The sequence below is a fragment of the Rousettus aegyptiacus genome, unplaced genomic scaffold (genome assembly GCF_014176215.1).
Source record: "Rousettus aegyptiacus isolate mRouAeg1 unplaced genomic scaffold, mRouAeg1.p scaffold_m13_p_6, whole genome shotgun sequence".
NCBI lineage: Eukaryota > Metazoa > Chordata > Mammalia > Chiroptera > Pteropodidae > Rousettus > Rousettus aegyptiacus.
Genome location: NW_023416309.1, coordinates 95,534,842 through 95,661,864, shown reverse-complemented (window position 1 = coordinate 95,661,864; position 127,023 = coordinate 95,534,842). Strand labels below are relative to the sequence as shown.

General features: G+C 44.0%; 4 protein-coding genes, 2 long non-coding RNA genes, 1 other non-coding gene and 4 pseudogenes across 32 annotated transcripts; 7 read left to right on the top strand and 4 right to left on the bottom strand.

Annotated features, from left to right (window-relative positions):
• Positions 1–19,091: 19,091 nt before the first annotated feature.
• Positions 19,092–43,609, bottom strand: LOC107517596. 2 transcript variants are annotated; one of them, XR_001598556.2, is made up of 3 exons: positions 43,503–43,609; positions 24,798–25,047; positions 19,092–19,607 (listed from the first exon to the last, which is right to left on the bottom strand). It is a non-coding gene; the product is annotated as an uncharacterized LOC107517596 (long non-coding RNA). The 2 variants fall into 2 exon arrangements; XR_001598557.2 differs by lacking the exon at positions 19,092–19,607 and adding an exon at positions 20,320–20,359.
• On the top strand, positions 29,952–82,258 carry B4GALNT2 (beta-1,4-N-acetyl-galactosaminyltransferase 2). 6 transcript variants are annotated; one of them, XM_016158495.2, is made up of 11 exons: positions 29,952–30,100; positions 58,985–59,182; positions 59,733–59,864; positions 66,813–66,919; positions 68,098–68,135; positions 70,558–70,738; positions 71,795–71,881; positions 77,300–77,487; positions 78,227–78,367; positions 80,197–80,416; positions 81,013–82,258. In XM_016158495.2, the coding sequence occupies exons 2-11, from the start codon at positions 59,010–59,012 to the stop codon at positions 81,216–81,218; spliced, it is 1,473 nt and encodes a 490-aa protein (XP_016013981.1). In that variant the 5' UTR covers positions 29,952–30,100; positions 58,985–59,009; the 3' UTR covers positions 81,219–82,258. The 6 variants fall into 6 exon arrangements, with proteins under 6 accessions (XP_016013981.1, XP_016013983.1, XP_016013980.1 ...); XM_016158497.2 differs by lacking the exon at positions 29,952–30,100 and adding an exon at positions 42,826–42,850; XM_016158494.2 differs by lacking the exon at positions 29,952–30,100 and adding an exon at positions 43,677–43,778.
• On the top strand, positions 50,962–51,080 carry LOC118604794 (annotated as a pseudogene).
• On the bottom strand, positions 69,970–70,088 carry LOC118604126 (annotated as a pseudogene).
• Positions 82,259–85,566: 3,308 nt separating the features above from the next.
• LOC118603932 lies at positions 85,567–86,582 on the top strand (annotated as a pseudogene).
• LOC118604738 lies at positions 86,018–86,136 on the top strand (annotated as a pseudogene).
• Positions 86,583–89,149: 2,567 nt separating the features above from the next.
• Positions 89,150–93,779, top strand: LOC118603991. Its single transcript, XR_004951577.1, has 3 exons — positions 89,150–89,911; positions 92,316–92,471; positions 92,760–93,779. It is a non-coding gene; the product is annotated as an uncharacterized LOC118603991 (long non-coding RNA).
• Positions 89,440–89,511, top strand: TRNAQ-UUG. Its single transcript has one exon. It is a non-coding gene; the product is annotated as a tRNA-Gln (tRNA).
• Positions 93,780–99,952: 6,173 nt separating the features above from the next.
• Positions 99,953–102,817, bottom strand: GNGT2 (G protein subunit gamma transducin 2). 3 transcript variants are annotated; one of them, XM_016158427.2, is made up of 4 exons: positions 102,419–102,817; positions 101,434–101,522; positions 100,618–100,723; positions 99,953–100,221 (listed from the first exon to the last, which is right to left on the bottom strand). In XM_016158427.2, the coding sequence occupies exons 3-4, from the start codon at positions 100,699–100,701 to the stop codon at positions 100,096–100,098; spliced, it is 210 nt and encodes a 69-aa protein (XP_016013913.1). In that variant the 5' UTR covers positions 100,702–100,723; positions 101,434–101,522; positions 102,419–102,817; the 3' UTR covers positions 99,953–100,095. The 3 variants fall into 3 exon arrangements, with proteins under 3 accessions (XP_016013913.1, XP_016013914.1, XP_016013916.1); XM_016158428.2 differs by lacking the exon at positions 102,419–102,817 and adding an exon at positions 101,984–102,378; XM_016158430.2 differs by lacking the exon at positions 102,419–102,817 and having other exon boundaries at positions 100,618–100,718; positions 101,434–101,722.
• A 156-nt stretch (positions 102,818–102,973) lies between these two features.
• Positions 102,974–113,155, top strand: ABI3 (ABI family member 3). Of its 2 annotated transcripts, none has more exons than XM_016158521.2 (8): positions 102,974–103,392; positions 107,535–107,702; positions 108,739–108,915; positions 110,341–110,426; positions 110,571–110,666; positions 110,883–111,028; positions 111,549–111,680; positions 112,011–113,155. In XM_016158521.2, exons 1-8 carry the CDS (start codon positions 103,276–103,278, stop codon positions 112,172–112,174), a joined length of 1,086 nt encoding a protein of 361 aa, XP_016014007.2. In that variant the 5' UTR covers positions 102,974–103,275; the 3' UTR covers positions 112,175–113,155. The 2 variants fall into 2 exon arrangements, with proteins under 2 accessions (XP_016014007.2, XP_016014006.2); XM_016158520.2 differs by having other exon boundaries at positions 110,880–111,028; positions 112,011–113,141.
• Positions 113,156–113,333: 178 nt separating this feature from the next.
• Positions 113,334–119,748, bottom strand: PHOSPHO1 (phosphoethanolamine/phosphocholine phosphatase 1). 17 transcript variants are annotated; one of them, XM_016158522.2, is made up of 5 exons: positions 119,493–119,748; positions 119,213–119,364; positions 118,314–118,411; positions 116,322–116,433; positions 113,334–114,600 (listed from the first exon to the last, which is right to left on the bottom strand). In XM_016158522.2, the coding sequence occupies exon 5, from the start codon at positions 114,591–114,593 to the stop codon at positions 113,718–113,720; it is 876 nt and encodes a 291-aa protein (XP_016014008.2). In that variant the 5' UTR covers positions 114,594–114,600; positions 116,322–116,433; positions 118,314–118,411; positions 119,213–119,364; positions 119,493–119,748; the 3' UTR covers positions 113,334–113,717. The 17 variants fall into 17 exon arrangements, 15 of the variants coding, with proteins under 15 accessions (XP_016014008.2, XP_016014010.2, XP_016014011.2 ...); XM_016158524.2 differs by having other exon boundaries at positions 118,314–118,366; XM_016158525.2 differs by having other exon boundaries at positions 119,514–119,748.
• Between the last annotated feature and the right edge of the window lie 7,275 nt (positions 119,749–127,023).

Below are 127,023 nucleotides of genomic sequence, written 5' to 3'. Positions count from 1 at the left end.
TCCCTCTCTGGTTAAAGAGCATCCCAGCCGGTCTTTCCCACGAGTGGTGCTGTTGAGATATTTTAAAATATTGCCTCCGTTTTATCGAGGAGAGAAATAGTAACTAAAAAATATACCCTTTAAAAATTTTTTGTATTTCTCTGTCTAAAGATATAGGAGCCAAGATTCTGTGGATGGAAGAGACAAAGCTATCCTCTGACCCTCAGAGGGGTCCACCTGGTCTGTCATGGCAATGTTTTTCGTTTGGTTGTCATGGTGATGGTTTCATTTCGACTCCATCTTGCTTTTCGTCTTGGTCTGTACCAAGAGGCCAAGGGGCAAGCAGATTCTCTGATAACTGCCCCTCTCTATCTCCCTATTTTCTTTAGATTGATCTGATTGATTCTGGTGGTGGACCCAAACTTAGGGAATTATTGTTTCAGAGTGGTGGGTGGCAAGGAGGGGCAGGGGGTGTGGGGATGTGCTTGGGGCCAGGTTCCTGCCTCCATGTCTTACCACTTTCTCGCTGTAACATTCCTTTATAGCCCCCAAAACTGTCTGTCCCAAAGAGAGGAGGAAGCAGGAAAGCATTTAGGGATCATGTCAGGCTGGTATAATTAAGCTTCCCACCTGTCCTAACCACAATAAAGGGTCTCCCAACTTCCATCTCTGGCTCTATATGCTTTATCCCAAAATGAGGCAGATAACATTCAGACATCGGCCATTTAGTGATTGAAGGTGAATTTCCAGCAGCAAGCATGCTTTGATATCTGGTTCAAACTACCATTGGAAAAATAAACCCCACAGTACCTGAAATGTGATTGTTGCAGTGTTCAGTTTCCTTGGGATCCTGCTCCCTTCACACGTTAAGCCCACGTCCTTTTCCTTTTGGCTGATTCAGCTCCCAGGAGAGACCGGGAAGTGTGAGAAGGGACTGGGAAACTTTACTTGGATAAGGCACAGCTCTACTCATCGCTGATACTTGCCCAGCAGGAAAATTGTGAAAGTTACACTACCGGAAAGCAAAAGGAATATGGTTTGGTGGTTAAGGTTTAGCGGGATAAAGGGCTGGCCTCGGTGGGTCCACCTTTGACCCCCATATTAGGTCTTGGGGCAGTTCCTCGCTCTCCTGCGCAGCACCTCCATCTCCCCATCCTTGGCGAGATAACAAGCGGATGCGAAAAGCACTTGGGAGATTCGTATGATCTGAGAAAAGTGACTTCTGTACTCTAAGATATATATGGTGTGCGCACTACATATATATTTTTAAGAAAGGACGATCTCTTTAGGATATATTTTTTAATTCTGTGGACTACATAAAGAACCAAAATGGTTTGATTCACTGACTTTGAAGCTGCATCTGACAGTTATACCCCACTGGCTTTAATCCCCTAGAGGGTCTGGTTGCCTTTTGCAGTTTGGGTTTTGGACTCCGCTCCAGTGAGGCCTCTGGGTAGGAGAGAAGCCGCATTTAGGGACGGGGAGTTTCACCACCTGCCCTTTTCTCCCCTCCTCTCTCTCAGTCCTGCTCAATCTTTTCCTTACCCCTGAGCTCTCCAATTATGGGGACAGTAGGAAGCTATTCTCTTAATTACGCCTCACTATTGGCAGAAAAGATCCTGTGTAAAACCCAGAGACACTGGGGGAGGGGGGTAACGCCAGTTGGTTTTTTTGTGTCCATTTTCCTCTGTGCCAAAGACGGACAGACAGAGGCTGAGAGAGGCTGTTTGTGAATCAAAGCAACAGCTACCTTTTGACATAGACCAGGAGTGTCTAAGAAGGGGAAGGCTCCTGGAAACAGCGTGAGCTACAGCCTCCCTTTTGAGGATCCTGGGGGGTGTGGGGGCCATCCGTGCCAAGGGGTAGGGAGCTGAGAAAGGGGTCCGATGGCTCCTGGTTGCACTTTGGGGAAGGAGGGGAAGTTTGGGGCTCCTCCACATGGGACTGCTCTTCGTCCCCTGTCCCCACTGCAGAGATAGCATGGGAGTTCCCTTCAGGCCTGGCAGACTGGCGGTGAGGAGGGGCCTCAGTTAGCTCTAAAGGGTGCCTTCCCCTCCTCCCACCCCAGACATAACCTCTGCCAAACTGGGAACCAGCAGTGCTATGTAACTACCTCACAGAGCCCCGAGGGACCATCTGAGCTTCCGATTCACTCAGAAGCTTGCTGCCGGCCTCTAGTCACCCCCTTCCTCTCACCTCCCCTCCAGGGGTGGGGATGGGGGGTCTCTTTTCTTTCCTCTGCCCTCCCCCAAAGTTTCTATGGGGTGATCTTAGTGGCTTTGACGTTCAGACCATGCAAATGGTCGGCCTGTTTGTTGAAAAGTGGTAGAAAGAGACCGGCACAGCCTGACAGAGTAATTGCAGGAAGATGGAAGAGGAATCCTCAATGCCAGGGGAGAAAAAGCCATTTCCTTTCCAAACACTCAATGATTTAGATGCAGAACATTTCTCTTATATTCAGACTGAGAGCGACACCAGTTGAAAGCCAGTTTCTTTCCTTTGGATGCATAAGGCTTCTCTAACGAGGTGCAGAACAGGGAGGAGGCCTCATGACCGAAGGTGGACTAGAAGGGTGGAGGCCAGAGCCCCAACCCGGACCCTCGGCCCTGTGCACCTCCTTGGGGGCACGGTTTGATGGCATCATTGCTGGTGCCTTATTATGGTTGAATCTGGACTGACAAAAGAAAAGAATTCTTTTTCTAATGAAATAGCAGGAAGCTCCTCGCGAGCACGTGTTTTGAGTAACCACAGGTGATGGATGCTACGAGTATAAATGGATTAACTACCTCAATCCTTACAGTAAGAGTGGAACCAAGGGCAGGGACCTGTGCATAGGGTAGGAATCCCAGCCAGGAGGAATGAATGAAGGCTTGTGCCACAAAAAGGTTTGTCCGTAAGCAGGCAGGCCTGCCAGGATCTCCCACTCCTATTGATTGGGTTGGGAGGACTGGCCATTAGGTCCCCCCTTTCTGCCTTCCTTGCCCTGGGGTCCCATGTTTTACCCCATTCCCTCCAGCTTGTCCCTCTCACCTGCTATATCTTTGTTGGACCAGAGGGTTAGGAGAGGAATTGCCTCCTCTTCTACCAAAGGGGGCTGGCTGGAGGTGGAATCTGGGGCTTGGCCTGGAACCCACCACTCAGCCCCAAAGCCAGGAAGCCTGGGGAAGCCAGAGCGAAGACCTCTTCAACAGGGTTTCTTTGAGATGCTCCGCCTCCTCTGTATCCACTTCTCAGTCTCCATGGGGAAAGTTGGCTCTAGAAGGAGAGGAGGTGGAGCCAGGATCCTTTGTCCTGAGAGTCTGAGGGCCAGGTCCTCTGGCCGCTCAGGTGTCTTTGTAGTTGGGGAGTTCCACTGGGCGGCCCCAGCCCCTCCCCACCCTCTAATGGACCTCCTCATAGAAACCCCATTTCACTTTTGTTTTATCTACCTCTTAGCAAGACAATAGAGATAAATTAGGTAGTTGGCAACTCCACTTGCTTAGGTTAGGGGGGGAAAAAGATTTCTTTTTCCAAAGGAAAAAATATTACCTTAAAAATGCTTTCCAAAAAATATAAAAAACCAAAAAAAAAAAAAAATTAAAAAAAAAAAAGGGAAACATTTTCCAGTGACTACTGGATTATTTTAGTTTCCCGAACTTCTTTTTTCCCCAGTAAATAAGTTTCACTCTTTGGCGATGATGTGCTATTCTAATAGGTACTGCTTTTACAATTGGCCCCCTGGCCTTTCCCTCCCCCCACATCCCATTCCTGCCTATGAGTCCTACCTGTGTTTCTCACCTGTTACCCTCCTAGCCAGGTGACTTCCGTCACCTCCACCAAGCTTAAAACTCATCATTTCCCCCTGTGGGGGTCAGGGGGCCACTGTTAACACGTGTAAATTTTATGTAACCCACTGCAATGGAAAGGTGTCGAGATGAATTTCAGCAGATAATAAATGAGTATGCGGCATGAATACACATCTACTACCATTTGGATTCTCCCCTTTCTCCAGCATCTTGATCCCAGAAACCAGAGTATGTCAAAAGAGCCCCCTCCCCTGAGGCAAAGCAAATGGGGACTCAATCCTGAGAAGTCACTTATTCAGGAGAGTGAAAAATGTATTGTTATGAATGCAAATGACAGTGGGGGCCGGAGTGGGGGGGACTGGTATTTGTGATTGTGCTACTCTGTTCTGTAAATGCAGCCACTTTGAAAATTGTACTTTCCTGGAAATCTGCCAGTCATCACCACCCGGATTTTGATTGTACTCTTTCTCCCACCCTTTAACCTGGTTTTTATTTTATCCGGGGGAGGTGGGGCAGCTGGCTCAGACTTCCGGAGTTTGTTCTTTTGCTGGACGAGCGCACTCCGGTTTTAGCCACAAACCACTTAATTCCACTGTTTCAATTTCAAAATAAAAGGAGACTTATATTCAAAGCCGAGTGTGTCTGTGTCTCAGAGGAGGGTTTTCTGGGTCGGGGAGCTGAGCTGCTTAAACCTCAGTGCGAGAACCCTACTTTCCAGGGACCAGAGTCGCTCAAGCGCAAAACAGGCATTTTGCTTACATTTGCAGGACAGCAGCAGAGGGGCATCTTTTAAATGATGCCTCACTCTTAATTTTCTTTGCATGTTAGATAGAATAAGGCACCTACTATTAAAGATGATGTTGAACATTACTGTGCTGAGCAGTCACAGTTGCTCTGGAAATAAGGGTGTGCTGCTCTTCCTAAAACCTCCCCCAAGAAAAACTGCAAACAGCTTCTGTTTTTTTCTGGGTTGCCTAGAAAGGGAACTAGGTCACCATCTGTTGCGACCCCCTCTCTGATTTTTTTTTTTTCCTTTTTGAAGTCTGGATTGGTGGAGGGACAGCCTTGTGTGACACAGTCTGAACTCCAACTGGGCAATCCTGATTCTTGGTCCAGCCTTTTCTGCTATGTCATCTGTCTTAAAAAGATGACATGATGGCACTGGCCTATGCCATGCTTAAAGGATTGTTCCAGGTTATCTATTAAATGAATACATGCGCCTAGTACCAGTTATGGTGTTCAAAAGTCTGGTGTGAAAGGAACACACTGAGAATTGCCTCTCCGTCCCACTGAGGTTTTATGGCTGTCGTGGATGCTGAGCAGATCAGTGAAGTCTTTTATTTCCACAAGGGACAGTGTGGAGTATTTGCCAAGTATTATTAACACCAGTTCCTACTTCCCACTCTGCATTTGCATCCTATTTTTCCTACTTAAGCCCTTCTTGTTTGAAAAAAGTTTAAAAGTGAATCTGGATGGGTTAAAGTCCTTAGGCTAGCTTTGGTGTTGATGTTAAATACAAACACCTTAGGAAACAAATAGATAAAAATCAAAACATGATTTTGAATACCTGGTGAAGCTTCATCTAGAAGGAGAATATTTCTTTGTTCCCTGCCTCGTTTTGAAAAGTAAGTGGCTTAAACATGGGATCGAAACCCTCTGGACATTTCCTAATAATGGCCAATATTTATTGAGATAAATATTGTGCTTCTTGCATACCTAGAAGGCGTTAAAAGCCTTATATGATGAATCTCAGGTAACCCTCACAACAATCCTAAAATGAGTATGACTCCCATTTTGTAGATGAAGAAACGGAAGTTCAGAGAGGTTATGTTACTAAAGCCATCGACGTTTGATTCTAAAACCCGTACCTTTAACAACACAGCAAACCAACATTTCATTGATGCATGTGAGACAAGACAGAAACTCATTTCAGCTGTAGGTTTTCTAGAACATTATTTTTACTGTCTGTGTAAGAAGCTAAGTCTAAAAGAACTCTTTGTATCTGTACTGGTCAAATCAGTCAGGCCTTGGTCTTGCCTTGTCATGTGTGCATGAGCTTGACAAATTTAGTGCCTAATGTGGGGCCCATAAAGTTACGGTGCCCCTAAAAGAAGACTGGAGGCCACATGGGCCAGGTTAGGGGGTCAAGTAGCACAAATGTCACCGAAGTAGCAGTTGAGAGGGGAGGCATCCTATCTACGGGCTGTATGGATGGAGGTCAGGTTAGGGAATGGGACCTCCTAGGATCTGACAGCTAATGCCACCTATTCGTAAACATTTGGAGGTCAAGTGGCTAGGGTAAAATTGGTGCCTTCAGAAGTTAAAGTGAATTTGAGGCTGAGTTGAGTCAACTTAAAACCAAAGTAAGCACAAAGCTGAGCTTACTGGCACAAGTTGCTCGTGTAGCTTTATCTACTGCGTAGCTCCTGCAATGCCTGTGTTAAAGTCTTTGATCTGTGTTTCTGTTAAAAAACAAAACAAAACAAAAACAAAAACAAAAAAAACGCCCCTAATAGTGTTTGGTCAAGAAACTGGGAGTGGAGAGATAAAAAAAAGATAAAGTAACTTTGCTAACGAGGGGTCCAGCTGTTCTTATACAAACTGCTGTAATAGGTGTCATTGGTATTGAAATACATCACATGTTTGACTTGTGAATGTGCATGAAGTGTTAGGAAATTCTTCTGGTGTCCAAAATTTTCACTGTGGAATGATGTCTTGTTCGCAAGTTAAAGTTCTCATGCTGAGTGGCCTTGGCTGCCTGTCAGTGGGGGGGTAAAGGTGGGGGTAAGGGTGACAAACACAACCCATAAGCCTTGTCAGTAAGACTCAGCGCCTGCTTGCCTAGGAAAGTGCCTCAAAATAATGGATTTCTCTAACAGTCAAGGAAATTTTTTTTTTTTTTAACAAAGAAATTCTATGTTTCTCATTTAGAACTTGTAACTCTTGGCAAAGTTGGTCTATTAGTCTTGCTGTAAAAAATTAATTTCCTAGGGCTGCTGTATGTAACAAGTGACCCCAAAACTGATGGCTTGAAACAACAGTTCTGGAGGCCAGAAGTCTGAAATCAAGGTGTCAACAGGTCAGTTCCTCCTGGAGGCCCTTAGGGACATCCACACCTCTCTCTTAGCTTCTGGAGGCTGAGGCAATCTATGGTCTTCTCTGTGGCTCTGTTTCTAGTTTTGTTTCCTATGAAGATCGTCATTGGATTTAGGACTCACCCTCATTCAGGATGATCTCGTCTTGAGATCCCTAGACATCTGCAAAGACCCTTATTCCAATTAAGGCGACATTCTAAGGTCTGGGGTTGGGATATCTTTTTTTTTTTTTTTTTTTTTTTGGTGGGGGGACACCAGTCAACCCTCTACAAAGGCAACACTATGTGGGGCTTTGCCCCTGAGAGGTTGGCTACATTGGAAATTTAATCCACCTTTTCCTGGAGGTTGAAAAGATTCCAGTGCCTTTTGGAAAAAGGTGAAACTCTGCAGGCCCTGCAGGCCGACTAACCAACTATTGATCAGGGTACTTGGACGGTAGTGACCCTGGTTGCTGAAGCATTTGGTGACCAGAGTGACAGGTGGTACTTGACTGTTGTCCCAAGATCCCTAATGGTTTGGGTTGGTGGTTAGAGTTAGAAATAAAGGGGAGAGGACTCCATAAAGCTAAAACATAACATTGTTGTTCATCCTTTTGCACCAGTGGAAAGCAAAACTGCATTCCTTGACCCACGAGGGTGACCAGAGATAAAATACTCCCTGGTGGTCAAGGGTAGTGCGTTAGGCAGAGATATATTGAGGTCATCTCTTAGAATGAGTGGGAAAGGGGAATGTTAAAGGTGGTTTGGGCAAAAGCCCAACGTCTTAGTCCGCTTGGGCTGCTATAACAAACACCGTGGACTGCGTGTATGGCTTATAAATCTTATAAACCACAGAAACTTCCTCATGGTTCTGGAGGCTGAGAAGTTCAAGATCAAGTTGCCCACAGATTTGGTGTCTGGTGAGGACCTGCTTTCTGGTTCATAGATAGTTTCAGCTGTGTCCTTACATGGAAAAAAGGATGAGGGAGGTCTCAGGTAGCTTTTATAAGGGCATTAATCTCATTTATGAGGGCTTTGCTCTCATAACCTAATTACCCCCTCCCAAAGGCCCTACCTGCAAATACCACTGCATTGTGGATTAGATTTCAACATATGAATTTTGGAGGGACACAAACATTCAACCTATAGCACTCAGTGAGACTAGAGGGGTTGGCTCCTTGGTTACAGTTAAGGAAGTCACACGAGTTGTGCTGGATAAAAGTGAAAAACATTTGGTTGCTTAATGATTAATCTATGCTCCAAGCCAGCTGGCCATGTCACCTTGCTGATGACATGAGCATGGGGGAACAACATGTAAAGATTGTTCAGGGCTTGTTGCAGTCAGTGGGTCTTTACCTCCACAATAAAACAATGGCCTACCCAAGAGGAGTTTTCCAATAAACACCCTTGGGTGCAGTAGGGGCAATCTATAGCTTCTCTTAGGGTCACTGTAATCTCAGCCTGGATTTAGAGTGGAAAACATGAGTGCCCAGCTGATAAGATACGCAGAGTCAGATCGACTGGTTTGTCCAACTGGCATTAATTGTCAAAGGCAAGTAAATCCAGAAAACTATTCAGCTACCAGGCAACCAACTCCCTAGAACAGAAGCCTGAACACAGGTCAAGGTAAATGTGCTTCAAACTAAAGAAATGAAAAAGAAACTAACTGAACAGGCAGGCAGTAGGACAGCATGAACCTGGTATTTATGCCAGAAAGTCCCCAAAGAGGAGATTGGTGGTTTGCCCATGAGGGTAACTCTCACTATCAGGCCATGAGAGGGTGACGAAATTTAAAGTTCTGGGCTATAGTAGATGAAGATGCCCAGCCAGCTTTGGCATTTATGGTGGACAAACAGGAAGACCGAGAGGGCCTAGAGCCCTTGCTGAGGCCTGCACTGTTCAGACTGGTGCTGGTCCGATGCCTTCACACCACTGTCTACCAGGCCATCACCCCCTTCAAGAGCCAACAGGACTAGGGCAGAAGCTGAGGTTTCTTCTTCCCTAAGGAGGGCTGGAGGGCATCTGCATTGGTCAAAGTGTGTGGGGGACTTAATGGCAACCGAGGTTGCCAAACTTTTTCAATCCTTTTTGGACATTGACGTGCAAGTCACTGTGGGGCCAGGAAGCACCCATAGGCATGGCTGGAAAATTACCAAAGCTGGATTTGGAACTCACTCTCAGATTAGGCAGTAGACTTCTGTCATAAGTGGGCCATTTGAGGCCATACACACACAAATGATTGTTACTGATATTGCTTTGGACTATTAGGGATTTTCCTAATGGGGAAATACCACAGTTAGAAAGTGGTAGTGGGACAAGTTCACAGTCAGGAGCCCGGCAGCCTTCCCCAGCCTAGACTTCTTATTATTGTGAACCAATACAGGTCAGGAGGTGGTGTCCCGGCCCGCGGGACAGTCAACAAGGACCCTACGACAGAACAGGGAGGGGAGGGAGACAAGACAACGCAAAGAATGGAGACAAGACAGGCTTTCTGATCAAGTCTCGTTTATTAAGGCTCGCTGCAGGCTTAGATAGGGCGTGATTGGGTGATGTTGCGTTAGCGGGGCTGATTGGCCAGAGGCATTCAGGATATACTGTGTAACACAAAGGGGCCGGGCGAAAAGACCCGCGAAAAGTCCCTTTGGCAGGAAGCGAGGCAGATACATCCAGGAGGCTTACGTGGCCTTGGCGGGAAGCCCTGCCGAGCAGCCATTTTTGGCCTGGCAGCCATCTTAGTCAAAATAGCCCCCGACAAGGTGGGGTAAGGGAGAGGACCAGAGGTCACTGTACCAACAAGAAGCTAATGGAGGCCAAGATGCTTAAGAAGTGATGTCACGTAATAGTCCTATGTAGCTGATGAAAAAGCCACTGGTACCTGGCATCTCTCTGTGGACTCCTGCAAGCTCAATGCAGCATAGTTCCCCCTGCACCTACCTTTCCAGGAGCATCTACCTTCACATGGCTGAGATTACAATGTTTTCATTGTGCTGCTGCAAAGTCACCTAACCCCTCCCATAATCTGTCACCAGTGGATCAGCTGAGACCTAGAAAAGCTGAAATCTCAACTGTAAGGTCCTGGTACCATTACATGGAGACGTTATTCAGATTGGAAGGGCTAAGGGCAGCATACTGATGGCCTTGGAAAAGATAGTTCAGTCTCTGAGTAAACAGGGCTGGAAGATTAACCCCAACATGAATCGGGAACCAGCCACCCAAGTAGGGTTCTTGGGAACTGTTATAGGCTGAATTGTATCCCCTTAAAATTCACATGTTGAAACCCTCACCTGCAGTACCTCAGAATGTGACTGTCTTTAGAGATCGGGTCTTTAAAGAGGTGATTCAGTTAAAATGAGGCTATTAGGATGCGTCCTAATCCAATTGGCTGGTGTCCTTATAAGAAGAAGAAAACCAGACACAGAGAGACACCAGGGGAAAGGCCATGTGAGGATATAGTGAGAAGGTGGCCATGTGCAAACTGAGGAGGGAGGCCTCAGGAGGAACCAGACCTTCTGATACTTTGATCTTGGACTTCTCCAGAACTGCGAGAAAAATTAATTTCTGTTGTTTAAGCCCTTGGTCTATTGTATTTTGTTATAGCAGCCCTAGCAAATAGTTTCAAAGCATTGCACAGACAAGAAAATTCTATTCCATGGGCAGAGTTGCAGGCCGTGGTACTTGACCTGAAAACACTCCTCAAAATGTGCCCTGTGACCTATTCACCAACCCATGGCAGTGTGGTCTGATGCCTGGCTGGAGTCAACTGGATCATCAAGTCCTAGACTCTGTGGGGACAAACATGGCAGCAGGTTGCACAAGACACACACCCCCTATTATTGAACCATGTAGGTACCCATGGAAAAGGACCCTTCAAAAATGAACATCAATGATATCAACAAGCTGGCAGGTCTGTACTTCCCAGGTGAAGACAACAACTCCCTGGAGAAACTATCACACAGGCCATGGTCACCTGTGTACAATTTAGGACTGGGCCCTAAAACAACGCCTAGTGATTCCAGCACATGAGGCCAAGGACTCTTGGAAAATGCACCCAGCTTGCCAGCCATGTGGGTGAGTAGAAAAGGAAGCTACAGAGTGTATAGTTAGGGGGACCGGACTGGGCTGGTCCCGGCAAGTAGGCTGTATGGGCCCCCACCCTTCTCTTGGCGGGCACTGGCTGCAGTAGACACTGTTTATTTCCTCTTGATGCTATAGCAAATTGCCACAAATTTAGAGGCTTAAATCAACATAAATTTACTATTTTGCAGTTCTGGTCTCACTAGGCTAAAGTCAAGATAAGGTAGGACTGCATTTCTTTCTGGAGGCCCTCACAGAGAACACTTTTTCTTGCCTTTCCCAGTTTCTAGAGGCTGCTCACATTCCTTGACTCCTGGCCCCTTCATTCTTCAAAGACAGCAGCGGCTGATCCAGACTTTCTCACATGTATCACTCTGACACTGACTCATCTGCCTCCCTCTTTTCCTTATAAGGATACTTGTGATTATACCTAAGTAATTCAGGATAATTTCCTCACCTTAAAGTCAGCTGATTAGCAACCTTAATTCCACCTGCAACTCTAATTCCCCTTGCCAGGTGACATAATATATTCACAGGTTCCAGGGATTAGAATGTGGTTACCTTTGGGGGTCCATGAATGTCTTTTCAGGGCAGGGCACTACCATCTCCATCTGCATGAGAGACGGGTGCCATACTATTCAAAGACCGCTAGATAGACTGTGTCACATTCTTGAATTCCCTGAACGCACCCAACCAGACAATAGCATCGCCTCTGTAACACCTGAGACATTGGCTGTGCCTTCATACCTGTATTCTCCCCAGGCGGCAGGTTCATTGACACATGGTATGGACTTTTAAAAAAGGAAAAAAACTGGAAAAGACAGATAACTGGACAACCGAAGTTCAGCTTCCAGGAGAACACACTTAAGACAGGGAGTTTGATCTCTGAATGTGGCAATTCCCTGGAACACACCTCCCACTTAAATAAATTGCTTAATTTTGAGGTTGGGGAGGAAGGGAAGAGGAGTCCCAAACCAAGTAATTAACCCTTCTCACTCCACCTTTTCCCCTCCCACATCTAACCCTGGGAGACTGGGTTGCGGGAATTTACAAGTAACAAAGGTCTGGGGAGAAGGTTTAGTAACTCTAATCTGAGGCTTCTTTGACACCCCACTCCCACTCTTAGCTGTGCTTGCTGGATTTGGGCAATTATGGACATTGATGATAATGATGGAAAATACAAGGTGACAGCTCTTGAAGCGGTCCTGGCATAGATCATACAGGGATGGAGGACGAATGCAGGATGAGGAGGACCCATGGCAGAGTCCTGACAGTGCAGCAAAGTAGGGGCAGATGCCGCTGTGGAAGCCGGGAAAGAGGACGACATGTCAACGTTTCCAGCAGCAACGGTTTCCAGGGCAGAGATAAATCTATCTGTATTGTTGAGGGCAAAACAGCCTCAAGAAGGGAAAATAGAGTGATACAGCACATTCGAAGGAGTTGGGGGTGGAGGGCAAGACAGATACGAAAACTGGTCAAAGCTGGAAACCTAATCAGGAGAAGGCAGGAAAGAGAGAGGACTCAGGATTTATATATTATTGTCACTCTCCAGGAATAAGATACTTGCTGGGTGGGTCCTTGTTTTCTGGACATCATCTGAGAGTTAAACCATACATTCTGATGCGAACACTTAACTCATCTGCCTTCTCTCCTCTCCTTCTTGCTAGGTGGCTTGTGTGGCTGGTTATTATCTGAAGCCAGAATTCTAACCTAGTCTCAATTCATTGCTTAAAATGAGGGTCCAGAACCTGTCCAAATGGCTGTCTGCTGTGCACTGCTCTCCTGTGAGAGCATCTGCAGACTGCCCCCTAGGACAGAACCCAGCCGTGCCTAACAGAAGAGCTCCTGCATCAAAAGGAGGGAATAAATGCTTTGGCTGCAGCATTCTGACGGAATAGTGAAATGTTCCCAGGTAGAGTCAGAGCTGGTCCTGCTACCAGGGTAAAACTGAGAAGCCTTGTGATTACTCACCCCTAACCCTTGGAGGTGGGGCTGTAGATCCCATACCATTTACTCAGTAGAGGAGTTAGTTCCAGAGAGGTTCCTGAGGAAACTACTGAGTTTAGGGATATTATACTCTGCCCCAAGCCCCATTTTTTCTCAAGTCTCACAGCTATCAACTAAGTTCTTTTTCAGTCTAGAAGAAATCAGCACCTGACTAATTCTCCTCCACCTAGACTCCTGGGGTCAAAATCAGCTCTACTTTCCCATTAGGTTCAGCCATGACCTTGGTTCCTTCAGACCACAGGCTTCTTCCTGCCTTGCACTAACGTTGGGTTTGCAATCACTCAAACTCTCCCCAGATAGAGTGCGGGCACCTAGTCTAAACTCAACTCCAGGAAAAGGGCTGTTCACTCACCTATAAGAGAATGATATTAATACTCTAGTCCCAGGATTACTTTGATAATTAAGAAAACAAACTACCACATTTAATCAACGCTAAAATGACATCAATTGTAGGATGCAGCATTATTTAATATATATTGCCATGATTGCTTCTTTTTGTTTTATTGGTAACCTTTTCATTGGGGTGTAATTCCATATATCCATATAATTCCATACCATAAAACTCACCCACTTAAAGTGTACAATTTCATGTTTTTTGTATATTCATAGAGTTGAGCATCTATCACTAAGATCTAATTTTAGAATATGTTCATCCTTCTCTCTTAAGAAGCTCCATTAGTGGTCATCCCCCATTACCCCTTCCTCCAACCCTGGTAACCTTGAATTTACTTCTTGTCTTTATAGATTTACCTATTCTAGACATTTCATATAAATGGAATCATACAATATGTGGCCTTTATGACTGGCTTCTTTCACTTAGCATAATGTTTTTAAGGTTCATTTATGTAAATGTATCAGTATTTCATTTCTATTTATTGTCGAAAATAATATCCCACTGTATGAATATACCACATGCTGTTTATCCATTCATAAATTTGGGTTATTTCCACTTTTTGGCTATTATGGATAATGTATGTGTGTGTGTGTATATATAATATATGTATATTATATATATATAATTGAATGTGAATAATGATAGGCTATAAACATCCTTATACGAGTTTCTGTGTAGATGTTTTTGTTTCTTTGTCTATATACCCATGAATGGAATTGCTGAATCATATAGTAACTGTTTAACTTCTCAAGGAACTGCCAGACTGTTTTTTAAGTAGCCGTACCATTTAACTTTCCAACCAGCAATGTATGAGGGTGCTAGTTTCTCATGTTCCCATCAATATTTGTTATTGTCTTTTTTATTGTAGCCACCCTAGTGCGTGCAAAGGGATATCTTACTGTGATTTTGAGAATCTTGACATTGTTCCTATTGCTTAGAAATTTTATTTCATTGAAAGATCCCTTTTAGACTTTAGACTTTTTTTTTTTATCACGTATTACTATTATGTGTGCATAAAAGTGAAACTATATGCAGATTTTCTCTGAATGCTTTTAGCAGGAGCTTGCAATCACTGCCTAATTTCATTATTTCATTAGAGATTACAAAACTGTGATATTCTCATTCTAACATTCCTTTTTATTACTACAATGTTTCTATAATCATCATCATCATCATCATCATCATCATCATCATCTCCTTCATCAACCATTTAGTTGCCTCGAGGAACAATTCACCTAGGAAAGACAGGAAAAGTGCTTGAAATTTTTACTTTTATTTACCTGTTTTCTGAGTAACAAGTTGGTTTCCAAGCATTCTCCAAAGCCAAAGATTTTTTTAAAAGTATCATTAGGAATTCATGAATTCTAACAATTCTAACAATTTATGTATTTCAACTCATTATTGTCATTTTTCTTTTTGCTGCTTGGCCCACTACGGAGACAGAAAGGCATCTGAGGGTGACTCTCAGATTTTTGGCTTGAGAAATTTGTTGGAAGATAGTGTAGTGTCATTTACTGAAGTTAGGATGATCAGGTTTGGAAAAAATTCACAAGTTTTGTTTTTGACATGTTAAGCTTGAGATATCCATTAGGCATCCAAGTGTCAAGTACACATCTAGCTGTGTCAAATAGACAACTCAATAAAGAATTTGGCTGGTTTTTGTCCCTGGTTCCTGGGAGGTAACCTCTAAATCCTCAGAATTTCTCAAGTGATAATGTTATCTTTGTTATTCCTGAGGCCCTGGACCATTCCTAAGTTAATATAAGATGAAGGTAGATGGGCAGAAAAACCAACCAGAGGATTAGAGTTTGGTGCTTTGAACAAGGTGATATCAGCCCAACCTCCAGGGAGGGAAGTGGGGCTAGTAGTTGAGTTCAATCACATGATTAATGATTCCATCAACTATACCTATGTCATGAAGCCTCAGTGAAAATACTGGATACCCAAAACTCATTGAGCTTCCTGACTGGTGAACACCAACATACTGAAAGGGTAGTGTCCTGATCCCATGGGTGAGGATACAGAAGCTTTGCATTTAGCACCTTCCCAGACCTTGCCTTATGTGTCTCTTCATTTGGTTGGTCCTGTTACATATCCTTTCTAATAAAACTGTAATAATGAGTATAGAGTTTCCTAAGTTCTGTGAGTCATTCTGGCAAATTATTGAATCTGGAGGGTGAGGGTATGGTAACCCCTGAATTTGTAGTCAGTTGGGCAGAAGTGTGGTTGGTCTGGACACTTCTGAACTTGGTATGTGAAATGAGGATAGTTTTGGAGACCGTGCCCTTAAACTTGTGGAGACTGTGCTAACTCTGGGTGGTTAGTGTCAGAACTGGATTGTAGTGTTGCAGCAAGTCTGAAGTTAGCAAAACGGTGGAGAGGTAGAGTTAATAGTCATTAGCATGACGATGGTGGCACAGTCTGGATAAAATTTCCTAGGGATGCTACATAGTTGGAGGAAGGAGTCTCGGCAATGACCCTGGGGAACTCTAACATTTTGAGTTTGAATAGAAAAAAGAGCTGGTAAAGGAGACTGGAAAGCAGCTGCCAAGGATGTAGGAGGGAAACCTGAAGGATGTGGTGGGGAGGAAGCCAAAAGAAGAATGGGTTCCTAGCAAGAAGGAACAGTCAACTGTGTTAAAAGCTCCTAATAAGACAAATAGTACAGAAAAGAGACCATTGCATTTGGCAATATGATGTTCTCAGTGGAGTATTTACCACCGAGCGTTCCTCTTATTAGATCTTCCTCAATCTTCACAAGGTTCTTCCTTTCTCGTTCTCCTCTTTGGTCACTTTGGAAGGGGCAGTATGTCCTCTGTGTTGGTAGAAAAGCTTTGTTAGCCTCCTTCCTGCAAAAAGTTGGGGGAATAGCAATCCTTTTATGTCTCCATCCTTTTCAGGCCAGGTTGAGGGCACTTTGCTGACATAGCTCTCTCAAAACTGAATATTTTCTATGTATTTGATTTCAGACAATTTCATGAATCAAAAACCATACTCACAATTCTCAAGTTTTTATCTCTAAACTTAATGTCAAATACTTAATAATAGGGATATCATGTTTTTGTGGTTCTACACAACCATTCCAGGAATATTTTTGTCTAGCTGAATAGATCTATAGGAACTACCTTAATCCTTTCAGAGGTCTTTAAAAAGGGCGTAATAGCCACACCATTGATTTAGTCTTTGTCCTAAAACTATGAGGTAGTTACAATAATTGCCACAATTTCCTCTAGTTCCTGTAGGCACACCCATTTGCACTATAACTGCCAATCCTCCTATCAAGAAATAGATTCTAGAGACTGGGCAAAATGGTGTAGATAGATGATAGAGGCTTTGTACATCTCCTCCTGCAACACACCAAAGTTGTGACAGAAACACGGAGCAAACAGCAAGCAGAGTTGTCTGGAGTCTGGATGAACAGAAGCCTTATAACTAGTAAGAGAAATAAGAAATCACTTTGCAATGGTAGAAGGTAGGAGGGGGTGAAGATGCAAGGCTGCCTGGTCCCGAGCAGCTGAGTGGGACTGAGGCTATCAGAGCTGTAGCCAGCAGGTACGGACGTTCCTTTTAAAGGGGCCATGTCTGCCACCAGACTTGTGCGGTGATGGACTCGCTCACTCTGAGCACCCGCTGGGCTGGCTACTTGGGAGGCACCAGGGACTTACAGGACACTGAGTAGTTGGAGTGAGGGCCGGAGGCGAGGCTTTGTCCTGGACAGAAGTGCTGGCGATATCCATTGTTCCTCTGTTGACCCTCCCCGCTCCCAGTGTGCATAGATGAGACATCATCAAACTGGATTATAGGGGTGGCTCCACCCAGAGGCCTCTGTGAAACTCGGCCTCGCCCAACTTGCAGCCCTACCCAAGCCACATCTAGCTGTGTCCTCAGTGTGTCCTGTGCCCCTTTCTGAGCAGCTCCAAACCCCATACTCATAGCACCTGGCCTTGGTTTCTGGAGTGGCCTCTTGAAGTGATTATAAACACAGCACCTGGGGATTGCTTCCTGACTCTTACCAGGTGGCCCCAGAGGGGCACGGGCTGGAACTAAACTTGGCCCACAGCTGTGTTTCGGATTTTGGCTCGAGTACCTGGAAGAAACAAGCAGCACTCAGCGAACTAAGAATCAAAGGAGGTTTATTTATGCTGGTGGATTCAGGAGTCACTCTCCAGAGTCTGAGCCCAGAGCAAAGGCAGGCAGGTAGATTTATACATTGATTACTTCCGCATACTTGGCGGCCTTATGTTTTGCACGTCCAGGAAAGGTAGGGTTCCAAAGAGAAGAGGTTGGAAAAATTCCTCTGGGACACAGTAGCCATCTTAGATTTCTTTACATTTCCATGTCATTCCCCCCTTTTGATGCCCGTCTAAATTCTTTATAGGGCATCACCTTTTTGACTGTCTTCCTGATCTCCCTCTTGGTCTTCCTGGACCAGGGACCAATAATTCTATTGCATAAGGGTCTTTGCTGTAGTCTTTCTCTCCACAGTAGCTCCTATAAGGGAGGTAATTGTCCGAACAAGAGACAACAAGCAAGGGAGAAGTAGGTAGGTACCGAGGAGTGCTACGCTAATTAAGGTTTTAAAGACTCCGAAAGTGGAGAACCAACCTCCAAAGAGGTTATTGGGATCCCATCCGTGCCATGTTTGTACGGGCACATGTACCAGGCCCATCATCTGTTTGACAAGATCTCCATCTGCCTGTTCCTGGTCACCTCTTTGCACACAACAGCTGGTGAGATTGAATTTCCCAAATATACCTCCTGCTGCTGCTAATAGATAATCTAGTGCCAACCTGTTCTGGTAGATGGCATTTCTCATCTGAGTTTCTTGGTGTGCCAGGAGGGTCAGGGCTCTCTTGGTTTTATTCGTAACTGCTGCAGTCAGATCATTCGATTTAACATGTAAATGGGGGTACAGTATCTCCAAGATCTATTTTTTGCCCAAGTGGCAGGCCTATAGTATTGGATTATGTGTTCTGGGGGCCACTCATCCTTCCAATCCCGTTTGGAGTTCCCTTTTTACCCACTGTAATAGAGACGGGATCTCACTATGTTGCCCAGGCCGGGAATGTAGTGACTATTTATAGGCACGATCCTACTACTGATCAGCACAGGAGGTTTGACCTGCTCCATTTCCATCCTGGGTCAGTTCACCCCTCCTTAGGCAACCTGGTGGTCCCCTGCTCCCGGTAGGTCACCATACTGATGCCGAACTTAGTGCGGATACCTGATGTGCATAGCACACTGCAGCCCAGAACTCCTGGGCTCAAGCAATCCTCCTTCCTCAGCCTCCAGAGTAGCTGGGACTACGGCGCGTACCACCGCACCCTTTGGGGACCAAGCAATTCCCCTGTTATCAGAGGTAGGAGGAAGGCTTTATCATGCTAATTATACAGTTTCCTTCCCAATTTTGGGGGAGGTGACAGTGGGCCTTGTTTCTATAAATCTAGTCAAGCCTATGTAGGGCCACCCAGTTTCAGACCTTGCCTGGGTGAGATTCAATTCAGTAGCTTTTCCCAATCTTTCCCCAGGTTTAACTATTTATAGTTCCTTCCTCTGGGAACCAGGGACAAGTTTCCTTCCTATATGAGATCTAAAATTGCTGAATCTGGTGAGTGCGCATACTATATTCCCTCGTCCTAAGTGTAGCTTTAAGCATCGGTACAAAAACATTGTGGTCCCTTGACTTTTGTCCTATGCTTTACTCCTGGTTATGGCAGCCTGCTTCTTAAATTTATTTAACATGCGTGCTTTCTTGAATTTTACTAGGCTGTGATCTGTATTTTCTCCCTCCTACTCTTTTGTGTAGACTTTTCTCAAGGGAGTCTCCTCACCTTACTTTATTTACACGTTTTCCCGTATTCAGGTCCCTGTTCAGGTGCCACTTGCCGTGTCCATCAAGTGGTAAATCCTGCCAAGTCCAGCGCGGCTCTGGAATATATATATGAAAAGCACTCTCATTCACAGTAGCTATAGAAAACGGAGGTAGTGGACATTCTCTGACCTCCTTTGGTAACATGGATACATAGCTCACAGTTCTTTGCACCAATTTTCTTCCTAAAGTTCAATTATAAGGAGCCCCACGATGAAATTCCTCAAGCTTCGCCGTGCGTAGACTGACCAGCTTCTGGGGGTGGCCAGAACAGGGCTGATGATCTCAGGTGGATTTTCCGCTGCCTCCAGAACGTGATCCGGAGTGGCTGATCAAGATGATGTTCTGCAGTCTAGGTTTCCCGGTTCTCTGGAGATGCTGCTTTCTTTACCCAGGTGTGGTGGATTCATGGAGTAATATCTGTAACTTTAATAGCAGTGAGAGTTGCTAATATAATAATGTGAGAGCCTGTTTAGTTGGGCTGGAATGCCTCCTTTTTCTAATCCTTAACCTATATTTCTTCTGACTAAAAGGGGTAGACCTAATTCTCTAGAAGGATGGGAGCTCTTTCTAAAGTTTAATTTATGTTTTAAATGAGAATTATATTACAATAGTTAGGAAAATAAAGCAATTATAATCTGAGTCCTCCAACTATGACTCCGAATTATTACAAATACCTGTGTACAAACCTTTTCAAAAAGTTAATTCTGCCAGTCAGATCCTAACACAGAACTTACTAAATTTCTTTCTCTACTGACTGAATACCCTTAAATCTCTATTTTTCCGAAATTTCTGCTCACATGGTTGCAGTTACACCCTTCCACCTTTTTGCACTAGGGGGAGAGAGTCTCCCGAAAAGGATTTTGTAAGGTTTCTTGCCTAAAGACCTTGGGATGCACGATGAATTACAGTGAACCCCTTCTGAGATAGGATGACCTCAGTGTCTTTGCAGGGAGACCTAGAAACCCTTAACTAATTTTCCTGCCTAACTTCTTTCTAAGAGCCATGAACCCCCTTATTATTAGTATGGATGCTGAGGGACAGGAGCTCTCTTCTGTATCTGCTTCCTGCTGAGAAGGGTCATAGTCCCTACCTGCTGGGGTTTCATGGAGCTCTTTCCCTTTCTGCCTCAGTCAGGGTGGGGTCTTGGGTTTCTTGCTGAAGTACAGCCTTAGTCCCTAGACAAGGAAAAAGATTCAAACTGATTATTTAAATCGTATATCTATTAATTTGACTATTAAGCGAGTAAAGGAAAACAGGCTTGGTTAATATATTTCTTAAAGAGTAAAAAGATCTCTGGCCTGAAGTCTCCTCCCTGCTCAGACTTTAAGGGCCCTGCCTGGCTTAACACCATTTCTGTTTAACAATGGGCTGATGACCCTTATCAATAGCTGGAGGATCTGAGTCACCAGTTTTGGGCAATTATCAGGATTTGAGGGAGAGGACCTTTTTTCCTAAAGAGAGGAGGGAAAGAAAACTTACCTAGATTTACTAAAAAGATTAACTCTGCAAGAGATGTCCCATTTCATTTGCTCCCTCTTTGATGGGTTTCATATCTGAGACTAGTTTAAGATGAAGTTGATCACCTTGTTGCTGTAAGAAAATTCTTCCCTTGGTTTTGGTTTTAACATAAGAATAGTTCTTCCATTAATGAGAGACTATCTAGTGAGTAATTTGCATGCTTTACAGAAGTAGTGGAGCTGCACTTCAATGTCATATTATCTGAGATGTTAAAACATTAGATAGCACACTTAATAAATGTTACACATTTTCTGCTGGTGTTATAGTTGTATCCTTCCTGAATTTCAGGCGGGGCCCTTCCTGTTTGTCTCAAGGGTTGACTTTTAACGGATTGCTGGGAGGTAGTTGGCCTGCTAGTGGGAAACCCTGACCTAAAGGTGGGTTGTCTACAATGGTTTAGACTTAGGTTCCCCACAAAGGTGCATTGTGTGGTGGGCAACGGGGCTCCCCCCATTTTTGGCTGTGTCCTAGTTTCCCAGACAAGGCACTTTCCACACTGGACCCTGGTCCAGATGTGTGGCAGAGAACTTCATTGCTAATCCTTGTCTCTCAATGGGAAATAAAATTCACGTTAGGCTGACTGTTTATTCCTGTCACTGTACAGTTAGCATTGGAGAGAGGGGCCCATGGGCAGGGTCAGGGCAGAGTGGACAGCTCTAGTATCTAGTAAAAATTCAGTTTTTCCTTTTTGCCATGTCAAGGGTGACCTGAGTTTTAACTGTTGTGATCCTGGCGGATTTTTCTAGGACTGGAGCTTATAAGTGCTTGGGCCTCCATTGTTAGAGAGAGCAAACCCTTGTAAGAGGCTTGCTATGTGGGGCGAGGGCTTATGAGGTTTACATGTCCCTAGCTTCCTAGGGCTGGATGAACACTCGCCCTTCTAGTGCCCTTCCTTTTGCAGTTTGCACAACGATTATGTCTCAGTCTGTTGTGGCCGCCAGCCCCCGAAAGACACACGGACCACCAGAACTCGGTGAGTGAGTTATAGGAAACACTCTTTATTTAGCCAGCTGGGTCTGCCAGGGGTACGCAGACCCCAAATTAAGCAGCCCCGAAATGTAGAGGTACAGGGGTTTTAAGCCCCAAATCCCATTCTTCATTCTTTCTAAACACAAAGGTCTATCATTCTTCTATTCATTACCTGTCAACTCACAGGTCAGGTGCGTAAGTGGGAGTACAGAAGCAGAAAGCTTATTTTAGAATGTTATGTTCCTATGGGTGACAGCCTATGTTCCCATGGACATAGCCATGTTCCCATTGTCACAGCCAAGCAGTAATTTTCCAGCCAGCACAAGTCCTGACAATGCTATGCGTGGCCAGCCAAGATCGAGGCCCTCCAGACCTGCAAGATTTTTATTGCCTAAGGTCACCTCAAGATGGTCCCTGTATTATGGCAGCTAAAATTGGCCCCCTTTTGTACTTTGCTTCCTTCTCTGCCCAGTTCCAGTTATTGGACACCTTAAATGTTGTAGCTGCCAGCCCCTGAAAGACACACGGACCATTAGAACTCAGTGAGTGATAGGAAACACACTCTTTATTCAGCCAGCTGGGTCTGCTAGGGGTACGCAGACCCCAAATCAAGCAGCCCCAAAATGTAGAGGTACAGGGTTTTTAAGCCCAAAACTCATTGTGTTCATTCTGTCTGAACACAAAGGGCTATCTTTCTTCTATTCACTACCTGTCAACTCACAGGTCAGGTGCGTAAGTGGAGTTACAGAAGCAGAAAGCTTGTTTAGAATGTTATGTTCCTATAATCAAAGGACTATGTTCCCATAGCAATAGTCAAACAGTAATTTCCAGTAAGAGTCATTTTTTCAGCCACTACATAAAGACCTCTGGCACCAAGGCAGTCTGCAGGGTTTAATGTACTTAAAGTTTTGAGACGGACTCGTGGTTTTCGCAGAGCAGTCCCTGAAAATAAATTAATCTGGCATTGGTTAGCTGTTTATGTTCTTGACTATTCATTAATGTAATTACAGTGTGAGGGACCTTTACATTTCAACCTAGCACTCAGAACTGACAGAATTCAGCTGCCCCTCGAAACTCACTGACTCCTTTTTGATGTTTGGCCGTGGCTATGATGTTGAGTGTCCACTATATGAATCATTGATTGGCCCCCCCTACTTCTATAGCGACTGTTCCTAGTCTGATTGTCCTTTGGCCAGTCTGCTTTGATGACTGGCTCAGGTTGACGTCTTAAATTCTCTGGCCCTTTTGGACTTACAGTTTCTCTGTGATGAGGGCACTCGTTCTTTCAATGGCTGATCTCTCTACAGAAGATACATTGGTTACAGCATAATTTCCTTTTGGTTTCTTTCTGCCGTGTGGGAGCAGCTGTCTGTTGCATAGGCCTGGGTTCCCTAATGCAGCTGCTAACAGAGACATCTTCTGCTTTCCTTTTTGTCAGTTACTTCCTGGTATATCTCTGCTGTTTTTGACACATTTGTTGACTTCCTAGTCCCAGTTTTTACCTCTAATTTAGACTTTTCAAGATATTTTCCCTGTAGTGGGGATCTCATGAGCTTTCTAACAAAAGGTACAGGAATCATTCTAACCCGGTCGTCTTTGTTCCGGGCACTCCACCCCTGTTCTTTAGGCTTTTCTATTATCAAGTTGAACTTGAACAAGATGGGAGGCATGGTGTCCGGCCAGGGCTCTGGGGTGGCAGGGGGAGGCAAAGGCACTGATGGTAGAGGCCTGTCGGCAATCGATAGTAAAGTGGCCTCGTGGGGACTGACATAGCTACTGGGATGTACAGCGGTCATTAGATAGAATCTTCTTTAGGGCCCCTGGGTGAATTAATTTGGTTGGCGCCTCCCTGTCCTTTCTTGCCTAGCCAGGTGGGCCACAGAATGCCCTATTCTCTCCCTTCCTATTTGTGCCGAACCGGACCCAAGGGAGGACTGTAGTAGCGGTCTGCAGCCATGTGTGTATGTATGGAACTTGATCTAGATATCCTGGGGTCCCTGTTACTACCCAATATACCGCTCTCACTGTGGGGAGGTCTAAAGTCCCTTCTGATGGCTAACCTACCCCTAAGGTGGGCCATGCGAGCTCACAAAGAATACGAAGTTTTTCCGAGGTCAGTGTGACTCTATTCTCCTCAGAGAAACCCTCCTTAAAATTTTCCAACATACAGTCTAAGACAGTTGGAACTCCCCCAACCCCCATATTTGCAGGGAGCTTCCTTTGAGAAGTAGGCACAGAGGCCAATGTTAATATATTCTCTAAAGTCCTAGAAACCTAGTTAAAGCAACACAAAACACTAAAATTATTTTGAAAAAACACAGAATCCTAGTTTTCTTCCCAGAAAACCTTTTCAAAACATTTGCATCAGACCAGTAGTCTAAAGAACATTAAACACAATTACAGTTTGTTGTTTTTCGTTTTTTTTTTTTTTTGCATCGGCTTGGTCTTGGCATTTAAATTTCCATCCTTGTTTCACTTTATTGCATAAAATTCCCCCTCAGAATTTCTTCACAAACCTTCTCCTATACTTTCCCCTCACAAAATTTCCTTTCACAGACCTTCTACTACTTCCACAAACCTTTCACATTTTCTTCATTCCTTCAGTGTGCCTCTTTTTACTGGTTCAGTAATAAACTACCTCTGAGGCAAATACCTTTCTTAAAAGTCTTTCATATATTCTCAAGGACCGTTGCCTTCCTCTGACCTGACCCCATGTTTTCCCACTGTGTCAGTACAGCAAAGATGTCCCTTTTCAGAGACCACTGAGATGCCCGCCTGGCTGCGTCTCTCTCGAGACTTTCAGCGGGTCTTGGCTAAGGCGTAACGGTATAAACCCCAGGCCTGGTCATTCCCCAGAGGGATGAATCACAGTTATGCCCTATGACGTCACTATGGAACTGCAGGATGGGGTCCTCTCAGACCTCGTACTCCTTCACCGTGGGGCCACAGACTGGAAACTCGGAGACTGGTCTCTGAGATCCACACACACGCACACATGCTCTCAGAGGTTAAAACATTCCCTCCCTGGTGGCCCCGGTCTGAGGGGCGCTTTCCCCTGGGAGGTGACCAGTCTCCCCTTCCGCCCTTAAGGTGGGCCTATCTGGGTCCGTGGGTCTCCGGCCTTACCATGTCTGATGTGGATCTGCTGAATCTCCTTGTTCTTGCTGCTCAGAGTCCAGGGGAACAATGGAGTGCAGCTGGCCAAGCGCAGCTGGGCCCCAGAGCACCCACCTGGAGCGGGGTGTACCTTCTAGCTCCTCAGTTGCCTTGGACGACCAGCATCTCAGCGTTGTGCCCAAACTGGTGGCTTCAAAGGGCCAGCACTGTTGGGTTTCCCGTCAGGGAACCAAAATGTTGCGGATGTTGGCCCATGTACCTGGAAGAAACAAGCAGCACTCAGCGAACTAACAATCAAAGGAGGTTTATTTGCGCTGGCAGGCTCAGAGGAGTCGCTCTCCAGAGTCTGAGCCCTGAACAAAGGCAGAAAGGTAGATTTATACATAGATTATTTTTGCATACTTGGCGGCCTTTTGTTTCGCATGCACGGGAAAGGTAGGTTTCCAGGGAGATGAGGTGGGAAAAATTTCCCAGGGACAGGGTAGCCATCTTAGATTTCTTTACATTTCCCTTATCAGCTGGACCCCTCTCAGGACTGTGCCACTGGTCACCTACTACACAAATCCACACTAATAAGACTGGGAAACTTAGGAACTTTGCTTAGTACATAGAAACAGACACAGAAAGGCAGCCGAAACAGGAGACGAAGAAGCAGGTCCCATGAGAAAGAACAGAACAGAGATCCAGGAAAAAAAGAGTTAAGCAATCTACCAGATGCAGAGATCAAAACATTGAACTTAGAGGAAGTGTAGATGAACTCAGCGAGAACTCTAACAAAGATATAAAAGACATAAAAATGGAAATGAAAATTATAAAAGAGAACCAGTCAGAAATGAAGAACACATTATCTGAGATAAAGAGTATATTAGATGGAATCAACAGAGTGGACGAAGTAGAGGGCCGAATCACTGATACAGAGGATGGGGTAGCAGAGGACACCCAATCAGAATGGCAACAAGAAAAAAGAAACCAAAAATATGAAAATAATTTAAGGAGTTAATGGGACAAAGTTAAATGTAACTACGTCCGCGTCGTAGGGGTACCTGAGGGAGAAGAGAGGGACCAAGAAGTTGAAAACCTATTTGAAGAAATAATAATGGAAAACTTGCCTAACCTGGTGAAGGAAATAGACAAACAATCCCAGGAAGCTCAAAAGGTCCCCAAAAAGATGAACCCAAAGAGGCCACCACAAGATACATCATCATTAAAATGCCTAAGGTTAAATACAGAGAGAGAATCTTAAAAGCAGCAAGAGAAAAGCAGTTACTTATCTAGAAGGGAGCACCCACAAGACTGGCAGCTGATTTCTCAAAAGAAACTTTTCAGGACAAAAGGACTTCGCACAAAATTTTCAGTGATGAAAATTCAGGATCTATAACCAAGATTACTTTATCCAGAAAAGCAATCATTTAGAGTCAAAGGACAGATAAAGAGCTTCCCAGATAAGAAAAAGTTAAAGGAGTTCATCACCGCCAAGCCAGTATTACAGGACATGTTGGAGGGACTTCTTTAAGAAGAATAAAGACATGTATCAAAAACATGAATAAAGAATGTTAATAACTACATATTTATTAACAAGTACCTCGAATGGAAAAGAATTAAGTGCTCCAACTAATAGATAGGGGGGCCGAATGGATTAGAAAACAAGACCCTTACATATGCTGCCTGTAAGAGACTCATTTCATATTAAAAGACACATACAGACTAAAAATAAGGGGATGGAAAAAGATACTGCCATGATGGACTCAAAAGGTATTGTGCTAAATGAAGTCAGATAAAGACAAATGCCATATGATTTGATGTACATGTGGAATCTAAAGAACAAAATAAAGACAACCACAACAAAAATGGAAACAAACTCATAGATATAGAGAATAATTTGACGGCTGCTAGGGGGGAGGGTGTTTGGGGCAAAGGGATTAAGATGGACAAATAGATAGTTACAAAATAGTCATGGAGATATGAAGTATAGCATAAGGAAAATGTCAATAACATAATAAGTAAAGGGGAAGAAAGGGTACTAGATTTAGTAGGGTGATCACTTTGTGAGTTATATAGATCTCTAATCACTATGCTATACAACTGAAACTAATATATTATTGTATGTCAACTGTAATTGGAAAAGAGCTCATTGAATTGTACTCTGTAAATGTGAGCAACTGTCCATTATATTTCAATAAAGCTGTAAAACAGGTAAAAAAAAAGATAGATTCTATTTTTCACTTTTTAAATATTGAGTTTAGCTAGGTGGCTTGCTCTATGCAATGGTATATTAGCAAAAGTGATGAAAGTAGAGACTTGGAAAGGGTTTACCCTCTCTTGCTGAACTTAGAAACCCTTGTGCCACATGCAAAGAAGCCTACTAGAAGCTAAGACTAGAGATCAGCATTTCCAGCTGAGGTTTTCTTAGACCACTCAAGGGTCTCTAAGAGCACTCAGCCCCAGGTTCAGCTGAGAGCTTCACAGTCAACCCATAGAATCATGAGAAATAAAAATGTTGTTTTAAGCCATGAAGTTTTGGAATGGTTTGTTATGTAGCAAAAGCTAACTAATACAGGCTGGCTGTATTCTAATGACAGAATCAGTTTTTTCCCAATTCCTCACATGGTCTTCAAATTTGTATGGACAGAAAAGTGGTCAGAAGTTAAGATATACATAAACTTTTGGATAAAAGATAGCTTGGCCAGATGGTCTGGGACCTAGAAGGAGCATGATTGCAAGACCGGAGGAAGGAGATCTGGAGAAGTGTGTGGATGTGATATAGGACAAGGTAAATTTCCTCGAGTTCGTCGGGGGAGATCAAGCCCTGCACTGAGAGAAGAAGAGGGCCCTTTGGCGGAGAGTGTAGAGAGAATTCAACACACATGTCAAAGTTAGAGTCAAAAGGAAAGTTGATTAGAAAAGGGATCACACTCCACAGACAGAGTGTGGTCTCCTCTCAGAGGCAGAGAGTGAGAGCGACCAAGAGAAACTTGGAAAGACAATGAGTAGGGGACCGTGTTAGGGAATGCGGTTTGTATATCATTCTTTAGTTCCTGTAAGTTATTGTTTAAAAGACTTTGATAACCCATTTCCTTTGAATGGACATACAGTAAGGAAGGGGAAGGTATATAGGGTATGTAGGGTGAAAAGGTAAGAATATGTAGAGTGAAAGGCTTGCTGGGAGTTCCCAGCCTTTAGTCCATAAGTTCCCCTTCACAGGTGTGGAGAATGTGTTGTTAGTAACACTTTCATTCTGAAGGTGTCCTGCTGGCTGCGGGTTGATCAACACATTGCAGTCTCTGAATATGGCTTGATTAACATTTTTAATTCTATTGCCTCCTCCCTACATTAGATGGACATATGGGAATGAGCATTACTGTGCACATATTTTCTATTAATAACCATCAGAGGGCATTTATTTCAGAGTCACTCAACAACCAGATGGGTACACTAACTCCCTCATGGATGTCAGTTAGCCCCTGTCCTCCTCCCACCCTCCCGGTGCTTGCCCAAGGGCCCATGAGCAGAATAGCTGTGGTGGTTGAGATGCAGCTATGCATGAGTCTGTGTGCACTTCCATCACCAAGGCTGATCTAGCTTCTGCTGCCACCTTCAGATGTCTGACCTGTCAGCAACAGAAACTATGGCTAAGCCCTCAATATGGTACCATCTCTCCAGGAGATCAATCTGCCACTCAGAGGCAGGTTGATATATCAGATCCTTTTCACTAGGGGGCAATTTTTTTTAACTGGGATCGATACATATTCCAGGCATGAGTCTGCTTTCCCTGCCCAGCTACCCTACTGCTTGTTCAATGAACCTGAGTACAAAGTGACTATAGTGGAGACACATCTTCCCTTCTCAAGGTTGGTTTGGCAACTGCCGCTGCTGAGTGCCCAATCTGCCAACAGCAGAGACTAATATCAAGCTCCTGAAATTCCCTGGGAATCAGCTGACAACCTGGAGGCAATGAACTTCGTTGAACCCTTTACCATCATGGAAGGGCAGTGCTTTGTCCACATGGGGATAAGACACATCTTCTGGGTACGAATTTGCCTGCCCTAACCTCAGTGGTTCTGTCAGCACCCACTCTCAATAGAATGCTTCATCCGTCACCATTGTGTCCCCCATAAAATGTGGAATGCTAACCAGAGCACACATTTATGATGAAGCAATCATGACAATAGGCTCATGCTCCCAGAATTCTTGGTATTAACAAGTGTCCCCATCACAGAAGAAGTGGCTTGACAGAACAGCAGTGGGTCTGCTTAAGACTCAGTTACATGCTAACTGGGAGAAAACACCTGTGTCTTCAGGGTTCATACAGTACACGGCCCCACACCTGACGTTTGTGAGGCTAAGGCAAGAATACAAGTAGAGACAGACATACCATGGGTCTAAACATTTTAAAGTTAAAAATCAGGCTAATGGTCAAATACAATATGTTCTGCCTTCCTACCTTGACAAATACACTTTCATAACAAATTAGAAACTCAAACCCAAATTTAAAGTGTTTGGATCTCTGTAGTGCATGGCAAGCCGCCCCCAGCTGTAGCCCATGTCCTAGCTTCTTCCCTTTCCAACCACTGACTTTGACTTTCCACACATTTGTATAAACGTCTTTGCAAATGGTCAGCCCTTTGGTCACTCTGTGAGCCTGGGGTGTACGCGCCGATGGTAGTGGCACACTCCACACTCCTAGGCAAGACGCCTGGGCACACTCTGAAAGTGGGCAGGGAATTCCAGGGTCCTGGGCATCGACAGAATGGCCTGGGTGTGTGCGGGCTCTGGGTTGGTACAGCTCCTTGGCCCGGACTCCTCATCCCACTAGGACGCCCCCACAGGAGAAACAGAGCAGGACCTATGAAATGCAAGGCCCCAGTCAGGGGCCCTTTTTGCCTAGGTCTAAAGGATGTGTACCTTAAACCAGTGGCCAGTATATGCTGTTTTCCCCCCTTAGCCTGGATGCATGGGATGGGGAACCACAGGGTGAAGAAGAAACTAGGGCCCTCACTATTCTCCATAATAGACTGCTTGAATAATTTTTACTTCCCCTCCTTCATGATCTTGCATTTATAAAAGCGAAGGCCCTAGTGCACAAGCAGGAATGTTCTCCTCAAAATGCATAGTTTTGGTTTCAATGAACTGGAAACGGAAACTGCCTTCCGGAGGTTTAAAAAGAGAGAAGTAGAGGATGGCTAAGAATTGCTTATCTAAGTTGGTTGGCCCCTTATTTTTCTTAGCCTCTCACTTGTGTGGACCTGTGCTGCTCTGATTTTGACTCCTGAGAACACCTGGACCAGCTACGATTCACCATCCGGGTAGAGCAGGTACTGTTTGTCCCAAGGCAATGGTATAACACCAATAGCTCCTCTCTCCGAGTTTATACAACCTCAGTCCTCTGGCCTCAAGCCAGAACTACTGTCCTATAACTTGTACCAACCCCTCAACCCCTGGGGATTTTCCACAATTTTCCTACTTCATGGTATTTTCCTTCTGTAGTTCAGCGTGAAAACCAGAACTGCACCATGGTTTACTTCTAAATATTTAGCAATTTCCATTGAGATTTCTTCTTTAAGTCATGCCTTGTTTAGAAGTATGTCTCAATTTCCAAATTGAGAAGGGTTTCTGGCCTCTGTGTGTGTGTGTTGTGTGTGTGTGTAATTCTAACTACACTGCACTGTGGTTAGAAAATGTGTTCTGTAAATCACCATTTTTTTTTTTTTTTTGAGATTTCTTTTGGGCACAGTAAATAGTCCATTTTGTAAATATTTATGTGTGAGCTTAAAAAGAATACACATTCTCTATCTTAGGGTATGCTTTTATATGTCTGTGTCTATATACAAACACATAAATTTGATCAAGGTTGTTAACTGGGTTGTTCAATTCTATTAAATCCTCACTTGAATTTTGTCTACCTGAACTGTTTATGTTAAAATCTCCAAGTATGACTGAACACTTGTCAATTTCTTCTTATAATTCTTTCCATTTTTTTGAGGTTCTGTTACAGGCGGACAGATGATTTCTCGATTGCTACCTATTCTCGTGGGAGTGTTCCTTTTATCATTACAGAATATTATTGTTATCCCTGTCAGAATTCATTGTCTAAAATTTTATCGTCTGATTTTAGTATTGTTCTGCCAGTATTGTTCTTTTAGTTTGCTATTTGTTAGTAAATATTTTTTTATCTTTTCATGTTTAACCTGATTGTGTCCTTTTCATTTTGTCTTATTATTAGATATGTTTTAAAAAGGTCACATAGCTCATTTTAAAAATTCAGATTGAAAGTCTGTCTTTTATACATGAGTTTAGTCCACTTATATTTATCATGATTTTTAACATAGTTGGACATATTTCTAACATCTTTTGGAGTTTTCTGATAACCGTGCTTTTTACCTACCCCATTCCCTACTGCTTTTATACTTTTATTGGATTAAGAAATTTTTTCTTTTTCATTTCTCCCACCTCCTTTGTTCATTTATTTATGTCTATATTTTCAATTATTATTCTTGAATTCTTAAAATAACTCACATTCTTAACATGTTTAAAAAGCAATGAGGCAAAACTCAAGTAAGAAACAAATCGTGAGCACAGAAATACTAGAGGGCAGGAGCCAACAGCTACCCTTATCCTTATATTTTTTCCTTCAAAATCTAATGTTGATTTATCTTTCTCCTCCTTCTGAGCAAGACAAGAATGTTTGTATATATGTATATATATATATATATATTTTTATTTTTTACTGTATTCCAAACTTTCCCTTTCCATGCTATTGTGTTCTTGTTTTCTAATACTTCGATTTATAAATATTTACATATTTTAGTCATTATTTATAATCAATAATCATTTAGACACACCAGTTTGTTTCATTGATTTATAATCTTACTATTTCTCATTGTATTCCACTAGCTTCCCCCTGAGAATATTTTCCTTCACTCGGTTACATCCTTTAGTAGGGATTTTAGAGGGGATCTGGGGGTTGAAAACCCCCTTTTACTTTTTGTAAGTCTGAAAATACCTATTTCACCTGATTCTTTAAGTTGGATGAAAGATTATAAATTGACAGATATTTTTCCTCGGCTCTACCTGGGTCGCCATGGGCCTCTAAGATGAAATTGCAATATCTTCTGACATGTGTTGTTGTTGAGAGACGGGGTGCTGCCAGTCTGAATATCATTTCCTTGTTAGTAACCTATTAATATTTGTCTCTTTTTCTCTTTTTAGTTTTAAGTGTTCTATTTTAATCCTTGATCTTCTGCAGTTTCACTATAATATGTTGATTCGTTTTTATATATCTTGCTTAGAACTTTTGTGTCCTTTTCAAATTTCAAAGAGTTAGCCATTGACTTTGAATATTATGACTCTATTTTTGCTCTTCTTTTCTGATAGAACCCTCATTAGATGTCTTCTGGACCTTCTCACTTAACCTTCATGTCTCTTAACCATTTTTTTCCCCTCATTTTTTTCAAGTTCTTTAACTGTCTCTGAGGCACTCTGGAGAATTTCTTTAGATCCATTTTCCAGTTCAGGGAATCTCTTTTCGGCTAAGTCCAAACTGTTTTTATCTGTCCACTGATTTTCATTTTAATGCTTTTCCCCATTTTTAGACGTTCTATTTGAATCTTTTTCGAATCTGCCCATTGTTTTTTCCTATAATGTTCTGGCATTGTTTTAAGGATTCAATGCCTTCTTTATTCCCTTTGAAAAATGCAAACGCATGCTCACTTTAAAGTCTATTCCAAATTGTCTTATTATTTCTAGTTCACAATTTGTTGCTAACTATTTCTCATATGTTGGATTTCCTTACATACTTTATAATTTTTATTGACAAGTTTATCTTTGGGAGAGTCTTTCTCTCTGGGTGTTTCTTCTTGTGGAAGCCTCATTATTATCCTGGAATATGTCCTATTATGGTAACTTTTTATAGTTGCCTTTTTTGGAGTCTTACAAGATTCACTTGTCTTGAACCAGTTTTTACATTAGTTTGTCAGCTGGGAATTTCCACATGCAAGCAGTGCATACTCAGTGACAGCTATTAATCAGGAAAATTTACATAGTTGGCCTTATAGAAAAATAGTAAGGCTCAACAAAGGGCTCAAATTCAAGCCCTGTCTTGGGTTTAAAGTAAACATTACCCAGTAGGGGAGTTAGTGCCAGCTCCTTCCCTGGGATATTATATGTGTCCCCAAGTCCAAATGGCAAAGTCTTTTTTGGGTGTGTTGGGGACTGTGAGGTGCCTTCCAATAACCATTCTCTCTTTTTCATGGCAGAACCTCAATTTTATTCAGGGTGTCAATAAGTTCAGCTAAAAAAAAGCCCCACAAAACACATTTCCCAGCTTATCTTAAAGTTGGAGATGGTCATGGGACACATTTCTGGCCAATGAGATGTCAGTGGAAGTCGCTGGCTTATTAGGAGGGGAGACTCAACAGGCAGGCAGTCTCAGCTCTTTGTACTTGGTCCTCCCTCACCCTGCCTCCCAGGAATGTGGAGTTTTTAGCTCCAATCTTGGCAGCCATTATGTGAGAATGAGGATAAAGCCTCATCCTAGGAATAGCAGAGTGAAGAGCTGGAGGAACCTGGGTCCCTGGTGTTGTAAAACTGCCATCCTAATTCTAGGTTACCTTCCTCTGGATTTCTTTTTATACGATTTAAACAAAACTTCTAATTTGTTCAAGCCGCACTTTTGAGAGTCTCTGTTTCTTGCAGAAGATCTTAATTTTTAATAGATACTCAGTATATCTCCTTCTTGCTGCCTGCTATGTAGACAGCTTGGCTGGGACTCCAGTGGCTTCCTTATAAGTGCCTAAATGCCAGATTCTCCCTCACACTTTTTCATCAATAGATTACAGATTAGAGAAAATTCACTAAGAAACTGTATTAGCTTAGCAATAGAAAGGCAGAATAATTTAGAAATGAGATTTTTATAGATGACTTAGCTCTGAAAGATGGCTAAAGCTATTGCTGCTAATAGAACTCTGAGACCAGTGCCAGGGAGGCACATGTCAGAAAACAACAGAAATTGTTGAAAAGGGTTTCAGAATTTAATAATGAACATTTCATTGTTTTCAGAAGTATAAGAAACTGTGTTAATATCTACAGTCATAAACACCACTGGGAATGTATGATCATAAATACCAACCAAGAAAAAACAATGGATACCCATTAATAGAAAATTGAAACAAAATTCAGTTATTTTAAGTTCCAGCTGGCAGTTCCTGAACCAAAAAGCTGGGATAATATTTGAATATACAACCCATGAGGTCCAAACCCACAGATCCTAGATCACAAATTCTGATGTGGAAATGAGGGAGACTCATAAAATTCCAAGAGCTGACATGTCTTCTTCCCAGAACCTTCCATTCTTCTACTTGCTAAAATATAGGAAGAGGAGTAATGGAGGAAGAGTCTTAAGTCAGCCATTGATGAACAGCTTTAATTTATAGACTAATTTTGAAGACTGTGACTATTTTGTAGAGAAGGCATGGCATATCAGGCTACTATTGCTGTGTAACAAATAGCCCCAAATTCAGTGGTATACAATTGTTAGCATTAGTTATCACACTCGAGCTGACAGATCAATGGGTCAGCTGGAGGAACTCTGCTCACATGTCTCTCATTCTTCTGGAATCAGAGCACTTTCTCCCACCTCCTCATGGCAATGGCAGCAGCACAGCAAAGTGACTAGAAACATGCAATGTCTCTGAAGTCCCAAACTCATTCTAGTTCAATATCACTTCTTCTCCCACCAAAAGCAAGTAACATGGCCAATCCCAATACCAGAATAGTGGGGAAGTATACTCCACCTCTATGAAAGAAACTGCAAAGTCACATCACAAAGGGAGCAAATGCAAGCAAGGGTGAAAAATTGGGAAGAATAAAGCGATCTACTCTATGTGGTGTGTTCATCAACAGTTGGGCACAAGGAGGTATATATAACCTCACTCTCCAGATTTAGGGTTGTGAGGACACTGCTGAGAAGTTGAGAAAGATAAAGATTGAAAAGCATATATTAGGGTTAGCATCATGAAGGTCACTGGCCTTTAGCAAAAGGAATTTCTGTGATGTTGCGGAATGGAGTCCCTAATGCAGGTGGGGGAACAGTGGCAATGAGTATAGACAACTCTTCAGAGAAATCTGGCTGTGCAGGGAGGAAGGAGAATAGTAGCGAAAAGAACAATTAGGGAAGATGATTCTTTTATAATGAGAGAGGCCTGGACATGTTTAAAGATTGCCTGTAAGGGTCTAATAGAGAGGGAGAAGTTGAAGATATAGAAAATAAAAGAGGTGATTGACAGGATGAGGCCCTGAGGAGGGGACAGGGAGGAACTGACTCAGGGAACAGGTGAGGGACCTATTCTATAGGTAGGAGGGGTGACCCCACTAGGTCCCACTCTTGATTCATAATGAACTTAGAAATGACACCAACTCCCTCATTTTTTCACAGTTGGTACAATTATGCTGGGTTCCTTTTCCTGTAATGGGACACCAATGTTTGAATCTGAGTGTCCCTCTCAACATTTATCCCTGCTGATTTCATCAGAATAGGCTCAGTCATTACCAGACAGAGCCAAGTTTCGTTTGTCTTATTTCTTTCCTCTGGTATAGTAAATACACTTCTCATCTTTGAATCACTTGCAAAATACCATAAATGTATAAATTAATATTTATTCTTCTTATCTTTATCCTAATCCTGGAGGTTGGTGGGAGGAGAAGATAGAGACTTTGAATCTCTACATATTATAGGGAAAGAATGGGGCAAGAGAAAAGAGTAGATATCGAGACTCAGAGAGATGAAGTGACATTCTCAAGGACACACAGAGAAGGACACAGCTGGAGCTTCAGTCAGAATCAGGTCTCTTGCACCTTGGTTAGGGTTCTGTCACCTCTATTCTACTGATGCTGATAGCCCACTGGTAACTTTGGAGTTTAATAATGCCTCTTTGTCTTTTACTCCATGACTAGTGTGTTACCTATAGATGTGAATCGAAGAGCTGGGAAAACTCCAGGGTCATACCAAGATTAAGATTTTTGTCAGCTACAATTAACACCTAGCTAAAACAATTTAAGCAGTAAGTTCCAAGATCTGCAGTTGGCAAGATGGAGACCGAGGAGAACCAATGGGATAAATCGGTCCAAATCCAAAGGCCTGAGAACCAGGAATGCAGATGGTATAAGTTCCAGTCTAAGTCTGAGTCTGAAGCAGGAGAAGATCAATGGCCCAGCTCAAAGACAGTCAGTGATAGAGAGAGAATTCTCTTGCTCAGCCTTTTTGTTTTATTTAGATCTTCAACAGATTGGATGAGGCCCACCCACATTGGGGAGGACAATCTCCTTTTCTCAGTCTACTGATTCAAATGTTAATCTCATCCAAAAACACCCTGACAGACACACACAGGATGATGCTTAATCAAATACCTGGGGATCCCATGGCCCAATCAAGTAGACACACAAAATCAGCCAGCACAGATTCCAAACGATTCTGGCATTCTGATCCAAGGTTGTACTGGTGATGGTTGCATTAAAAAAAAAAATTAAAAAATGACATTGTGGGAATCCTATAAGCTATCTCCCCACCTCAGTCTTTCTTTGTCTTTGAGGAGAAGAACCTCATTCCTTGTTTATTCTAGAAATGAAATTAGTGTGAAAGTCTAGAATGATGTTATTGAGATCAGGGCCACTGAGCTCTTATGCTCTGCTGCTCGAGCCATTTCGTTTGTCTTATCTCACTCAAGGAGCACATTTTTCTTTTGTGCATTGTACAATGCCAAACGAAGACTCGGAGGAGATGCAAGTACATTCAGGCACATTTATGTCTAGAAAGAGAGGAAGAATGTGAACAGAATACAGAATGTAAAGACATTTTGACGGAGTTACATTAGGGTATGACGTAGTGAATAAAATAGCATTAGATAGACTTGAAAGTTTTTAAAATGTTAGTACATAAGTATATATAAGAGATAGTTTTTACTCATGTGCCAAGCACTGTTTCAAGTGCTTTACTTGCATTAAGTCTTTTAATATTTTTAACAGCCTGTGAATTAGGTCTTATTATCATCATCAGTTTACAGATGAAGTTACTGAAGCACATAGTAGTTAAGGGACTTACCCAAGGTCACACAGCTACAAAGTAGACAGAAATTTGGCTCCAAAGTCTATGCTCTTATCCCCCTCACTACTTTAACTTACTGTTCCTTAAGAAAATGAAAGAAATGCAAAATCCATCCAAGAAGTGAAGAAATTAGACACAAATTTGCTGAGGGCAAAGACTTCAATATACTAAAAATTAATGAAAGAATCAAGTAATGGTGTAGCAAGGACTCCAAGGAATAGGTCCATAAGAACTCTCCAATTATAGAATACAAATTTGCAAGTCCCAGTTGGCCAAGTATTTATTTAAATCTGGGCGAGTCAAGTCTTGCATCTAGTAAAAAAAATCCAGCTGAAAAACAACTCAGCCTGCTGAATTGGCAATCTTAGTTACTATTGTTGGGTCCAGTGAAATCGTTTTCTTAGTAACAAAGTTTATTTTAACTCCTGGAGAGTTCAGAGTTAAATATAAAGATGATAAAATAAATGAAATCCATTGTATTAGTATTTTTTTTTTGTCATATGCAGGAATGATTCTTATGTTAGAAAGCAACTGGGGAATTGATTCTAGACTTGTGATTTTTAAGAGCCATGTATGAGACCGTGTTAAGTTTATAAATACTGATGAGATGTTTTAAGAGAACTTCAGATTGACTATATTTTATCAATTTAATTAATTAGGTTTTCCTGGGTGGTTAAAGTACTAAGAGAAGTTTTTATTGGTCAAATCAGACAAGTAAAGTACTTAAAAAGAAGAAAAAAATATGAATATGAATATATTACCATTGAGAATGCAACTAGAAATGTTTTAAGAAACTTAATATTGTTATGGAAAGGAAGGCTATCTTACCACCAAAAAGGCTGGAAGTCTACTGTAGCTTATTGCTAGGGTTGTTGCCAAGAACTAGCTACCCAGCCTGGGACTACATTTCCCAGACTCCCTATGGGTAGGTGGACCCAATGACCAGCTATAATTTGTGAGAGGAAGGAGAAGTTATGTGTCCCCTCTAGAGGTTAGGTATCTGGCTTGCCTTTCCCATGAGCTTCTCTTTATTGAGTGGTAACCTTAGAGGTCACACATGTTGAGGGTGAAGTCTTTACAAGATAGAAAGATCCTGAATCCCTGAATCACCCTTTGAAGTAGAGACACCAAGCACCTAACCAAGAACATCCACATGATCTTTACATGAGTGGGAAATAAACTTTTGCTGTGTTAAGCCACTTAGATTTGGGGGTTGCTTCTTAACAGCTATTTTTGTATGCTGACTGGTCCACTTGTGAATGAGACTGTGCTGGTTATACTGTTCCTCCAGACTATCCTCCACATTTCTCTGCCTTGTCCCACGCTCCAGGGAGACATCTGCAGCCTGTATGATTCATGCTTCCTTGTCCTCCTGTTTCCAGTTGGGTTTAGTCAATGAGAGAAACTAGCAAGAGATTAGAGGAAGCAAGAGAACAGAGTATTTCTTCTCCCAGCTTCCTCCCTTGGCTTGGCGGGGGCTGTGGTTCCTCTACCTAGGGCCACAGCTCTTGCTGGATTCAAATGTTCCTTTTCCCACCCCTTGCCCTTCACCCTAAAGGTGGGAACAGCTGCCAAGAGCTTCACCATCCAATGTTGGTTTCCTTAATCGAATCCACATCTCTGCAAATAGTCCCTTATTTGAACTTCCTTTAATTAAACCCTTTTGAGTAAGCCATATGTTTTCACCTGTGAAGTTGATATTGACGGAGGCTTGTGATTGTTTAAGAAAGTTTAAATATTAATCTATGTTTCCTTTGGAATTTAGGATTAAAGCTTACTGGTTTTATTATTGATAAAATATATCTTAGTCTATTTTTGCCACAACGATGCTTGCAAGAAACATTTATCCTCAAGCTCTCGAGTCCAAAGATAAACTATGGGGTTCAGCAGATCTAAGCTGGGCTCAGCTGGGTGACTCTGCTATAGACTGCTAGTTAGCTGGGCTTGGCTCTAGGCCATGGGTTTGGTTTTCATCTGCTTCCTGGGTTTTCTTCTGGAGCCAAGGCTGAAGGGGCACGTTCTTCTAACGACAGATCACTGGAACTCAGGAGAAAAAGCCAACCCAGATAAACATATTTAGCCTCTGCTAACATCCGTTTGGCTAAAGTAAATGTTATGGCTAAGCCTGAGGGTGTAGGGCATGGCCCATCCCGAGGCCATGGCAGAAGAGTGATGCATAATCCTATTACAGGAAAGTGAAGTATTGGAACCAATAATTTCTTCCACCACAAGTAATAAGTGTGTTTATTAAATATAGAGTTTATACTCGTGACTCATTGAACTTAATATTAACTTAAACCCTAGTAATCACAAACACTTTTCAATGTACGAAAGCTACCCTTCAAATAATAATTGCTAACGCTTACTATGGAAGTATGATTTCCTAGTAATACTTTGTGTTTGAAGGACTTGGGTACACCTTTACATGTATTAACTCACTTAACTCTTAAAACAACCTCATGAGGTAGGTGCTGTTATTATCTACATTTTTACGACTGAGGATACTGCGGTACAGAGATAGATGTTGAATAACTTGCCCATGGTCAACACAGCAGGTAGGGGGCAGGAACAGAGCCAGGCTCTGGAGTTCATCTTTTAACCTGTGTATTCTACTGCCTCTTGAAGGCATCCAGACTATTCAGAAGGCAACTGAGTAGAAATCTGCAGGCTTTCAAGTCTGTGCTCCTTTTGCTTTTGTTCACACCAATGACACACTTCTTGACTGCCAGGGTCAGGCTGAAGCCAGCAGGGCAGCACCCTTGACTCCTGTCCTTGCTTCATTGTTCCAGACTTGGCCCTGGTACGCCCTGACTTTCTTTCTGTTTCTTCTGCTTCTCTCTCACACTCACCAACCTGGACCCTCCCTACACCCACACAAAACACTGTGCACCTGGTAGATGGAAACTGCAGGGCTTTTAGATCCAGCAGACCTGGCTCCAATCTCTCTGTGTCCTCTCACAGGTCTCTGAGTTTCACTTTCTTCATGTGAAAATGAGACAAATGCAACACTGAAGGATCAAGATTGTTCTGAGCATCAAATGATATAATAATAAAATTCATTCATTCCTTTCTCTAGCAGATATTAACTATGAGCCAGCCCCTAGGCTAGGGGTACAGTGAAAGCAAACAGAAGTGGCACTGCTTTTCAGGGAACAAGGGAAATAGGCAGCAAACACACACATACACGCGTGTGCGCACGCGCACACACACACACATTAATATACAATTACAAACTCCAATCAAGACTGTGACTAGAAGGTTCTGGGACACCGAAAGAGGAACTTGCCCTGTTCTGAAAAAGGCCTCTTTGAAAAAAATGATATCTAACCTGAGATTGGAAATAAAAGCCAGACAAAAGAAACATGAGAGTATGGAAGAGTCTTCCAGGAGAGAGAATAGCATGTGAACTTGAACGATCTTCACGGATCACTGAGATCCTGGAACAATATCTGCTTAGGACCTTCCCCTCGAGCCTAACCTCACACACCCATAGTGTAATTCTTATTCTTGAGCAAATGACAACACTTCCTTTTTCCATAAATTTATGGGAAGCCAGGTGTTGAAAGAGGTAGTCAAGATGATCTGACTGCTGGTTGACCCTCGAGCTGAACCCGGGCTCCTTATTCCTGCTCTGTCTTTGGAAAGTATCTTCTACTACACCATTCCCACAGTGGGAGCTGTTCCAAAGTTGCAGCCTTTAGAGAGTAATGTGCTATGGAGACAATCTGGACAGTATAAGCGACAGATCCCAGTTAAAGCCTCTATACAAACTTTAAGATTCTGGTGGATGGATAAAAAGATCTACTCATCTTGCAAATACCCAAGACAAGCCTCACATGGAAGTTTCCTTGTTTATTAAAACTGTCATCTACCAATCTGCCTCTTTCCTCAGTCTTTTTTTTGCCCTCCAGTTACAGCGTCAGTTTGCAAACCAGTTCCAGGGATTTTGTTCCTACTTCGGTCCTCTGAACTGTTGAACCCCAATCTTCTTGTTTCTTTCAACATACATTGATTGAACCTCAGCAAGGACTAGATTTGGGGAGGAGGAAAGGCTAGTGACTATGTGGGTAAGAATACAATCTCACCACTAAAGACAATCATTCTCTTAGTCAATGATTATGCCTGCTCTGAGCATTTCTGTGCACAGCTCTAGGGGTAGAAAAATGAATAGGACATGGCTGCATTTCTTTGGAGCCAGAAGTCGCTATCAGGCACTTTACTAGGATATTAGAAATAAATTGAATTATTTCTCTCCTGAGTGCCCTTCCTCTTGGCCAAGTGCGCCGTTTTCATTAGATTGTGATGCAAAGCTGGCTTAACCAGTCTCTAAGACCATCCATCAGCTTTCAGAAGACTCAGATATGGCACAGGATATGCAGCTGAGTTCATATGGGTCACTTGAAGCTTCTTCCACAAGGGACAAGTCACCTAGAGCCCGATTGTCAAAGATAAAAAAATTTGGCCTTTGGTTCAGTGACACCAGTGCCAGCTGGGAGCAGCCTAAATGATTAAGTGTAGAGGAAATTCAAGTTACATAAGAACTAGCCAATTTGTTAAAGTAAGCCAGAAATGAGTCTGCAGGCAGAGAGAAGTGGAGGTTTTATTACTGTGGTAAAATAGAAACTTGCTACAGTGAAAAAGCTTTTGGTCTCCCACTAGGAGAGGTTACCTCTGGCTGACCCTAGATAGCACTTGGATTGTGAAGTGCACAGGCCCGGCCACCCTTAGGGCTCCAGGTAGTCTTCGAGGGGCCATTTCTTCTCTGTCTCTCAGGGCAGCAGCAAACAACCTGCTTGTCTCTGGATCTTGAGGCCCAGGAACTATAGCATGGTTTGCTATAAGGAACTGGTGTTCGAGCTCCTAGTTAATCGAACTGGATAAAAGCAAGCACTTCCTCACTTAGCTAACTTTCCCTTCCTGACAGTCACCCTCCAGCTGGCAGAGACGCTAGAAATCACAAAGAATTCATCTCTGAACTGAAATCACTGGTCACAACACTTCCGTGAGGCAAGTTACGGTTGAATTAACCCTATCCCCACTTCAAAGTCACAGGAAGAGTTTTCCCATTTTGATAGAGCTGGCGAGGCAGGGGAGTGTACAGTGGAACCAGCACTGACCGGCCTTAAGAGCACAACTCCTGGGTGCAAGTTGTAGCTCTGCTGGCTACAAAAATTGGAACAATTCATGCAATCTCTCATAAGCTGGGTCGTTATATCTGTGAAAACCCTTTGTAAGCAACGATATATTTACTATATGGACACAATAAGTACAATGCTTTGCTGACCAGGAAAGCATAACATCCCTCTCAGAGCTGTTTCTAGAAAACAGTTATCAGCAATTGCTACTTCAGAGCTACCCTCCGGCAGGGTTTGCTTTCTGCTGGCTGCCAAGAGGCTGGGAGCTGCATTTGAGACTCACCTACCCCAAGGTTGTAGATTCCTCTGGCATTGATTTCTACTCTCTGCAGACTTACTTGGTTCGATTCATTTTTCTCTTTTATTTACATGACCTTGTATTTTATGTATCTCTTTCTTAAATCGTTTTTGGGACACAGCAGGTTATTATTAAGTACATACTGTACACACATAGGAACACTGCTCATTTTGCATGCCATTGTTTTGTCTACTTTTTAAAAATGTTGTTTGCGACTTAGGCTAGGTCATAGGAAAATACAATACAATCGCCCCTGAGATGAGCCACAGGAAAGCCCCCAGCACTGCTCCTGGCTTATGAAAATGGTCCTGCTAATGCTAGTTTCAGTAGAAGTTCACCTGACTCTTCCGGGTACAAAAGCATTAAGTGGCTGCGCAGGTCTGTTAGAGGGATTCGACTCACTTAGCTTCCCTCCGGGCGTCTTTTTGCCAGAAAATTTCAGTGGAATAAGTGGTGGAGGGCGGAGGCGGCGCAAAGGCTGAACTTGGCGAACCCAAGTGTGAAGGACGGGCGAGGCCGTGAGGCTGGTTAAAAGGCAAGGGAGGGGCCATGGGGGTAGGGACACTAGAGGTGGGCGCAGGGATTTTGTTGATCTTTAGGGTGAAGCGAGAAGTCCGATTTTCCCCTTAGAAGAAGAGGTCCTAGGTAGAGGCTGGGAGGTCTCCAGGGCGGAGCGCGAGCCTCACTGCAGCCCTCCGGCGGCGCGTGGCGCGGGTTCGAACGCGCTGCGAAGCCGGTTCCCGCAGCTGGGGGAGGATGACCCGGGAGGGAGAAGGGCAGCGCGAGCGCAGCTGCACGCCCTGGTCCGAGAGCCGGCACGCGGCCGCGCTCCGTGCAGCCTTCCCCTGTCCGTCGCCATTTGGAGGTTTGGATAAACCGCTGAAACCACGCGGTCCTCCTCGGACCACTGACATGGGGGAGCCTGGCCGGCCGGGGGACTCCACGTCCGAGGGGCGGAAAACGCTCGGGCTTCCGACTCCTCCAGACGTGGTTGGACTCTCATTTCCTCCACTTGCTAGCCGATCACCCCACTTTGCCTTAGTCTCCCCGTTCTAAAAGTAGGGCTAATAACTACTCACCTCGTATGGCTGTTGTAACGAATAAAAGTCATAACGTAAACAAAGCGTTTAGAGTCTGCTCGTATCTAGTATCATGAGCAGAGGCCAGTGGTCATTGCTGTCACCTACCTTCTCCCGCTCTGCGGGGCGAGGGCCATTCGAGGATCTGTTCGCCGCGAGGTTCGCTCGTTCCCAAACAGTACTTGGGTTGGAAGTCCTGCGCCGAGCTGGGCTCACCCAGGAGCTAGGCGGGGGTTGGCGGTGACGTGAGATTCGGGGACCTGTCGCACCTTCCTTCACCTGCCCTGCTCCCAGATAATTTGCCAGGGCGGGGCAGTCGGCGAGGGGTTGCCCAACTCGCTTCTGTCCTTCCGAGGCGGCGGGATTCAGGATGACTTCGTACAGGTGAGTGTCGCCGAGAGCAGAGAAAAGTGGGAAGTCAAACTTGGCCAGCCCTGCGCGCCATCTGAGAGCCGCGAACCCCAGGGCCGAGGGAGGCAACGGTTGCTCTCCAAATAACGTCCAGCGCGCCCCCCGCGTAGGTGGGGACAGCAGGAAGGGGACGACGCATGCGGACGTTGTTGCTGTTGGCTCCGAAAACGCTGGTTTTCCAGTTGGAAAATTTGATGTGGAAGTTGCCTTTCCTGACAGGGAATGTGGGATGCGGCCTTGGGAGCGCAGGGTTCGGATCTCGCGACTTGGAACCCAGAGGCTCTGACCCAGGTTAGGGGCCTCTTTCCTGCGCCCGGGACTGAGCGCCTCGGGGACATGGGTTCCGCGCGATGGGGCCGCGGGCTCTGGACGGTCGGAGAGCTAAGGCCGCTTCAGAAAAGACCCGAACCGTCGGGCATTTTGGAAAAGTCAATTTTCAGGTCCACAAGCACAGCTAGCCTGAAGGCGGAGTGAGTGCCTGTTATGTGGCACTAAAGAGCCTCTAAGGGTAAGCATAATAATTAACGCGGGAAAGAAGACTTGGAGGTTTATCTTAATGTTTTACAACTAAGAAGAAGGATCAGGAATTCATTTGGTGCCTTTTTTTTTCACCCCCAAAGTCTTTTCTTTGTATTTTTTAAAACTGGAACCATTATTTAGCAACGCCGTGAAAGTTATCTCGCGAAAATGTAAAAACATGCTGGTGAGAGGATGTTTTATGAACATTAAACATATTTTGCACAGAGCATGTGGCAGAGTGAGGGGAAGGGAGGCGGCCTTTGCACCCACCAATGTCCCCGGGGAAAGCTTTCTTTCCAGCGGTCTCCTTCCCCAGTATTCCCCCACCCCACCTTCCTCCCAGTGTGACGGAGAAGTCCTGGCGCCACCCTCCAAACAGGTGCCATTGAATTTAAAGCTGCAAACTCCTCTGCAAACCTGACTTTGCATGCCCAACTGGACGGCTGGAATCATGCACGAAAGGTCTGGGTTTTAATTAATGTTGTTTGCTAACCTTATATCTCTACATCTTAAGGGTTCTGGCCAGTATGACCTCGAGGGACTTAAAGTTCCTCCCTCAGAAGAAACTTCTTTTAAACTTTTCTTTGCCTTTTAAGCTTTCTTTTTTATTAAAAAAAAAAAAGTCTGATTTTGAAATGGGTAGTTTTGATTTTGTCCTTCTAAGATAGGATAGCATAATAATTAACGGGGGAAAAGGAGAGTTGGAGGTCTACTTTAAAGTTTATAAACTATGAAGAAAGATCAGAAATACGATTTGTGCCTTTTCGTCTCCAAAGTTTCTTTTCTTGGTATTTTTCAAAACTAGAGCTGACAAGTGTTTAACACTGACAAGGAAGTCATCTCATGAAAATGCAAAAATGTTTCCTCGGGATTATATTTCATAAGCATTAAAATGAAGTACACGTTGTACAGAGGGCGAGGTACCCTGACATACCCTACCTACCCAAGGCAGTAAATGATCAAAGGCCGTGCAATAAATTCAATAAAAAGTAGATGGTAAATTCCTTTCCTAAACTCTGGAGCACTTATTATGTATAATTCCTATTTTAGTTTGTCTCAGTAGTGCTCACAGCAGCACCTTTTGAAGAAAGAGCTCTTATTATGCCCTCTCTACAGTTGGAGAAATGGAGGAAGTTATGTTCCCTGAGGAATGCATTAGATAGAGCAGATTGCAATTCAGCTCTATTTAAGCCTAAAGCCAGTGCTTTTTGATTGTGTGAGACATTTTATTCATAACATTTCATTTAATGAATATTTGATAATCCTACTATGTGATAACTCTAGTAGGTGCTGGAATACAAATGTCTTGACCTCCTGAAGAAGTGGCGATTCTATCGTATTCGACATCATCAGCTGATCATTTTTAATAGCCTCCCAAAGAACAGAACTATTTTCAGTAATCATCAGGAATAATGATTATTTTCTTGCTTTCTTCTTTCATCTTAAGACAATTTGCCTTTAGTAGTTACTTTAGTGCAAATATGCTGGCGACAAATTCCCTCAAATGTTGTTTGTCTGAAAAGGCCTTTATTGCACCTTCATCCTTGTATATTTTTGCTGGTATAGAAGATATTTCAATATTTCTGGCTTCCCATGTATTCTGTTGGAAAGTTAGATAAATTTCTTATTCTTGAAAATTCAATATAATAACGACATAAATGAAACCATAAAGAGAATCTCTTTTCTTCTCTGGCTGCTTTTAAGACTGTCCCTTGTCTTTAATTTCCAGCATTTTTACTGTATTGTTCTTTGGTATGCGTTAATTTTTAAATTTTCCTCCTTGTGGCTCATAAAGCTTCTTGAAAGCATGGGTTTAAGTCTTTTATTAGATTTGAAAGTTTTCGGTCCTTTTTTTCTTCAGATATTACTCTGTCCCATTCTCTCTCTCCTCCAATGCTCCGATACTCACCGCATCCTCTATGTCCTTACTTCTTTTCGATAATTTAAAATCTTGTTTCTCTACCTTTCATTTTGGCTGTTATCTTCTGATCTGTCTTCCAGTCTTGTCTAATTATCTGTTAAATTCTCATACCCTGAGTTTTTAATAGTTATTTTAATTTCTAAAATTTCAGTCTAGTTGTTGTTATAGTGTCCAATCCTGTGTTAAAATTCTCAATCATAACTTACAGTTCTTTAAGAGAACAAGCATACGTATTTTACAATAGGTGTCTGATAATTCCGATATTGAAAGCCCTGTTTTACTGTTTTAATTTCCTCATTAAAAAAAAAAAAAGTATCTCCACATGTGCACATGTGCCACACATTGTTGTTAAATAGTTTGTAAAAATAATCTGAGATCTGGGATAACTTCCCCCAGAGATGATTTATGTTTGGGTTTGCTAGGCACTGTCAATGTGGGATCACTTCAGTTCACTTCAAGAGGTGGTGAATTCAATTCATGTCAATTCTCACTTCCAGTGAAGCCTACTGGCCATGCCTGGGAGTGCTTATCTGATTCTGGTTCACCTTTCTCCAAGGTATAGCCCATTGGAGTTCCAATACAAAACAAAGAGAATTTACCAGATGCCCCTACCCCCAACTTCATCCATGGTAGATCTTGGATTCTAATATTTATTCAATATTCTTAACTCGCAAGTGAGAACAAATGTTTTCCTGTGTTTGCCTACATTATTTATTGTTGGGTCTGTCATTTCTTCACACTCTGTGCCCATCTATTAATTGGTGTCTTATATTTTTCTCATAAATGAATTAAGATTAAAGCTTTGCCCTCATATCTGTTAAAAACCATGTCAGTAGTCCAATATTACCACTTTTATTTCATTGTTGATTTTTACTGTGCAAACATCATATTTCATCTGATGCATACATATTTTGATCTTGTAGATGTTTCTATGATGTCATAATTCACAAAGAGATTAGTGGGATAAAGTACATAGAAATCATGAGACTTCCTTCCTAGGGAAAAGAAAAATTGAGACAGCTTGACATCAGGACCATCCCTGCTGGGGTACAGGAGTCCCTGAGGGCAAGGAGGATCGCCTTCTGACTCAGGCTTAGGCTGCTCTCCAGTTTCCGCCTGGTGGCAAAGCTTTGTACCTGGAGTGTGAGAACTGCTTGGCAGGGTTAATCAGCTGCACCTGGCTTGAAGAAACAAGTTGCCATCAACAGATTACAGATGACTGGTTCATTTCTTTATTTCTCACTGATGTTTTATTAATGGGATTTTGGCCCTTTCTTGAATGTTTCTCAAATATGATCCAACCAGAATAGCAGACCCGTACAATTATAATTTTAACATTCCCACTTAAGCATGGAAACGGTGTAATTTTAACAGTATAGAACATTTGTAGTTATCTGATAAAAATTCCACTGTTGAACATTTTATTGGTTATCTCCAACTACATAGTTCCTATTAATGACTGCAGCACAAAATGCTGTCCCTAACTGGAACTAGGTTTGCTAAAAAGAACTCCAAGCTAAGTAAAGTCTGATCAGATAATCAAACAACTAAGAGAAAACAAAGGTCTATTTTCTGCCAGAAGTTCCCTAACTTGGTTAGTTCAAGTATAACTGTCTTTTTCTGAATACTGTTTTAGAAAATTGGTTATTACAGAAATATATAAAAAAGTGAAAATTCCATGTAAAATTTTTGTATATACTTCAGTTTTTCTGGACTTTGGTTTATTCTTCCCACTCATTTGCTTATTCTTAAATAGTATCATGCTTTTAATAATTAACTTTTTAATTGTTTTAGTCTTTAGCAGTAGCATGGCCCAGCGTATAGCCATCCCTCTTATTTACAATATTTTTCTTGCTATTCCCCTGTGTTATTTCTGATAAATTTTAGAGTCATTTTGAAAACTAAAAAATCTTGATGTGGTTTCATTTATGTCGTTATTATATTGAATTTTCAAGAATAAGAAATTTATCTCCATTTCTTAATTCTTGATTCTTTCTTTGTTCATTGACAAAATTAATACTTGATCACTGCAGATAAGAGAGAGACAGAAAGAGAGGGAGAGAGAGAGAGAATAGGAATATGCTGACACAAGAATATGTTGGTCGTGATTTTTGGTAAAACCTTTCCTTATTCCCTCAAAAAAAGAATATGTTAATTGCAGGATTCTTTACCATCATCTGATTTTTAGCATTGGCCACAATTAACAACTGATATGTGTCATTTCAGAGATTTCTCTATGACTATACACTTTAACTATACCTGCACTCCGATATACAATCCAATAGTTTTTGGTTTTTTAAGAACTCGAATTGTATAGTCTATGTATATTCAGCCATTTGCTTTTATTTTTTTTAGAAATGCATTTCATTATTTATTTAAATGTTTAAGCTTTCACAGTAGGGTTTCACAAGGGAATGAACACAGGAAAAATTATTTCTCCCAAAGAACTAAAACCATACATTTCCAGACAGCATAAATATATGATTGAACTAATGTCAATATACATTGCATTTTGTCAATTACATGATAAAACACATTATCAAATATCCAAATATTAGGTTGCACAGCTCAAAAGGTGTGTATTAGATGTGTATTCGATTGATTACCAGAAACTCACTTTTTTTATTACTTTGAAAAGAAATTTATTTTTTAAAAAATTTATTTATTTAAATTAGTTTCATGTATACAGTACGTTGGTTAGACATCTATATAGTTCATAAAACTATCCCCCCAATTACTCCCTCCCTCCCCTGGCCCTCCACCCAGCCATCATATTAATGCTAACTGCATTCCCTCTGCCATGCTCCCCGTCCCTGTGCCCACTATCGACTACTAATTTGTACTTCTTTAATCCTTCACCCCATTCTCTCAGTCCCCCAACCCCTGGTCCTCTGTCCATCACCAATTTGTCCACTACATTTGTGAGTCTATTTTTGATTAGTTTGATTTTTTTGTTCCTTAGAGTCTGCGTATAAGTGAAATCATATGGTATTTATCTTTCTTTGTCTGACTTATTTCACTCAGCATATTAACCTCTAGATCCATCCATGTCGTTACAAATGGTAGGATTTCATTTTTTTAAATGGCTGAGTAATATTCCATTGTATATATGAACCATGATTTCTTTATTCACTCATCTGTTGATGGGCATCCGTGTTGCTTCCATATCTTGGCTATTGTAAATGGTGCTGCCATGAATATTGGAGTGCATAGATCTTTATGAATTACTGTTTTGTTTTTCTTTGGATAAATATCCAGCAGTGCAATTGCTGGGTCAAAAGATATATCCATTTTTAATTTTTTGAGAAACCTCCATACTGTTTTCCATAGCAGCTGTACCAATTTGCAATCCCAGCAACAATGTATGAGGGTTCCCTTTTCTCCACATCCTTGCCACCACTTCTTGTTTTTTCATTTCTTGATGACAGCCATTCTGACAGGTGTGAGGTGATATCTCACTGTGGTTTTAATATGCATTTCTCTGATGGTTAGCGACCTTGAGCATCTTTTCGTATGTCTGTTAGCCATCTGTATTTCCTCTTTGGAGAAGTATCTGTTCAGGTCTTCTGTCCATTTTTTAATTGGATCATTTGTTTTTTGTTGTTGTTGAGTTATATAAGTTCTTTATAAATTTTGGATATTAACTCTTTATCAGATGTATTATTAGCGAATATCTTCTTCCAGTTGGTTGTCTTTTTTTGTTGATGGTTTCCTTTGCTTTACGAAAACTTTTTAGTTTGATGTGGTCCCATTAGTTTATTTTTTCTTTTGTTTCCCTTGCCTAAGGAGATATATTTGAAAAGAAATCCCTGTTAGTAATATCAGAGAGTTTACTGCCTATATTCCTTCTAAAAGTTTTATGCTTTCATGTCTTACATTTAAGACTCAACACCATTTTGAGTCTATTCTTGTATACGGTGTAAGAAGATGGTCCAACTTCTTTTTTTGCATGTATCTGTCCAATTTTCCCAACACCATTTATTGAAGAGACTATCTTTACCCCATTGTATATTCTTACCTCTTTTGTCATATATTAAGTGAGTGTATAGACGTGGATTTATTTCTGGGCTATTTTATTCCATCGATCAATGTATCTGTTTTTATGCCAGTACCATGCTGTTTGATTACTGTAGCCTTGTAGTATAGTTTGATCCCAGGTAGTATGATACCTCCAACTACCTGTGGCTATTCAGGGTTTTTTATGGCTCCATATAAATTTTAGGATTATTTGTTCTAGCTCTCTGAAAAATTCCATTGGTATTTTGATAGGGATTGCATTAAAGCTATAGATTGCTTTGGGTAGTATGGCCATTTTAACAATGTTGATTCTTCCTACCCATAAACAGGGTATATGCTTCTATTTATTTGTATCTTCTTCACTTTCTTTTTTCAATGACATAATTTTCTGAAAACAAGTCTTCTACCTTTTTGGTTAATTTGATTCCCAGGTATTTTATAGGTTTTGATGCAATCATAAATGAGATTGTTTTCTTAATTTCTCTTTCTGAAAGTTCATCAGAATACCATTTAATCTGGCTAAGGTTCTGTCAATTTTGTTTATCCTTTCAAAGAACCTGCTCTTGATTTCTTAATCATTTGAATTTTTTCTAGATTCTATTTCATTTATTTCCACTCTGATCTTTATTATTTCCTTCCTTCTGTTCACTTTGGGCTTTGTTTGCTGTTCTTTTTCTAGTTCTTTTAATTGTAAGGTTAGTCTATGGCTATGCTCCCCTGAACAAGCCCAATCCCATCTGATCTCAGAAGCTAAGCAGGGTTGGGCCTGGTTAGTACTTGGATGGGAGACCACTTAGGAAGGCCAGATGCTGTGGGCGTAAAAAATAAAAAAATAAGGGATTGTAAGCTGACAAGTTCCTTGCAATCTGCGAAGTCAACCCAAGGTTGCCTCGCCTAAAAAATAAAAAATAAAAATAAATTTAAAAATAATAATAATTGTAAGGTTAGATTGTTTATTCTAGCTTTTTTTTGTTTCTGAAGGTAGGACTGTATTGCTATGAATTTCCCTCTGAGGATTGTTTTCGCTGTGTCCTATAAATTTCGAGTTGTTGTGTTTTCATTTTCATTTGTTTCTAGGTATCTTTTGATTTCTTCCTTGATCTCATTAATAACCCATTCATTGTTTGGTAGTATATTATTTAGCCTCCATGTGTTTGTGTATTTTCTGTTTTTTTTTTTTCTTGTAGTTAATATCTATTTTCATACCATTGTGATCAGAGAAGACAGTTGATATGATTAAATCTTCTTAAATTTATTGAGATTTGATTGTGTCCTAACATGTGGTCTATCCTTGAAAATGTTTCATGTGCACTTGAGAAGAATTTATATTTTGCTGCTTTGGGGTAAAATGCTCTGAAAATATCTATTAAGTCCACCTGTTCTAGTGTATCTTTTAGGCCCATTGTTTCCTTGTTGGTTCTTTGCCTGGAAGATTTGTCCATTGGTGCCAATGGGGTGTTAAAGTCTCCTAATATGAGTACATTACTATTTATCTCTCCTTTTATGTCAGTCAATAATTGCTTTATGTACGTAAATGCTCCTATGTTGAATGTGCATAAGTAAAGGGATTTATCCATCCCTTTATTATTATTTAATGCTCTTTTTATCTCTTATTATCGCCTTTGTTTTAAAGTCTATTTTATCTGATGTAAGTATTGCTACCCCAACTTTTTTTTCATTTCTATTTGCGTGAAATATCTTTTTCTAGCCCTTTAGTTTCAGTGGATCTCTGCAAGAGATCCACTTCAAATCAAACGATACTCACAGACAGAATCTCATGCATGGGTCTTGTTTTCTTATCTATTCGATTACCCTATGTCTTTTGATTGGAGCATTTAATCCATTTACACTTAAAGTGATTACTGATAGGTATATTGTTATTGCCATTTTGTTATTCATATTTATTATTTCTATTTTCTTTTTTACCCCTTCTCTTTTTATAGAAAACCCTTTAACATTTCTTGTAACATTTCTTGGTGATGAATTCCTTAAACTTTTTCATGTCTGGGAAGCTCTTATCTCACCTTCCATTTTAATCAAAAGCCTTGCTGGGTAGAGTATCCATGATTGTAGATTCTTGTTTTTCATAACTTTGAATATTTCTTACCATTCTCTTCAGGCCTGCAAAATTTCCATTAAAGTCAGCAGACATTCTTATGAAGGTACCCTTGTAAGTAACCAGTTTCCTTTCTCTTGCTGCTTTTTAACATTCTCTGTTTGTCTTTTTTCTTTTTGTTGTTCTGATTGGGTGTATTCAGCTACCTTGTCTTCCGATTCGCTGATTTGATCTTCTGCTTTGTCCAATCTCCTGTTGAATCCTTCTAGTGTATTCTTCAGTTCAGTTATTGTATTCCTCATTTCTATCTGGTTCTTTTTTATGGATTCTATGTCATTTTTTATGCTGTTGAGGTTCATTGTACTCATCCATTCTCCCATAAGTTCCTTGAGCATCCTTATAACCGTTATTCTGAATTTTGTCTTTGGTAGGTTGCTTGCCTCCATTTCATTTAACCTGTTTTCTGGAGTTTTCTCCTGTTGTTTCATTTGTGGCATGTTTCTTTGGTTTCTCATTTTATTAGCCTCTCTGTGTTTCTTTCTATGTGTCAGGAATATTTGTTTTGTCTCTATGCTTTGGCCAAATGGCCTAATATGGATGGTGTCCTGTGTGGACCGTGGTGCATTCTCCCTGATCCTTTATGATGGGAGCTCTGGATGTCACCTTTGTGTGGGTTATGTGTGATCTTCTGTTGTCACCAAGCCTCTATTGTTGTTAGTAGATCAGTGGGTGAGATTAACGTTCAGGCTGACTAATTGTGGGAATTGGCTGTACCCTCAGGGTAAGAGTTGTTGTGTGGGGGCTGACCCCACTGAGTGATATTTTCCCTAGCAGGCTTTTGTACTTGTTGCAGCCACCCTTTGTGTGTACCACGAATGGATCTAGTCAGTAGTTGTTCTGTTGTGATCTGATGCCAACTTCCAGATGCGTTGGTTTTGTGGCCCCTTGGGAGGGGCTCCCCTGTAGGCCAAGGTCAGTGCTGCTTTTGATTGCTCAGGGCTACCCGGTGAGAACTACAAAGTGATATGCTGATGGTTGTTGCCTATGCTGGATCTATAGGTAAATGGAAGAGACAACGCTGTAGGCAGCTCTCAGTTATCCCCTGTCCCTGACCTATGGCAGTTTAGCAGAGGGACTAGTGCTCCTCAAAGCCTGACACTGCCTATCAGTTGCCTGTAAGTTTCTGAAACTGGATGAGCCTCTGGGTGATATGCATTTTGGGTGGCACAGGGACCCTGGGAGCCTCCTGGATCTAGTGAGTAAATCTCCCCCTGCCACTGCGGTGTCAGTTTATGTGCCCACACTGTCTCTATGGCTCGCTGTGCAAGTTTCCACTTGCAGCAAGGTCAACTGCTGCCCGCCCTGGGCCTAAATGTGCTACCCCAGAGCATGGGCAGCTGCCTATCAATGTGCAGTGGGCACTTTGTGTACGCGATGAGGCAGGAACTCAGAGAGCCAAAGTTCGTTGTCTGTGTGGATTAGGAGATCCGGGAAGAGGAAGGGCAGGACTGTGGCAGTTTATTGTCAGTGGGCCACCAGCAAAAATTTATAGATAGGAAGGGGTGAGTTCTCAGAGAAACAATAGCAGTCAGATTAATACAGCATCCATCTGGCTGTAAATTTGGTAACTGTTGGGAGTTCCCACAGAAGACTCAGATGACAGCAAGACCAGCTGTGGTCTGGGACTAGCCCACCTTTCCCCCATATTCAACCAAGTTCATGCTGGCAGCAGTGATCTGCCTGACCCTATCTCTGAAATGCTGCTCACAGCACTGGCCGCTGTTGCTGGGATTAAAAATTCTGTTCTCAGCGATGGCCCCGCTGTGAATACTTGGCCCTGAATCACTCTGAGCAGGGCTTGGAAGCTATCCAGCAATACCTGCCCCGGGCAGTCGGCAGGTTAGGCCGGTGGGCTGGGACTCTGTGCCAGAGAGCTGCTCGATGAGACCAGGACACCCTTCTCCTTCAGGAGAGCCTCTGCAGCTTCGCTCTCCCTCCAGGTGATCTTCCACCACCCGAGGGTCGGGGGTCGGGGGAGGTCCAGCCAGATTCGGGACTTTGCCCCTTCGATCAACTTTGATGTGGCTCCTTTATATTATTAGGTGTAGATGTTGGACTTCAGGTGATTCTCCACATTGATTATTTTATAATTTGGTTGTAATTTCCATGTGGTCCTGCGAGGAGACAAATCCTGCTTTTATCTAGTCTGCCATCTTCCTGCTCTCTGGAAACTCACTTTTTAAGAGAAGTTAGCAAGAAAAGGAAAATAATCACACTTCAAACAAAAATAATAGTGGTAAGCAACTTCCAAGGTATAAAAACATTATAAGACATTCAGAAACTTTATGATTAAATATAGTTTTAGCTGCAAAACAAAGCATCACTACCTTCTAAAAAGGATATATTCTACATGTTTTGCATAATACAAAGGCAACATTTTACTAAATATGCTTAATAGCCTTATTCTTTTCCAGGCCCTTCCTGTAAAGTTATATCCCAAATGCAAACATTCAATTTACTGTAAGACTTTTTAATCTGAAGACATTAAAGATGTGCTTCTCTACAATGTAGATTTTCAAAATGGAGGTTTTCTATTACAGCACAAAATGAGATTTCTAGAAAGACAAAAAATTACTGTAAGATTTGGTTAAAATTCAACAAAAATCCAGCAGTTGCCTCAAACTGGTACAAATATGGGAGATTTAACATAAAATTAGAAGGCAAATAACCATATAGGCCCTTCTTTCAACATTGACAATGACTGAAGGGATAAACCATAGAAGATCTAGGGTGTTCACAGTCACTGGGATTTTAATTCTACATGATATTTAAAATATACAAGTATTGAGCTGGGTATTTTGGTAATTTAATCTCTAAATTTCTTATATGTTAATAAGATTCTGGCATGAGAATAGATTCAAGGAAGACTTACAACTCAAACTGCATGATTTCAGGAAATTCAATAGTACAAATGAGAGGCACATTTTAAATGCTGAATAGCAAGGATCTTTTGCTAGGACTAGGAGACTAGGCTCCTGGGGGCCACCTTAATAGTCTGTCTGCCACATAGGTCCACATTTTTTTTTCTTAAGTTTCTGCTCCCTGCACATTCTATCTTTTTTTGTTGTTAAATTGAATTAGATCTCTTTTCATTATGTTTGTTGGCTTATAAAAAACTGGGTAGTAGTGTAGTATTTGAAAGTGTGATCTGGTTTTGAATCCTGCATCCATCACTAACCAAGCAATTTACTTTTCCTCTTTAAGCTTCAGCCAATGCATCTGTTAACTGGGTGGAGTAATAGAACCTCATTATATTGTGAGAACTAAATGAGATAATGTACACATAGCTCTTGGCAGAGGGTTAGGCATAGTAAGTGGTAATTAGATGACAAGAATAATAATTATTTATTAAAATATTTTCCTGTTTTTGATGACTATAAATAAAGCTGCTATTTTTTTTTAGTTAAACAAATATATTTATTTCATAACTAGCTACCCTACTAAAATCTTACTATTTCCAATGGCTTCTCATTTAATACATTTTAGTTTTCCAAGTATGCAATTATTTCATCTGTAAATAATTATGCTTCTTATTCCCCTTTTTTGTTATATATCTTTTTATTCCATAAACTGATCTTACTGCATTGATTAGTGCTTTATGACAATGTTAAATAATAGTAGTGGATATTTTTATTTTGTTTCTGTCTAAAATGAAATTTTCCAGTGTTTCACTGTTAAACATAAAGATGGCTTTTGATTTGAAATATAAATCTTTTGCTTTGTTAAGAAAGTTATCCACCTCTTCTTATTTAGCTTGAGGAATTTCTATTTAATTGTTTATAAATCCCAAAGTCGCATTTTTAAAATTATCAAACTAAAGCAAACGTAAAAAGAATGTTACCATGAATACTCATGTACTCTTCACCTAGATCCAACAGTAAATATTTTAGCACATTTGTTTTATCTTCCTCTCATTCAAATGGCCAAACCATTTAAAAGGGAAGTTCCAGACATCTTTTTTTTTTTTTTTCTTGGCGAGGCAACCCTTGGTGGACCTCACAGATTGCAAGGAACTTGTCAGCTTACATTCCCTTATTTTTTTATTTTTATTTTGTACACCTCCAGCACCTGGTCTTCCTAGGCGGTCTTCCATCCAAATACTAACCAGGCCCGACCCTGCTTAGCTTCCATCGGGCTTGTTCAGGGAAACATGACTGCAGAAAGAAGGTCCAGACATCTTAACACTTCACTCCTAAATAGTTCAGTGTACTTCTAAGAATAACAACATTCTCCTGTATAATCACAATATAATCATCTCACCTAAAAAAATTAATAATTCCCTAACATAATCTAACATTCAGCCTGTGTTCAAATACTCACAATTGTCCTCCAAATGTCTTTTGTAACTGTTTTGGGGACAATGATCCCATAAAAGTCACACAGTGCTTCGGTGGTTAGATCTGCTTAGTCTCTTTAAACGAGCAAAAGCAGTCCCCATCTCCATGTCCCCACTTCGTTTTCTTTTCATAACATTGTCTTTTTGAAAATTCCAAGTCAGTAGGCTTGTAGAGTGTCTCATATCCTGACGTGTCTGTTCTTGACGGTGTTTTCCAGTTTGCTTATCTTTCCCCATTTGTTTCCTATAAACTGGAAGTTAGATCTTGAGATCTTATTACATTTTGGTTAAACATTTTTGGCATTAACACTAAGTAAATGATTGTGTGCTTCATAACGTACCACATCAGTGGGAACATTTTGTCAGGTTGTCTCACTATTAGTGATGCTAAGTATGGTCACTTGGTTAAGGTAGTGACCACCTGATCATTCCATAGTAAAGGCTGAGTTTTTAAAAAGTGTGCTCATAATTATTAGTGTGGCGTCATTTCTTCTAGGTCCTTTCTTAAATAAGGGATGTTTAACAAATTAAAAATAGATGTTGGATTTTATGGCATGCTTTTAAAATCATCTGTCAATACAATTGTATTGATTTTTCTCATGGTATAAATTTTTAGTTGGTGAAATGTATTAATAAATTGCATAACATTGAATCATTCTTGCATTCCAAGAAAAACTCCATTTGTTAGTGGGGAATTGTTCATTTAAGATACCATTGTGTTCTAGTCACTAGCATTTATTTAACATATTTATAGTGTTATTCGTAAGTACCTATAAACCAGGCTGGAACTGTTCACTTGTGAAACATGGATTTGGGGCTTTGTTGAAAGGGAGAGGCCACAGGGCTTTGACAGCTTCCTCAGTTTTTTGTTTTGTTTTGTTTTGTTTTACCACTTTACAGGTCTTTTTAAGTCATTTTTGTATTTCCAGAAAGTTGTCTCTTTGTTCTAGGTATTCAAGATCTAGGCTTCTCTTTAGGTCTCTCGCCTTCTTTTCACTCTTTTCTTTTCTTTTCCCCTTTCTTCTCAGTTCAGGGGACCGAGATAAGCTGATCAATATCTCTGGTTCCCAATTCCTAGGAAGAAATTCTGGCTGATTGGCCCAATTCAGACAAAATGTTCACCTTTGGTTTAATCGACCATGGCCAGGGGGTACCATGTAATATAAATTAGGCTGGTGAGTGTCACTTCTGTGGGTCAGAAGAAAAGTCTCAGAGAAAGGTTATAAAATAGGTAGCTATCCCCAAATATATTTACTCAGTGCTCAGATTTAGTAATTATACCATTTTAGGTTTTTTTCTAACTCACCACTTTCTGTTTGCACTGTAATTAAGTTCTTATTTCTGCATTTCTGATATTCATTTTGTTGTCTTTTTTTTTTCGAACTTCTTACTTGATTGCTTAAGTTTTTTTTTTGTTTTGTCTTGTGATTAGAAATTTGTATGTAAAGCTTCAACTTTTTCTCTCAGTATGGTTTTAGTGTGTTCCATAGTTTTGGTATGTAGTGTCTGTTATCTTTATATTCCTGTTCTTCTTTTGTCTTTGACTCAAGAGTTGCTTTGGAAAGCTTTTTAAAAATTCCACATTGTCGGGGGAGGGAGTTTATTAGCAGGTTACTAATTGTACTGTCAGAGTACATGGTCTAATCTGAAAGGTTTTTATTACAGTTTTCTTTGTGTCCAAGTATGTGGCCAATTTTTGTAAATGTTCTAAGAGCTCTTTCACAGAATATGAATTCTGTCATTTAGTTGCTTTGCTGTTTTATGTTTTTGAGACTTGACCTGTTAAAGATGAAGATGTGAGAATGTTAGAACCTATGACTATTTTTGTATTTTGAATCCTTCTCCTTTTCTATCTTGCCATTCTTTGCCTTGTGCACTTTTGTGCTATTATTTTAGTGGATAAAATTCATGACCACTTCATCTGTTTTGTGGATCGTGCATTTGATCTTTATAAGTGATCCTATATGTCTTATTTAATAATTTTTTTTGCCTTGAATTCAACCATGTTGACATTAATATTACAAATTTTATTCTTTTTTTCTCAGAATATTTCTGCCCATTCTTTTATTTGTGATATTTCTGAGTCTCTTTGTTGTGACTTGATTCTTTTTTATTTATCAGAAGTCAGTTTTGGTAAATAGTATAAGACAGAAGTTTAACTTACATTTTTTCTTCAAGTTATGTCCCCATACATATTACATAATCAAGTCATTTAATACATAATCAAGAGAAAAAGTTTTAATGGAATTTGCTTTTTCGTGCCCCAACAGCTCTAGATTTCTGTGGCTCTGCAAGATGTCCATCTTTATCTTAGGACCTGCCATGATTTTGTTTATGTTCAGAAGTATATACCTTTATGACACATTCAACCACAAACCAGACCTCCCTCGTCCTGCTCCAGTTGTCCAGATGCCAAAGCTTCTATCTGAAGAACGTCTCAGGAACCTCTTTACCTATGATGGGATCTGGTGAGATATCACATGTTCTCTCTCTTTGAACTTGGCCTGACATCTCTCATGCTCCTCTCTGCCCATTTTACAGATGGTTCCCTATCTTCTTGAACCTGTGCTGGCTGCTAAAGTGATTCTAAACTTAAGACCAGAAAAGGGCTTGGTCTTTAGGGCACAGTCTCTGTTCTCTACAGCTCCCAGCTAAGTCCATTAAAACTTTGGTGGGTCCGTTTAATGAAAACTACAGGAACGATACTGCCTTTCTGTCCTTCTGGCCTCCTCTTCTGGTGGGGCTGAGATGCCACTGGCATTCCTGTGACTCTCAGGTGTAAAGAAGTTTGGTGCAGGGGATAATTCAAGAGAGAGGGATCTTCGTCCCACCCCTCTTCCCTCCCATCCCCGTGTCTCTGACAGGAGCCACCGCTGGGATTCCAGAGTCTCAACCCAACTAACACAGCAGGGATGGGAAAGGAGAAACTCAGAATGACACACTGGATTAGGCCTCAGGCTCCTTCTCACCACCGGCCCACCCACCCCATAATGTTCACGGTTCTTTTGCTTGTTTTAGGCTGTTCCCGAAAAATGAGTGCAAATGTGAAACCAAACATCAGGCCTACAACTTTCAGGATGCCTATGACCGGAAAGACCTCCCTGCAGTGAAAGCGAGGAGACAGGCTGAATTTGAACACTTTCAGAGGAGGTGATGTAGACCATGAGGACTCTTGGGTCTTGTGGAAGAGCAAAAGCTTTCTTCTGTGTCCTGAGGGTGTGGGTTTGAAGAGAGAAGGAAGGATCTCCCACCTTTGCAGTGTCCCTGGGAGAAACTGTTAGGAATGGACTAAGGAAAGAGAATCGAGGGAATAAGCCTTAAATGAAGATTTACAAAATTTCACATGTATAAAACATTTTATAACCAAAAAAGTGCGAAGGGATGAAGACGATACGAAACGTTAGTGTGGTGTTGGTGGCACAGCCTCCCCCACCCAGACCATTACAGCAGGTGACTTTGTAGTCTCGCCAAGTTGCACTATCTCATGCATTTATTTATATTGCGGATGTACCGTCCTCCTGCTGCGTGCAAGGCCCGGAGTGAAACACTCGGGGTGTATTGACCAGGATTGTTGGCTGAAAAGAGCAGAAATTGATTCCGGCTGTCATATATATTAAAAGGGAATTTGTGGGAGGGATGGTGGAACCTCACCAAATCCGTAGGTGGTTGGATGACCAGGCTGAGAAATCAAAGTCTAAGGAAACACAGAAGGGCTGGGCAGGCCCTTCCTCCTCCTCCTAACCCTCCTCCTCTTCTTTAGCATTTATGAGCTACAGTGGAAGGCATGTTATAATTAAAAAAATATATATATTAGCACTGTGATTAAGGACTTGAACCTTGGAACAGGCTGGATGTCCAGTTACTTAACCTCATAGTACTTCAGTATCTTCTACGAAAAATAGAGATACTTACTTAATAGGCTTATTGTAAAGTGAATTGTATTAATATACATAGAACTAGTAACTCAAAAAGGGTCTGACATATAGAAGCATTGCAAAAATATTGCCTATTATTCTAGTTGTGGTTTATTATTAATATCATCATTTTTGCAGTTCTTCACAGTCAATACAAAATACATTAAGAAATACATAAATCACCTAAATATTAGATCGTTATAAGTGCTGTATGGAGATGTAAATTAAAATATTGTGGTAGAATGCTACTTGATGACATAAAATTTTATGGATGATGAAGGAAGTTGACTTTGAACTCTGATTTGGATATCAAGCAGGAATTCACCATAGTCTCCCATAACAAAGCATTCCAAAAGGAAGAGTTAATGCAGTACCCAAAGTCAGGGTGGGTCTCTCCTAATGGAAGCATGACAAGAAAGCAGGCCATGGCTCTTGGAGCCTAGTACATCAGGCGAAGGCTGGTGGTATGTGAGCCCAGAGAGAAGCCAGGCCAGTCAGGACGGCATTATAAGCCAGGAGGAGGCATGTGTATTTTGCTTTCTGGGTAATGCAAAGAACCGAACAGTTTTAAAAAGTGGCAAATTACTTATTATCTGAGATACTTTTATAAAATACCACTCTGGCTTTTCAGTAGAGAATAAATTGTATGGAAGTTATAGGGAAGGCAGGGAGACCTGTTGAGTAGTCAGGTGGAAGGTATATGTTCGTTCTGCTGAAACAGTTACCTTCTGTGCCTTTATGATGAGCAGTCCCCAGGTCACCATCTAAGCACTCAGTTGACTGAGCCTAAGTCATGATTCAAGAAAGAGAAAGGGTGAGTTGGGCCCCTTTAGTTTTGATCTGGGGAATCAGCCACTACTCCCCAAACTACATACAAATGGAAGACTCCCAGAAGAAAGACAGGGGACTACTTAGGTGATTCCAGCATGGATATGAACCCTAGTCCCATCTGGCTGTGTAAGGAGTACTAGGGCTCAATAGTTAACGGTGCTGCTAAGGGAGGTAGATGGGAGCATTCAGGTCCCACACTTTCCATGTCCCATCTGGGTGACATTGGGCAAGCTGCTTATCTTCCTCTGTAAAAGGCAATAATTATAGTCCCTAGAGTTGTTGTGAGCATGAGTTGATACATGGAAGGGTTTAAAACTGTATCAGGTTTTTAAACTCAATGAAATTATAGTAGAGGAGGTCAGCAAAGTATATAAATAACCATAATTCGATGTGATAAGCTCTCACGCCAAGCAGAACCTGGTGGCTCTGTGTTCCCATAATCCCCTCTGTCTGCCTTCCGCCAGCACAGTTCCTACTCTTTGTCTCCTGGTCTCTCTTCACCACTATTTGTGAGTTTCCTGTAGTTTGGGACTCTAGGCACCTGGCACAGTGTAAAGGTCAACAAGGGTCTATGGAATAAGTAGACGGTGTGAGGGGAAACACTGGCACATTTATGTAAGATTATGGCTCTGTCTGTCCTGGTAGTATGGGGAATGCTGAGAGAAGGAAGTCATGGATGTCTCTAGCAGGGAATGCCTCAGGTGTGCAAACTGTAGGAGGTGCATGGTGGGGAAAAGAGAACATGAGATTGGAGATGGTGAGATAGGGTGGGTGACTATTGGGAAGAAGTACTAATCTGAGGAGAAGGAATTATAAACAGGAACTGACTCTAAACAGAGAAGGCCAAGTTGCTGGCCATGTCCTCACCTGTTCCTCCCTCACCTGTGGTTATCTCTACCTCTCTTAGTATGATACCTGGCAATTCAGGTATGGTATTATATAAACACTGTATGGTTTTGTGTAAATGAAAACAAATGGCTCATTAATAAAAATCTATGTGAACCATGTCTCATGCAAGTAAGGAAGTAGATGGGCTGGGAGACACCCAGTTCCTACCAGTGCCTCAAATTTCTCGAATAGCTGATGAAACACACTGGATATCTGCTTTGAGCAAGGCATCAAATTAGATACAAAGAGAAATCTGAACTAGATGCTGCTCTCGATGAGCTTACAATATAATAGAGGGTACAGTCAGTGCACCCTCCCCCAGAGTCATGTCCAGTCCCGCCCATCACAGCTTTCATGGGTCGCCATAATTAGAGCGCCCGAACCCTGTGTTGAATGAATGTGGGAAGTCTGTGGCCCATAGAATATAGTCAGCAAATTGGGTAGGACTCAAGAGCTCAAGGTTATAATAGCACTCAGAGTGAGTGATGCAGATCTTAAGAGAGAGAGCAGTTTCCAGCTCTGAGAATTAAAAAGAAACAATCAAGAAGGCGACATTCAGAGCTGGCCTCATCTCTGTTACTGAACAAGAGTCTAGTACTCTGGTTGTTGGGGTCTAGGTCTCGGTTCTCCCCCTCCCAGGAATGGGGCTTTGTTTTCTTTTTGTCCCCAGTTTAGCACAGGGCCTGGCAGTCAAGAAGTGAATAAATAACAAGGCATGAAGTGACAGGTGACTCTGGTCAGAGTTCTGGGTGTGGCTCATTTACTGAGAAAATAGAAGCGAGGTACTGAAAATTTGTACAGTATACTACCATTTGCATTTTTAAAAAGTGGAGTGAATATTTGTGTGTGTGTGTGTGTGTGTGTGTGTAGGTGTGTTTGTATATGTTGGGGGAGAGGTATGAACAGTAGTGGTAAATGTTTAATAACAAGTTTTTGAAGCTTTTGACAGTGGTTTTCAGTGTTTGCCAATTTCTGTGGTTTAAAAATCAATCACACAAGGGGACTGATTTCAAACTACCGACACAACATCAGTGCATACAGAGTTGGGCAGACAGACGTACACAGTCCGTCACCATCACATAATATCTCCACCATACGGGTACGATAGATGTAAATAACCTCAAGAGCAGAGATACTTGTAAAATGTAAAACAATGAGAAAGTGATGAGTTCTGAGTGTTTATTACCGTTTCTCCCTGTTATATTATATTTAATTTTAAGTATATATAATTTAAATTTTATTGATGGCTGTGTGTAACATCTGGCTTGCAAAATTCCTGAAAATTCAACAATTGGCTTTCCCATGCCATTACAAGTCAGCTCCAGCACATTACAAATTATATCTATATCTATCTATCAATCGATCGATCAATATCGATATAGATATCTCCCATGTAAGGGAGGAAAAATAATTTCCATTCTAGTCAAGCTCTTCTGGGTAGTCTAACAGTCAAATTAATAAAATTGACATGAGACTAGAGTAACAGGAGTAAAACCAATTTAATATGTGCGCAGAAGAGAATCATAATGTGATGCTCAGATTTGAAGATGAAGCTCAAAGAAATGTTCAAACCAAGCACCATTTTATACTTTTTCGACAAAGAAAAAATAAATTTGTGAGAAATTGACAGGAGAAAGAAGGTTAGTGCTCATCAGAAAGGACTCTAAGCAAGATTTGGGCTTGGGTAGTAAAACAGGAAGGGAGTTACAAGGTTTGCTTATACAGACTGTTTGGATTTGAGCGGTTTAGTGATAGGGATGTCTTGCAGGTGGGGGGCTGAGGTCGGGGAAGGACACATTTTGTTGTGGCGCGATCAAATCTAAGACCCGCAGAGCCAACTGAGATGAATTGTGAGCCTTCGGCCGGTGACTGACTCTACCAGGCAGGGTTAGAGGAGATCAGTCCTGAACTCCCAAAAGAGGCAGTTTATAAAGCCTAGAACCATGCCCTGGTTAACATTAAACAAGGATAACAAGCAAGCAGATTACAGAATCAGAAATTGCCCATTAGCATATCTTTGAGCAGATTACCACACCCTGGTTAATGTCAAACAAGTAAGCAGATTACAGAAGCAGAGTAAATCCTTAATGCTGATTTACTGGAAAATTTTCCACCCTTAACACTTTATATGAGAGATTTATTTCCTGAATTCAGGGATAGTCAAGATGCCCTTCTGGTACTGGTTACTTGTCAAGGAACTTTAATTCGAAGCAGTCATACCCTACTCTACCAGATTGACAATCACTGCCTTTTATTAATTTCCAGAGCTCGTTGCTCTATAGGCCTTCCCAAAGCCTAGCTAAGCATTGTGTCTTGATACTTCTATCTAATTGGTGGCTTCTGAAGACAGAACTGTAGTTCTCCCATCAGCCCAAGGGCTCTGTAAGAACTAAACCGTCCTCCATCAGACTGAAATGTTCATGCATACAGATTCTATGTCTCCTCCTTTACGCTGGGTGCTCCCAGAGCTGGGACTTCGGTCAAAGAGATCAGATATAGTAAGTAACCCAGAATCTTTGGGTCCTTGGCAAATGTCCCATAACCTATACCCCTCTCTCTGGGTGTACAATGGAGATGCTTCATAAGTTACATGCTTCCTGCTCTGTGAAGGAATCCAGCAAGACCTCATTTGGAGATCGCATCTATTATTCTCTGCTAGAGAGAGCATGTCTGATGTGGGAAGGCATGATCTAGGGATCCACCCAGGACTCCCAAGACCTCTGTGTGCACTTAAGGTTATTAGTGGAGCTTTGATACTAGATAAGATTTCTAATTCATGGGAGTCTGATTGGTCAATCTGATCCTATGTGTTAGCTCCATATCCTACGTCACTTAAAAAGTAGTACATGGATAATGCTACTTTTCAAAAAAGGTCATCTCGAACCAACCCCCTCAACCCCATTCTCTTTACTTCCTTATATGATGTGCTCCCTTGCCAACCCAGATGAGGAATCTGCCATTATGAGTTTGGTATATGTTATTCACACTATTTCTTATATTATGACACACAGAGATGAACACAGATAGAGAGTCACACACATGTTTATGTGTGTAAATGTCCATATCAACATATACTGTTGGGGTTTTGTGTGTTGTTTTTAATGTAATTGGTACATAAGAACGAATTACTCTGCAATTTGCTTTTTCATTAAATGTTTTAAGAGCTATCTATACATCTTGTTCATTCCTTTTAATTACTATACAGTTATGAATATGAATACACTTAAGTTTTATTAAGCCATTCCCCTATTGAAAGATATTAGATTAAAAACTTTTTATTATTTCATTTATATAATTTAAATTAGCATATTACATCGTATTTAGATTGTTTTTATTCCATTGTGTATAAGGACGTTCATTTCAAACAATGCTGAAATGAACCCCCTTATGCATGTATTATTATTTACACATGCAAGTGTTTCTCCCCTTACCAAGCACCTGAACTGCTCCATCATAGGATATACTCGTTGCTACTTTTAATAAATAATGCCAAATTGCCCTCGAGAAGGCCTATATTAATTCACACCTTCATTAAGAGTGAGTAAGCACCGTACCTTACATACCCCCTACTTTCCCCCCACTTACTTCACACTCACTAACAAAATTTTAAACTTTAATGAAAAGGTATTTGTTTTTTCAAGTTGTTTTTCCCTGGTTAATATTGAAGCTAAGTGTGTTTCGTCTGTTTATTAGCTATTTGTATTTCCTCTTCCGTCAATTGTCTATTTATGTCCTTTTTTATATTATGTCTTTTTTAATATTCTCACAAATATTCACTACAGTAGTCTAATCTCTCTTCCAGGTGATCTAAGTGATATCCTTGGTTTAACTGGATTCCCGGAGACTACATTTCAACTACGTTACCTTAGTCCCTCAAAGAACCAGTCTTGCTGGATTGTGTTATGCATTCACTTGTCCCTGACTGAAGGTTGCTACAACAACAAAATCATCTGAAAATCATCACTGTGTTTGCTTTAAAAAATATTGAGACAATAACCACTCACATAAAAAGTTGCTTGTGATATATTTTAATTTTTAGTTCAGTCAGTGCCAGGAAAACTTTTACTTCTCTTTAGGAGTTGATCTGATTTTCTCTTTTAATAAAAAGACCAGAGTTTTGATTGGCAATCATTTTATACCCTGGCTACCAGGAAGTTCACATGCGAATTTGACGTTTGGCTGGCTCTTGCAGCTGGGTTGGCCCATATGGTCTGATTATTTTGTTTCTTCTTTTCTGCTGGTCATCCTTTTTTATTTTTTATGTATTTTATTGTAAACTGCCGCAATTCCTTTGTGGAATTAGAGGCTGGAAATAAGGGAGGGGGAGAGAATGGAGGCGAGATGGGAACGATCTACTTTCCATTTCTCCCCATTGGCAGCACAAGGCTCTGGGCGCAGGCACTCCTTTAAGAACTAACCAGGGACAGATGTCAGGACAGTTGCTAAGGATTCTGTTTCCTTACAGAGAAGGGCTTCCCCGCCCACCGCCCCTGCTGGCTGCTCCCAACCTCCCCTTTGGGTATCCGGTTCATGGGGTGGAGGTGATGCCCCTGCACACAGTTCCCATCCCAGGTAGGTACATCCCCATCCTGAGAGAACCTGGGCACCTTTCTTCTTCCTTCTTAAGCAAACGGGGGGGGGGGGCAGCGGGAAGCGGAAGGGAACAATCATTCATCGGCTACCTGCTGTGGGCTCAGTACAAGCAAGAAGCTTAACATGATTTCATTTAATATTAGTGTCACTGTTTCCACCACTGGGGGTCACTTTTTGAAACCGTGACCTCCCTGGGACTGTGAGGTAACACAGAAGAGGACAAAAATCTATGCGCCTCAAAGAATCTTAGCATCATGGGAGCAGGCAAAGCATGAGCCCATCTCCAGGGAGTGGAATATTCATATTAATTAAAACTCCTTTCCATGAGGGAATTTTACACACTCCTCTAGTTCAGCATCACAGTCCTATGAGGAAAATATTGTTTTGCCAGTTTCACAGATGAGTTTATTAAGTTATCTATGGCCATGTAGGGAGGATATGTTTGAATTAGAACTTGAATTAGTCATATTATAAGAACAGAGATAGATGCTAAAGTAAATACATACATCTGGGGTTAATTGTTAGTGTTTTTGAATAGAAATTTAAAAAATGATGTGCCACTTTGGATGATTCTGTTTTTTCTTTTTCTTTTTTTTTTAATTGTGATTAAGTACACATAACAAAATTGACCATTTTAACCATTTTAAGTGTGCAGTTCTGTTGCATTAAGTATATTCACATTGGTTTACAACTATCACCACATTCATCTCCAGAATTTTTTCATTTTCCCAGCTGGAACTCTCTACTTATATAACATTAACCACACCCTGGCAACCACCATTCTACTTTCTGTCTTGATGAATTTGACTACTCTAGGTTCTTCATACAATGATGATTCATTATTTGCCCATTGCTTCCTTCTCTTCAGTAACAGAAATACCTGGTAGAGACTGCATTAATTTGCAGCACCCAACTAAATTTGAATGTGGACATCAGAGGTTTTAGAACTGTTGGGGTTTAAGAAGGACGATGGAAAGCATCAAACAGAACCCCTGGGAGAGGGGAATGTGTCAGCATACACCCTAAGTAGGAGGTGACACTTGAAGGGACTTTGGAAGGATGTGGAGTTAGCCAAAAAGGTGCAAGCCTCCAAGAGCCCTTGGAATTCTCTCAGATGTTTGTTTGTCTTTTTTTGTCCTTTTTCCTGTGTCCTCCAGGTCTCAAGTTTGATGGACCAGATGCCCCCATTTATAAGGCAAGAGTCCCTTTTCCAGCCTCTTTGTGCACTTGGTATCCTGTCCTCAGGTCACTACCTGTGCCCCCTTCCACCCGTGGTGGCTGGTCTCAGATTTTGACGGAGCCCCCATCCAGATTAAATATCAGACATGAGTCTGAGGTGGGAGGAGGGAGAAGGGTGCATATAGAAGGCACAATTTTTCCAGCCACGGGAGTGGCTTGAGTTCCAGGGAGGATTTCGAAGACCACATCAAAGCCCTAGGCCACCACAGACTCTGCTACTTCTGCTAAAAGAAGCAGGTGCTGCCACAGCCATGGCTCCTGCATTGTGTTGCCTCTGTCAGGATTAGCGCCACCGAGATGGATTGTCTGTGCCCTTCCCCGCTTAACATAGCTCCAAATCAAGTTCTTCTGTAAGTATATCTGACCAGTGGGATGGAACTCCCATCCATCCAGACCCTAACTAAAAAGGAATCTGGGAAATGTAGTTTTGGTTTTCTCACCTCTGCATGCAAAACAGAGGTGAGAATGGGTGATGAGTGAGCAAATCTGCAATACTACTGTTCTCTGGAGGCCTTCTCTGTCCACACACCCAGCGAAGGCCCCAGCATCCGCCTCTGTCACTTGCTCAGTACTCCGTTATCTTCATATATAGCACTTATCTGTACCTGAATTACTTTATATGCATCATTATATGTTTATTGCCTCTCTTCCCCAACAGGCTATAAACATCTTAAAGGCCAGGAGTTTGTCTTAGTCACAACTCTTTTCCCAATGCCTGTAGTTTGGATTTCAGAAAATGTCCATTGACTGACTAAAGTGTTTTCAGCAGGAGTGACATAATCCAGTCTACTTTTCATAAAGATAACTGACTGTTGCAGAAGACCAGATGGCCAGATAAGAGAGTAGCGTTTAGGGAGTAGCAACAAAGATGGAGAGAGGTAGACCAATTCCAGCTACGTTTTGAAGGTGGATCTGACAGGACTCGCTAACAGATTAGCTGTAGGTGTGAGGGAAAGCAGGACAACGATGACTTCCATTTGGGGACTTGAGTAGTTGAGTGGACGAAGGTGCCATTCATGAGGCAAGCAGAACCAGGCAGAGGGTGAAAAACAGGTTTATATAGAAAAATCAATAGTTCAGTTTGTTGCCGAGCGAAAAGAGATTTGTTTGCCAGCATGCATCAAGGCCAAAAGAGATGCAAATAGGAGTGCGGCAAAGAAAGTAAAGGTTTATTTAAGTAAATGGCACCAAGCCTGGAGACGCAGGTGAGCTAGTGCTCAAAGACCTGGCTCACCAATGGAGTATAGGTTACAGATTGTATAGGGCAAAATCACAAGACACTGTGAGTTGGGGGTTCGTGGTTGTGTTGGGAGCTGATTGGTTGGAGGTGAAATAAGGGTAATGAATCATTTCTTCAAGTCCCAAGGACAATTCTGAGCCTTTTCTAGAGTTCCTCTGTCCGGTTTCACGGAAAAGTAGCCAGGGGGTCGTTCCATCTTAGGGCTCAGGAGCTGAAACATAACTTAGGTCAAAATATTAGCCTGCCAGAGGTCAAGACCGTGTGACTATTAGTCAGATCTGGATCACTGTCTTCTGCTGCCATGGGGGTCATTGATTATCCAGGGGAGAGGCTAGGTCTCCAATGGGGGGGCGGAGAGAGAGAGAGATGATTTCTAGAGCTAAGATTTAAAGCTAAACATAATCAAAGTCATAAGGACTCCGGTTTCAAGTATTAAAGATCAGTTTGAGTTACTTGTGAAACTTCCTAGCAGGACAACCACTCAGGCAGCTGGATCTCAGAAAGAAATGAGCTGCAGACATACATTTATTATCATCATTATTATTATTTATGCCTACAGCACCTGCTCTTCCTAGGTGACCTCCCCTCCAAGTATGAAGCAGGCCCAACCCTACTTAGTTTCCGAGATCAGACGGGATCAAGCTTGTTCGGGGTGGCATGGCCGTTGACCATGGACTGTGGCTCCACTGGGGTGGGAACCCAGGACCTTCTGTGTGTAAAGCAGACGTGCTAACCGCTACACTATGGAACCACATCCCAGATATACATTTTAAAACCATAAGCATATGGATGATATTTAAAGCCATTGGGAATGGACGAATTCCTCTACCAAAAGGTGCAGATCCAAGTCCTCGAAAACTCCACTTGGAGTTTGGATAGAGGAGAAGGAAGCATTGGCAATCAAAAGGAGCAGTCAGTGGGAATAAGAATAAATCTAGAAGAATGGTGTCCTGCAAGCCAAGGGATAAGAAGATAGGAGAAATGGCCCTGATGCACCAGGCCCCAGGGCTGGAGCCGTGACACCATGCAGAGCCAGACCTTAGCTTTCAGGGGCACCCTAATATGCTCTGCCCCCTGCTGGCCATTCTGGGTATGTGCCTGTCTTTGCATTCAATGTCTTTCTACTCACCCAACCTAGGTCATCCTGACCGCTTCTCTGGGGACGCTGAACACCCTCGTTGACATCTCAGAGAGTGTGGTATGGGGCAGAGGCCAGAAGCAGCTGACTATTTCAACCCATGACCAGAAGCTTTTGAACTTTATCCTCCAGCACATTACCTACACCAGCACAGTGTACCAGCACCACAGGGTGGACATGGGTGAGAACCTGTCCTTAGATGGAAAATGCTTATGGAGCCAAAAAGTGCTACCTGGCCCTCTCGAAGTCTTCCTTATGCAGGAAGCCTGCCTGCATTTAAGAGTCTTCTCTTGTTCCTGTTTCTAAGCTTAGACACCTAACTTCCAAATTACTGTACCCAATACTATCCCCACATTGTCATTGACCCTGTAGAAATGACTGAAGGAAAGGATAGGTGAAATGCTTTCTCTTTTCTTTGTGAAGACAGATCATTATGCAGCACAGCTGGAAATCATTCGATTCTGCTTTCTGTCTTCTGCAGCTCTCAAAACTGAAGATTTCATTTGTGGCAGAGGACAGAGCCAGTTTGTATATCCGTTTATTGTCCTGGGCAATAACAGGAAAGAGGAATGTGGGAAACCTCCTAGTCCCAAGGGCAATGGCTTTGTCTCTGCCTTCCCAACCAATCTCCCACCTCAACCCTAGGAATTCTTGGGAGAACAATTCTTGCCACCCTCAGGGCAGCCTCGCTTTCTTTTTGGATGAATTAAAGTCACCCCTTTCTCTTTGGACTAGCTACGCAGGATGCATTCCCAGGACACCAATAAAAAGAAATGAAACAGGACAGATTACGCATGACCACAAACTAAAGAGCGAGTTTTTTCTACCTTCAGGTTTTCAAACATTTCCTTTCACAAAATGACCCTGAGAGGTAAAATAGGGCAGGTTTTGTATTCCGGGTTTTGTAGTTGGAGAAGATTAAGTGCTTTGCCCAAGGCATTTCGGATAATAAATGGCAGTCAAACTTAGTCTAAACCCTCTGATTCTGTGCCAACTCTACCCTAGCAGATTCTCACAGGACAAGAAATGAGTTTAAGAGGCATTCAGCAGGTTGCCCCAGGAACACACAGCGAGTCAGGAGCCAGAATGTCATGTAGTCTATGGGGTCCTCAATTTCACCCCAGCTAGGACATTCTCTATCAAACTTTTACCCCACTATCGCCTGGGCTTCCCCGGGGCAGCATGGAGAGTGGCCAAGACACTGTGCTGCCCACCCTGACCTTATTTCTTCCTCCAGTGAGTTTGGAGTTCAAGTCCTCAGTGGCCAAGTTTCCAGTAACCGTCCGCCATCCTGTCATACCCAAGTTATACGACCCTGGATCAGGTAAAGCCCTTGTCCTTATAAATGGTGGGACCTTGTAGAGCTGTTAGTAAAATTCAGATCTCTTCTGAGATGGAGGAGAAGAATTGATCAAAATAACAACTCTACAAACAAGCTTGGTTTTCAGGTAAACAATTCTAGAACATACTGCTCTAATAATGCTTAGTTATATTTAACTTATTATGTGGTTGAGTTTATATTTTAAAAAACCTAGTAAACTGTAATATTTTAATAATTAATAATAATAAAAAACAGAGTGGTACTAGAGCATGAATAGATATATTAATGAAATAAATTGGAAATCCAGAAATAGACATGTTGGAATTTTACCATGTTTTAAAAGTAACTTTTCAAATTAAGGGGGGAAAAGATAGATTATTCAAGAAATCATGTGGGAAAACTGTGTAGCTATGTGAAAGATAAAACATTGAATCTATTTCATACCTCTTACCAAGAGAAGTTCCAAATAGATCATATATCTAATTTTTTATGTAGTAGGAAAAAATGGATTTAAAAAATAACCCTAGAGTATTAGGTATTTCTAAATACAACACAAAACCCAGAAGCCATAAAGAAAAGACTAAAAATATAAAATACATAAAATTTTAAGTGTTTTTATGGCAGAAACCCACCAGAAGCAAAGTTACATGACAAAGCACAAGTTGGGAAAAACCATCTTTGACACACATTAGAGTCAAAGGTTTAATTTTACTGAGAGCATCTGTGAATCAATAAGGAAAGAATAACCTAATTAGCCAGTGGAAAATGCACAAGTCACAAAAAATTAGATTTGACAATACTTTTGCCATTAAAATAGATGCTCAGGATCACACTAAGAAAATTGCCATCGAAAACACCATTCAAATCAACAAATATTGGACAAAGATTGGGGAAACGGGCGCTCTTATAACCTGCTGGTGGGAATGTAAACTGGCACATTTCAGGTGGCAACTGGCAATATGTATGAATATTTTAAATGTGTACACCCTTTGGGCCAGCGATTCCACTTCTAAAAATTATCCTACAGATACCTGCGTCTGTGTGAAATGATATTTGCTCGAGGTTATTTATGGCAGCATTGTTTGCAATGGAAAAAAACTTGAAAAGTGGGATGCACTGGTTAACTCAAGTGTGGTCCATCCACATAACGAAGAGTCGTGTAGTGGCATTCAGAAGGAGGAAGGAGGGACCAGGAAGGTTAGGGGTTTTAAATTCTGATACAAAATGCTTTCTAAGATGTAAGCAAGGTACAGAAGAGAGTGAAGAGTAAGTTACCGTTTATGTAAAAGAAAAAGAAGAAAGAAAGAATGTATGTACATAATTGCTTGATTATGGGCAAATCAACAAGAAATTGGTAATATTGGCTGCTTCCTGGGGGAAAACCAAATAGTTGGGGAACAGGGATGGGAAAAAGCATTTTCATGGTATTGTTTTCTATATATTTAAAATTTGGAACCACTTGACATTTAAAAAAATATATTACCTACATATTCAAAACATAATTTATTCTATCCAAATAATTCTATTCAAAATATAAATTAAATTATTCAAATAGCTTTAAATGTCATGGACAATGATTTAAAATATTTGTTTAACATAACTATCTCAAAAATAAAAGAAATAGCACAAGAAAATTCACAAAAAATCTTTTCTGGGGGTTTCGGTTTTATTTTAAAGATAAAGTGTTACAGACACATGCAAAGTTTCTATTCACCTTTCTTCCTCCAGCAACTACAATCTTATGTATCTTTCTTTTCTCTTCTTTTGTACATTTAATATGTAGATTTCTATTCCTCCACACCCATGCATGTGTGCATACACACATAGCATACAGTGTGGTTTTATGCATTTCTGAGCTTTTCATAAAAGTTATCACACTGTATGGTATGAAGTTCTAGATTTGGACCTTTTGCCAGTCATGGTGTGTCTTTCTGGGGTCTTTGTTATCTGAAAGTTTCATCCTTTAGTATAGTAAAATCGATTGGCTGTTTTTCTAGCTTTTGCTTTTTGCGCTTTGTTCAAGAAAGTCTTCTTTACACTGAAACCATAAAGATATCCTTCTGTATTTTTTTTTTACCAAAGTGGTACATGTTTGCTTTTACATTTAGATATTAGATCTACCTAGAAGGTATTTTTATGTGTGGCAGATGATGGGGATCTACTTTTGTGTATGAATAGCACATTGTCCCAACACCATATATTGAATAGCCCATCCTCCTCATGCCTGGCTTGTATTGCCACTCGGTCACACGCTCAGTTTCACATGTGCAGGTGTCTGAATCTGGGCTTTGTTAGGTTGCACTGATCTGTTTATCACTGGGCTAATTCCACATGTTTCAGTATTCTTTATAATAGGTTTTCTTTCTAGTAGGGACAAATCCCATACTTTGGGATGATTGTAGTTCGTTTACTAAATTTTCTTAGCTCTTCTTGGTCCTTCATTCTTCCATTGGTATTTTAGGATCCTCTCAAATGCCTTGAGATTTTGATTTGAATTTCATAAGTTCATAAATTAATGAGAGTTGAACTGACGACTTTATGAAGCTGAATATTCCCGACCACGAATCCAGTATACCTCTCCATATTATAGTTTCCAGCGTACAGTCTCTCCATAGGTTCTCCAGCAATTTATTTTGTAATTTTATTTATAAAGGAATTGCATATATTTTATCGAATTTAATCTTTGATCCTTTATATTTTTATTATTATTTTAGATTGGATCTTTTTCTTCTCTATTTTAATTGCTTATTGCTAGTGTATAAGGCATTGGCGATTCTGAACGTTAAACTTACAAACGGCACCCTTGTAGCACTCCTCTTAATGACTATTTTTTTGTTAATATGTAGGGTCTCTTAGACAAACAATGATGATTTTTATCTCTTCCTTTCCAATTCTTACAATTTGTTTCTGTTTCTTGTTTTAACTGCATTTGGCTAAAATCTCCAGTATAGTGTTGAACGGTAGCAACAGTAAGTAGCAGGCCATTTTGCTTGTTCTTGACTTTAAGAAGGATATTCTAATGTTACACCACTAACGTTTGCTGTGTAGGAGTGTGGTAGATATAACAGGGTAAGAAAGTTTCCTTCTTTCCTTCTATTTCTATTGCTAAGCACTTTTCTGTTTCTATTTTCTATTTAATTGCTAAGAATTATTTTTTATTATTATGAAAGAGTATTGAATTTTATCAGGTAATTTGTCTGCATACTAAAATAATATTTCTCCTTCAGTTGGTTTCATGTAGTGATTTACATTGATTGATTTTCCATTGCCAAGGTATCCTTGCATTGCTGGAATAAGTCCATCTTGATTGCAATGCATTATTTGATTAAATGCTGAAATAAATTTGCTACCATTTTAATTAGGACTCTTGCATCTTTATCCCAAACTGAGACTGTCTTTTCCTGTAATGTCTTTGCCCAGCTTTGTTATGTGGATGTAAGAAACGTTCAAAACTATAGAGAATTTTAATGAGTTTATTCGATTCGAACTAACGACAACTTCAGGGAAGCAAAATCTCAAGGAATTAAGAAAATACCTTGGAGAATGGCAGTTTTGCAGCTTATTTTATATATTAGTAGCAGGGTTACATGAAATCCATTGGTGGTAGGTTAAGGGGGTGGGAGAAAGCAAAGTGGGGGAAATCTCTGGGATTGGATAAGAAGTAAAAGGGAGAGACACATACTTCTTTTACATTGGTGGGCACAGTACAGTCGCTAATTAACGTTTATAATGCCATGTGTAGAGATGGCATCCTGGGAGCAAGACAACAACGAGAGGTTCTGTGGTCTCCTGCCCTGCAGTGGGTGTGCCTTGAGGGGCCTAGAAAAGGGGAGCACTCTGATAATACAAGGGTATTTTATCCTAGATACAGAAAGACAATAGACAGGTTCACTTAAGGCAAAACTGACTTTTATCAAGGAAACTCCAAGCCTAGGATGTGATTATCTGCCACGACTCACTTTTAGTTAGGGATTTTTATGTTCAGACCATCTTATGTGGTTACTTTCAGTCCATGAGTTTCTAAGGCCTGCCACGCAGGCCTCCCCTCGTTTAGTATATGGCCCCTTTTTAATCCACAGTTATCAGTATTATACAAGTCTTATAAGTTGAGTTTGGTTACTTTCCTTTTTACTATTTTCTGAAATTAATTGTAATAAAATAGGAATTATATGTCCTTCGAAGTTTTGTTAAAACTTATATGGTCCTTGTGTCCTCTTTTTGGTCTAAATTGCAGGGTAGGTGGTTAGGGATTAAGGGTGAAACATAAATGGGAAGGAGTGAGAGAAAGGGGAGAAATGTTAAAATATAATTCTGTGTCTTTAATGGTTATCAATCTATATGTGCATTAAATGTTTCTATGAAAGTATCCACTCGATGTAAAATTGTCATTTTTTTTGGTCATAAAGTTGTTCATAGCATTCTCTTATGCTTTCTATAGCATTTTAATATATCTAAAATCATGTTTCCCTTTTGGTTCTTACCATTGATCTTCAATAATTTTAAGTGGTTTTCATATTCAAATATTCACATTTATAGCTGATTTTGTTTCTTTTTTCTTTTTTAATATGTGTGATTCTGTTATTTATGGCTTTAAAGATTTTAAACATTCTCATTTAAAATCATTTTCAGGTGCCTATTATTTTCAGTATATCTGGAGTGGGGGTTCATCTGCACACGGTAGATTTGTTGATTATTGTTATTCATGCTGATTTTTCTTGAGTGTTTTGAAATTTTTGTTGGTGAGCTCATTTCAAGTAGGATATTTTTGTTTGCTTGTTTTGTTTTCTTCTCTCTCTTTCTCTCTTGACTCCGTCTCATCTCACAGCTTTATAGTTGCTCCTATTCCCAGGATCCTCAGATTCCTAGTTCATCCTCTTATACTGGGGTCCTAGACAATCTGGTCCCGACCTTCCAATCTCCAAGTAGACCTATTTCCACTCATGTCTTCCTGAGCATAAAGTCCAAGTAGATTTTTCTCTAGGAGCTTCAGCTGATGACAGGGGCAAGTCTCAAGTTCCTTAGACCTTCTCTTTTCTTTCGGGGTCCCAGACATTCCATACTGATGGGCAAAGCCCTGTGCATCTCAAATCCTAGTATTAAATAAAAGCAGATGCAAGCAAAGTGCTGACGGGCAATCATACAGTAAAGAATTCAAACTGACAGTAGGAAATGGCATAGTGGAGCCAAGAAAACCAGGGGAAGACCTCTGGACTAGAAGAGAGATAAAATTTCAACAAATTGGGTATGTTTTAAATATATTTATTTTTTAATCCAATGAACAAACTATTATTAAGCACCTACGAAGGCATGAGGCCCACAAACTGAGAGGTTGTGGCATAAATAAACCACTAGAATAATGAAAGCTAAGACACTGAAACTTCCTAAAAGACAGAGCTATGACATCTACCCTTTCTTACCCAGAGAAGAAGCTCAGAGACTTGGTAACCATCGCCACCAAAACTTTCCTCCGTCCGCACAAGCTCATGACCATGCTCAGGAGTGTTCGTGAGTATTACCCAGACTTGACCGTGATCGTAGCTGACGACAGCAAGGAGCCCTTGAAAATTAATGACAGCTATGTGGAGTACTACATCATGCCTTTTGGGAAGGTATGTCCCTCCCAGATAGGGAAACTCCTGGGTCCTGGGACAAGAGGGACCCAGAGTCAAGTTCTACTGTGGATGGGGCTATTGAAGCACTAAAGTGGCTTTTCCAAGGAATTAGGGTCCTGGGGAGGGAAGGAGTGAGACTCTCCTCTGAGGCCCCTGTTGACTCCAAATTCACAGAGAAATCAGGTCACTCTCACTTATCTGTATTAACGGGGTGGTTAATCTGCCTTCCCTCACACTCGATATTGATCAAGGTCATTCTAAGTGATTAGAGGTATCTGACATCCCAAGTATGCCTGACAGGCAGATCCAACAGCAGAGAAACTTCTCATCCCTATGATTCCGCTCAAGCTAAAGTGGCTCTCTCTCTGTCTCTCTCCCTCGCATATCTTCCTTCAAGGATACACAGAAGGAAATGGACACTATACAGACCAGAGTGTCCCACTTTCCAACATCTTCCAAGCAACATAAGGGGACATGGAAGGGGAGCCACAGACACTCTATCAGATGGAAAAGGACTGCAATCCATCCATATTGGCCACAAGGCCAAGGAAGAGCTTTCTGGTCTTTTAGTCTTTGATCTAGAAAGTCACTGTCCTTCTTCCAGTGTCTCTGAGACATGGACCCCCTTTAACCAGTGATTCTCCACCACTACCTGGGGTTGAGACATAGCAGCCTGGATATTAGGACTATGTAGCCAGGGCTGGCAACCACTGATCTAACCTCATCCCATCTACAGGGTTGGTTTGCTGGTAGGAACCTGGCTATATCTCAGGTTACCACCAAATATGTTCTCTGGGTGGACGATGACTTTCTCTTCAACAACAAGACCAAGATTGAGATGTTGGTGGAAGTTCTGGAGAAAACTGAACTGGATGTGGTAAGAGAGAGTTGCCAAGTTTACTTCAGGTGCAATCTGTGGAGACAGCCGAGAGAGGGAAAGGGAAGAGAAATGAAGAGGGGAATGTATGTGAGTGGAAAAGGGAGGAAGAGGGAAGAGGAGAGGGAAAGGAGGTGTGGGAGAGGGGCCGATGCAGGAGATGAACAGCCAGCGCGGCTCTGGGGTTGAGAGCATCACACCAGGCGTTGGGAGATGTGTGAATTCTCTTTCGGCTTCCATGTTGATTTTTCTTTGAGCGATTTATATCCCCACCCCCAATTCACCTTGTTTCATCTTTAAAATGATGGATTTGTGCATCACTTCTGACTTCCTTCTTAAAATGGTGGGAGAGGAAAGAGAGCAGTGCTCAGGTTCTGCCACACGCCATTCGAAAAAATGTAAACGGTACAAAGACTTAAAAGCACACATATCCCTCATGACATTAAAATAAAAGTCATAAAAACATCAAAAGTCAATTCACATATAGAAAAGGGAAGAAAAAGGTGATGGGTAACAATACTGTATTGCATTCTTCAAGTTTGGGAAGAGAATAGATCTTATATCTTTTCAACATATACATAATGGTTATTATGCAGAGGTGACAGATATGTTAGTTAGTTTGATTGCAGTGATCTTTTCAAAACATCAAGCTGTACGCCTTACTTATATACAATTTTAATGTCAAAGATATATGGATATAAAGCCATTTTAAAAAAATAAAGAACATAGGTAAGGAGGTAAGTGGCATTGTGACCACAGTTAACTCTTATTCCAGGTGGATAGTCCCCAAAGCATCTTGACTGACTAAGAGATCTCTTGACTACTCTTCTAGAGACCAAATCGCAATAGCATAAACATGATAGAAGGTGTAGTTCCTGCTTATGTCAAAATCCAAGCTGGCACTTGACTCTGCTTCCAGGGTCATCCTGAATCAGCTTCCTTCTCTTGTTCCTCTGCCATCATTGTGGTGCTCAGCTGCATGGCCGGAAGAAAGGGGGAGCAAGAAAGTGAAGGACAAACAGTTTTCTTTTAAGAATGTAATCGAGACATCCATGCTAAATCCTTGCCCTTCAGCCAGGACTTAGCCACGTGGTCAGACCTCGCAAAGGAAGTGGGGAAAATTTTATCTTTAGGTGGATAGAGAACTGTCTTAATTTAGTCCACTTAAAACCCAGAGGTTTAATTTACTAAAAGTTAGAAAGAAAGAACAAGTGATGAGGGACATTGGCAGGCTTTACCGTGCCACCCTGGATGATTAATGTTGGCTCAGGAACAGATGTACTCACTTTTCCTGTCTGGCTTGGGCTCAGACATATAAATGCACATGTCTTCGTGAGGAAATGGATAGCTGCTCAGACAGATGAGCCAGGAGCACAGAATGGGAGGAAGATAGCTTGAGATAAACTGCAAGAAGCTGCAAGAACCCCCAACAATGGAGACTCCACCAACAGACCACTGTGCATGCAGAATGCCTCTCGCCTGCACCCAAATATTGCTCCTTCTGATAGAAAAGAGTGAGTTAACTTTTGGAAAAGATGAGTTTGCAGTAGGGTAAGCAGAACAGAGAAATTGTCTGCCCTTTGGACTTGGTATAAGTGTTTTCTGCTCCTACCAAGGGACAAGCAGAAATGAAAGATCAGAGGACTGAGCAGTATGTACTGAAGGCTGTGGTTGAAACAGCAAGAAAAGAGTAACTGAGGGACCATATGAAGGGTAGATAGAGAAAGGGTGTGATTCTTGTTGGTTCGGTCCAATAAGGCTTCCTGGCAGAGGCAACGTGAATATTCAGTCTGTGTTCTCTAACGTAGATTTCTCTACCCGTGGGCTAGGTAGGCGGCAGTGTGCTTGGAAACTTGTTCCAGTTTAAGCTGTTGCTGGAGCAGAGTGAGAATGGGGACTGTCTTCACCGGAGGTCAGGATCTTTCCGGCCCCTGGACGGCTTCCCCAACTGTGTGGTGACTAGTGGCGTTGTCAACTTCTTCCTGGCCCACACAGAACGCCTCCAAAGAGTTGGCTTCGATCCCCGCCTGCAACGAGTGGCTCATTCAGGTGGGGAGGCTGGAGGAGGGAGTAAAGGAGCTGGGCTATAAATTGACCTCAGAAGTTTATTCTTTCGAGGGCCATGCTCCACTGATTGTGGTCACTGGCCGGCACCACTGGGTTTCCTTCTCCTTTCACCCCAAATTAGGGAGCTTGTGGTCTCTCTTGACTCCCTCTTCACCCTCTCTTTGACTTCTTATCTCCCACAGACTATTCCTGAGACATTCTTTCCCTTCCTTTCCCCAGAGCTCTGTCCCCTCCTTCTTTTCCCACCTTGCTTCTTATTCTCATTTTCTAGAAATCCTTCTAAAATATTTCAGCTGGTTAACTGCTCCCCCACCCCTTCTGATTCCCTCAGTCCTGTAATCCACAGTTCTTTCCAGCTGGAAAGCTAATCTGTATCTCTCTGTCTCTCTACCCATATCTCTGTCTGAGAAATGAGCTTATTTATCTCCTTCCAACTCACCAACATGGGCAGGTGGCTGAACCTTCTAAGGGATATAAATTATGTCCCCTCCCCCTGACTCTCCCCCAGACCTAGAATATGGTCCTGGGTCTCAAGCCGAAGCTCACATTTCCTTCTCGTGCTTTCTCTCTCTTGGCAGAGTTCTTTATTGATGGGCTTGGCAGCCTGCTCGTGGGGTCATGTCCAGATGTGATTATAGGTCACCAGGCCCATTCTCCAGTAGTGGATTCGAAGCTGGCTGCCCTAGAGAAGAGCTACAGCAAATACCGGACCAACACGAATGCCCAAGTCCAGTTCAAGCTGGCTCTCCACTACTTCAAGAATCATCTCCAGTGTTCCACATAAAGGCGCCTGGACATCAGAAAAGCGCTCGGCTGACTGGTTGCTGGTATCTGGAACAGTGGAACATGTGGTCAAGCTATCAAAAAATAGACTCCTAAAAAAACGAACATTACAATAAACCACCTAGTGGGTAGGGCAAATGGGTCAGGCTCAGCTATTGGAAAGACCAGTGGAAAGCTAGAAATAGACCGATCACTGATCAGAGTAATGGAGCCCATGTTAAAAACAATCATTATTTATTTGTATGATTCCTTACCATTTATGAAGAATTTGCACATAAAGTGTCTCACATCATTTCCTTAGTTCTCACATGAAAGAGTATATAATGGGTTGGTATCCTCAGTCAAAAGAATGGTGGGTTGCTAGGTCCTTGAGGGTTATTTGGTGGCGCTTGATGCTGGAGATGATCACGGTTGTCCACAAATTTTTATTTGGTTCTAGCTTATGGACTCAGTGTAAATAACCCAGGGTCCTTGACTTGAGGAGGTTGCAGCCTGGTTCCTTTCAGTCTACTAGGATCATTGGGCAACCAGGGTCGAAGGATCAGAGAAGGGAGAAGTCACTATGGCCTAGGCACCTGAGGAAGGCTCTGTACGGTGAGCTCATTTGGAGCCTCAGAAGGCAGATGGGATGCAGGCAGTCAGAGGGAGGGAACAGAGCACTGGGTAGTCCACTGTCTGCCAGAACAACGGCTTTCCTGGCTCACTTGGTACCACAAAGACACTTTCCAGAACACCAGGGATTGAATTTGCACCCTATGCCAAGGTGCCATGATAAACAATGTAAGTTCAGCAGCAAGCCACTGAATTCCAGTGACGTGAGACCAGTTACTGACCACTCAAGACCCATGTCATCAACAGAAAAGAACTATCACATGTTGTTGAGGAAAGTTCTCTGTTATCTTAGGAATCCACAGGTTCTACAACGATAGGTCTAGTCCCACCTTTATGGTTTCTACTCTTTCCCACTGAAGACGGCTAAGGGTAATTCAGGATCTTTGAAGGTGTGTCTATGAGATATTAATAAAACTTAATGAAAAATAATTTGGTGGTCAAATAATTTTGAAAAATATTGCATGCTGTATCGCTATCTTGGAGAATTGTAATTCACATTGCATTAGGTGTAGTAAGGGCTTTGAGAAGTCTTACGGTAAAGAAATCAGGATCTTTATTTCAACATTTCAATATTTCTTAGATGTTGATACTGTCATTTTTTAGTCTCCCAAACAGGAATTGACCACACATACCCATTGTTGTCATAAAGATTCTACTGCAAAAGCTCTTCTGGGTTTAACATGCACAGTCACTTTGTGCAATAGTACATGCATTTTATGTACACTGTTAGATAAGACAAGGGTCTCAAAGTCTGAGTGGTTTTTACTAAATGCTATTCTTGCTAATGTTAAAACGTAACACAGTATTGTGCTGAGGTAACCAGATGAGCTTGACCCATATCCAACCAGAAAGGTCTAGCCAACTACAAAGAAAAAAATCAACATATAATTAACCAAAAAGTGTATAAGCAACAGCTATGCCTCCCTTCAGGGAGGCAGAGCTTTGGATGTGAACCCCCTGTCTCCTTTACTTGCTTCAAGTAAATAAAACTACCTAATGACCACATTACAACCACAAGTAGTTCTTGAATTTGGTAATCATTTGAGCTGGAGATGGCTATTGAAGTTAAAACTCATTAGCTATTACTAGTCAGATTTTTAAAGAAATTGAATTGCCAACAAGACCTCAAAAACTTACAGGTTTTCATTCCCAATCAATTCCAGAGATTTTGTTTAGACATACTCTTTGAGACTGAGAAATCCATTCTGGTAACCACAGACCTCTAGCCTTGCTTATCATCTGGCACTTGGTTGTCTTGAGGCTATTCAAAATAGTCATCTAAAGTACAGAAAGACCATCTATAATCTGTTTTTTTTTTCTTTTTTTTTTTTGTCCCCAGGTTTTTACTCATCGTGGGCAGAAAATGTTTAAAGTTTTGCAATGTAATAGGCTGATCTTTTTGCTCAAATTCCTGCCACGTCTCCTGTTTCTGGTGATGCTTTCCAGTGGGATAGAGAATTCAGCTTTTCCATCCCTGAAAGGCTCCAAATTATAGGACTTCCAGTAAACTTGGACTGCAAGCCACTCCTAGCAAAACCATACTATATCTGCTTTAAAACAGGGCACCTCTGCCCCACATTTGCCTCTCTTATGGGGACCATTCTGAAGACTGCATGAAGTCACTAACCCGTGCCAACATCCTCATTTGTTCCTAGCATTTTCCATTCTTGATATTCTACAGTCTTAAGAGGCACATAGTCTGTATTCCAGACACCAGTAACTGTTTCAGGATCACCAGCTTCCCAGGAGGTCATCTTTCTCTACCTCATCTCTTCCACACAACTCTATATTTAATTCCTTCACAGGATTCATACCCATATAAAGCTCTTTTTTCTTAATCCTTTGTTTGGATGCTTTAGCTGCCTTTATACCCTTCAGCCTTTCTGCTCCAGCTTCAAACAAATTGCCTATAGGAAATCTACATCCCTCATCGTTCTTTAGATTTTACTAGGAGATTATCAAAGTTTTCATTATGTAGCTAAACAATCTGTGTAACTGTTCATGTCTATGTCCTATTGCTTGGAAAAAGATTCCAGCCCTGTGCATGCAAGGACACAGAAGGCATTATTTACAAAAGGAATAGAATACATTGGACTTGGTCAAAATTAAAACCCGCTAATCAAAAAACACTATTAAGAAAGTGAAAAGACAACAATGGCTGGAAGAAAATATCTGTAATATAAATATTTGGCAAAGGATTCATATCTCAGAAATGTAAAAAATTCCTATAAATCAATAAAATAACAATTTTTAATGGGTAAAATACTTGAAGAAAAACTTAGAAAAGAAGACATCCAAACAGCTAGTGAGCATGTTAAAAAGATGTTCAACTTCACTAACCATCAAGTAACTGCAAATTAAAACCACAAGGAGAGTTCTTTATACACCCACTAGAATGGCTAAATTTAAAAGACAAACAATACCACATATTAACTGAGATGTGAAGCAACTGAAACTTTTATTCATTGCTGGTGGGAGTGCAAAATTGTACAGACACTTTGGCAAGCTGTTTGGCAGCAACTAATGAACTTAAGTGTACGCATACCCTGTGACCAAGCAATTCCATTACTATGTATATAGCCGAGACCAAAAATGGTCATAGTAGCTTTATTTATATTGGCCCCAAAGTGGAAACAACCCAAATGTCCATTAGCTGGAGAATGGACCAAGAAATTGTGGTATATTCATAAAATGGAATACTACTCAGCAATAAAAAACATGCTATGGATATATACAGTGACATGGATGAATCTCAAAAACATTTATGTTACTGCAAAAATGGTATCATTTGTCTGGCTTCTTTTGCTAAAGATGATATTTTCGAGATTCATCCATGTCGCTTTACACATCCATAATATGTTTTTTTCCTTGCTGAGTAGTGTCCCATCGAATGAGCATACTACAATTTGTCATTTTGTCATCTATCTACACATAGATATATAGTTATACCTATGTCTATATATTCATATCTACTTTAAAACAGGCAAAGCTATTTTTTTGGTGCTAGAAACTGGAGTAGTAATTTTAGGGGAGCAGGGTAGATAATGACTGAAAAAGGTCACCAGGGAACTTTCTGCAGGAATGTTATGAAAATGCTCAATATTTTGATCTAGGTAATGGTCACACAGTTGTAAAATTGTGATTTCAGTTCATATTTGTGCATTTTACGTTATGTAAATAATATCTCAATAAAACATCATTTAAAAAGGATGAGATATATGTTATGTGTACTGTTTTGAAACAATCTTCAAGATATGATGTTAAGTAAATATACTTTTGTATAAGAATGAACTATCTCTAGAAAGAGAGTGTCAGAAGTTGCCTGTAAGAACAGAAAATTATAGTCAGGAATTGTATTTATCTACGTATTTCTTTTTATACCTTTTGAATTTTGTATTATGGTCATGTATTACCCATTTAAATAGAAAAAGAAAGACAGTTTTAAAGTAGCATGTTATTATGTTAAGTGCAAAAGCAAAACATAAAATTATATATACAGTGAGAGTGACTATGTAAAAATGCATTTTTATAAAGAGAATGAAACACATCAAATATTAGCAGTGCTTGTTGGGATTTTGGTTATTTTTACATCTTTCTTCTTTACTGCATTTTCTACATTTCCATCATAAATGATTTACCTTTATAATGTGAAAAAAATAAAATTATTTTAAAAAGAGAAAGTGAAAACATTTAGGAAAAAGTTAAAACATGGATGCTGCTTTGTTCAAAATAAGTAAATGGCCAAATATACCCCATCAGAGCCTGGGGAATGTGAGGTCCAGAGCAAGGAGCTGGGCTTAGAGGTTGGGTGGGGCAAGCTGGGAGACTCAGGGCATCACCTCTCACCCTGCACAAGGGGGCGCTGATGGCTTGCGTGGCATAGCTGGATCTCCCAAGGCTAAGTAGAGGATTTGTGGTGAGAATACAGAGCAAGGCAGACTCCATCCCAGCTAACTGTGAGAGGCCTGGGTATAGCTGAAAGAAGCCGACGAGCTCTTCCACAAGAGGCCTACATCTGGCCACTGGGGCTACCGCCATGTCTTGTAGTGATCCCTGAGAAGTGCCAGCACATTTTGTGAGTACTCGACACCAATATCAATGGTAGGTGGAAAATAGTTTTTGCCATCACTTCAATTAAAGGTGTGGGGCAAAGATATGCTCATTTGGTGTTAAGAAAAGTAGACATTAGTCTATGGCCATGCCACCTTGAACATGCCTGATCTCGTCTGATCTCGGAAGCTAAGCAGGATTGGGCTTGGTTAGTACTTGGATAGGAGACCACCTAGGAAGACCAGCTGCTGTAGGTGTCAAAAAAAAAAGAAAGAAAGAAAGGAAGGAAGGAAGGAAGGAAGGAAGGAAGGAAGGAAGGAAGGAAGGAAGGAAGGAAAAAGAAAAGAAAAAAGAAAAAGTAGACATTGACCTCACCAAGAGAGCAGATAAGCTTACTGAGGATGAGGTGGAACGTATTATCACCATTATGCAGAATCCACACCAGTACTAGATCCCAGACTGGTTCTTGAATAGACAGAAAGTTGTGAAGGATGGAAAATACAGCCAGGTCCTGTCCAGCGGTCTGGACAGCAAATTCTGTGAAGACCTCGAGCGACTGATGAAGCAAATTCGTGCCCGTAGAGGGCTGGGCCACTTCTGGGGATTTTGTGTTCAAGGGCAACACACCAAGACCACCGGCTGCTGAGGCCTCACTATAGGTGTCTAAGAAGAAATAAATAAATCTGTAGGCCTTGTCTGTTAATAGTTTATACACCTAAAAAGGAAGGAAGGAAGGAAGGAAGGAAGGAAGGAAGGAAGGAAGGAAGGAAGGAAGGAAGGAAAGAAGGAAGGAAGGAAGGAAAGAAGGAAGGAAGGAAGAAAGGAACTTCTCAAAGCATTATTGCACCTATTATTCCCTTCATTATCCATTTACGATATTATTATATTCTCATGAGAAACGGGAGAATATCTTAAATCCCCTTATCCTGGACTTTAGTCCTTTTTTTCTTAACCGTTGGCCTCATTTCACTCTGCTGCAGTTCAGCCCTCAGGCTGAAACCCACCTCAGGCTAAGCCCACCTCTGGCAGAGCTGGGGGCTCCCCCACACCTCAGGGGCCACCTTATAGAGGTTTAGAATCTGTCCTCAATGCTTCATGGGATGCCACCTTTGGGATAGCATGCACCGTGGATATATGTTAAAAGAAACTAGTTATGCTGGGGCAGGGAGATTACATATTATCTCCATTTTCTCTGTTATCATAACAAAATTAATAAATGTGACATTAGTCTCTGAACAAACTAGAAAGTTGTTTCCTTCTCCTAAGTACTCCTTGGCCCTCTAAGGGGGTTCAAGGAACATGTTTGGTAAGGCACTAACCACATTCAAGGCCCAGGCAAGTCCTGGGCCTTATGCCCAAAGGAATTCACAGCCCCGCCAAGGAGAGGAGGGAAGAAAGATGGGAGAAACAGAGGCACAAAATACAATTACCTATAATTCCAGCGAGTAACGACAAAAACTGTAAGAGATAATCATTTAATCTACTTGAGGAATGCATGAGTAGAGGGGTTTCGGTGAGGATCTCATTTGGCCTGGTAAGATTTTTCTCAGGCTAAAGAAGAAGATGGTGGGAATTGCAAAAGAAAAACTAGAGAATGGAAGTAGGGAGAAGTGGGAAAAGGAGGAAATCACTCCTTTACCCTCATACTGGATAAAAAGAACTATCTCCTACACGTTTCCAAAGGATATAATCATCACCCTTTAGGATTTCTACAGTAACTTTCGAAAATTTAATTTCAATTAGCGTTCACAGAGACCTTGTAAGAAGGATATAGAGGGAAAGCTGAGGTCCAGAGATGCTAAAATCATTCATTATTAACTCAATATGATATTAAGTCACTTCAGCCTTAATAGAGCCTTAATAGAACACCCTTATCTCGCCGTTGGACCTTAGGGGGAGTTTGGTTCAGTACTCAAAATTGAAAATTGTTAATGTTTCTACTAACAATATACAAGAGTTATAAAAAGAAATCTTCACACAGTACAGTAAAACAGGCCCTCATTTACTCTCCGGAGTTAACTGTCATCAACAGACCTTTTTGGATTTGGGTTAAGTAGGTTCTTGACTGTATGAAACAAGAAATGGATTGCATACCTTAAGCAGAAAAGGGACTTACTGGCAGGATGTCAGATAGCTCAAAAAAGCATCAGGGGGAGACCAAAGTTCAGGAAAATGGGCAAGAACGAAGGAAAACTAGGCAACCAGGAACCGAGCCAAGGTCAGCGTCCTGGACAGTCTGGTTGGGATACCACATCTGCTGCCAGCGGGTACGGCATGGCTGCCATCACTGCTCCTCAGACACTGGGTATCACAAGCCACCATCAACAGCAGAACAAGTTCTAAAAAGCCCCTGCTTCTGGATCCTAAGTCCGATTGGCCAAGCTAGGGGCACACACTTTCACTCTGGCTTGCAGAAGCCTGGAGAGTATGTCTGTGTTGGAGACAGCCCTGCTGTCACCCAAACCCACACAACATTGGATCTCTCAAGAAAAGGAGTCAGTCAGAGGTCACAAATAAATAGCAAGTGTTCATCACATAGGTATACAACTTTTCTGGTTGTATATAAGTGTGGGATTTTATTATACCTTCTAATTGGTAAGTAGATTTTTGTTTTTGTTTTGTTTAGGTTTATACTTCTTTCATGTTAATACAATAACCTATCCCTTAAATTCCTGCTCAGTATTTATTATATAGATATCAATATTTAATCAGTTCTCACTGACGGACCTTTATTTTCTCTTCTTTACTATCATAAACACAGGTGAGTACATCCTCAACACTTGACACATCCTAGCTGTCACTTAGGATAAATTTCCAAAAGTGAAACTGTTGAGTCAAATGGCATATAAAATCTCATCTGTCATTATCCATTTACACCGTTACTAATGCTTATGAAAAAGTCCAGAGCAATTTTTTTTCATTTTTCGCTGATCTGACATGTTGAAAGAAGCCACCTACCAAATACTTTTTAAAGCAGAACACGGGACCTTTGAAAGGATCCACTTTTGTGCGAACACGGTTGGCTTTAGCCCCGTAAAGCTCGGGAAATTGTGCTTGGCGCGGGCGGGCCTTGAACTGCTGTTCTCTCACGTGCTAGTCCGTTTCCTTCCCCACTTGGCCAAGATCTCCCTTCTAGGATATTCCGTTTGTAAATAAATAAATAAACAACCATGAAGCCCAGGATGCGGGCGCCGAGCCTCATGCTGGGATGCTGGGAACCCGAGCCGGCCTTCCGCCCCCTGCCCGGCCCATCGCCACGGATCGCGCTCTCCTAAGAGCGCCCTCGCCAGCTCGCAGCTCTCCAGGCTTTCCGGGAACACCGGGCTAGGACCCTTGGAGGACAGCAGAAAGGGCGGCGACAAGAGATGCTACCCCGGGACCAGAAACGTCAGGGACACGGAAGCCCTCGTTGCTCCGTTTCCGCCCGCCTGTACGGCCTTGGGCTTAGAGTCCAGGGCCCAGGCTAGGCGAACCCCGCATCACCTACCATTATCAAACGACAGCGTAGAGTTTTACTTAGGTGGCTTGAGGAGGCTTCCGGCCACCTAGAAGAGCCAGCGGGTCCCATGGTGTAATGGTTAGCACTCTGGACTTTGAATCCAGCGATCCGAGTTCAAATCTCGGTGGGACCTCTCTAAACATTTTGGTTCTACAATTCCTGTTTTGGGAATGGCTGACGGCAGCGGCCACCTCGGCCAATGACGTTGCCCCTGTGACCTGCCGGACAGCCGTTTAGGTAGGGTCCCTCCCTTTCAAGATCCTTCCATTTCAGGCCCAACCTGAGGGTTACAGTGCGCATGCGTGAGAGGGCAGAAAAGTTAATGTTTACGTGGGAGAATGAACGCGACTTTACCCTGCAGGTGACAGCTGGAGGTGACAGCTGGAGGAACCCGAAGGATCCCGAGGATACTGCTTCGGGCGGGCAACTCGGCAGTCTTCGGGTCTAGGAGACCCAGCCCCCGAAAGCTGCCAGAAATCCTCGTTCCTATTGGCTAACGTGCAGAGTGCGATACATTTCTGCTCTACAAGCCGGTAATGAACTGGCCTCACCCAACCAAGGGGCGCGGGAAGGAATGACAGGCTGGGGGAGGAGGGTGTGGTTTAGGGGCTCAGTCCGGCTGTGAGGGCTCAGATACTTAAGTGTGTCTGGTATTCAGGCAGCAGGCAGCGAGGTCGTCTGTGTCTTTCAACGAGAAAAAAGTCCTTAGACAAGCTATCCGTTCGTCATTTCGTCTCAGCGGGTCAGGGCATCTCTGCCGGCGATTTCTCATCATATCCATGCTCTACTTCTCCCCAGCGGAGGATAGGAACCTCTATAGGGTTCACTAACAAGGTCGAGTGAATCTCTATATTGGCGACTCTGTCCTGGATCAGTGTTTTGGGCGCTGATCAGGCGCGCGTGACTTGCAGGAAAGGGCGTACCTCTGGGATAGCATGGAGCGTTGTCTTCTTCGGATTGGTATCCAAAGAAGGATTTTGAGAGCTGTCTGTCCCTCTGGGATAAGTGACGAGGGAGCCTGCTGACGCATTTGTGATCTCCCTACAGGGTGATTGGCATTGGGGTTATATGCTCCCGCCCCTTGGGAGTACGCCCTGGAAACAGAGAGGCTCCTTGCACCGCTCTCATCTCTCCCCCGAGCACCCCCTCCCCACCCACCACACACACACTCCTAAAGGTTTGAATGGATTTGTGTGTATGAGCGATCCCAGCCTCAAAAGTACTTAGGCTTGAGATTTGGAAGACTTACTCTACGAGATACTAAAGCTTATTATCAACCGTAAACTATAAAAATTGAGGTCGTGCGATACTGGTGAAAGGACAGACAAACATACCAATGGAACAGAATAGAGAGCCTGGGTCCTGTCCCACACGCGCTTGGGCCAGTAAGCGATTTACAACAAAAGTAGCAGGACAGGGCAGTGGGGGAAAGGACCTACTTTTCAATAAATTATGCTGGAACAATGGGTGTCCATATGGAAAAATGTGAAATAAAATTCCTCCCAACTTACTCTAAGCACGGCAATAAATTCCATGTGAAATATGGACAATGTGAAAGGAAAAGCAAGAAAGCTTTGGGAAGACAACACAGGAAAATATTTTCATGACCTCAGGGTAAAGAGCCTTCTTAAGACACAAAAGGTTCCAAACGATTGATATATGTCACTATATTAATATGATATCCTATGTTCTTATCAAAGACCTCAATAAGAAAGTGAAGGGTAAGTTACAGAATAGGAGAAAGTGTTTGGAATGCATAACTGACAAAGAATTTATTCTAGATTATGTAAAGAACTCCTAAAAATCAATAAGAAAAAAGACAACCTAATGGGAAAAAAGCAAAAGACTTGAAATGACACCTCACGTAAAGGACCTGCTGGCTGCTTGAAATGGCACTTAACAAAAAATAGCTGATACACATATGAAAAGATGCAAAGCATCATTAGTCATTAGGAGAATGCAAATTAAAATCTCAATGAAATACCACCACACTCACCAGAATGACAATGCTGAATGTTACCATGACTATAGAATAATATAAACTCTCATGGGAGTGTAAATTGGTGAGAAACAGGTTAACATTAGCTACTAAAGTTAAAGATACTCATACCCTGTGATCTAGCAATTTCACTTTTGTACATGCACCCACAGAAATGTGAGCATTTGTGTACTTAGAGACATGTATAAGAGTGTTTTTGGCAACATAACAGCCAAAAATTGGAAGGAACTCAAATGCCCATCACAATAAAATAGACGAATAATTTGCAGTAAGACTATATGATGGAATACTACACAGCAGCGGTCCTCAACATTTTTGGCACCAGGGACCAGTGCTCCTATGAGAATCTAACGCCGAATGATCTGAGGTGGAGCCGAGGCGGTGGTGCTAGCGCTGGGGAGTGGCTACAAATACAGATGAAGTTTCACTGTTCACCTGCCGCTCACTCCTGCTGTGCAGCTCAGTTCTTAATAGGTCATGGACGGGTACCAGTCTGCGGCCTGAGGGTTGGGGAACCCTGCTATACAACAACAAAAGAACAACCACATGCAATTAAATGAATGAATCTTTTTAAAAAAGTAGTATTGAGCAAAAGAATACATAATATGATTTCATTTATATAGAGTTCCTAAACATGCAAAACTTAATTATTGTTTAAAGCTGCAAATTTAGCTGGTAAAACCATTAAGTGAAACAGAGAAATAATTCACATGTAAGTGAAGATCCCAAAAATCTTTTGGGAAGAGAGAGGGTCCTCAGTAGTCTTCTGCAGGTATATTCTATATTTCTTGTCCTGGATGGAGGTTACATAGGTTGTTTATAAAAATTTGTTAAAATACATATTATGTTGTATGCATTATTCCAAATGTGTACTATATTTCTCAATTTAAAAAGTCAAAATGTACCTATCTAGAGACATGTTTCTGTCCTGGTCACAGATGAGGAAATCAAATTTGTCCACAGAGGAGGACTCAGGATAAAAATCCTTTAACTCCGAGCCAGCCAATCGGCATTTGAAGAATCAGGTTCAATTCCAGGGTCACCGAAGACATTGATAAATTTCATCCTACCACTAACTGGCCGAGTGCATTTAGGTAAGCAATTTAAATGTTCTGAAATTGTAACAACTTGAGATGATAGATGTGTAAATTTATAATGGTAATCATCTTGCCATATGTATAGATAAAATCATTATGTTGTTCGCCTTACATTTATACAATGTTATATGCCAATTATATCTTAATAAAGCTGGAAAAAAATTAAAAATAAATATTCTGAGCCTTATCTGTAAAAGGACAATGGTGCCTTTTGCATAACAGTGTTAGGAGAACTGGTAAAATAGTAATTAAAAAGTCCTTTTCTCTGCGTCTAATTCACAATAGGCCCAACAATGGTAACTACTAGAAAGACAACCAGAATAGTGAAGACTAAAGAAGCTCAAATAATTGAGAAAAGAACACATGCTTACATGGGGAAGAATACAAACTTAGAGGGTTGCAACAGAGGCAGAGAATGAGAATTCGAGGATGGAAGTTAGAGAGGTGAACAGGAAGAACTTTCTAACAATTTGAGCCGTCCATCAACGGAACATGCTTGAGAAACTCTGAGTGTCTGATGCCTGGAAGTCTCCTGGTGGTGCTCCGAGGTCTTCGTCATTGTGGAAGTTTTCTGCACTGATGTGGGACTTGGAATCCACAAAATTGGCCTTCTTTCTGCTCTGAAGTTTGATTCTGCTGAATCCTCATGCTTGCTCAGGACTTTGCTCACCAGGACCTTTCTCATCATTTCTCCAGTGGCTGCCATTTTTTGTTTGTTTATTTGTTTGTTTTGCTTCTGCCAAGACCCTCGGTACATCTGTTTTACATCACAAACCAGTACACATACACAAAACCGAAACAAAAGTTTAAGAAACAACATTCACTTTTACAACATGTAAAAGTACATTCTGATGCTTTCTGTTTTTTATTTTTTAAAAATTGGTCACAATCTCCAAATTGATTTCATAACTCACCAATGGTTCTTAAGCCAGTTAGTAACACATTTAGGAGCTCACCACCATCTCCCCTGTCCTTCCCCTCCTAGCTCAGCTTCTCTGAAACCCCCTCCGCATTTCCTTCTCTTTCAGGGTAGAACCTCTCTCTCCAACTCCTCAACATCCTCAGTCTGAGGAGATCTTTCTAATGGTTTTAGTCCAGGGAAGGGCCCCCAAGGACAACATTTTCCGGAAGGTGGCGCCTGCAGTATGTCGTTACTTACCAGAGTCACCAGCAGAGGGCAGAACGCCAGGACCACTGCGTTTAGCCAGTCTGTGTTTAGTCTGGCTTCTTCTCTATGTTAGATTCCCAGGGTTGTCCATTCATTATCTTTGTTTATTCATTTCTACGTGAGATAATGCATATACAATACTTACCACAACGCCTGGCACATAATAAGCCTGTAAATGATAGAACACGCGGTCATTTAACACCCATTTGTTGAGCACCTACCATGTTCTAGGTGCTGGAAATAAATAAATCAAAGACTTGACTTTTGCCCTTAGGGAGCTTGAACTCTTGACTGATAAATTGAAGACTAAAGTAGAGTGTAAAAGGACAAGCAATAGACTCAGGAGTATATGTGGACACATAGGTAAGTGAAATCCAGCCACGTAAGATTAAAAAAAGAAATCCAGACAAAAGGTCAGAATGGCCCGTGAGTGCTACCATTTATGTAAAAGGGGGAGAATATTTATAAGTATTGGCTTGTATATACATAAAACATCTCTGAACAGTTACATGAGAAACAGATAACATTGGTTTCTCCAGGGAGGAAACTAGGGGGAGAAAAAGAGGAAGGCACCGTTCACTGTACACCCTTTAATAACTCTTGAATTCTAAACCACCTGATTTTGAATGACCTAGTCATTCAGTCACAAAGGAGAGTCAGGGAAAGCTTACTAGAAGTGATGCTTAAACCTAGATGTGACTCTATGTGAATTAATTAGCTAGCTAAAAAAAGGGTAGCATGATAAGGTGTTTCAACTGGAGTCATAGGGGCAAGGGAGGTGAGCAGCGGGGAAAGCTGAGGCGCCAGAGGTAAATAGGGCCCCATGGATGTGGGAAGGGCCTTGATGCTAAACCCAGAAATCTTTACTCGGTCTTACAGAGGTGGAGTATCAAGAATTTAAACGAGGGAGCCACAGAGAATATACTAGCAGTCAAGTGGAGTGTAGGCTAGAGAGGGGCAGGGTTGCTCCACAAGAGGCTGTTGAATCATGGGGTGAGAGGTGATGAGTCTTTAACTAAGGGTTTGGCAGAGGGAACAAAGAAATAAACAGATGAACATGTAAGAGATGTAGAAGATAAAATCTTTAAGAATTTGCATGGATTAGATGGGATGGGGCCGTGGGCAGGGAGAGGCAGGTCCACTGAACTTCTTTGCCTCTCTCTCTCTCCCCTACTGGCTTGGTTTCTGTTTTCTCAGCTCTGATGCACCCACTTCTCACCCATTTCTGTGGTCTGGTAGGGGAAAATTAGAGGGGACAAGGGGACCCTACAGTCACCTCCCCTACCCCAGCTTCTAACCCTCAGAAATGGTAGGGGGTTAGAAGCTGGGTGTAAGAATGGTTTGGGTGCTATTTTGAACCACCTTAAACCCTGCTCCTAGATACACATCCTACCTCCTCCACCAGGCCCAGGCCTCTGTCTCTTTACAGGGACCCAGTGCGAAATGAAAATGTGTGATCCCTGTTCAAGATATTATTAAGAATTTCAAGACAGCAACAGCAGAGTGTTAAACCAAGCACAGAGCCCTTCTAAGCAGGAGGCCCTGAGTGACAGCACATAATGCTGATCTGGTCCCCAGGCCTCACTCAGGTAGGGTGGGGGCAGCAGGCCCTAACTTTCTCAGAAGCCATGAGGTCATGGTTGGTTAATAACCTCTGTCTAAGGCAGACAGGAACCCACCCCTCCAGGCTGCAAGTATGAGATACCACCAAAGACATGAAAGGCGGGAGGGGCTGCACTGCCTGATAGCTAGGAAGGATTTTGAGCTTTGGCCCGCTTCAGGAGCTGAGCCCTGAATTAACAGTCAGCTGTTCCCCTCCTCGCCTCCCCTTCCTCCAAGGCCTGGGAATCCCATCCTAGGAGTCTTCAGGGAACGTGAATATGGAAAGAAGGGGGTATAGGATTTGAACCTTGAGAATTATTCAGCTTGATGTTGATTGACCAGAAAATCAGGAGTCCAAGAGCATTCCCCCTTTTCTTCCTCTGCTTTCCTGGCTTGGTATCATTTTATTGCTCGGGATCATCGGAATGTCTCTGCTTGGTGTCCTCACACCTCTGACCCTCCCTCCTTCGCCCTTTTCATGGCTCTTCTTCCTCCACCCCAGCCTGAGTGGCTGATGTTCTCCAAGTTCCATTTTTAGCCTTTTCTCATTTCGATCCATGTGGCCGTCTTGAGCAGCGTCACCTACTTTTGTAGTTTCAGTGTCCACCTCTCAGCAACTCTCAACTGGGCACAAAGGGAGGGAGGAGAAGCCTAGGAGAATCACCTAGAGTCATCTGGTGGGGAGGGATTTCCAGATGGTGACACCACTATTCACTCAGTCACCCCGGAAAGAAACTTGAGATCATCCTTGAAGTTTCTTGGCCATCTTCCAACATCTAATCAATCTCTAAACCCTAAAAAGTTTACTTTGCAATTATCTCTCCAATCTATCACCTCCTCTCCCTTCTTATCCCACTTTCCCAATTCCGTTCCTAATCACATCTGAGTGTCTGGGTCCCAGTGGTTCCCCTATCTCTGGGAATTGCCCTTCTAAAAGATGGCACTGAAAGTTGTTTGGGGAGAGGAATTCTTTCCTTTCTCTTTCCTGGGAAGCAATTAAGGTTCTGGTCAGATGACCAGGTCTTAGGACACAATGGAAAGACAGAAGACAAGGATATCCGGAGAGAGCTATGTGGCTGGTTCCCTTAGGGTGAGCTCAGAGACTAAAAATATTCAAGTGTCATGAACAGGTTTACCAGAAGTCCCCCTGCAGAAGCTCCTCATACCCCATTGGGCTGCCTAGGTAGGGCTTGTGAAACAAAGCAGCCACAGAGTCAGGATCAGAGCTTATACATTAGTGGAACAGCATGGGCTTCCCCTTCATCAAGGCAATGCAACTCCACCAATGGGCCAGCAATGGCGGCAACCCTGAACTCCTCATATAACACTAGACCTCCAGGCAAACAGATAGTTCTCTAGTGTCAGGTCAGTGGAAGGATCAGAGAGTGTCACCATAGGCATTTATTCAGAAATTGGATTTGTATTCCTTGCCTGTCATGTCCTTGCCAACACTGCCATCTGTGGACCTATGGAATGTCTTTTAGATGGCCATGGTATCCTAGATCATACTACCTCCAACCCAGAGTTCTTCCCAGAGAAAATAATTAGACTCTAGGTGTAATATAAATCCTGGGACAGAAAAATGACACTAGTAGAAAAGCTAGGGAAATCCAGATAAAGTCTGGAGCTTAGTCAATAGTATTGTACCAATGTTAAACTTTGTAGTTTTAGTAAAAGTATCATGGTTATGTAAGATGTTAACAATAGGAGAAGCTAACGGGTGAAAGGCATATAGGAACTCTATACCATCTTTGCAACTCTTCTGTAAATCTAAAATTATTTAGAAATGAAACTACCGAATTTTTAATAAAGTAAGGCAAGGGACAGGATTTGCTGATCTCACCATGTGCCCAGCATCTGGAAGCTGATGGGTTTATAGAGTGACGAACTGGCCTGGTAAAATCTCAGTTTGGTGCCATCTAGAAGACACCGCTTTGCAAAGACGAAGTACGGTCAGAAGGCTGCTGGGTGTGCTCTGAACTGAACCAGAAACAACACACGGTGCTTTTCTTTCAGGCTGAAAAAAAAAACAACTCAAGAATGGGATCGAGGTAGGGATGGACAGCTTAGATCACATCAGTGACCCGCTGTCAGAACGATCTTTCTCATCTTCTTAACTTGCTAATGTGAAGTTTGAGCAGGCAAAGAAGGAATGCCGCCACCAGGGCACTAAATTATAATTCCTTTGAAGTGGAAAATGAGATTGCCCTTCAGCCATTTAAGGCTCCTTCTGGCACTAGGAAAACAGACAGAAAAGTGGGGGTCAGAGTGTTGGGCCCCTGACTGAACTTTAGGCTCAGGTGTCCTATGATTGTTATTATATTTTGGGGTGGCCAGGAAGGGTATGGGAGGATCCAGGAGAACACCTGGGGTATCATGTCCTGAGTAAAGGTGAACAGAAGAAACTGCTACCTTACTCAGAGCCCTGCCAAGGGTTCAAACTCCTTAGGGATAAAGATTGGATTCACTCCTCTGGACTAAACATTCCAGCCAGTGAGATTCTACCTGAAGGGAGAAGAACAAGGACCAGTGGGTGAAAGAAGGAAGACACAGCCACATGGCTCGTACGCCTTCGGCTGTGGCCTCCATCTGTTTTGTCTTTCTTACCGCTGGACTCATATGGAATGTTTAACCTTTCCCGTTGAAAAAAAATAATTATTGTATTTAATTGTTTTCTGGACATGGTTCCATAGTGTAGCAGTTAGCACGTCTGTTTTACACACAGAAGGTCCTGGATTCATTCCCAGTGCATGGTCTCTGGCCATGGCTCCCTGAACAAGCCCCATCCCTCCCTGAATAAGCCCCATGTCTGATCTCAGAAGCTAAGCAGGATTAGGCCTGGCTAGTACTTCGATGGGAGACCCACCTAGGAACACCAGGTGCTGTAGGTATAAATAGTAATAATAAAAATTTTAAAAAGTAATAAATGTTTTCTTTTTCTCATTCCTCTTTTCCTTCTTTTGAATGCAGTATACACGGCTGAATTTATTCTAGATTGCAGAATGGCGAAGTGGGGTCTGGATGGAATTGGGAAAGGAGTGGACACTTTGGGAAATCCTGGATACTGACCAGTGGCCTATGACCTCACTGGTAGGAGCATGACCTGCTCTTGGGCTGTGGCCCTCTGGGAAGGGGAGGCTGAGTGAGTTTGTAGCTGTGTTATCTTCGTATTAGTTTCATTTTCAGATACTTGGCTTCCAATTTTATCTAGTAATCTCCTAAACCAGCAACTTGGACTTCATCCTTGACAATTCCATGAAATGTCAAGATCTGAAAACTTTATTTCCCAAAGAACTCTTCACCCCTATCTCTCCCTCCAGACTCATGGCCACTGCTTTAATCCACCTCTCCCCTGATCTGATAATCATCTTCTTAATTGTCCCTCTGCCTCCACTTTCCCATTTTGATCTTATCAAAATACAATTTTCTTCTAAATGAAAACATTATCAACTCACTCCCAGAAGATAAGGTTGTTTAGTACAGAAAATTAGACCTCTCTGATCATCCCCAACCCCGCCTCTCCAGCAGTAAATCTTAAGGATCTAGGCCCATCTCTTGACATTCCAACAAGTCCAATCTGATTGATGTTTGCTTTCAAACCTGGTCCCTTTTTTTTCCTTTCTCATGTCTATGCATCTGTTTTGTAGTATGCCTTTAACCAGATTTACCATCCATCCACCCATTTACAACTTAACACTTTAGGACTCAGCTCAGGACTTCATGCAATACACCCATTCATATGGACTAGGTAGCCCTCCTATGGGTTCCCATCGTATCCTAGCAGACCTTTCTGATATTGCACTGAATACATGGTATCATGAGTGTCTGTCTGTGGCTCCTCTAGATAGTAATCAGTCTCTCCCTCATGGTACCCCCAGCCCTTAGTCAGATCCAGCCTCCTTTCTGCTGATCAAAGCCTGTCCCTCTGCTACTTAAATACCTCCCTATGCTTTCTGTTGCCCTAAGGGTGAAGAAGAAAGTTCTTACATGAGCTTTGAACAAGGTCCTTTAACACTGGACCCCTCTAGCTTTCCAGACTCGTGTTTTACCACTTCCTGTTCTGCCTTTGCCCCCACTGGCCTGCGATAGTTCACACTGACCTTGTTTATTGCCCTGAATGTCATGCCAGCTGTGTGTGTCTACACCATCCCTGACTTTCCTTTCCCCAAGGTGACATGGACTTAACTATAAACTGTTTCGTGTCTTCTCTTGCTAAATTCCGTGAAAATAGCAGCCACGTTAGTCTTATTTACTCTTCTATCTCTAGTCCCCAGCACACAACAGACCCTCAGTCATATTAAATAAATCATGACCTTACAAACCCTTGTTATCAGGCCATCTGGGGTGAGGAACACCACAAGATCGGACACGAGATGAGGAAAAAATGACCTCCCACCTCAGGCTCTCAACCCAAACTACTCTGATGGAAATGCTGCTTCCTAGGAAGAGAGTAGAGGGGGGAAATGGTGGCGGGGCAGGGGGTGGGGGGGAGGGGGCGGTTCCTAAAGAGGAGTAAATGTCTCCCAAGGCCTGCCCTCTGGAGTCTCAGGGTATTGCAGGCTCTTCAGAACCCACCACTCATGGGGCCAACTGCTAAGCTAGGGAAGATCAGAGGGTTTCCAAGCAGGATTAACAGGTGCCCAGTAGGTAGAGGAGATCATGGGAGAAAAGAATTGAAAGTGGGATCGGGAAATGGATTCACGACGCGTGCAGCCAGGTATCTTTACTCAGTCTGTGACTTAAGAGAAGGCGGACATTCATTGGTTCCCTGGGTGTCCCAGGACACGTGGTTCTGGGTGAGGAGTGGGGCTAAGGAGGGACAGACATTCAGGGCGAGGGGCTCCAGTGTCATCAGCTTATCATACAAGTGCCTTTCTCCTTGAAGGGATTCTTGTCCTCAGGGATGCCTTTGAGAAGAGGGTCGTTTCCCGCCTCTGCCTCCACATAATCCTTGATTTCTTTTCCCGTCTTAGAGATCTGTGAGAAAGCAAAATATGGTTCTAGCCTTTGTTTGTTGCTCAGGATCTATGACTTGGTCAGTCCCAAGAAAACAGGCTTCTGACCAGGATGGAGACAGTGGCCAGGGAGGAGAAAGATGAAAGGGAAGGCAGGTGTGAGAGGAATGTGAGTTCCTTGCCAGAACCACAAAGCCTGACTCATACCTGCGAGGGACACTGGGCCAGGCCCAGCCCATAAACAGGGCTGGAAACCCTGATCCCTCCAGGCTCTGAGATTCTCTCCCATGCATTCCCATGGGGTCAAACCCTAGCCTCCTTCCACATCCTACTCCCACCCAGAGGCACGTCCCTGCTCCATGTTTTTCCCAACTCCATGAGGAACAGGAAGGGGTAAGGAAGAGAAGAGGAAGCTCACCAGGGCTCTTGGGTTCTTCACTTCCTTCTTCAGCTGCTCTACCTCCATCTTCAATAGGTCCTTCTCGCTGAGCTCCTGGGCCATCTCGCACTAGAGAGACCCTGTCCTGGAGAAAATTCCGCAGATAAAATTGCAAATCTCCTGGGCTCTCCCAGCTCCCTCCTCTGCACTCTCCACGTCTCAACTTCTACCTTCTTCCCTCGTTTCGGGCCCCTCATTACTCACCATATGTTCACTGCATCCTCCCACCCTCCCTTCATCCTGAGTCTAAGCTCAGGAGAAGAGGACACTCCCAGTTTGTTGGGAAAGGCACAACCTCTGCCCTCAGATAAAGGATCTGTCTATGGAGAAAACAGGAATCAGAGCTTGGAGAAGGGAGGGAAAAGGAGTTTCTTTTAGTGAGGAAGACTTGGGAAGCAAAATTACTGTTCCACAAACAACTCAGGTACAAATTTTCAAGAAACTCCATCTCCTGTCAGGGGAGAGGGTACTCTAGTGGTTTAGAGAAGGGCTTTGGTGCCTGGAAGATGCCAGTTCTGATGCATGGCCTTAGGCAAGTTACTTAACCTCCTTGAGTCTTAGTTTCCCCATCTGCAAAATGGGTATAATAATAGTACCTACTTTACACGATTATTATGAGTACTAAAAATAATGCATATAACATATTTTAATACAAGACTTGGCACATAATGAACACTGAATACATTTATCATCATCACCATCATCACTACACGGTTATCAGGAAGTTCTGTCTGTGCCTAACATCAATAATTCTAAGACCATATCCCAGCCCAGTACAACCTCAGCCCCTCTCACCTGCTGAGAAAAAGCGTGCACTTCAAGTCACTTGTCCCCGACCAGTCAAGATGGTGTTTGAGCGTCCCAGCTCCTCATCAGCTGAAAGTCTTTGGATAAAGCAGATGGCACGGAAGCCCAAATCTCTGAGTCCTAAGCTGATCACAGGCTCATGGTCCTAAGCCCCTCCATCAGCTTGAGCCTCCGAACCCTCACTGCCACCAGCGCAGACACCCTGCCCCCTGCGTGAGCCCCACTCCTTTACTGACTCGTCTGGCTTAGAGTCTATTTCCCCAGTTCTCACCCTCTAGCCTTAATGGTTCCCTCCCCCACCTTCCCTTCCAAGCCCTCCCCTCCCCTACCGCTGAGCCTGTGCTGAGGCAGTTCATCCCAATGAGGCAAGTCCTAGACCAGCTCCTAATTTCCCTCACCCAAGAAGCCTTTGTGTCCCTCACTGGTGCCCCATAATTTCACCTTACAAGTTTCTCTTGGCTCGCTCTTTATTCACTCATTCGATAAGAATGCATCTACATAAGAGATTGTGCCAGTTAGCACTTGGGCTTATGGCTACCTCTAACACTTGTGTCCATGATTCTTTGCCTCCATGCCTCTCTCTGAGCCCTGGGGGTGGGTCTCCCTCAGCAGTCCCCCAGAATAGGACCCATATCCTGATCTTTCTCTGGGTCTCCTCCCAGGACCACTCGTGATGACAGACACTGAGCTCCTGCTCAGGCTGACACCTGTCCAATAACAAGGAGACCCTCTTGAAAAGCAGATAGTAAGGGATCAATATGGTCAGTAAGTGATTCTCTTTTTTTCCTGCCTCTAGAATCACAGCCTGGGTGGTGGGAGGGGCAGGAAGGAAGCCTCGAGTCCATCCTAACTCCCCCTGCTCTAGGATTGAGTCCCACTCACAGCTGCTGGCTCTAAGTATTTGAGATCAGGACAGGACCCTGGAGGTCATCTAGTCCAGCTCCCCTGTTAATGCAGGCAATCGAGCACTTACCTCCTGAGGCCGGCTTAGTGCTCTATTTATCCACCGCTGTTTCCTAAACCTGACCAGTTCATCTGAAAATTGAACCTGGTGCTTCTCGAAGCCAAGTCCTTCCTATTGTCTAGTCTGAGTCCTTCATTACATTTGGTCCATTTCACCACGTCTGGTCTCCATCAGGCACAGAGCGTGCACATGAGATCTTCATCACATGTAACCCTTCGGAGGCTTGATGACACTTCTCAGGGGACCTCTGGCTGTGTCTTCGTGGTGTCCAGCCTGATCCCTCTTGCTGCTGCATTGTCTGTTTTCCATTGTTGCTGCTCCGGCACTACATGGCCCCCAAGCGTGACTCGTCCCCATATCCTCTCCACCCTCCACTCTCCTGTCCCTCGGTGACTCATCCCTGGGCTTCCCAAGGAAGCCCCCACCCTCTGCCCTTTCCTCCCCTTCCATGAGTGGAAAATCTATCTCCACCCCCACCCCCCTTGAGAGCAGGCCAGCCCCTTCCTCCGCAGTCTCCCACCCCACCCATCCCCCCAAACGGTTTCCTCTCCAGGCCCAGGGAGCAATCACAGCTGCCCCGACCTTGGCTTCCTCTGCTGGGAAGGATTGGGGGGCTGGGCCCCCAAAGGGGCCACTGGCTTTCCCCTTCCTCTGGGCAGGGGATAGAGAGGCACAGGCCCAGGGAGCAGGGACTGACTTCCTCTTGTCCCGGAATGAGCATGCCTGCCCTTTGCAAGCAGGTTTGGGTCTCTCGCGAAGAGGAAACCAAAAGCAATGAGAGGGAGGGAAGGCAGAGCGACCAATCAAGGGCAGGGTGAGGCACAAAATCAGCGCCTCCCTGGGGAGCCTGTCAGAAGCTGGGGGCCATGGCGGAGCTGCAGCAGCTGCAGGAGTTTGAGATACCCACGGGTCGGGAGGCTCTGCGGGGCAACCACAGCGCCCTGTTGCGAGTCGCCGATTACTGTGAGGACAACTATGTGCAGGTAAGCAGAGTGGGCACAGGCCGCTGACACTCCGGCCCCTCCAGGGGCCCATGGCCCATACCCCCAGGACAAGACCGTGGAGGCCATCCTGACAGGTGCTTGTCCTGAGCTTTGGTAGAGAAATCTTCCTGCTCCGGGCCTGGCTTCAACACAGTCCCCTGAATTTCAACCCTAATCTCAAGCTACCCAAGCCTCCACTGTGCCCCTTCTCTCTTCCAAAGCTGCAGAGATGCTTGGGCAGGCAGCGCTGTTCTATCCTATTATCAGGTCTCACCCTAGGTTCATCTCTTTCCCAGCCTCTCACTTCAATCCCCAGGTTCAAAGTCTTGTCTTTACCCGAATTTTGTTGCCATCATTCCCTTTCCAGACTGGCTCTAGGCGAGGCTTCAGAATAACTTCCCAAACATTGTAATGAACTCAGGCAAAGCAATGAAAGAGAGGAGACCGAAAAGACGGCAGACTAGGCCTGGGTTAAAGGGAGGGGGTCTGACACAGAGGCTGGGGGATGGACGACGTGACTGCTGGGAGCAGGCTCCCAGCCACAGACAAGGAGAGTGGCATTTTAGAACAGTTTTCTGAATTGCGTGGTTGTCTCAGCTAAGCAGGTCGATTCCCGGATCAGGGGAAGAGTGACAAGAAAAACTTAACGACTGAGCACCTCTGTTGTTTCGTTAATCCTCATAACCACCTCGTGTGACAAATATTAGTATTCCTATTTCATAGGTGAGGAAACAGCAGCGCAGAGAGGCGAGGTGACTTGCCCAAGGTCACACAGCCTGGAAACTGTAGAGCCAGCTATCAGCTCAGGCCTCCTGACTTCTAAAGCCAAGCCCTGTCGTATCCCCTGCCTCCCTGACGTGCTATGTGACTCTCTGTCCTCAGTTTCCTCTGCTCCCTTAAGAGCTACAGACTAACCCTGTTATCTTTGGGTAAAACTTCATTTTTCTAACCTATTCTACCCAAACCATGAAAAGAGGCACAGGGACCTCGCAGATCAGTAGGAGTGTTGAAAAAAATAATAATAAAAGGAGCAGGTAGGTGCTCATGGGAAAAATGGCAGATTAAAGAGAGTCATCAATAATAAGTGAAAATGCTCTGCACCCTTACTTTGCATTGCCTCCTTTAGTCTTTACCCCAGTCCTGTAAGGTGAGAACCACTCCCACTTCACGACCTGGAGGCCAAGGTGAAGGAAGCCAGTCAGTGGAGAACGGACCTGGAACCTATCAAAGCAGGGCGCTCACTTTTCTAAGGTCAGCCAAGCTTGTGGTAGAATGTGGATTTGAATCTGTCGCTCTGACTCCAGAGGCCATCCACCAAACCTCTAGCTGAAAACGCTACCCGGGGTATAATTTGTCTGTGCAGATGTTGAATGACCAACTTTTATATGAGATGAAACATGGCTTGTAAACCAGCTCTGTTCTCATAACATTGGCAGGCACACTCCTTCTGTCAATAAGGGTGAAAGCAATCCTCCCATCCTTCAGCAACTTCTGCACATGTCATAGTACTTTCGGACGGGTTCTCATTTGCACAACAGCGTGCACTACAGGATTTGAGGGCACAAAGATCTGAGTCCAATGTTCAACTCTGCCACCTACTAACTATTGAACTTGTGGCAAGTTTTCCTTATATCTTCCTTTATGGTGGTCACAGGGTTAAATGTGACAACATATTAAAGCATTTAGCTCAGTGTCTGTCCCTTAAGGAGGCCAGGATAAATGGCAGTTATTATCATTATTATTCTTATTATTATGATCATCATTCATCAGAAGGATGAGAGACACAGAGATAACAACAGTCAATTCTAGTGAGGTGAAGCAGCCCTTGCAAAACACCCAGGGCATCAGAAGCTCTAACTCAGGTCGCGATTCCTGGACGCCTGCTTCCTTCACGCAGAACGCTAACTACATGACCTTACAACCAATTACCTTTCCTCGCCTCTCTGAGGATCTTTGACTGGGGAGCAAATGCCTAGGAAGGGTTTGCATGACTTCTCAGAACTTCTCTTTAACAAAGCCTGGTTCCCAGGTCCTCCATCCTTCCCCACCCCCTCCCTCCACCACAACCAGGTGTCAGGGGACCCATGGGGAATGGGGGAGGGCAGGCAGAGGTCAACTGCAGATTTCTCTGTCAGGGTCTATTGAGTTTACATATGGGGTAATTTGCATAACAAATATACAGTCAGCCCTGAAGATGGATCCCAAACCCTTGACCTGGAGACCTAACTTTGGTCCAACACCAAAACCAGGGGTTGGTAGACACCCAGGTTCTAGCCTTCCAGAGTTGGGACTACGTAGAGATTTTTCCTATTTGAGCTGATAGGAAAAATTCAGTGATAAATTGCACATGCCAGTCCAGGGAGGGTGGAGATTAAAGGAGTAGTCACCGTTTTGTCTGGGCTTTCATTTTCTTACCTATTAAAGGAAGGTCTTGAACTGGAACAAGAACTGCTATCTTTTCTGGTTTTAACATCCTGGGTTGATTGCTTTGCCTTTTCAAAGCAATTGGTTACATATGCTGATGAAATGTAAATTTAATGCAAATGAGCATCTCTTAACTGCTGTTGGACGAGAAAGGCAGGGAAGGACTCCTGAGAGGAGTGACAGGAGGGGTGGCTCAGGAGATTCTGGGTTTGCCCTTTGGCTCCAGCCTGGCTCAGGCTCCATTGGAGGCACCAGGCTTTCTGAGCACCCTGATTTGATAGGTTCTGGTCTGTTTTCCACTGCCTGGCCTTGAGGAGTACTTGAGTGCTCTTAACAAGGAGACTCTATGGTGTAGCCTTGCCTGTCAGTCCACTGGCTTTGCCATAGGCTTGCCCTGGACTTACTTCTTACCCTGGTGGAGAAAGGTACAGGCTAGAGGGCAGCAACACCGCGACCCGACCAGAGATGAGGAAGCTGCCTGGGGAACCAGATGACCAGAGAAGTTTTGCCCCAGCCCCCATGGTGTCTGATCTGGGACTAAAAAAACCCTTTTCTATCTTCGGTCACTCCCTGCCCACCCCTCCACCACTGACTGGCAGTGTGACCCAGCTCAGCCCCTGGCACAGTATCCAGGATGCAGTGGGAAGGTGATCACAAATGCATATTTCTTAAGTATCGTCTGTGTGAGGAGCACTATACCAGGATGGGATCCAGAATAAAACCGACAACTCCCTGTCCTCACTGTGGTTACATTTTAGTGTTTGTGTGTATGTGGTGGGGGACAGATAATAAAATAAATAGATAAATAATTGCTGGTAGTGCTAAATGCTTCGAAGGAAAGAAAACAGGGTAACTATGCTAGAGAATCAATACAGAAGGGGCTGGGGTAAATTGTAGGATGGTGAGGGAAGGTGTCTCTGAGGAGCTGAGACTTAATACTAAGGATTCTAGAAAGAAGTACAGCAAATGCAAAGACCCTAAGGCAGAAACTATCTTAGTTTGATCAGGAACAGAAACTCAACAGCCAGTGTGACTGGAGAGGAGTAAATGAGAGGATGAAATGGTAGGGGGTGAGGATGAAGAGAAAAGCAGGACCCAATCTTGTGAGGTCTTATACAGGCCATAGTTAGAAGTTTGGATTTTATTCTCCACGTACTGGAAAGCTGTTGGAGGGAATGAATGAATGAAGTCACGCTCTTCTGGGCCTCAATTCCCTTATCTATAAAATAGATCAGATCATTCCTTCCCAAACATTCACTAGAAGACTGGAGCTAACCAAAGAACACAAGATTCACCTAGGGGAGTTTTTAAAGGCATAGACGCATCAGGGGATTCAGGTTAGAAGATCTGGGTTGGGGGCCTGATGTTGGTTGGTTGGTTTTAAGTTCAAGAAGATCTCATCTCCAGCCAGGATTGCCTTCCTCTCTCTACTATTCACCTTTATTCCCCAAGAGGGTGGTCAATCCTCAGCTTTTTTGAGGAGGGGTATCTTTTCCTCCCCAGGTACCCGTTCCCCAGGGCTGCAGATTTGCTTTCCTGGTGTCTTCCGAGTTCCTCTTACTACATCATCATGTATTTGGAAGCCACTTAAAGCACCTAAGGGTTGCTGCTTTCTCCCAATTTAGCCCCCACCTTCCCTATACCCCTTCCTATCCCACTGGCCCAGCCTAGGATCAGTGGAAGGTGCTGCCATCTGACCAGGACTGTTTGTATTTCAGGCCACAGACAAGAGGAAGGCGCTGGAGGAAACCATGTCCTTTACCACCCAGGCCCTGGCTAGTGTGGCCTACCAGGTGGGCAATCTGGCTGGGCACACTCTGCGCATGTTAGACCTGCAGGCAGCCGCCCTGCGGCAGGTGGAGGCCCGTGTGAGCACGCTGGGCCAGGTAAGGGGTGTGGGAAGGCTTCTTGCATCAGCCTCCAACTCTACAGCCCCACTTAGGCATTTTCTCCAGCAAAAAGTTCTTTCCTGCTTTTCTCCACAGCCAAATGCCTGACTCTGTCATAGAACCTTGGCACTTCCCAAGCTTTCTGAGCCTCCTTATCTCTGTGCCTATGTCTCAGTGCGGGGCCTCGCTGTCCCACCAGACAAGGAACTCCCTGAAAGCAGAGCTCTTTCTTTCTTTAAATTCTACCTTGTATGGTAGAAAGCAGGCTCTACCAATCACAATGGCTGCATAGTCCAGGAAAGAGGCACCCTGTTTCCATCTAAACACAGGCAGTGACTAAATAAATGTTCTAGACCCGGAGTGCTTGCTTGGGAAGGTCCTCTTCTGCCCTAAACGCACTGCCCTATTATACAGTGTCCCCTGCCTATCTATTATACACACCCTCCTCCTTCCTTCCTGAATCCTTGGCTGAGAAATTAATTGCCCCACAAACCACATGCACAGATCCAGTTACACATCAGCCTGGCCTGTGCATTACCCCCATGTTCAGTGTGGGGTGTGTCTTTTCCTTTCACCTTAGCAACCTGAATGCCCCCCTACCTCAGTGCTATAGGTTTCTCCACAGAACATCCCAAGGAAAAGTTCATTTACTTATTTGTCCCCTGAAAGGGAGAGCCACAATTCTCAGTCGCCTCCATGTTATCCTCCTCTGCTCCCAAGCCAGCCTGGTGCTTCCGTCTCTTCCTGGCATCCCCACAAATGCTGTGTTTTCTCTTTTCCTCTGGTTCCTGCTCAGCTAATAATAACTCTCATTTTCTTCCACCAGGAAGTTGCTCCAAAGTGACTCCATCCTACCCCGGCAACTCTCTTTTCAAATGCTGTTTGGCCTTGGGGAAGAAACTCACTTTTTCTCTGGACCTCACTGACTCCCATGGCCTCTACCCCCACACTAAAGCCTCTACCCTCTTCCGCCCATAAGGGGAAGGGGCTGTACAGAGGCCACCTCACTGTCATTTCAAACTCTATCACGCAGATGGTGAACATGCATATGGAAAAGGTGGCCCGAAGAGAGATTGGCACCTTAGCCACTGTCCAGCGGCTGCCCCCCGGCCAGAAAATCATCGCTCCGGAGAGCCTACCTCCTCTCACTCCCTACTACAGGAAACCCCTCAACTTTGGCTGCCTGGATGACATTGGCCATGGGATCAAGGTAGAGAAAGGGGCCCCTCCTCTTTCTCCACAACCTCTTCCTCTGCCTCATGGCTCCCTTCTCTCCAGGCCCCCAGTTCTCTTCCACATCCATGTTCGTGTCCCACCCTGCAGCCCTTTTCTTTCTTCACTCCCCGAAACCATCGCCTTAAGTGATCCCCTTACTCCCCAAGTCTTCCTCACAGGAGGAGCCCTCTCCTCCACCTTTAAAAGCTTTCATGACCCCTCCCTCCAGAACTGGCCTTTACCCTGTACTCAGATGATCTGCTGAGAGTGACATTTGAGCTGTGGGTGCTGGGTGTGTGTGTGAAAGGGAAGAGGGGGAAGGGAGTTGTTGTCAGGGTGTGCATGAGAATGGCGCCCCAGCCACATGAGAACAGCAACTTCCTCTGTCTGGAGGTTTGAGGTCACTGCACTGAGAAGTCACCCTAAAGCTGCTGTTGGGTGAGAAGGGGTGGGGATGCAGCCACTCGAAGGGGACGTGGTGAAGACGGGGGAGCATGACTCTGGCATTTTCTCAGCCCATCTCCTTCTGGGAAGTGAGAGAGGATACACACCTCAGTCCATTTTGTCAATTCCTGTCCCCACACTCCAACATTCCAGGTCAGATTGAAGCGCCTCTGTATCTAAATGACCCCTTGATATCCTTAACATATCTTCTCCCCCAAAAGAGGAAACTACTCTCTCTCCTTCAGCCACCAGGCCTCACCATCAGAATGTTCTTCCTATTGTCCAAATTAAATTTTTTAGGCTCAGCTCCAGTCCCTTTGTTTTTGTCCCTAGTGAATTAGAGCAGAGGACATCATTCTCTGTGTACCCACTCTTGGGGAAACCCTATCAGTCACAGGAGGGCTCCCTTGCATGTGGATTTGCACCTCGTTATTTGCACATTCTCCTCTAAATTTCTGCTTCTCTCTGCCCTGAACTCTCCAAAGCCAGTTCCACAGGCCTGCTAACATGACAGGTAGGAAATAATAAAGTAAAAAAAAAAAAAAATGACAGGTAGGACATCTCTAAATGGCATAGTCCTTTTCTTTCTTCCTCATGCCTTCCTCAGCCCTGCGCTGGAGTTGGGATCTATCAGAGTTAGGGACTTCCACTCTGGGCACTAAGATGCTTTGGGAGGAGGGTAGGATGACGGGCCCACTCAGCCGTTAAGGCCATGCAGAGGAAGTGGCCTTCAGACCACGTCTGTGATCGAGGTTTCCGTGGGGCTTGCGGCAGACTTGGCGCTCAAGCCCAGGCAATGAGCAAGAGGGGGTGGGTGGGGTGGGGTGAGAGAGGGGGCTGGGAAGTGGAAGTAGGAACTTGCTCTGCCCATGCTCTCCCTCCCAGTTCTAGTCTGCCTTTCTCCCATTTCCTCTCTGGGATGAGGGGGGCTACAGGGAGGCCCCCCGTCAATGTCAGAGCTGCCCCCTCCCTGCAGGATCTGAGCACGCAGCTGTCGCGGACCGGGACCCTGTCTCGAAAGAGCGTCAAGGCGCCTGCCACCCCCACCTCCGCTACCCTAGGGTGAGACCTCATTGCGAACCAAACCACCCACTCAATCCTGAAACTGCTCCCTCACCTCGCCTCTGCAGTGGGCGCCAAACTTCCTCCTCCACCAGCTGCCCCTCCTCCTTCTTCCCCAGCGACCCTCCCTCCTCTCACCCCTAGGAGACCGCCCCGGATCCCCGAGCCCGTGCAGCTCCCGGTGGTGCCCAATGGCAAACTGTCCGCAGCCTCCTCTGCCTCTTCCCTGACCTCGGCCGGGTGAGCCCCACAAATTCAAGTTAGCGATGGCCGTGGTGGGGGGGAATTGAGAGGGGCTCCCAGACAGTTGTCACAGTGACGACTGGGGTTGAGACTCGGGATCACAGGAACGGGGCTTATGATCGATCGAAGGGGCAGAGGCGGTTGCAGGGGATGCTGAGTTGGGGGAGGTGTTGTCCAACCTAGCTGAGCCCCACTTTCTCTGGTCTTCAGCAGCGCTGAAGGTGTTGGTGGGGTCTCCACGACCAAGGGGCAGGCAGTACCCCCACTTCTCCCCAGCTCCATGGCCCCTCCTCCTCTATCAGCTTCGGATATCTGCCTCCTGCCCCCTCCGCTGGAGGAATTTTCTATGCCCCCTCCCGGTAAGGAGCTCTGCCCTCTCTTTCTAGCTCAACTATGGGGTTGTTCTCACCTCTTGATACCACTCCCCACCCTCTTGAATCAAATTAGGATCACTTCAGTGAACGTTTTGTCCAAGATGGGGGTAACAGGAGAGAGAGGAAGTGGAGGAAGTGAACTAACATAATTAAGCACCTGCTTTAGAACCTGGCCCTGAATTCGAAGCTTCTCATCTATTTTCTCAAACTTAACCTTAACAGTATCCTCACACTCCCATTTAACAAATGAAGCTGAGTCTGAGAGGTTTAATTGACTTGCCCAACACTCACCTGCTTAGTGCCAGTCTGGCTACCCTACACTGTCCAAAGGTTGTATTTACAGAGCGCCTACTCTGCACTAGGCACTGTGGAAGGACCATGGGCAAGGGCTGGAGGAAGATTACATAAAATGGGTAGATTCTGCTCCTGAACACTGAAGTTTCCTGGGGTGAGTGGGAGGGGGCTCCCTGTGCCACAGTTGCAGCCTCTCTGCCTTCCCTCCCAGCCCCAGAACTGCCCCAGCCCCTGGACCTGCCCCCTCCTCCACCCCTGGATGTAGATGAGTTGGAACTTCCGCCTCCACCAGGCCTTGAACTGGAAGAGCCCAGCTGGGTCCCTGCTTCCTACTTGGAGAAAGGTACCTGACTCCTGGGATTGAAGGGCACCAGATCCCACCACCAGGGTTCCCCTGACTCTTCTACCCCAGAGGCATTATGGGCCTATTGTCCTCCCCAATATTCTGATAAACTGAGCAAATGTTCACTCAGGAGTCTTCCAGAACCAAGTGGGAAAGAACAGCCAGCCTGGTATTGTTAACTGAGCTAGGAGGGGTCCCCAGGGCTTGGAAGAAGGTACCCCCAGCAGCCTTCTCCCTTAGATGCTTGCTAGAATCCAGTATGTGGGCCCCTGCATCCCCACAATGAGACAGGAGGCACATCTCACAGCTTCCTCTCCTCCTGCCCCGCAGTGGTGACACTGTATCCATACACCCGCCAGAAGGACGACGAGCTCTCCTTCTCTGAGGGAACCATCATCTGCATCACCCGCCGCCACTCCAATGGCTGGTGTGAGGGCGTCAGCTCGGACGGGACTGGATTCTTCCCAGGAAACTATGTGGGACCCAGCTGCTGATAGTCCCAGAGTTTCTAGGCTGCTGACTCAGGCGCTGCCCTGAGTGAACCTCAAGCCCCAGACTAAAGGCAGCTCCGAAGTCAAGACTGGACTAGGCCTGCCCACCTCTTGGCTGTGAGCTATCTGCACTTTCCCATTGTGGTGGGAAGGGGTTCTGGGGAGAGGTGTCCAGAGACCTGTTGCAGACAGGAAAGAACTGGAAGCCAAGGAATCCGGTGATCTTGTCTAGAGAGGACCACTATTGCATGGAGGGTAGGTTCTCCAGCTGCAAGTGCCAACTTCGAATGGAACTCTGATGACCTTCTGATCACTGCCCTGCAGGGCTGGGGGGCCAGAGAGAGGATGAACTGAAAGGCATTCCAGTTCTAAGGCTCCTGCTAATTATTGAGCCCCATCCTCAGCAACTGTATTTCTCCCATCTCCTTGGTCCTCATTACCTGTCTTCTATACTAGAGCCAATGTCCTCTGCAACCACTGACCACACCACGTTCTTTTGCCTGTTGTCTGCTGTGTTATATGTTTAGTCTTGATTCCTCAAGCTGGGCGCTCAGCCAAGAGTGGGGACCAACGCCCTTACTTAAGTGGGGCTGTCTGAATGCAGAGACCACCCCACCTTCCCCCATGATGTTGCCGCGCCAGAGATCTCAGTCACCTCGTCCCCCTTCACCTGCTTTATAGCTCTAAAACACCAAAGAGTGAGGAGGGGTTTGGGTTTCGCTGGCTCTGATTGAAAACATCATGGCTTTCTGTTTCACACGGGAGAAGAGGGGCACAGACAGCCCAGCCCGCGGGGTGGCTTTGGTTAAGTCCCTGGTCTCTTGCTGCATAGACGAGGCTGGGGTGAGAGGAGACACCGTGGCATGCTGTGAGGTCCCTGGCTGGCCGGACCTGAGCCGGACAGTGTGCTACCTTGTTCCACCACCAAGAGGCAACTGTCCCCTCTGGCTTTTTTTTTTTCCTTTGGGGATGCTGACGGGGTGGGCGGTGGAGGGAGACAAGAAGCAAAGGGGTGTAGTGTGGAGTCTCGGTTGGTGAAGCAAGATCTAGGCGTGGGGCCGGCGGTGGAGAGCATCATTTCTCTCCACGGGGTGTCCAGTACAACCGAGATGATTTCAGGCCCTGGGACTCCTCGACCCAAGACTGGGGGAGGGGCAGTTACTCTGCCCCAGGCAGCAGTTAAAGCCATGGGAGATGTTTCTTCTCTCCCCTGCCAGGGAGCCCCTTCCTCCCAGTTAGGAGGATGAGGTTTTTGGAAACGCTGCTGCCTTCCTTGGTAAGCGCACCACCCCGGCTGGGCCAGACTCCAGAATGACTATTTGCCTTGGATCTGGGGGAGGCAGCAGAGCTGTGTTAACTGCATAGATAGGGACGGCTCCGACCTCCCTCCCCCAGCCTCCAAGTGGACGAGCTCGGAATTCTAGAAATTCCCCGAGGGACATACCAAAGCGAAAGGGAAAAGGGAGTTATAAAACTAGGTTGTCTTTCCCGATCCCCCACTTCCTCGCTCCCTTCTTCTCCGGAGCGCCCTCTGCAGGCCGCCGTCTTAGCATGTCTTCAGCACCTGCTGCAGATGGAGGCGCACGTCGGTGGCGGTCTCCCAGGGCACCACGGTGGCTCGGAAGGAGCTGGGCTCGGCCTTCTGCGCCTCCTGGATGAGGCGGTGCATGGGATAGCCGCGGCGCGGGAAGGCCACGTCGCCGCCGGCCAGCAGGCCCATGGGGCAGAAGTCGTTGGCGCCGTCGCCCACGTAGAAAAGGCGCTCGAAGTGCACGCCGTCGTGGGCCCGCTCACGCAGGTAGTCGCTGAGCACCTTGTGCTTGCACATGTTGGCAGGGCAGCGCGTGCAGCTGTGAGTGTGGAAGGGCCGCAGTGCCAGCAGCCCCCGCGCGTCGGGCTCGGAAGGGTTGCTGAAGATGCGGCGGAACAAGCTGAGGTGGCCCGCGGCGCGCAGTGCGCTCTCCACGCCGAAGGTGTTGGCATCCGAAATGAGAATCACCTCGAAGCAGGCACCCTGCTTGGCCACAAAGTGCAGCAGGTCGCCCATGCCCGGCGACAGGGGGATGGCCTCGTAGACAGCGCGTAGGTCCCGCGGCCGCACGCCCTGCTCGCCCAGGTACTTGAAAACGCGCTGCATGTACTCATTGTAGAAGCCCTCGCGGTACGTGGCACGCAGGCTCTCGGGCAGTCGCTGGCCCGGCGCGGCGCGCACAATCGAGTCGTCGCTGTTTTCGTCCACGATAGTTTCATCGAAGTCGAAGGTCAGGAGGAACCGCGGCGCGCCCTGCGCAGCCATCCCGCCGTCCTGGGAGCAGGGGGGAGAAGAGCAGGAGGAGGAGGAGGGAGCAAGCGAGAGCGGGCGCGGCGGTTGCCGGCCCGGGAGAGGCTGGTTAGCGGGCCACAGCCAGAGGCGCTGGCACATCCAAGACCTGAGGAGGACCCAAGGCTGGTTAAGCTGGGGGAGTACCCGACGCCGCTCCCACCCCCAGCTCCCTGCCCACCCCCTTGGCACTACTTCTCAGTTAACTCACTGGGGTTTATCCTCAGAGGACCAACCTCCCCTGAACCCAGAAGGGCTTTCCTTGGCACATGTCTCTGCTACTCTTATCTGGGGCCTTTGGGACTTAACAAGAGTCAGCTTAAAAGAGGGGGGAGCAGCTTCCGAATGGTCACCCTTTGTGGAGGTTTCTGAACTAGACCTTCTAGGGACTTCCAGTAACCCCAGTTGTTAGTATGGATAAAAGGGAGGTTGGAGGGGACTGTCCACTCCCCTCTTCCCTAACATACATAGTCAGGGAAACCACCCATTCGCCCAACAGGAACAGCTTCCACAGTCCCCTTCTGGGCAGTGGCTGATGGCTGTGGACTATGGTGCATAAGAAAACAGACTCCAGGGAAGACTTGTTGGAACCATCCAAAACATGTGGACAATAAGTGCCAGACCTCAGGCCTGTAGGGTAGGTGTCTGGGCCTCTGCACTGGCTAGAGAACCGGATTTTAGCTCTTGGAATAACCAGATAGGTAGTTTGACTGCACAAGACCCAGGAAGGCTCTCCCAGAGCTGCTTCCAGCCAGATTGCTCTGCTCTGGGCAGGGGTCCAGGAATGGTGCTCAGTTTCTCTGGGATGTTTTAGGGCCCTGCGCTGACAGCTCATCACTAGTCACTTGCCAATTCCCCCGGAGGGCCATGTCAGCGGGTGGGGTTCCTGCCAGAGTCCGAAGCAAGCGGGCAGCAGAAGCAGTGGGGCTTGAGGAGGTAGGAGCCTCCCGTGCCAGGCCACGACATACCTGGGAGACAGGTGAGGGAGAGGAAAGAGAGCAGCAGTGGCTGAAAAGGCAGTGGAGAAGGGGACAGGTAGTGGGGACATTGGGGGCGGGTATGAGGCAGCAGTGGGGGAGGGGGCTAGGAGAAAGTCATGCTGGGGGACTATAGAGACAGACTGGACAGGAAGACAGAGTGTGGGTGGGGAACTCCAGGAAGTGGAAACCTGGAGCCAGAGTCATGTTGAAGGGGAAACATGGGAGAGGATGGCAACAACAAGGCAAGTGTGAGGGCACAAAGAAAGGCAAGCACATGGAGACAGCAGAAGCCCTCAGCAGCCTCTCTGCCACCTCTGGCTGCCAGCAGCTCTACAGGACAGAGGGGCAGAGTGAACAGATCATGCACAGCTTCAGAGTATCCACCACACTGCCTTTCTCCCTCCAGCTTCCCACCCCAATTAGTCCGGTCAGAGCCACTCCTCTTTCTGGAGTATTCCTAACTTCCCCTCTCTAATATTCCTATGATGTTTGTGGCCTGGCACAGCTTGTGAAACTGAAGTCCAGGTTTCTAATTTCAGAGTTGAGATTTGAACCTGGCTCTCTGCTTCCCTAATAGAACTGTCCCTCATCCTAGAGCCACCCCACCCACTGGTCTCAGCAACATCCATCTGGGACTCCCAATGTCCCAAGGTCCCTGGAGTTGAGCATGTAAAGCATCAGGATCCCTCAACGGGGATGGAAGTTTCTAGGAGTTAGTAGAGGCCCCTAGTGGAGCTATCCCCGTTAGTGGAGGCAAGCCTCAAGGGGTGTTTAGGGTTCTTCCCACCCCATGATGGGGATATGCGGGCTGAGGCCTCATCCTAAGAGACCCCTGGAGGGACCCACTTACCCTAGACAGGCATCGGAGGCCAGCAACTGGAAAACACCCGTTCATTGTTGGTGCATCACCCTGAGCACCACCTGAAGGGACTCTGTTGGCCTCTAGCCGTCGTCCAGAGCTCCTGACAACCATATAAGGTCTGTTTGAGGGTGCCCAGACCCAGCCTCATCCCCTTTGCTGAGCCCCAGGAATGATTCCCAGGGACTCAGTAAAAACAGCCCCTCAGATAGGCAGAGCACTTACAGATCAGAGCCCTTGCTAGGCATCCTTTTAGCAATCCACTAAGACGCTGGAGAGTTTACAGATGGTATATTGGAGACCCAGAGAAGTAAACTGACTGACTCAAAGGTCACCCACTGTAAGTGGCAGAGACGGATCTCAAAACCAGATCTGTGTCTGAAAGCAGTGCTTTTCTTTAGTATGATCATTATCCCTGTGTACAGTACATCATAGTTTACAAATCGCTTTCACTCATGTTCTCTAACCGCTTATCATAGTCCCTTGAAATCAGCAGATAAGAAGGGTTCAGAGAGGTTAAATAACTTGCCCATGGCCATGCTGTTCCCACAGAGCAGAACCTGGTTCGTAAATAACTGGCCACAACCTTGCCTGCCCTTATCTCCAAGAGGGGCAGATGACCAGGCTCATTGCGCCACAGCTGGGAGGACCAGACCCCTGAGCACCACAGGTGATTTGGGACTGGCTTCTCTAGTGCTTTCAGGGCCTTGGCAGACTGGAGAGTTGGACTGAAATTTCTGCCAGACTTTGCTATGTGGTTTTGGAGACAGAGTTTGGCTTTGTGGAGCTTTCACCAACACAGCTACAAAGGACACCACCAACAGCTCCTAGTGCCTCCCTTCACCAACGCTCCCCCCTCCCCCTCCCACACACACATACACACTCGCACTCCTGGGGTTCAATAAGAGAGCATAGGCAGCTGGGACAGATCTGGAAAGACACTGAGAGCCAGGAGACTAGACAGGGAAAGGAGCAAAGGTCTGTCTGGGTGCTGCCCTCTGGTGGTGAAAATTGGAAACCCCTCTGATTTTGTCAAGGTGACACTTTCCCCAGACCATCCCAGGACAGCAGGGAGAAGCTATTGCTCCTAAGACGGAGACTGGGACATCCCAGGAGCAGGGACCAGTCAGAGGAAAGGGCTCTATCACCCTCTATGTTTATGTATGTATCCCATCTCTCCCCACTCCCTGACCGCATGTATATTATAAACTCTCTCGGTTGGGATGGGATGTGTCTCAGCCTTTTCTCTAAGGACTTTTCATCTAGGAATTGGGAGATGTGGTCAGGCCGAATGAGTCAGTGGGAAAAAGAGGGAGGGGGTTGGGAGAGGAGACATGGGACAAGGAGAGGTGGGAAAGGTTGGGAGGCACAGGGAACAAGGGAATGGCAGGTGCTGAAGGGTTGGCGGGTTGTCCCCAGGCCTTATCTGGAGGGAGTTTCAGCCTTCCAGAATCCTGGGTGGTAACACATGTCCCACCTGGCGCTAGGAGAAGGGTCACAGGATTCTACCCCCGTTGTAAAAGCAAATAGGGACAGACACACCAGGCATGTAGAAAAGCAGGGTTTAATACAAGGATACAGAGGGTGTGCAGCAGCCACCTAGAGACTGACTTTCATCCCATAGAAAAGGATCTCCTTACTTTGCACTTGTTTCTTTTTCTAATTTGGTGGAATATTTGGATTTTTAATCATCTTCAAAACTTCTCATTTCTCATAGCAAAAGAAATAGTTACTTTTTTCATATACTAATAATGGTATTTAGGGAAATCAGTCAAACATTTATTATTTATGATAAGTTGCCCTTGTTTCTTTTAGTCCCCAGAGCGGAAAGCCAGGCAATCTTGGGTTTCTTCCCCTGGAAACTAAGAAGACTGTGCTGTGACATCCCACCCCTACCCCACAGTCCCACAGTAATTGGAGGGTGGACCCTGACCCCATTCGAATCTGGGTCCCGTGAGAGTGATGTTCAAAGAGGTTACTCACCTCTAGCAGTTTGTCCTGAGTGATCAAATCGTTTCGTGGTCACCAAAAAGAGTCTCTCAAAGAAAAAGGGGACAGAATCTCTGAGCTTCTCCTGCAGTCTGGAGCAGAGAGAGAAGGGTTTCTTCGGAGTGGCACAGAGTCTATAACTAGTCCCATCTAAAAGTGATGGCTGCCTCCCTGATTCCACACCGGATAACCAGATTCCTCCCCGCTTCCCCCGCCCCTTTTACACAAATGCTCTTGGATGACATCTGTGGGAATGGACAGGAGGGTCCCCTGGGGGTAGGGAGGGAATCAGGCCCCAGGTTTGAAATTCCCCTCTTAGTGGATGGACAGAGCCTACAGTTTCAGGACAGCTTCCCACAGGAAATGTATAGAATGGGGGTAGGGGAAAGATGAGGACCCCAGAGATACCACAGTAACAAGACCAGGTCTCCTTGTGTCAATCACTAGAAATTAGATACGGTCACTAAGCTGGAATTCTTTTCCTCCCCTGGACAGCAGTCCCAGCTTCACCATAGTCTCTTCCTTGCTCACCACCGGCAGCAGCAAATAGGAAAAACAGAGGCCCAGAGAGGTCAAGGTAACATCCTGGGCCACACAGTATCAGAATCGAGATTAGAATTTAGGGGGCTCTGGTGACTCTTGGCAAAATTGCAGCTAAAGCATCCCTTATTGCCCTGGAGACCCCTTGGGCTGTGAGCTTCCAGTCCTGAGTAGCTGGAGGTGATGACCTGGAGCCCTGGTGCCAGCGAGGAAGCTGGGACCAGAAGTCACCTCTGGGTTTGTCCTGCTGTGAGGGGATCCTCACTGGGCAGGGAGGTGGCAGCTGCCGATGTAATGGGGGGTGAGGGAGAGATATTTTTAGAGGTGGCTGGAAGGCAGGCACTCTGGCATACCCCCAGCTGGCGGTGCTTCGCTCCAATGCAGGGGGGTGGGGGGTGCGCAGCTCGGGGAGCCGAGGGGACTAGTGGGTGGCGGGGAGCAAAGGGGCATCGATTCTTTGGCTTTTCCTGAGTCAGGGACCGAGGGCTATCCAAGCAGCACAATCCTGGCGCAAGAGAAAGAAAGGGGACTCATTCCTCCGCCCCAGGAACTCCCCCACTGACACACACGTAAAGAGCACCCTCAAACTCCACACTGCCCCCACTCCACACTGGGACCCCAGTCTTCCCCTACCTTGGGGAGCCCAGGACTCACGTCGGGAGCCGCGGCGGCAGAGGTCTGTCCCGGCTGAGTTTGGAGAGTAAAGAGTGGGGAGAGAGGGGCTAGCTGAGGTATTTGGGCTCAGGATGGAGCCAGGGGTGCTTACGGGAATTGGAGGGGACGCGGTGTCTTATCCACCCCTGGATTTCTGGGGTCCGGCTTACGAGTCCCTCCAGTCCCGAAGGGCCGTGGATGATGTGTGTCTGGGCCGTATCCTCCACCTGCCCTCCATCCCCCCCCCGCCCGCCGCCGCGTCCCCTTTAAATGCCGGGGAGCCGGAGCCCGAGCCGCGGCTGGCGCTGCGGCTGCCGCAGCACCCGCGCCCACCGCAGTCCCCGTACGTCACAAGCGACTGTCCAATCACCGCGGCGCCGGCGCACATCAAAGGGGCGGGCTTCCCGCGGGCCACGCCTCCGGGCTGTCCCGAAGGCTCCCAGAGCGTCAGCTAAGGTGGAATTGGGAGTCGCGGTAAAGGGTAGGAGGGTGGGTAGGGAGTGCAGCCCTTTGGAGGAGCGTGGGTGGGGGATACCCTCATTAGAGCAGCTGCCGGGCGCTGCGTAAGTTCCCGCCCACGCACCCAGGAGTGCCAGGGCTGTGGCCTCTCGGTCGCCGCCTCCAGGGCTGTGATCCCTGAGATGTGCAGAAATGCACCGCCACCTCCAGCTCTCATTCGGTTCTTAGCCCATAAGCACTGTGGCAGGCACCAGATGACCCAGACCAAGGAGAGCAGTTTGTGTTTCCCACGTGCGCGTACCTAGGTGCCCTCTGCCCTGCAGGCGGAGTTACAGCGCCCCGTCCCGGCCTTTGGAACCCTTCCCCCGTTACAAGTTACAGCGGATTGCCAGGAATGACTCTCCCACTCCCCTACCCTATAAACAGTGAATTGAGAACCGAACAGTTTGCCCCTTGCGAGTGGTGTTGTAAATAAAATACCCACTTTCTCCTCTGCTTCCTAAGAGTTCGTTCCCAGCCACACTCTACCCGCTTTCTGCCCTCCCAGCCTGGTGGTGAGGAAGAGAGGATATTCTGTTTAGAAAGGAAAGAGATGAAGCTTATATTTACTGAGAACATACTACGAACCAGCACTGTACTCAGTAGCTGCACTCATTGCTGAATGCTCACAACACTCAAGAGAAATTACTCTCCCAAGTTCAAGCCCAGGCACACCTGACTCATGGGATCACAAAGGGGCTGTGTGGATTGGGAGAATATAGGCGCCCCCAGACCTGGGACTAATGTCAGTCCTCCCTAAGGCTCCCCTGCTCCACTTCTTGAAGACAGCTAGCAAATTTAAAAGTCCTGAGTGATCTAAGCCATGGGGCTGGAAACCAGAGAGGCAGTGAGAGTTAGCAAGGTATTACCCTAATCCCTGTGCCAGGGGCTGGGAGTACTTTAATGAACAGGAAACGTGTGTCATGTTTCCACATATACAAAGGGAAACGAATGCTTCAAAGCTGCCAGTCTGATCCTTAAAACACACGACTATAACTCACAGTGTCCCAACTCTTGAAACTGGCTTGCTGTTCCACTTCATCTCATGCAACTCCCATATCCACCCCTGTCTTCACTCTTCACTCATTCTTCCAGCTCTCCAACACACCCTACTTTTTCCTTGGGACCTCTTTCCTCAAGAACACACCTCTCCCATTTGCTGGGCGAGCTCAGCCTCGATATCATCTCTTGCCCTGTTACAAATCCCACAGCTGTTTTTATTACACTGATCATGTGTGCGCTGCCCGAGCACGTAGCATGTACTGTAAATATTTTCTCATGCGTCAATTCATGTAATCCTCACCATTCTATGACCTGAGTGCATGGCCTATTTTACTGTTGGGAAATCAAGGCACAGAGAGTTGAGATGGCCCAGGGTCACCCATCTGGTGAATGGTGGAGCTTGTTTTCCAACCTGGTTTCCTTAACTATTACTCCACACCATCCCTACTCTCCTGTAAGTGACGTGAGGATGGGGACCAAGTTCAACTTATTTATTAATGTCCCTAGCATATAAATCCTGGTACACAGTAGTCCTTAGATGTTTATTGTTAAATGAAACAAGTCCCCTTCTGCATTCCATTTGTGTTCCTAGTTTAATCTTCACACTGAGTCACTCCATGATTATCCCCATTTTACAACAGGGAGATTAAAACTCAGATGACGTGCCCAGGGTCATAAGCCCCAGGAGGTACTAGATTCAAATGCTGACATTTCGATGGAATTAGCAGCTCTTTCAGCCTTGTTTCCAAATTCACTGATGAGGCAGGGGAAGGGGAGCGCAGATGGCTTTATGTTGTCACCTATAGGGAGTTCTTACTGCTCAAGTCTGCTTTCCAGAGATGGGAATACCAAAGTTCTCAGGAGCTGCATGCAAAGTGCTTTCGTGGTAGAAATGTAGAAACTCCTAGTTCTCCCTACACTCAAATTTTCAGAACACAATCCTCTCTCCCTCTAAACTTCCCCCTCTCATTGTGCAAATGGGATGATCAGCCAACTGCCTAAAGATGGAGCCAGAAATGGAATGCAAATCCCACCTCCCACTTCCATCCCAGCCCCCAGTAGGGTAAGGCCTCCGCCCAGTACTCAGGCTGCAGAAGCCTCTCTCCTCCTGTGGGGTTCACCTTAGGACTGTTAGATGTTCTGCAGAGAGCCTGTGGGGAGTCGTCTGAGGTCACTAGGACAGAGTCCCCCGGTGAACCCTAACTCTGGCAGCTAGGTATGGAGCTGGTCTTTATAGAGGGTGTAACTCTTGCCCAAGATTTGGGTGTTAGTGGCAGGAAGTCCAGGAATCCAGGAACTTGGTCTCCTGCTCTCCAGTTTGCAAGGTGGTGGGGGGCGGGCGGCGGGGCAGAGGAACAAGGACCAGAGGGAAGGGCAGATCTGCCTGAATTCTATATACCTGAAGAAGGACCAACTGGGTGCTGGGCACATAATGCCCACAATAACCCTGGCAGATTAGTTTTAGCCATCCTGTTTTTACAAATGAGAAAGCAGAAGCTCGAGGCCATTAAGAAAGTGCCTTGCCCAAGGACACTGTGTAGCAAGTGGTGGTCAGACCAGATGATGAGGTCTGCATTTCTCTGTCTTCACAGAGGCAAAGGGCCTTTGGCTGATCTGGAGACTGATGCGGGTGGGCTCAGTGGAAGAGGCCGCCAGAGTGTCCCCATTCAGGCATTTCTGCAAGATCTGCTGTCAGGTGCTCTGGGTCTAAGTCATTGTGCTGGGGGTTAGGGACCAAGGCTCTGTCTCCTTCCTAGATAACAATCATTGATGGAGCACCTACTGTGAGCCAAGCAGTGTTCTAAAAGCCTTAGCTCTCTGCATTCTCACATCAAGCCTGTATCGATTCATTCCATTTTACATGAGATGAAAAGAGTGAGGCAGAATGGAATGTCCAAGATTGCAGAGCTAGGAAGTTGCAGAAGCAGGACTGGAAGCCATGCTGTCCACTGCAGAGCTACATTTTTAACTAGGATATCACATGGCTTGCTTTGAAAGTTTCTGAGTTTTGAGTTGGCCTTCTTATGGATCAGAATGTGCCCCACCTCATCTTGGTCCTTGGAAGAATCTGACAATAACATAGATCAAGGCTCAGATCTTCAGAGCTGGGTCCCTAGTAGCTGTGGACGGTCTCCTTGTTCTCCAAGTCACCTCTATGATCCGATTCGTTTGTTTGCACTTATTCATTTAACAAGTCTTAACTGCATCAGGTACTGGGAGATATGATATTAAATAAGACACAGACCCTGTCCGCAAGGAGCTTATAATCTAGAGAGGGGACCCAGACAAACAAACAGACCTTACTTACAAAGTGTCAGACAGAAACAACCAGAAGATCTGTTCTGCCTGTGATCACCAGAGCAACTCTGTCTTGTCCTTTAGCAGGTAAGGCAGCTGGGACCTGAGGTGCCTCCACCACAAAGAGGAGGCTCATAATTCCCTGAAGATGCCGCATCCTGACCACTCTCCTTCCTGTCCCATCCCAACTCTTGTTCTGGGCTGTGCCGGCTGTCCCATCCCCTCTCCTCCTCACCTCCCCTAATGGAGACAACCCAAGGAACCTTCTCCCCACCCTTATCTGCGTCTTTCCTTCCCTGCCCAGCCCTTTTCCGTACAACAGACTTACCTGGACAGAGTTGTTGAAGAGAAAAACACAGGCCCCAAATGACCTCATGCCTGATCTAACCGCAGTTTCAACCCTTCCCAGAAACGTAATCTTAATCAATCTCTCTGGAATTTTCTGGTTAAGCATCATCAAGGTAATCTGTCACCTGGGCCCCTCTCCATCCCGCAAAGAAAGGGTTAAAAACCCTGCATAATAAAAAACCCTTCCTTTTCCCTTCCCACCAGAAAGATGTCTCAGCCCCCAAATAATCCTTTCTTTTCTTTTGTCAATAGCTCCTTTGCCCCACCCTTCTTCCTATAAGAGTTCCATGCCCTTGTAGTTACTAGGCGGGATGCTGCCTGATTCATGAATTGCTTAATAAAACCAATTTGATCTTCAAATTTACTTGGTGGAATTTTTTTTTTTTTAAACAGAACTGTACACTGCCTTCCCTCAATAATCAGCAGGGATGAAGAGTAATATAGCAGAGGGAACAAGACAGAGAACAAGGCAGTTTAGTCTCGGTCTGCTTCATGTCCCTGGTTACATCTTGCATTCCTCTCCTCACTCGGTGTTGTAACCACACCAGCCTTCTTTCAGATTTTCAAATGTGCTACCACAGGCCATTTGCACTTGCTGACACTGTGACACTCTGCCCAGAGTACTTTCTTCCCGTCCATGACCTTTCATTGAATTCAGGGTTCAGCTCATCTGGTCACTTCTAAAAGGAAACTTGTCCCACCCCGAGATCAGAATCTCCCATTACACATCTTGCTATACCCTGTACTTCCGGGTGATTGATTAATATCTGCTTCCCATCAAACTGTCAACTCCAAGAAGATAGGAACCTTAGTATGTTTGCTCCCCTGGTATCCCCCAGCACTTGGCACAGACCTTGACCTGGAGTAGCTGCTCAGTAGATATTTGTTGCCTGAGTGATTGCAGAATTCTCAATCTACTGGTGTAGGGTGTGGCCTTAGGCCTGGAATGAGAGCAGAGCCAGCCACCAGCACCAGCTGTGTGGTAAATTGGCCAACTGACTGTAGATATGCTAACTAAGGACAGCCCTGGCAGCTCAGTCTGTTTTCACCTTCCTTTGAGCAAACTGCCCCACCCAGGAATCTTCTCAACCCCAAGGCAGATCTTAGCTGATGGAAAGTAAAGGGCCTTGAGGAAAGGTTGATACCACATTCCATTCCTTTTGTCTAAATCCCGATACACTCACCAGAATAAGAGTGTAATCAAAATAAGAGTCCTCATGATTTTAGTAGGCTTTGTAGCTTACAAAACACTCTATGTAATTCACATTAATTTCCTGATGAGGCAAATGAGGCTGAGAGAGGTTAGGTGACAAATCCAAGGTCATATACTTAATAATGCGGTTAATGCAAAACCCGAATGCAATTTTTTGAAGCCAGCCAGTTTTCTGGAGGCAATTATACAAGGGGAGAAGATGTGCTGCTAACCAGCAAATATTCCAAGATTCTGGCCTTTTTGGCAGTTACTTGATTCTTTTATTCTTTTTTTTATTCATTCCTTCATACATGCATTCATTCATTTGTTCGGGAGACACAAACTCCAGTCGACTGCCTTTCAGGAGTCCTCAGTCCAGGGCTACCATTTTGAAGCTATGGTCCATTGTGAATGTTCCGAGCTTATTATATATACTTTTTGTGTGTTTATGTACAAATGTGCCTTTTTTATGTAAACTTTCAGACGTTTCTGGGATACCAGTTACACTCTCCTCCCCTCCCTGCAAAAAATGTAAGAACCACTAGTATAACACATACTACTTAGTGTAAATGGACAGCAGCCCAAGTGCTCATCAGTCTCTCCTGCCTGTTTGGGTGACTGAGGCCCCAGCACATGACCAACTCTGGCCCAAGTGATAAACCTGGTGTCTGGACCACTGACCCATCCAAGGCATTGCTGACCTTGGACAGCTCCTCTCAGCCACTGCTCTCAGAAGATTAAACTTGTAGAAACACACATACACACACTCACACCAACACCTGGGCTCTGTCCACCTCTAAAACTACTCCTGACTCCAGAGAGATACTCGGTTTTAATAACACACAGTACTGCTCATGATGGCTACACTTATGGAGAGCTTGTGTGTGTCAGACACTGTGATGCCTACACCCTCATTTCTTTAATCCCCACAGTAAGCCGATGGGTTTGAGAACTTGCCCAATCTCACACAACTGGGAAGAGGTGGAGCATGTATGGGCAGGCGGAGGGTTAGGGAGTTGGGGAAAGCTGAACGTGTTTAAGATCCTTCAGAGATGGGGCAGTGCGCAGGTCTATTAGTTCCCTATGAGAACTGAAGCTCACACTAGGCATTCTGCTGAAATCATTCTTCCTTTCGTTAAATAGCTATTTCTTAAGCGGCTTCTTTGCACCAGGTATGCGTTGAGGATTGCGGTAGCCAGCCTCTAAGACAGCCTTGTTGTCTGCATCTGGTGTCTATACCTTCGCGCAGTCCCCACCATTCCCTCTGTGCCAGGGGGGTCTGTGTGAAGGTGGCATTGTGCAGAAGCCAAGATACATCTTTCTCCAATATAGGTTATAAAAGATGGCAGCTTCTGTCCTGGGTGCGCTCTCACTCTCTTGCTCACCCTCCTTTTTGGATCACTTGCTCCAGGGGAAGCAAGCTGCCATGTTGTGGATGGCCCTCTAGGGAGGCCCAGGCAGGGGGAACTGAAGCCTCCAGCCTGCCCCCAACCACATGAGTGAACTTGAATGTGGACTGCCCAGCCCCAGTCAGGCCTTAAGATGACTGTAACCTCATAAGGATTTCTGGCTCGCAGAAAATCTGGGATACAATACATGTTTTAAGCTGCTAAAATTTTAGAGTAATCTATTACACAGCGATCGAGAACTTAAGTCAGAAATACAACTGTAAACACGATTGTCATGTTTCTTCCATTCTGTGAAAAGGAGGCAGACAGTGGAAGGAAAGAAGGAAGAAAGGAAACGATGGAGGGAGGAAGAGAATGAAGCCAGGATGTCAGATAGCAGTTAAGTGTACAGAGGAAAACAAAGCAAGGGAATGGGGTGGGAGTGAGGGAGGTTTGGTGTAAAGGGGTGACCAGGGAAGGCTTACCTACAAAGGAACCAGTTAAACAAAGACCCGAGGGAGTGAGCCATAGAGAAATCTGAGGGGAACAGTATTCAGGCAGCGGGAACAGCAAGTGCAAAGACCCTGAGATGGGAGCATGTCTGGATCGTGTGACCCACCCGGAAAGTGCACTTTGTATATTTTGCCACTAGATGGTTTGTCCTCACTGGGCCTGGCTTTTTGGCCACCTCATGATGGGGCCCCCAGGAGTGAGGAGGCAGGCTGCCGAGCTCTTACTGCTCTCTTGTTCTCGCTCTCAAAGGCCTGGGCCCTAGATCTTGGCT

Excerpts from the sequence above, each read along its gene's own strand:
- B4GALNT2 (XM_016158492.2), top strand. The coding sequence starts at position 54,260 with ATGAGACCAGGACACCCTTCTCCTTCAGGAGAGCCTCTGCAGCTTCGC. Across the intron at positions 59,865-66,812 it reads TTTGAACACTTTCAGAGGAG|AGAAGGGCTTCCCCGCCCAC; the intron begins GTGATGTAGACC and ends GTTTCCTTACAG. Across the intron at positions 78,368-80,196 it reads AGAAAACTGAACTGGATGTG|GTAGGCGGCAGTGTGCTTGG; the intron begins GTAAGAGAGAGT and ends CCCGTGGGCTAG.
- GNGT2 (XM_016158427.2), bottom strand. The coding sequence starts at position 100,701 with ATGGCCCAGGAGCTCAGCGAGAAGGACCTATTGAAGATGGAGGTAGAG. Across the intron at positions 100,222-100,617 it reads TGAAGAACCCAAGAGCCCTG|ATCTCTAAGACGGGAAAAGA; the intron begins GTGAGCTTCCTC and ends GCTTTCTCACAG.
- ABI3 (XM_016158520.2), top strand. The coding sequence starts at position 103,276 with ATGGCGGAGCTGCAGCAGCTGCAGGAGTTTGAGATACCCACGGGTCGG. Across the intron at positions 103,393-107,534 it reads GTGAGGACAACTATGTGCAG|GCCACAGACAAGAGGAAGGC; the intron begins GTAAGCAGAGTG and ends TTTGTATTTCAG. Across the intron at positions 110,667-110,879 it reads TCTTCCCTGACCTCGGCCGG|CAGCGCTGAAGGTGTTGGTG; the intron begins GTGAGCCCCACA and ends TCTGGTCTTCAG.
- PHOSPHO1 (XM_016158522.2), bottom strand. The coding sequence starts at position 114,593 with ATGTGCCAGCGCCTCTGGCTGTGGCCCGCTAACCAGCCTCTCCCGGGC.